Consider the following 144,179-nt stretch of genomic DNA (forward strand, 5'->3'; position numbering starts at 1 on the left):
GGTGGATGAGTATCCCCGTGCCACATGCTCCCCTTGTAGTCAGCTGGAACTTGGCTCATTCCAAATCGACTAGATAGCCGCATTAAGTGCTTTATGCTTTTGGGCGCTATACTGCAGCTTATTTTTGTAAAAATTAATGACATCGGTTCTACTAATTGTTTTATATAATAAATTAAGCTCTATTTTTCTAACTGGATGTGGGATATTTTCTGCGTGGTGTTCTCACTTTTTTACTGTTTAAAGTGTTGTGCATAGGCTTTACACGTTGCCTCAAAGTAAAGCCTGATTGCACTATACCAAGCCACCGGGGGTTGAGCACAAGTTAATTTGGGGTGTGCTTGTGCCTTACCCTGACTAGGATTGTGGTTGTTGCTTTAACAGGACTCACACCCCAGTCAACCAGTAACCCAATTCCTAACATTTCCACCTTGCAACATGCCTATGACTGCCATAACAAAGAGAAACTTGCCAGCTGTGAGTGTTTGTGCATGTGAGTGTGTGATCTGCTGTTTACATGCCCCCATCGCAGTGAAAAAGTTCAAGTTGTTTACTAACATTTAGCTACTACAGAAATATCTGTCTTACTCAACAAGTCACAGGTTTCAATCTCTGTAAGACAGTTCAGGGATTAATGTAAGTGCATCATAGACCTGCTTTCAAATTGGAGGTAACAGTATGACTAAGAGTAGGAAAAGTATGAGGGGTTGCAACATTAAGTTTAGGGGTAGGAGGAAAAGTAGGAGTAGAAGTAATATAGAAAGAATAAGAGTATGAGTATATTTAATATTAGATCTAGGAATAGGAATGGTAGATTGAGTAGGAATAGGGGTAGGTTTGGGAGGGCGAGTAATGATTGGAGTGGGGTTAGTGATAGGTGTAGTAGTAATAGGTCAAGCAGTGGGAGAAGGGGTAAGATCAGAAAAAGGTGTAGGTTGCGGCTAGGCAAAGGGGTGGAACTCCATTGAAGTGCAAAGATGTTTCAGTATCCATACAGTACAATCAATGGCGCTGGCATCTACGGGGTGGTGGGGGCAGATATGCACTCGGGCAAAATATTATTAAAAAAACCAAATCTTACCTAACTCAAAATCCTCGCTTCATCCAGGTTTGGAACTGTCGCTGGAACTCTTTTGCCCAATCATTGCGCTGCTCACATACAGCATGTGTGCAGTGCACTGATTGGAGGGAGCTGCCACACTCGGTGCTTCTCAGCACACTGGAGGCATGCACTTACTCTCAACCCAGCTGTCTACCCAGCTGTCTTAAGACAGCTGGGGATGAGAATTTTAAAGTGTGCAAGAGTGGCTGGCCATCACTAGACGGTCAGCCAAAAGATATTCACACTTTAAACAGTGCATTTAGACAGCCCACCCTCTCCCTGCTGCTGTCAGTCAGCACCAGCACCTCCCCCGTCCGGATGCTCAGCTTGGGACGGGAGATGAAAAATAAAATTATATTGAACTGCCATTTTATTTTTCATCTCTGGGGCTTTGGGGGGATTGTAAGTGGGGCAACGCTCCTCTGCTCCAACCGAGGAGCCGCCCCTGACAATGGATGTATTGTCTAGGCGAACTACTACACTTAATAGACAAAAACATGAGAAAATGCTACTATGGGCACACCCAAGACGTTTATGGAGCTTTCCTCAAACAATGGTTGCAGGGGGCTCAGCCAAAGCAAACACTGTCTGAAGAAGGCTGAACAAACCCCTCTCTGTGGGCCTCATTTATGAGGCTGTGAGTCACTTTTACGCTGCCGGTGCGTCACTTTTTGTGCACCAGTAGCGTAAAAAATGCACCTTGTTGCGCCATATTTACAAAGTGACGCATGTAGGTAGATGCGTCCCTTTGTATACTCCTGTGCCACATTATACCTGCGCCAGGTATAATGTATGCAAGGGGGGTTTATTGATGCAAGAAAGGGTCGTAGAAGTGATGCAGTGAAATCTATGACATTTCCCTGCGCCACTTCTAGGACCCAAATGCGTCAATATCTTACGCCTTCCTCACAGCAGACGTAAGACTGATGCAGGCCCTTTCACAAGGGGCTTGCCCCATGTGAAAGGACACATTGCTGGAATTGCGTCACTTTTGTGACACACTCCAGCAATGCGTCACTTTTGCGCCATACAGATACGTCAGAAATACTGACGTATCTGTAACTCCTTGTGACATGATGCGTCATACAGTAAATGTGACGCATCAATCATGTCGCAAGGAGGGCGCACCGAGAGTGACGCATCGCTGCTTTCACGCTTTCACGCAGCGATGCGTCACTTCTCATAAATGAGGCCCTGTGTCTTTTTTGTTCTTCACATGAGTTCTTAAAAGGTGAAAGAAAATGCTGCCCATTTGTGTAAGTTTCACTGCTATTACAATTTGATAAAATAAAATCATATGCACACATACAGTTTCTTAAAAATGCCACATATATACTGGCCTTTTGTCTAAATTCAACAATTATAGCTACATTGTTTTTAAACATATTTCTTAGGACACACAATGCATTTTCCTCTACTACTGTCACTGACTATTATTAAACAACCATTCCATACCTCAGTTATTTTGGACAAATGCTACTGAAACTATTTTTACTACTTCTACCATCTTTGCACTACTAGTTCATACATAATAAATATATACCATTTTCAAATTGTAATGAAGTCCTGTTTTACAAATTCTGCAGTGCTGCTGTATACAACCACCATTCCTTTCATATGAATTTTCCATTACCTTTCAGAAACGGCACCGTTCTTTTGAAAATGTTATTCTACTGAAGAAGTAATGCAGAGAAATGTATATACTGAATGATATAATTATTCAAAATAAAGAAAGAACACAAATATGCTTCCCATACGTCATCCCTTTCAATAACTTGCTAACAATTTGTAAAAACAAAATAAATTACACGCCAAACACTTGATCTTTTTTATTTTCCTTCAAATTATTCGGATTCTTCTTTTCTGCCTGTGCCTCTCTAGCTGCTGCCTACAAAACAACAGCACCACTGTTCGACCCCGTGTGGTTCATTGTAGTTATGTGACCTAGCAGAATTCCCCAATAGAAAATTGTTTATAACGCAAACCTGCAAACTTAACAAACGTCCTTGCACCTTTTCCCTTTAGGGGCATGTGAAGTGTTTTCCCCTCATATAACTCTATTCGTTCCTGCTGCGTTTCACTTTTAATTTTGTTTTCCTACTTATCACTTAAACAATAACGTGTAGTCCACAAATGATTTTTTCACAAAGGGATAAAAACGAAAACACACACAAGAGAAAAAAATTTCGTCAAAATTAGAATTATTTACAAATTTATTTACACAAAATAATAATAAGTATGGCTGTCAAATAAACATTGAATTACGGCTAAACAGTAGTGACTGTAGTGCAGGATAAGTGACATGTACTGTTACGTGTAGTTAACAGTGCTATACAAGGCAAACATGAGTTACACATATGTAGTGGATTCAAGAACCTAGGGTCTCATTACGATGGCGAAACGATCGCCACCGCCGAGACGTCGGTGGCGATCGTTACGCCATCGTGACAAGAATTACCCACCGCCTTATTAGGATGGCAGTGGGTGTTGTGACAGACGCAAAGTCCGTCTGCCTCTTTTCCGCCAGTGGCAATTGTTACGATTGCCTGCCAGACGAAGCTGGACCACTAATATGTTAGCGGTGCCTAGCAGGGACCCTCCGCCACATTAAGATGTGGGTGATGTATAGGCCTTTCCATGGCTGCACTGCCGCCATGGAAAGGCTGGCGGGGATTGGCTTTGGGGGCCTGTTGCAGGCCCCCTCTGTGGGAGGTAGAGGGGTGCCCTAGGGGGTACCCATGGTGCCCCCTACAGTTCCCTGCACCAAGTGGAAGGCACCATTTGGTGCCTGCCATGGGGTGCAGGAAAATGCTGTGCATGCTCTTTTACCATTGCGGATGGTGCGGATGGTGTTGGAGCCAACAGCAACGTCCTCAATGGTAAAAGGCCAGGATACACACGCCAGTATGGCTGGCGCATCCTAATTGGGCTGGTGGAACCGCGCTTGTCTGGCCCGACGGTCCCATCACCGTTGTTTCTTTCTGTTTATTAGTTTACACATGAATACATGACCTAGATATGATTTTAAGTTGGGGTCATGGAGACCGTATGGACTAGTGTGACAATAACGTCGACGTTTCGATCCTTGAGTAAAGCACAGCTTGTTAAGTGTCAAAGTCAGGTCTTCTTCAGGAATGTGAGGGGTAGATGTTGTGGACAGCAGCAAAATCTGAAGGAATCAGAAAACAATGCCTATGTTCTTATTACTTTAATAAATAGACATCCAGGTACATCGACCCTGCTGGAAAGTCAGGGTGTAATGTGACTCCGACTTGAAGGGATGAGTGGAAATCACTATCCAGTGAATTTCATTTAATGAAGACCAGCACCGGGCGGTTGTGGTGTGTGGTGAGAATAAATCTCTCGAGGCTCCTATGCTCCACCAGCCGGTTGGAGACGTGCCATGTCAGATCTGCTTAGTCAAGGATGCAGCGGTCATAAACTCTGGGGACGCGTCGTATGCTCTGTCTGACTTTGCTTGCTAACAAGACTTGTTAAATGAACTTCACTAGATAGTGATTTCCACTCATCCCTTCAAATGAATAATTTCTCCTCATTTCTCCATGTTAAGACAAGGTTATTATTGGTCTTAATTTTGACGCTGCCCCATATTTACGCCGTCCTTGTAAATAAGGAGCAGCGTCAATATCAATGGGTGAAAAAACTCATTGCGCACCCCCTTTGAATCTAAGTGTAGCGTGAAAGGGGGCCTTATTTACAATGCGGCGTTAAGCCTCGTTAAGTTGGTTAATTTCGCCTTGTAAATCAGGCAAAGGGTTTATCACCACAGGAACGTCGCCAAAAGTGACTTGTAAATATGCCTCTAAGTATTCCGTTTTCTGAGCTACACTGCTTCCAGTCTTGATCGTTGTTTTTATCCCAATAACTTTCATTTACAATACATTTCTCCAAGGATTAGCCTCATGATACTTATCAAGCAATGTTCTGCTAAAGGTCGACATCTGAAAAAGCGGGCCTATTTTTTTGGGGTATCCCGGCCTATATATTGTCCCAATCCCATCCTGCCCACAACTCACTTTGAGAGCACTCACATTTACGTTTTCCCACTTACAGCACAGAATATTGAGCGGAGGGATCTGTGAGGGTAGAGCAGGTAATGAAGGCCATTCCCAAGTAGTCCTCAAAATGCCGAAGGACAGCCCTGCTGAAGAGGTGGGCGTTGCAAGCACAGGGCAGGGTTATTTTGAGTGCTGTGATGTGTGTTTTAGTTTTGTCTGCTGACTTGGTAAAGAGGGTAGTATTGGACCCCCAGCAGCTATTCTTTTTCGCCTCTGTAACCCGTGTAAGGAGGCACAGGAGGATACACACAAATGCACAACTGCATCTCCGCGTGCACCTTGGATATTAAAGTCCTAAATCAAGCCTCACATTATAAGACTCACGAGACTTCTGCAAATGGTATGCGCGTGTGATGTCCTCCAAGAAACGCATTCCTTGGAAATGAAGCATATACGTTAAAAGGGGAGGCGAGAAGGAAAATGGTTTTTACATCCTCATCAAAAAATAGAGAAACTGGGGAAGGAATTATTATTGGATATCAGAGACCAGTTTATCAGAGTCCGGTTTGCCCTTACTGGGGTCTGTCAGAATTCAGAAGTCAAAATCATAAGCCCTAAAATCGGGCACGGGCAAATCCTGCCTAGATCGTGTCTTTAATTCAAGTTGTACAATCTTAAGCCTGTCATTTGCAACGGAAATGTCAACATATAGAAATTGTCCTTGCAAAGAAGAAGAGCCTCGCAAAACTAGACTGAAGCCTTCTGGGAAATTGTAGAATTGGTGAGTATGAAGGGGCAGGTGTAATTGGATGCATGTGTGTGATGATGCAGAAAACACCTATATCCTTAGGCAACATATTGGCCTTCCATGTTCTTTGTTTCTTTGCAAACAGTTCACAATGAATTGACGTTATTGATTTTAGATCCACTTCCATGCATACGTCTTTCTTTATTCTTGTGACCATTCACAGCATGATCAAATCATAGATTACGGCTATATTTGAAATGCACACAGACACATCAGTAGTGCAGCAGCCCAGCACATCCATGCCAAATTACACATAATTTGCTCCATTATGTCATCTCCCACTCGTGTCATATGTCAGTTGTCTGAATGATGCACACAAGGTCAGTAGTTCAATGAACATTGCATGTCACATAGCCACACGGTACATGCGCTGCCAGACTTGCTGGGGCGGTCTACTGACTGCCCTATTATGATATGGGCAGTTGCTCCACCACAGCCCCGCCGCAGCCGCCAGGGGACCGTCGGACCCTGGCGGTGTTGCAGCGTCAGGAGGGAGTAATAGGCTTGCAGGGACTGCTGCGGTCCTGCCAAACATATTACGAGTTTCCTCTCCACCACGGTTTTCAGGCGGTTCCCATGGAAGAGAGGAAGCAAAGGGAGCCCTACAGGGACCCCTTGTGCCTCACGTTCTGTGGATGCACATAGGGGGGCACAACATATGCTCCCCTGCGTGCATGTGCACTAGTTCCTGCACCGCATGGACTTTACTGTTTATGCCATACAGGAACTGTTTTTTGTGTTCCCATTGTGGTTCCCATTTTCAGGGCACGGCCAAGGGAACATCAAAAACAAATCCCGCCAGACAGGAGGAATCTTTTGATCTGGTGGGTGGTCTGACCGCGCCTTTGGCGTTGCGGTGGCGGGCCGGATTTGACGTTGCACCGACAAAAATCGTTATTAGCCCTAAAGTACTCTATAACATAACAAATCATATCTGGCACATTTATTTTGCCAGCTAGGGTGATAATGGTCAGCTCCATGTCTCACTGGGCGTAGTACTATTTTTATTTTATTTTTTATATTCGGTATTTTATATAGCAGTAAGCGCTTCATAAAGAAGCCTTTTATTGCAGCAGGAGCGTCTCAGACTGGGGACGCGCCGTACAAAAACACAGCATTATGAGTGTGTGGGAAAGGCCAAATTGGAAGCTGTTTTCTACTTTTTTGGAATGCACAAAGAATTCCAGCTGTACTATAGGGAAGCTGTGACTGTTACAGACTCCAGATGCAGCTCACACGTGTAAACATTCACACATTCAGAAACGTGCTGTATATTTATAGGTGGTAAAATAAAAAAAAAACATAAGTTCAGTTGTACCTGCTGTATTATATCTGATTCTTTTCCACAGGGAAAACATGCTGTGACCTATTTACAAAAGCAAGTTGGAGTAGGTAATTTAGTTCTCTTTCAGCATTCTTTAAATAATCGTACATGCCTTTAGGAATTGGCCCAATAAAAATCTAAAATGGAAATGAAAGAGGAACATTATTCATATCCGATTCATACAAATAGAAAGGACTGTGCCAGTTGCACGAAGAGGGAGTGGGACGTCCTGGGCTGATATATGAAGACATGTAGGAGTACTCCTGTAGTACTACTTCCGTACTCATAAGTGGATCTATGGACCAGCTCCTTACTTCGTGCAGAAACAGCTTCCTCTGCCGCCCACCTGCTCTTGAGTTGTTAATTTCTCTCCCCATCTGGCTTTTCACAAATTAGGTTGCTCAATATCACTTCTCTTCCCAGTTGGGCTTCACCTAGCGCCAGGACATCTTCGGGTAACAGTTTTGCTCTACAAATGCAATTAACATTATTATGAACATCTTAAACACAGGTTTACATCTGCAACTGTTATCAGGTTGGGTCCCACCCAGAAATGTATTGTGATCACCTTCAAACTTGTCACTGTACAGATGTGTACTTCCTACTGCAGGCGTCCTGACCATAGCATGCCCATAGCCCACATGTGTGAAGAGGTTGAATGACCCAGAAACTATACACTTATACAATAGGTATATAATGTAATTGTATGTGGAAGTTTACATTCTGAGAAAAACACATTTAGGTTTGCACTCTTACATGCTATTTGCACTCTAAAATGTCTCTCAGTCGTCCAGACTGATTTGTGAATGAGCCAAAGTGATTTGCACCAATTCACATGGTTTTTAGTCAGCAGGTCCACTGGCCTCGTCCGACTTAGCAAGAGTCTTAGATGTGGCCAGTCTGGGCTTTAACTCTCATGCAAAATTACAGCAGATTCTTTGGTGGCTGCTATTATAAATCTATGCAATTAGTAGTCAGGACGGATCATTGCCAAAGTTTAAAAAATGGCCATTCTTTGGCAAATAAAATCCAGAAAAGCCTTTAAAAGGGAGGGGAGGATTTTGTGATTGGAACAGAAGATCATGTCAACAGAGGTCTGAAACAGAAGATGAGGTCAGCAGAGGTCAGAAACAGAAGATCAGGCCAGCAGAGATCAGGAACAGAAGATCATGTCACCAGAGGTGAGGAACAGAAGATCAGGTCAGCAGAAGTCAGAAAGAGAAGATCAGGTCAGCAGAGATCAGGAACAGAAGATCAGGTCAGCAGAGGTCAGAAACAGAAGATCAGGTCAGCAGAGTTCAGGAGCAGAAGATCAGGTCAGCAGAGGTCATGAGCAGAAGGTCAGGTCAGCAGAGTTCAGAAACAGAAGGTCAGGAGACACATATCAGGTCAGCAGAGGTCAGGAGAAGAAGATCGGGTCAGCAGAGGTCAGAAACAGAAGATCAGGTCAGTAGAGGTGAGGAACAGAAGATCAGGTCAGCAGAGATCAGGAACAGAAGATCTGGTCAGCAGAGGTCAGAAACAGAAGATCAGGTCAGCAGAGATCAGGAACAGAAGATCGGATCAGCAGAGGTCAGAAACAGAAGATCAGGTCAGCAGAGGTGAGGAACAGAAGATTAGATCAGCAGAGGTGAGGAACAAAAGATCAGGTCAGCAGAGGTGAGGAACAAAAGATCAGGTCAGCAGAAGTCCGGAACAGAAGATCAGGTCAGCAGAGGTCAGGAACAGAAGATCAGGTCAGCAGAGGTGAGGAACAAAAGATCAGGCGAGCAGATGTCAGAAACAGAAGGTCAGGTCAGCAGAGGTCGGGAACAGAAGATCAGGTCAGCAGAGGTCAGACACAGAAGATCAGGTCAGCAGAGATCAGGAACAGAAGGTCAGGTCAGCAGATGTGAGGAAGAGAAGATCAGGCCAGCAGAGGTCAGAAACAGAAGATCAGATCAGCAGAGATCAGGAACAGAAGATCAGGTCAGCAGAGGTCTGAAACAGAAGATCAGGTCAGTGGGGCGTGGCTTGGGTGCCGCGCAAGATGGCCGGCTAGGTGCTGAGCTCCGCCGCACCGTTTCACCTCACAGCTATTTTCCCGATGTGAACGGGACTGTCTCTGCGCCTCTTTGCCGAATTCTTCTATCGGAGCTTCGGGGGAACAAGCGGAGTGGCTTTGCGGCTTTCGGAGTGCCGCTCTTCATCTGTTTCCGCGATGTTCCTGTCGCTCCTCACGGAGCCACCATCTTAAGATGCTCCTCGGGCTGCCGGACCTCTGATTCCACAACCCGCCAGGACGACCTCTACTGCCATGTGTAATTCGGCAGCAACGGCCCTGGGGGTGAGCAATTGAAGTGTTCGGTGATTTTTTCCTACGTTTTTATTGCTCTCTCTGTTCTGAGGAGTGTTTGCTCAGGCTCTACGTCATGGCGCTACCCCTGTGAGACCCACTTTCATCAGACGCTTTGCCGCCTTAGCGCTACTCACTGACAGTGCACCCCTGCTGTTCTTCCTAGCTTTTTACTGACTTTCTGACTTTCTGTTCATTTCATTACGCCTCAGGTGCCTCATGATACGCTTTCCCTAACTGCCATGTTCAGCACCCTCTCTCTTCAACATTGCCAGCGTATGCACCATTCAATTCACTAGCGCTTTCTAGCGCAAATTACAAGCGCTTCCTCAGGGAGATAATTCAATTTATCCACCTCATGATATGCCACCTTTCGGTCCTATATTCTTATTATCTATATACTACTTTTCATGCCAAGTATATATTTTGGACCCGATAAAGGTGTTTTGGTGCACTCTGTCATGTTCAACTAAAGCCTTCAATACTACTACTTCTTTTTTTATTGGCATTTTTCACAGTGCTATCTATTTGGAGCATCTTGTATTATATAAGCGCCTGGCTTACCTTATGCTAAGATGACCTTCTGAGGCACTGCCAACGCACTTTTCTCTACTTCTCAGTGCATTGAGATTAGTTGTTGACTGAAGTAGGAACTTCCTATGGTGACATTACGCAAACCTAAATTTGTCTTTGCTTCCTCTGTGAGTACTCCGGTGACTTCTTCAACTGTTACGTCTACATCGACTCACTCTGCAAAAATGTCGACTTCTTCCTCTCAGCGAACCCCTTCGGGTCACTCATCTTCCAGTAGAACCTCTCCACCTGCTCCATCCGGCAAGCGTCTTAAACAAAATTCTCCTACACCGGAGGATCCCTCTTCCTCATCTCCTATTGATCAAATTTTGGAAGAACTTCGTGCAATGCGTCCTTTTGTCGAAGAGACAAGCAAGGATATGCAGCTTTTGAAGGACAAATGGGAGTCCATGGATGCTCGCCTTTCTTCTGTTGAACTACAGATTCCAGAGGTTCAATCCAACACGCAACGCATTGTAGCATTAGAAAAGACTGTCCTCTCTCTACAGAAACATACAGAGGATTTGGAAAATCGCAATAGAAGAAACAACCTTCGTATTTACAATTTACCAGAAAATCTTGAGGGTGACAATCCAGTGACTTTCTTTACCTCCTTCCTACCGAAACTTTTGGACATGCCCCCCTCTACGTCCATCAGTATTCAAAGAGCTCATAGACTAGGTGCAAGAACATCTTCATCGACTAAACCTCGTGGGGTTATTATCCTATTTTTGAAGTTTACAGATCTTCTCTCGATCCTTTCAGCAGCGAGGAGCAAAAAACAATTGACTTGGCAAGGTCAGCGAGTTTACTTATCTCAAGATGTCTCTAATGCTACTGCCTCCAGACGTAAGGAATTTCTAGCAATGCGTCCTTCTTTGCGATCCCTTGGAGCAAGATATGGCTTATTTCACCCTTGTACCTTCAGAGTCACTTATCGGAATAAGACTTGGTCATTTCAAGATCCTGGTGAACTACGCAACTTCATCTTTTTGCAGAGTGAGGAGGGGATGGAAGCATCTTCCTCTCCTTCGAACAGTGGCTGAAATGTTTCTGTTGTATCCATGTATTGCTCTCTAGTTGTTTTTCTCTGGTTCATGTACTCTTCTCTACTCCTTCTCTTAGTCTTCTCAATCTTCTCATCTTGGTTATCTTCTTTTTCTTGTGTCTCCTTGCGTATGGTCTACATAAATCTTATTTCTGATTTCTGGCTATATACCTTGTGTCACATGTTCCGTATGTTAATAATTATCTCCTTTTTCCCCATGCAGATATGTATCGGATGCTCCCTTCACCATCTTGTTCCATCCTTTGTTCCTTTTTTGTGAGGTCTCGGTGTGGTTCTGCTCCTGTTCCTGGTCTACCCGTCTTGTAAAGCATCACCACCTCCCCACTTCCCCTTTGTGTATCTCCCCTTTCAGGTATGTTCATTACAGTCATCCTTTTGGATTTGTACTGTCTTCTATGCTTTCTCTCTTTTCTTTTTTCTCCTTCCTTTGCTGACCCTCTTTCCTTTCCCCTAACTTTTTCCCTTTCCCCTTCTCTTCTTCCTCCTCCTCCTATTCTTCCTTCTACCCTTTTAACGGTTTACATATTCTTTACCCCCTAAAAATTTGAATTACTGCTTGTACAGTATGTTTTTGCATTTTTCAATTTTGAACAGTTTATTATTCTTTCACCTTCAAAGTTGTTTCATGGAATGTGAAAGGATTTAACCATCCTATTAAGCGGCAGAGAGTACTTTCACACCTCTCCTCTTACAATCCTGATATTGTTCTTATTCAAGAAACCCATCTTTCAGATATTGAATCTTTAAAGCTAAAGAGATTGTGGGTTGGTACTGTTTTGTTCTCTCCTGCTTCTCATAAAAAGAACGGTGTTGCTATTTTGATTCACAAACGTCTTAATTGTAAAGTACTTCTTGAAGAAAAGGATGATGAGGGTCGTTGGATTTTAGCTAAATTGCTCATTAATGCTATCCCAATTACTTTGTTCAACGTTTATGGCCCTACATGCTTTGACTCCTCTTTTTTGCCCTCCATTACAGCAAAATGTATTCAATACAAAGATGAATCTTTCCTATTAGGCGGAGACTGTAATCAGATTATCGATCCCTTTTTAGATCGTAAATCCTCTGTTCGTTTCACCCCTCACAAGCCCCATAAACAGTTTCTTGACACTATCACTCAGGTGCATCTTGTGGACTCCTGGAGACTCACTCACCCAGATATTATGGATTTTTCTTTTTTCTCTCCTCCTCATGCTTCTTTCTCTCGTCTGGATTATATTTTTCTATCCTCATCTTTATCTCAACACCTTCTATCCTCTTCTATTGAACCTATTGTTATATCTGATCATGCTCCTATTATCACTGTATTTGATCTTCTTCCCCCCACTCCTAATTCTTCTCGCTGGCGCTTTAATTCTTCTCTTCTTGCTGATCCTCTTTTTTCCTCCTCTTTTCGCTCTTTTACTTCTGAATTTTTCCAACTTAATTCTAAACCTGACACCCCTCCTCATGTTCTTTGGGATTCCTTCAAGGCCACAGCCCTCGGATTTATTATCGACTTTGTCTCTAAAAAGAAGAAAAAGTTCCTTCAAAAACGTAAAGTTACCCATGCGCACATTAAGTCGTTAGAGCATCAATTCTACACTTCTTCTCCAAATCATACGTCTCCTGAACTTCTTAAGGCTAAAATTGCTTTTAACAAACTTACTACGGATTCAGCTTCCTCTTTTCTTCTCCGGAGCAGTGCACGATACTATGGAGGTCGCAATAAATTGGGTTAGTTACTAGCTAACTATCTAAAATCGCGTAAAGAATGAACTAACATAGACTCTATCTATTCCCCTTCTAATGTCCTTGTACATACAGATGCAGAAATTTTGGAGCAATTTCACTCTTTTTATGAATCTTTATACTCTCCTGAAAATCCCCCTACCCCAGAACTTCTTCAATCTTATTTTGAGAACCTGCCTAAGCCAGATACCTCCCAACTTAATTTTTCAGACTTTGATACTGATCTCACTATTTCTGAATTATCCACTGCTTTGTCCTCTCTCACTAAAGGCAAAACTCCAGGACCTGATGGCATTCCAGTTGAATTTTACTTACATTTCTCCAATCTTCTCTTACCCAAACTTCTCTCTCTTTTTCAGTCTTTCTGTTCGGCTGGTCTGGCCCAAGGCTCATTTCAAGATGCTACCATATGCCTTATCCCTAAAGAAGGTAGAGATCCTAAATTTTGTAAGAATTATCGTCCTATATCTCTAGTTAATGTGGACTATAAGATTTTTGCAAAATTATTAGCTCTTCGCCTTGACCCGCTCATGCCACATCTCATCGGAAAAGAGCAATGTGGTTTTGTTAAGGGCCGCCTTACCTCGGACAATTCCAGACTCTTCCTTAATGTTTTAAGTAAGGCCCCCTCGCTGTCGATCCCCCTTGCAGCCATCTCAGTCGATGATGAGAAAGCCTTTGATCGGGTTGACTGGTCTTTTCTAATTGCTTCCCTGAAATGGCATGGCTTCAGTCCTAAATTTATCTCCTATATTTCCTTAATTTATTCTATGCCCAAGGCTTCCGTTCTCGTCAATGGTCACCTCACTTCCCCATTCACACTTCAACGTGGAGTTTATCAGGGCTGTCCTCTGTCACCTCTTTTGTTCATTTTAGCTCTTGAACCCTTCCTATCTTCTATACGTAACAATCCCTCCATTTCTGGATTCCCGTATGGTGATCATCATCTTAAATTATCTGCCTATGCTGATGATATTCTTTTATTCATTTCAGACCCTGCTACCTCCGTTCCTTCTTTATTAACTGAATTTGAAAAATTTTCCTTGGTTTCAGGCTATAAAATAAATTCTGATAAAACAGAAATTATTCCTCTTACTAAATTTTGCCTTCCTCACTTTTTCACTTCTACCGGCTTTGCTTGGAATTCTAAGAAAATAAAATATCTTGGTGTTCTTTTTTCTAACTCTATCTCCTCCTCTATTCAACTTAACATGAATGCTGTCATCTCTAGAATAGATTCTTTACTCTCCTCTTGGAATCCTTTATTTCTTTCCTGATGGGGTCGTCTTGACTCCATCAAGATGATGATTGCCCCGATTTTAATCTACTTATTGTCCATGCTCCCAATCCGTATCCCAGCGCTCTACTTCCGTCGCATTGACTCTGTATTGTCCAAATTTCTCTGGAAGCAGAAAAAGGCTTGTATATCTCTCTCAACCCTTCGTAAGTCTAAATCTAATGGTGGGACCAATTTTCCAGACTTCCGTCTCTACCATAAGTCCTTCTCTCTTCGCCAAGCTTCTCGCTGGTTATCAAAGGATATCTCCCCTTTTTCTCCCCTTTGGCTCTCTGTTGAACATGAATTATTACTCCCTTATTCTTTCCAGGAGGCAATTCGCTTCACTGCTAAAGCTCCATGCCTTAACCCCCTCCTATTTAAACACACTTCTTCTCTTTTGCGGCCTTTGGTTTCCTCTGTCTCTGTCTCTCGGGAATCCTTCTTATTATTACCTATCTGGTACAATTCACTCATTTTAATACATAATAGACCTATTGCCTGGCCCTCGTGGAGATCGAAAGGTATCATCTGGGTGCGTCATCTTTTTGATGGATCATCTCCCTGCTCATTTCCTCAATTTCAATCTCAATTTCACTGCCCTTCTTCTTTTGCAAAGAAATACTTCATTCTTATGGAAACCATTCTTGATCGTTACTATTCTCTTACTTCTGAAGTTTTACCTGCCTCGTCTCCCTCTCTACTTACCATTCTTTCTACTATTCCTAAAGCTTCCCTTATTTATCGATATTTCTCAGCTCCTGATCCGGATCGTCCCAAATCAAAATTGGAACTTTCTTGGGAGAAGGATTTAGGTTACTCCTGGCCGACTTCTCTTTGGGACAAGCTCTGGGCCAGGTCCTTGAAGATTTCCCGTACTGCCTCTCTTACTCAGTCCCTATTTTTCTTCTATCACAGACTTTATCTTTCTCCTCTTTCTGTCTCTCGCTTTCTATCCTCTTCTGTGGCTAATTGTTGGACCTGTAATGCTCCTAATGCTGATCTTTTTTATCTCTTCTTCCTCTGTCCCTCAGTTTGACTTTTTTGGACTCCGATATGGTCTCGTATCTCCCGTATCTTTAGCCTCTCTATTCCTTTTTCCACCTCTTTCGTTTTTCTGGGTAGCCTTTCAGAAGCTTTGGAACTTCCTCCACATTCACGTGGTCTCTTTGACCTTATGCTGGCCCTTGCACTACAACATATTGTTTCTAATTGGAAATCCCTGAACAAACTGTCCCTAATTTGCTGGTGGAATCTAGTATGCCATTCACATAGACTTGGTGTTGCTTTTGCGTCCTCCTGCAAACCTTCCCGAAATGTTGAACTCTATTGGTTGCCTCTCACCCTATATATGGATCAATCCGCCAAAAAGACATACTCTCCACTTTCCTCTGACAATTTCAAACCCCCTTGATCATCTGTACTCCTGCTTGCAGTTTATGGTGTTTTCAATTTCACTAATGCAGTTTTTAATCTTTCTTCATGTTTTTTCTAAGGTTCTTTTTTTTAGGTATTTGCTGAACATTGTGTATTTACTGTACTTTATTGTAAATATTCATTGTGTTTATTTTTATTCATTATTATATGATATTAGCATGGGTTTTATTTCCCTCCCTTCCCCTCTCCCCCACCCTCCCCTAAAAAAACTTCAAAATGCTTTGCTTTTTCATTGTGCCACCGGCTACTTCTGTTTGGTTTCTCCCGACATTTAACTTTTTTCTTGTTATTTGCTGATGTCACCTTATTGTAATATCTATTTTTACCTTAATAAAGCTTTCAAACATAAAAAAAAGAAGATCAGGTCAGCAGAGGTCAGAAACAGAAGATCAGGCCAGCAGAGATCAGGAACAGAAGATCATGTCAGCAGAGGTCAGGAGCAGAAGAGACAAGCAAGGAAGTCAGACAGCTTTTTCTCAAAACGCTAACTACAACAAAAATAAAGGGGCCCTGATAATGGCTACAGCAGGCCCCTACCAAATCACAAGAAACAGCTCACACTTCAAGGGACTACGGACATCAGATGGAGAAGGAGAGACAGCGCCTAAGAGCAAAGCAAACCATGTCAAAAAGGAAACCATGGACAGCATGGACGGGACATCACAGAGCAGAGAGAGAAGACCTGGTTGAAGAGATAGCGAATGAAGGAAAATAAATGTTTTGTCCAAAGAGAGTGAGCAGAAAGACACTTATTGAGGAACTATAGTGATGGGGCGGAAAGCAAAAAGTGTTTTTTCTGTCCCGTGTTCTGCCAATGATTTCTCTGTCTCTCTCTCTCCCTTTCTCTCTCTCTCTCTCTCTTTCTCTCTATTTTCTTTCCACAAAAAGGTGAGATGTTTTATTGAGGTACAGAGAGCACTAGGACCCTGCACCAGACCAAAGAGAGGGGCCAGCCATCAGACACGACTCCCGGTCAGGGAAGGGGAGACCAGAGGAGCAGGAGAACCTGACTGCAAGGCCGACAAATAAAGTCACTGCAAGCCCTTATCTGTGTCCTGATATTCCTTGGGGGTTGGGGCAGTCTGGCGGCACTACACAATGCAGGGACCCTTGCACCATGGTGCAAAGGTGCCTGCATTGGCGCTAGGGAGCCCAAATAGCGCCAAATGCAGAGACAAAGACAGGAATACACGTATTGTTTTTAAAACAGTGCAGTCCTGTCCTTTTCCTGTCACGCAGCACAGCTGGGTGACTTGCTGCGCTGCATGAATCTGCCATAAATAAGGCCCTCAGAGTCTAACCTTTAGGTGAAACCACTGGATAAAATGCACAAAGAATGCTTAGATGGTAGGGCAACTGTGTGGGCGAATGATGTAAAGCAATGTGTGTGAATAAAGCAAAGCTGTGCTTATTGTCAGATATGATGAGCTTGGGAGCAGACAGATAAGGAACCAGGTTTTTGGGATTTACACAGACTGGTTAAGTGATCATACCTCCTTCCAACTGATTAGGAGATGGGAAGACTCAATGAATTGACTGAACCTTTCAATCCCAGACATTAATCAGAGAGCACAAAGCCTAGTTTGTGGTCTGACTATTTGTTGTAGTCGCAAAATTATCACAGTCCCCTCTACAGTGCGGTTCTGCAGAAGCATTACACAAAAGCCTGGTATGCCGTTCATGTTGGGTGCAAATTATTAAAGAAAATCTACACACACACGCCAATTTGAAGTCTGCAATTGTTTATTAACAAATGTAAAATCAGTCTCTGTATCAAAGAGTCGGTGACAATGGGATCCCGCAGTCCTACTGAGCCCCAAACATAAGATCCACAGATAACTACCTTATCTTCAGCAACAATTTTCCCTGTATGCGACTAAACACGTGTCAGCTGTTTGGCTGTTTGTAGATCTACAAGATAAAAGGAGAAAAGAAGAGAGAGAGAATCTGAATTCTTTTGTATAAATTGTGCTGATATTGTGCACTGTTCAACCATTTTTACACAGCATCGACGTGTGCTGGGGAGTGTTATTGCATTCAGTAGGCTCAGGCCACTGCTGCTTGGAGGATGAAGTCCACTTGTGTCCTAAGTTCCTCAAGACACAAGAGGACCTCATCATCCCACCAGCAGTGCACCAGAAGCCACGTTTGCAGAGTTGTGTAAAAAGGGGCGTGGCCTCAGACCATCTCTCTGCAACGCAGCTCTGTTTCGCTTACTGAAGGTACCTGGTGGGCTAGTTAGTCCCCAGGGACCCTCGGGATTGAAAGGGACTTAGGGGCATATTACCAAGCATAAGCGATAATTATCGCTAAGCTTGGTTAGCAGCAATAATTTTATCGCCGTGCTTCGCCTATTTTTATCGCTTAGGAGCCTTGCTATTATCAAGGTATATCTCCTAAGCGATAAAAATCGGCCGAAATTCATGAATATCGCTGAAAAGTCAGAGATATTCATGCATTACCGAGCCAATGCTCTTAGCCATGTTATCCACCTACCATTGGATAACATGGCTAAGAACTGCTCAGGGCAGGCGTTAGCTTTTGGAGATATTCGCTCTAAGCGCGAATATTTCCAAAAGTTGGTAATAGGAGATAGAGATGTTACCGACTGTTTTCAGTCGCTAACATCTTGGCACGCCCACTTTGCATGTCATTAGCGATAAATATCGCTGACATGCAAAGTGGGCCCCTAAATGCCCGCTATCGCCTACAATCTGTCGCTAACTGGTGTTAGCGACAGATTGGTAATAGGGCGATGAAATTATCGCTGCAGTAGCGGGAAAAAGTCCCGCTAATGCGGCGATAATGGCCCTTGGTAATATGCCTCTTAATGCCCCAATTTACAACACGCCAAGGAGCGTGTTTGCACACTTTTTATATCAGGCCCGCACCCTCCCTACACCACTGTGCAAACGAGGTCCCCTGGCACATTGTAAATTGGGGGATTAAGTCCCCTTCAATCCTAAGGGTCCCGGGGGGCCCTCTAGCCCACCAGGTACCTCCAGTAAGCACCACAGAGCTGTGTTGCAGAGTGGTGTAAAAGGGGGCGTAGCCTCAGACCACATTTCGGCAACACAGCTCTGTGGAGTTTACTGGAGGTACCTGGTGGGCTAGGTGGCCCCAAGAATCCTCAGGATTGAAGGGGACTTAATCCCCCAATTTACAACGTGCCAGGGGGCCCTTTGCACACTTATTATGTAAGGCCCCGCCCCCTCCCTGCACCACTGTGCAAACGCACCCCTGGTGAGTTGTAAGTTGGGGAATTAAGTTCCCGTGAATCCTGAGGGTCCCTGGGGGATTACTGTGTGTCACGGGGTTGTAGGGCCTGCCAGGATGTATGGTTTGAGATATATATGCATACATACATAGTCTATGTTCTGCAGAACTGTTGTTGTAATTGAGAAGATTGTGTTTAGTAATATTTTGCATTGATAACAATGAATTCCTATCAGATGACTGGGATAGTATTTTCCGTTACTTTAAACCAACACAGTTATTGATCTGTGGATGCATATAGATGTGGAAAATATACATCTATGTGAGCATCTCACTATGCATATCTGAAACCTTGTAGGTCCACATTATGAGTGGCCCTTTAATGACAATGGTAATCACGGGCCCCGGGAAATACGATTACTGGCCTGAACTGTATCTCAGGCACACCAGCCCACCACGGATTGGATCCTGTGGGTCCATTTACAAATGGGGAATAACTCAGAGGCGGGGGGGGGGACTTATATGGTACATCTGATTACTGTGGTTATTCCTCATGTACATAGCTCTTGATTCAGATAGGGCTGATAACTTTTGTTCCCTTTCAATACTATTTAACCCTACTAATGACAGGTAACACCAACCTAGAGAGTTCCTCAAGCAAGTTAACCCCCTTCCTGGTTTAGGCTACATAGACGGGTGTCAGGACAAAAAGTCTACTTTATCAGAGTGATAAGTATAGGCACAGGGTAGTAAAACGGTTAGTTTGATGTGAAACGGGCTTTATCTGGGAGTTGTGTTGCTATCACACCCTAAATTCACCACTGGATATAGATGAAAATGTTTTAAGTAGAAGAGTAAAGTCTAGGATGGTATAAAAAGAAAAAAAAACACCTCTTAATTAATTTAAGTCTCCAGGAAAATATATTTATATGTTACGGAACATTTTTAAACATACTGCATTTTTATCATTAGTCATATCATAATTTACTTAAACCAACTAAAATTGCTCCCAAAGTTCTAGATATTGCAGTCAATTCTGAGAAAACAAATTAAACGTCTTCTTTAGTCGAAATGTAAACTGAGGTCTGATAGACTTCAAAATACTGTACTATGGCATTGCGTTAATTTCCAGATTTCGGGCCAGCAGTGTAAAAGAAAATATCTTGGCTTTCGGAGTTTATTAGTCACTAACATGTTTCAAGAGAATATCCTCGTAAAATGTTTGAGCCTGAGAATGCTATTACAACACATAAAAATGTTATTATTGTTAGCAATCTATTTCTGTCTATTTTTATGAGACAGGACATAATTTGTAGATTTTAAAATGAGGAACAATGGGAGGCAAATTACATAATAAAATAGATTGGTTTACCATCTTCAGCTAATATTTTGAAGACCATATTACACATTTAAAACATAAACTGTGTTTAAAATCCACACAGTACAGAAAATTGACACGAAAAGAAAAATGGAAAAATGTGTTGTTGCAGTGGGATCCAGAGGAGGACTCAAAATGCAAATGAGCTTCAGAGGAGGGAATTCTGGTACATGTAAGAAGTACTAAAAATTCATCAGTTGTTGGTGTTAAACTTTATTTTGGAAACGTGGACTGATGTCGATTTAAAAAGAAATAACGGATTATGTTGCTGTTTTTCAGAATTACGATATTCTATAAAACTGTAGCAGAATATTTAAAAAAGTTTCTGGCCTTCAAGATTACAATGGTAAACTTCATATTGACCTGAATGACTGCAGGTAGCTAAAGCAGAGTTCAGAAAGTGGGGTGACATCAGCTGACGAGCGGTATGGACCTCGAAATCTTAACAGCCACATTCAATTCATGTGTCCGTACCAGCAACACATAGAAGCCAAGCTGGTAGTGGAAGTGACATCACTATCACATAACAGGAAGTGACATCACATGGGCTTTGACGCTAGTGACATCACAAGAAGGCATGAGACTTTTGATCCCAATGACATGGCAGGAAGTGACATCACTGACATAAAAATATAAAGTATAGATTTAATAAAATCACAAAACCAGTAGCAAAACAGACAAAAGTCGATTTATCTTTCTACCTAAATTTTAACAAGCATACTACTATATCTGTGCCCAAAGCACACATATGATGCTGAGGGGCCAGCCATAATGTATCCAGTCCCAGCCATTATAAATTTAAAACGCTCATATTAAATTACAGTTAAAATGAGATGCACCCCCAAAGACCAACATGATCCTTCAGATAGGCTGGCATAATTGTCATATGCCAAAGCAATACTAACCTATACTCAGGGCTACTGGAGTTATGCAGTAGGAAAGGGACAAATTATGTGGCAGGGTTGAATAAATTATGCATCAAAAAGGCAAATTATGTGACACAATGAGGCACATTTTGTAAAAGTATTACTTCATTGTTTAATCATTGTTAACTTAGTAACATTTTGTGGGCATTAGTTGCACCTCATTAGTACCAGTTTAACATCCAAATATAGAAATAAGCAACAGAAAGTTGACCAGTCCAGCTTTGCAAATGTCCTTTCATGATGAAGCAACACGTGTTGTTGCATCGGTAGTGATTTTTTAACCGTTTGAGTGAAAACCAATTTGTTTTGTTAACATTTGCATATTTTGCGGCTGATGATGCATTATGTGGCAAATGTGGCAAATCAATAACTATGTGAAAATCTCCATGACCGCTCAATCGCATAGTTCCAGTGGTCCTGCGTGTACATTAATTTCTAGCTGTACCAGGACTCACAAGTCCTGGTACTGCCATAAAACCTCTGATACAGCTATGTAAGCCCATCACAGTCTAAATATGGTTAGAAAAAGGCTCACATGTCCAACGGATCCACTCCCTGAAAAGTCATGCATAACTTTTACCCTTAAATGCTCATCCTGACGGAGGCGCGCGGCGACACAAGATGGCCACCTCTTGAGGACTCCCGCCGCATCGAGCAAAGTCCGCTCGACCTGGGACCTTTTCCGCACCTTCCTGCCTTGCTTGGTGGGTTGTTCTGGATGTCGGAATACATGGAGAGTGTTCTGTGCAAGTATTAGACCTCGTGGAGGTTTTTATGAATCCTTTTTCTCTCCCGTTTTTTTCAGAGCTCTGCGGCCACCATTTTAGGTGAATTCACCTCGCACATCCATAAATATCCGTTGTGATGTTCTGATGCTGCCTCTGCTCTTTTGCCCCCACTAAATGCCTGCTAATAACTCACCTTGACATTATCTGAAAGGCAAATGTTTTTTCTTTCCTCTCTTTCTCTTTATGAGCACAATTAATGACTTTATCACGCTATTTTATGGGATTTGCATATTTTTGTGTGGTGCAATAATTTTTTCACGCTAAAGTCATTTTCTGCACTGCTCTCCATTCTGCTCCTCTAGTTAAATTAGTTTTTTCCTGTTTTTCTCTGGAGTGTTCCTTTTTTTTTTCTCCAGAGGAGTTTCTTTTCAAACTCTGACGCAGTATTGTTTAGCCTGACCTTCATTGGATGCAAGCATGGATAATTCACAGAAATCTCAGGGTCCGTCTGCTGGGGTACGTAAGGATACCAAGGTTACTGCTGGTAAACGCCTCAAACAGGACCCGCCTTCTCCCTCCAAGCCGCCTCTGCCACTTACTTTGGAAGACATTATGGAGGAACTGCGTCTTATTAGATCTTTCATGACTGAAACAGCTGCCTCTTTGCAACGCATTGAGGATACATGGACAGGCCTTGACTCCAGACTTTCCGACATCGAGCAGAAGGTCAGTGATGCCCAAGACGTAGTTAATACCGTTGAATCTCTCAAAAAAGAAGTCAGTCAATTCGAAGAAAACTACGGAGGACTTGGAAAATCGAAACAGGCGCAACAACCTGCGCATTTACGGTATTCCAGAAAATTCTGAAGGTAATGACCTGATACTGTTTTTAAAAACTCAAGTTCTCCAGCTTTTTGATCTCCCTAAATCCATGGACTTCAATATTCAACAAGCGCATAGACTTGGGCCTCAGACTGCTTCTGCCTCCTCTAAACCACGCAGCATTATTGCTTACTTTCTCCTCTATTCAGATCTAATGGCTATTATTACCGCAGCGAAACAGCACAAACAACTCTTTGGTCTGGTCACAGAATCTTTTTTAGTCAAGACGTCTCCAAATCTACCGCCAGTCGTTGGAAGGAATTTCTTGATTTGAGACCTACACTACGTTCCATAAATGCCCGCTACGGACTCATCCACCCTTGCTTCTTCAAAGTCACATACAAATAAAGACTTTGACTCCAGACTTTCAGACATCGAGCAGAAGGTCAGTGATGCCCAAGACGTAGTTAATACCGTTGAATCTCTCAAAAAAGAAGTCAGTCAATTCGAAGAAGACTACGGAGGACTTGGAAAATCAAAACAGGCGCAACAACCTGTGCATTTACGGTATTCCAGAAAATTCTGAAGGTAATGACCTGATACTGTTTTTAAAAACTCAAGTTCTCCAGCTTTTTGATCTCCCTAAATCCATGGACTTCAATATTCAACAAGCGCATAGACTTGGGCCTCAGACTGCTTCTGCCTCCTCTAAACCACGCAGCATTATTGCTTACTTTCTCCTCTATTCAGATCTAATGGCTATTATTACCGCAGCGAAACAGCACAAACAACTCTTTGGTCTGGTCACAGAATCTTTTTTAGTCAAGACGTCTCCAAATCTACCGCCAGTCGTTGGAAGGAATTTCTTGATTTGAGACCTACACTACGTTCCATAAATGCCCGCTACGGACTCATCCACCCTTGCTTCTTCAAAGTCACATACAAATAAAGACTTTGACTCCAGACTTTCAGACATCGAGCAGAAGGTCAGTGATAACCAAGACGTAGTTAATACCGTTGAATCTCTCAAAAAAGAAGTCAGTCAATTCGAAGAAGACTACGGAGGACTTGGAAAATCAAAACAGGCGCAACAACCTGTGCATTTACGGTATTCCAGAAAATTCTGACGGTAATGACCTGATACTGTGTTTAAAAACTCAAGTCCTCCAGCTTTTTGATCTCCCTAAATCCATGGACTTCAATATTCAACAAGCGCATTTACTTGGGCCTCAGACTGCTTCTGCCTCCTCTAAACCATGCAGCATTATTGCTTACTTTATCCTCTATTCAGATCTAATGGCTATTATTAACACAGCGAAACAGCATAAACAACTCTTTTGGTCTGGTCACAGAATCTTTTTTAGTCAAGACGTCTCCAAATCTACCGCCAGTCGTCGGAAGGAATTTCTTGATTTGAGACCCACACTACGTTCCATGAATGCCCGCTACGGACTCATCCACCCTTGCTTCTTCAAAGTCACATACAAATAAAGAACTTGGAGTTTTGAGGATCCTGCTGACCATTGCAAGTTTATTCATTCCCATAAAGGAGAACGGATGGAACTCAGTAAGCCATGATAACTAGTTCATTTCTCCTCAGTTTGTCTTAGTTTTCTGTTCTCTATTATTGTCATTATGTGGACTGTCCGCGGTTTTGTTTCTTTTCTGTATGATTGTTACTCATTTCCTCATCGATTCTCTTTTGCTTTACAGATGTGACTTCCCTTCCCTACCTGACGCCACCCCTTCCTATGTTGCCCCCATATGCGCTCTCCGTGTGCTGTATTATTCCATGGCCTTGATCCTCCCTACTGTATGGTAAGCCCTCTCATTTCCCTTCCATTTTTGGTTTTTGGCTGTGTTATGAATTTTTTTTCCAGCCTCTTCTACTCTGTCTCCCACTACACACCCTCTCCTCACTCTGTCCCACTTTATCACATCTCTTTCTCGATGCTCCTCTTTTGTGTGGCTGTTCTGTCCTTCGTCGCCCCTCTCCTACACTAATGCTTTTTCCTTTGCATTGCTCGTTGACTAGAGTCTACGGGCTCTCGGTTATTTCTTTCCTGTTAACCATTCTGGTGGAGTCCTTTCATCCACTGCCTTTATCTCTTTCTTTTTTCTGCTCCACTCTCTCCCCTTTTCTATTTCCGCGTCTGCTATTTTCCACTTCTTTACTTCCTATTCACTCATCTTTCTGCTCTACTTTCAAGTATCCTTCCATTTCTTTACATTCTACTCATATCCTTACAATTGGTCTTACTTCTGCTTTTATCTTTTTTCTTTTTCTTTTTTTTCTAAGTTTTTCACATTTCCTTCATTGTCAGCCTCTTTACCCTCTCTCTTTTACTCAACCTCATGTTTCTCTCTTTCTCTCACCTACTTTTGTTTATATACTGCCTCTTTCTCTCTGCATAATAATTCCTCTTTTAATTCTCTATTCTTCTTTATTTCTTTCTTATGAAAGGTCTACACATTATAACTTGGAACGTTAAGGGATCGCGCAATCCCATTAAAAGGCATTGTGTGCTTTCTCATCTTGTCAAATTGCAATGTTGCAAGAATCTCTCCTCACAACCCAAGATCTATCTATGTTACGCAAGTACTGGGTTGGTGAGGTCTTTTGTTCATCTGCTGTTAATAACAAGAATGGTGCAATTATTTTATTTCATAAGTCACTTAACGTTGTTTTACTTAATAAGTATGCAGATTCCAATGGTAGATGGTTATACTTAGATGTTACAGTTAACAACCACCCTGTTTCTCTCTGTAATGTTTATGGCCCTACTGGTGTTGATACTTCTTTTTGGAACGACTTTTCCACCCTTCTTTCCTCACACTCTGCCGAACATTTAGTTTTGGGTGTGGACAGTAATCAATTAATGGACCCTTTCTTAGACCGTAAATCCCAGTCTAGATACATCCCAAATAGAATGCAGAAATGTTTTTCCAAGACTATTACCAATAGGGGGCTTATAGATGTATGGGGCACTTCTCAACCTGATACTCTTGAGTTTTCCTTTTTTTCCCCTGTTCACAAATCACATTCCAGAATAGATTCTTTTTTTCTCACACAACCCACACTCCAGCATTTAAATAAGGTAGAAATTGGCTCCATTCTCATATCTGACCATGCCCCTGTGATTCTAGACATGGACTATCCCTCTCCTTCCCTTTCTTCCAAAAGATGGTGTTTTACTAACTCTCTTCTCTTAGATACTCAATTCTCTGAACAATTTCTAGTTTTTGCTCAAGACTTTTTTCGACTTAATCCCTCCTCCGACTCACAATTTCATACTCTTTGGGATGCTTTTAAAGCCTCCGCCAGAGGCTTTATTATCGACTTCGTCTCGCGAAAGAAAAAGAAGGCCCTTTCTCACTCTCTTTTGCTTCTTAAGCAAATTAAAACTCTTGAACATGATTATTTTATTAACTCCTCCCCTGATATTTTACCTCTTCTCATCCGAACTAAGATGCAATATAACAAGCTTTCTTGGGACTCGGCCAGTAACTCCCTCCTTAAATTTAATTCTAAGATGTATGGTGGTCAAAACAAAGCCGGCAGATCTTTAGTGAACTATCTAAAGATTAAGAAACAAAAGTCTAAAGTTGTTTCCATTAAAGACACTTCGGGCACTCCACACTTCTCGGTTTCCTCCATACTTGATTGCTTCTCTAAATTCTATGCCTCCTTATATACACCGGAGTCCTCTCCTTCTTCTGACCTTCTTGACTCCTTTTTTCAAACCATTCCCAAATCACCTGATTTTGCTCCCGACCTTTCCTCCTTAGACTCACCCATCTCTGCTGTGGCGCTTTCCCTATTGCCTAAAGACAAAACAGGTCCTGACAGTTTCACAGTTCGTTTCTTCCTACACTTTAAAGCTCTTTTGATCCCTCACTTACTGTCATTATTAGACTCCTTTTTGTCAGTTGGTTCTTTTCAGGGCTCCTTTACGCAAGCAATGCTCTGCTTTATCCCAAAAAAGGATAAAGACCCCACTCTGTGTAAGAACTACAGACCAATTTCCCTCATTAATACCGACTGCAAAATTGATGCCAAGCTCCTCGCTCTCCGTATTATTAAAGTTATACCAGATTTAATTAACATATACCAATCGGGTTTTTGTGAAAGGCCGTTCCATTACAGATAATTCACACACTTTCCTCAATGTCATTCACCTTGCCTCTAAATCTGATACTCCCCTTGCAGCTGTTACCCTCGACGCTGAAAAAGCCTTCGATAGGGTGAGCTGGGATTTCATTTTTGGCTCCTTAAGATGGCATGGCTTTATCCCCACTTTCATTGAATTAATTAGGATACTCTATTCCGCTCCTACGACTTCTAAATGGGTTAATGGTTGTCAATCCAGTTATTTCCCTCTTCTTCAAGGTACCATACAAGGTTGTCCCCTTTCTCCCCTCCTCTTCATTCTCGCCCTCGAACCTTTCCTAAAAACCATCAGACGCTCCAAATCCTATACAGGTTTTCAATTTCGGAATGTCGATATTAGATTCACTGCCTACGCCGATGATATTCTTCTTTTCATCTCAAATCCATTAGTTTCCCTTCCTGAATTTTTCTCTCTTTTGAACAGTTACTCTACTGTCTCTGGCTACAAATTAAATATTGATAAATCTGAAATTTTACCCCTTAACAAATTCTGTCTCCCCTCTATGTTTACCGACTCGGATTTTGCATGGTCCTCCTCTCATATTAAATGTCTCGGTATTCTCTACTGTAATAACCTTAAGAACATTATTAAAATTAATCTTACCGAAATTTGTAAAAAGACCTCGGCTCTTATTGATAGTTGTTCTCCCCTTTTCCTTTCATGGTGGGGTAGACTTGCCACTATTAAAATGACGCTTCCTCCTATTATTAATTTCTATCTCTCTATGCTTCCCATCTTTCTTCTTTCTATCGCACCATTAACACTATTCTCATCAAATTTCTTTGGAACAATCGCAAATCCAGACTATCGCTAACTAGACTTCAACTTCCTAAGGATTCAGGGGGTGTTAATTTTCCCAATCTTAAAAGATATCATTCTGCCTTCACTTTGAAACAAATTTGGGCTTTCCTTTCTGACTCCTCCCCTTTCTCCTCTACGGCATGGAGTGCCCTAGACCAAGCTCAATATTCTCCCTTTTCCCTTCTCTCTGCCATCCAGATTACTCTACCTCCAAAACGTATCTCCATCCCCACTCTGGTTCATTCTAAAGCCTTAGCTCTTTCTTCATTTAGCACCCAGCCTTCTTTTCATTCCCTCTCCACTAACGTTCCTCTTTGGTACAACAAAAACATTAAGATTAACAATTGCGCTTTGTTTTGGAAGGAATGGATTGATAAAGGCATTTTTACCCCTCTGCAGTTGATGAAAGACGGTGCCTTTTTGCCCTTTTCCGCCCTCCAATCCCTCTATCACATTTCTTCACAACATGCCTCTCAATTCACTACACTCACGGACGTCCTTACTCGTTATTATGCCCCTTTGCAATCCACTCCCACTACCTCTTCAGACCAAGTCCCTCCCTCTCCAACTCCTATTGATTTTTCATCTCCAGTTAAAGCAGCTACCATATACAAACGGATCTCCCATATCCCCCTACCATTAAAAATAAATCTTCCCTCAAACTCCAGTGGGAGCAAGACCTGAATTTTGATCTTCCTATACATACCTGGGAATTGCTTTGGTCCAGAATTCACACAACTTCCCGTTCAGCCAGCACAACGCAAACGTTATTCTATTGTTATAATAGACTAGCAGCCCGCCCTAGCGTTGCCTGGGGTAGAAGGGGGCTGGGGGCTGCATTTCAGGTTTGCGTGCTCTCCCGCCCAAGCCCCCGCCCGCCACGACATTGTCTGTGTCCCGGAAAATGTTGTGGCGGGCGGGGGCTGGGACGGGAGAGCACGCAAACCTGAAATGCTGGCTTCCCCTACCCCCCGCCTGCCCTGAGATTCCTCAGCAGCCCGTGACCTGCCCCCCCGCCCGACCCTAGCTGCCCCGGATTCTTATCTTGCCTTTGCTGCTCACACCGCCGGTCCATATTTCTCCGCTCACACCACCGGTCCATATTTCTCCGCTGACACCGCCGGTCCATATTTCTACGCTCCGCCGCTCTGCCACTCACCACCTGTCCGCCGCCGCTCCTCCCCGCGCCATATCCGCCTCTCTGCTCCGCCGCTGGCCTCACTTCACCGCTCCTCCCCTGCACGCCATGTCCGCCGCTCCTGAGACGCTGCTCCTCCCCTGCTCCTGACGTGACGACGCACAGTCGCGGCCGGCGCTACTTTGGGGGAACTACTTTTTGTAAAAATGTAACTTTTTATATAACGTTTATTTTAACAAAATTTAAAGCCTATGACCATCTACACACCCTGCCGATTTCAACGGTGTATCGGGTGTGTAGATTGGCGCTGTGGTTCCCGAGTTTACCTTGCCTAAAGGTGCAAGTTCTCTCTTTATAATAGTAGTATAGATTATTTTTGACCCCTTATGACCTACACCGCTTTCGCTTACTAGACTCCGCTAAATGTTGGTCACGTCCTCATGTTAGTGCTGACCTCCTGCATATGTATTTTCATTGCCCTCGCACTATCGCCCTGTGGACCACTATTTGGTCTAAACTTAACGATATCCTTCAACTGAATGTTCCCTTCCATATTACCCATGTTTTCCTGGGCAATCTCTCCCCTGTTTTTGCAACTCATAAGGATGTAGGTTCTTTTATTAATCTTTTCTTAGAATTTCCTTTCAAATTATTGCTGTTAACTGGAAGGATACCTCTAATATTTCTTACCAAGCCTGGTGGAATTTACTTTGTCATCATCACAGAATGGACAGAGTCTATGCAACCTCCACCTCCTTGTTAATTAAGAGAGACCTATTGTGGCTACCTTTAACTACTTTCTTGTCTAGAACGTCAACATGTATTTAGCAATTATCATTTTTTATTGTTATACATTAAAAATATATATATATATATTTTTCTTTTGCTTTAGGATGCTTTTTCTCTTTTCCTCTCCTTTTCTTCTTTTCTTTCCCTCTCTTCTCTTTTTTTCTCTCCTTTTTTTCTTCTTCTTTTTTCTTTCTCCTTTCTTCTTCTTAGTTAAAATCTCCAAAATACTTTTTTACTAAGTACATTTTTCTTCTATAGGACATTTTATCACTTTTGCTTAGTTTTTTATTTCATTGTTGTTAATTGCTCCTATTATGCTACTAATTGCACCAATGTTTTACATTGTTTTAAATTTTCAATAAAGCATTATAAACAAAAAAAAATGCTCATCCTCCTTGTGAACTAATAGCCTGGAATACCCATCTTTGGCAAGTTTAGCGTCAAATGCACAGGATTTGTCGTCAATGCCCAGTGCAGCCCCCCCTTGTATGACTTTAGTTTAATTTGCATGCTGGTCTGAGTACTGTAGGCTGCCCTCATATGAAGCAGGCAAAGATCTGTCACTCCCTTATTTTATGGTGGGTGCGACGTTTTGACAAAAAACATTGTCCTCAATCAGTCCCAAATGTTAATGGCCAGTGGGCTGATCACAGCCACTGAAACTCCCCCCCCCCCCCCCCCCCCCATATCCGTGATAGCAGTGAGAACTGAGCACCTTGAAGCAGCTCAGTGCAGCAGCCCTGACTTTCTCCCTCTCACCTCTTCTTAGGGTTCAAATAAACTGTGTGTATGGCTGATGCCTAGAGGCAGTCCTTAAATTGAGCTGGTAGTATCTAGTGCTCAGCACCAGCACTTAATTGTCAACACCTGCGCTTGTGACTGTCTGCTACATGGTGACTCTGTCTCGCTAATTTTGAAATGACCACAATAACAGTTAATTATAAATTCAATATACATTAAAAAGTGACTATTACCTGCCGCCCAATCCATTCTTATAGCTTTGGCGACCTGAAATAGTCCGAATTGTCACACTTATAGGAGTGTGATGGTTAGTACTTGTGTTGTTACTATCACTGGCAGCGCTGGTAGTGGCAATGTGTGGAGCTAGCTGCAGTGGCCTCCTGACAAGTGCCCTTTATTACAAATTAAGCACCGCCTAGAGGCCAGCACCTTTGGGCTGCACCAACCTCCAGGTACCCTGCACAGCTGCAGCCAGTGACGTCAAACTTCATCTCACTGTGCCAAGGGTTAGTTTTAGTTCATAGGCCGACTCTGTAAATAGGAATGATTTCAATGACTAATTAGGTTTCATGCAGTTAATTGTCAAACAATGGGACACGCCAGCAATTACTGACATTCATTATAATACTGTACTCCCATACAGACTGCTGCTCCATACACCAACGCTCTAGTGCTCCATTTCAAGCAACAGGGCACACTGTGTTTTGTGCTTCATCCAATAACTAAAGCTGCAGCCAAAGGAAGGCATCCTGGAGTTTGCAGCCAGATGGCAGGCTGATAAGCTGACATGGATTTACTGCATCATTTCCAACTGCAACCACTTACAATCTCAGGTGAGTCCATCCCAGTTAGGATTATTTTAAAATAATAAATTGAAACTTATCTTTTCCTTGGCACTGCTTTGGGATTACAGAGGCCAGAAGTCGCAGGAGAGGGGCCAGGGAAAGGAAGAGGCAAACAGGAACAGTGCATGCTTTGAAAATGTAGCATTCTTGTCATCCATACGTATTAACCCAAAGGAATTTAACCACTGGTGGGGACAATCCTTTCAATGTGACCATAATTCCTCCCAGTCCTTGTGCACAAGTTATGGTCTGCTGGTCTGGTGTCTGGTAGCAGATGGCTAATGCAACATAACATCAAGACCTATTGCTGGTCATAGATTTTGTTCTAGCTTCAGAAGCTGAAAACAAAGATTCCTCTTTTCTGTCTGATCATGAAATATTATTTGATTAGTATGAGAAGATGGGTAGTTGGTTGAAGGGGTGAAACCCTACTCATGCAACAGCCACAATCCCGACAAGGGTGAACCACAAAAATTCACTTAATTATTATGATAGCTTGGCTCAAAAGCAGTCAGGTTTAACTTAGAACCAATGTTTAAAGTATTTATGCAGCATACAAACAGTAATAACATGAAAAACAATACAAGAAAAATCCCTTTTTTGGTGGTGGGCACAGGCAGCAAAATCTCGCCGTGGTGTAGTTTCCAAAACTTCAAGATTTCTCCTTTTCTTCAAAGAGAACTCCAACTGGTGCCACACCAAGGGTTCAGGACCTGACAGGCACATTCCACCAGAGGCCAGCAGGACTCAGGAAGGTCCAGTTGCAGTTCCAGAAGTAGCAGGTTAGCTGAGAAGTTGCAGAGAGGCCTCTGGAGCTTGTTGTGTTCCTGTACCTAGGAACAGGATGTCAGTCAGCTGACCCTTGGAGTCACTTCAGCCTGGGATCAAAAGTGCCGTCTTGTCTTCCTTCTCAGACAGCAGGGAAATCCTCTGGCAGCAGTCAGTCCTTCTTCTGTAGTATCCACAGGTCCAGGAGTATACTGAAAAGTAGGTCTGAGGGTCCCATTGTTATACCTAGTGTCCCCGTTGTAGTGGGAAAAGCTTCTGGAGATTTCCCCCCACATAAGTATCTGGAACTTCCTGCCCCCCTGCCCTGGTCTTAGTCTGTCCGGTGGCACAACAGGGTAGTGTGAAGTCCATTTAGTGTGAGCTGGGCCAGTGCCTATGAAGTGCAAGTGTGGCAATCCTGCCAACACCCAGACCACCCAGAGAGTATTGTAATATTGTCAAGGAAGAACACACAAAGACCAACTGTCACCGAGTCATGTGACCCAGGAACAGGCTGCAGGCACCTAATGGTTAGGACAAGAAAATGGCAACTTTCTAAAAGTGTAAACCAAATGGAAACTCTAGCAGCCAGCAATAATGATTCAACAAAGCAGACCAATATTAAATTTTCATTAGCCCTTGTGTTTCATTCACATGCCGTTCTTCAATTATTTCAAATTTCGTGATACTTTTTTTGCATGTCATTACCGGGCGACCTTTTGCATTTTAAGTATTCACACAGAACTGTTGTAAACATGTGTTGAAATCAGGCTGTTAGAGTTTCCATTTGGTTTACACAGTATAGACGCCCACTGTAGTTGTCCTGAAGGGCCCACATCCTTTTAATATGTAACTTTCTTATAAGGGGCGACTTAAAATCTGTCTTTACCATTAAAGAGGGGTTTTAATTAAAATACCTCAGATACAGTAAAATTTGTACCTGCTTCTAACCAAAAGTTATCAATTATTAAATGTAATAAGGTAACCTAATGTTATCCCATGGAAGAGGTAGGGCTTGCAACTGTCAAAAACACATTTGAGAATGTTTCACTACCAGGACATGTACAACATAAAAGTGCATGTCCACCTTTTTAAATACAACGTACCCTGCCCCATGGGCTGTTTAGGGCCTACCCTGGGGTGACATATGTATTAAAAAGGAAGGCTTAGGGGCAGAGCTACGTGCCTAGGAAGATTTCAGCACTTCTATAGAGCTCCAATGATGCCCACAGGCCCCAGCCCATCAGCCATCATAATGGACGAGGAAACCTCTGCAGCGGAGCGATACCCACAGCAGGCAGTGGAGCACTGAGATTCCTACTTTCGACACTGAGCCGGGTGTGGCTCATTCTTTGACTAAGCCGTGCGGACCGTAGTTCATTATCCTTCAGCGGTGCAGTGATTCAGCAGGAGCAGTGGCGATTTTCAGATGGGACTGCTTCCCCAAAACTGCTGGTGGGGTCCTAGATGCACAATTTGGCATTTGTTTACCCATAGCAGAGTTCAGCTGGTACTTCAGAACATCGCCATCAAAAGATGGCGGGTGCTGAGCATGGCTGTTCTGCACTAACAATACCCTCCCGGTTCCTGCAACTACCACGGCCGCCAGCTGCACTCATTGCGAACTGTGGCTCCTTCATGCTTGCTGAGTCAGGGGGAGATTATTTATGAGATACCCAAATAGTTCCACAGGGTGAGTACTTATGGGAACAACCCACCCAAAACAATGGGATAAACAGGACCCTCACAACCCTTCTTCATCAAGGCCTACTGCTTTCTCTCCATATCCTATGTGTTGCTGGCCCAACCTACAGGTCTTGGAAGATCTTTTCACCTGGACACTACTCCCACTACAGTTTTATCCTCCATATGTGCCACTGCACATGGCAAGGAAGAATTTTAGATGGATATTATTTACTTGGGTACTCAAAGCATTATACTGTTGCATCAGGATGGAGAATCTTGCTCCATGCCCAGCTTCCTACTCGTGAGATGGGTTGATGGTGTCCTTTTCTCTTGCCACTGAAGCTTTGGCTATGTCTAAATCGTCACACCAACTTCTCTGTGCTGAGGTGGTGTCATGCAAACCATCCAAGATGTTCCAGGATCATGAGACCAGTGTCACAGAGATGGCCATGGACACCATCCTGAAATAGCTGTCAGATTGCAACTCTCTGTCTCAAACATTGAAAAAAACACTTCCAAAACTTCTAAAGAAATCACAAGACTTCACAAGACCTTGCAACTTTCAATTCAATGATGCAACACATGTCAGACCTTCTCCAACAAGTAGAACAGAAACTGATGACCTCTTTGGATTGGAAGCTAGATCACTGGTTCATACAGAAGAAGCTGGTCGAATTGGACGATAGGAACCAGAAGAATAATTTGAGATTCTCTGGTATACCTGAGAAATTAGAAGGGTCTGATATGATTTAATTCCTGATGCGCTTTATTTCAGAAATAACCAACCTGTCATGCACGTCACCACTAGAACTCCAAAGAGTCCATAGATTAAAATCCAGATCAGCTGTGATGCAGAATTGCCCGCGACAGGTCATAGCCTGCTTCCTGTAATACCAACAAGCTTGCCAAGTGGTTATAGAGGCAAAACATAATGGCCGCTTTACAGCTGGCGACACAAAAATGACAGTTATAAAGAACTTCTCACATGAGACTCTTCAATAACAGAAATTATTTCTAACACTTAGACCGAGCTTGAAGCACCTTGTCATCTGCTATGGCCTGCTCGAACCCACGTGCATGAAGATTCCCCACAACAACAACACAACAAAATTCGACAACCCAGGCCAGCTGGAGGTTTGGCTGGACTTCTTGGGGGATAAGGCAATGGAGGTCTAACATGCCCATGATAACCAGGAGACTATGGCTTCTCTGACTGTTGATGGTACAAATGTCAGCAAGCTGAATGAACAAGAGAACCTGGCTAAAGTGATGCATTACTGGTCTGAAGTGGCTAGATCTGTTGGGCAGACGGACGCTATGCATATGCCCAGAGACACCCTTGGGTGAACATGCACTTTACAAATACACATATTTAGTTATGTTAACATACCCCTTCCAGGTAAGATACTTCACATGGAGAAGCTTCACCCTACTACATCCCATGCCTGAGGAGACAGGGGCCTCCTACTAGAACTCTAGCAGGACTTCTGCTTACACAACCTGTGGTGTTTATTTCCGCAATGGGACAGAGAATGTATGTTTATTTCATGCCCCCATGGCACAAGCCGGAGAATTTCATTGTTCCTCCTATCCACCCACATCCTTGAAAGAGCATTGGACACTTGGGGATCTCGGATCATGCCACCATTCACTCGATCTGAGACTTAGACTTCTTCAACCCCCTGCAAGTCAGTGGAAACATAACATGTCCTAATATTGCAATAAGCACACTGTAGTGTCCCCATCAATACTGTGGGTGGCGGGCAAAGCCAGTGTAAAAGGGGAAGTGATGAAGGACTCGGTTATTTGGAAATTCATGGCCCTTGTCCAAAAGGCCACGCAGAAAACCCAACTTCTTTCTTGGACTCGAAAATACGAGTCAACACAATCTTTGACAGACCTCAACCATCTACTGAATGTTAAGGGAGACTTAAATCAGATATACACGTCACTAACCATGAAGGCCCTCTTTTGGCTTAAACAACGCCATTGATGAGTGAAGGAGAAAGCAGCAGGCTCCTCGTCCTGCAGCTATGACAGCAAGAAGTGCAGAGCACCATTCAAGCCCTACGAGATGAGGCAGGTGCTCTCAAAACCCCTTGTTAGAAATGGGGTAGCCAATTCTACGGGGGTAGCATAGTGCAGAGCGGGCAGGCCCAACTCCTGAGGACATGTGTGAAGCATCCACGCGTACACACAGATGATACACAAGGCACCCCAAAAAAAGGGACACAACACCTGTTTTGGTGAAAAAGAATAACTTTTGTCTTGTCTCAAATCTGCAACAGAAATCACAGTGGTCACTATACTGTGCCAACTGGTGCCAGGGCAATATATACACAGGGATTATTTACAGGGCAGGGCCAATCGGGCCGCTGCCAGAACCATGGGGAAAGGATAATGGATGACTGAAAAAGATAAGTCCATCAGTGACAATGCTGGAACAGAAAAACATAAAGCATTCTCATTTGGCATGAAAACCCATTAGGCGCACGCATTAACATCAGGCAGGAACTCTATTAACAATGGGGCATAAAATTAGCCTGGGGCCGGAACCACTCTGCATAGATAACTTTGGCTTACAATGCGGGGCCTAAACATAAGGCATCATCATTTGAATAACCAACACTAACATGGAGGAAACATCATTAGTATATGGTCAACTCAGGCAATATTTCTTCTGCCCCTGTTCCGTAAAGGCAACATTCCCTATGCAAATACTCAAGACATGTAACATTGCCTTTGTGATCATCCAATGTAGGTAATCATTCCTAGGCAGGGATTCCCCGCCGGTAAACTCAAGCAAACATCTATGGAAGGCCAGTCCTTAGATCCACTTGGACAGGTAAATCCGATAACCAAGCTCATGGGGTTATATCTGCAATAGTGTGATATGCCCTACACAAAGTTATTCACTAAGGGCAAAGTGTTTTATTCCGACCTGTCTGCAAGGCAGCTAACACTTTCCAGGTGGAGATTCATTACAGATTTGAAGAGGACCCGACAGCAGGGGCAGTTTGCAGACAGTCCTTATGAGTGTCTGAGGGTCTATGGTCTAGCGGTCAGGCCCCAGGATCCCCTGACTCACCAGACAGTCCTCGTGGGGGGAAGACTGATGCTGCAGCAACGCCGGCACTGTCTGGTGCAGGGCACCCCTACCCCCAGGCAGCCCGCTCCTCCCTTCACACAGGGCCTTGCCTGGGGGGGGGGGCACGGATCACTCTTCTGCCTTGCGGATGCTGGCCGGAGGAATTCCAGAGCTCCTGTCCCTCACTCGCAATGTACAAGGTTCACGGGGGGCCCGCTCTACTCCGGCACTCCTCCCTGGGCCTTCCCATAGCTTCAGGACGGCCCGGGCCTTCCGGGTCTCTCGCCGGCCCGGGAGCCTATCAGGACGCAGTTCCTGGGGGGCGTGGCGTTAGCCGCCAATCAGGGCGCAGCTATGGCGGGGCGTGGCAGCAACAGCCAAACCGTGTGCGGCGGGCTGGGGGCACGGCTGGTGACGTGGCCTGCGCCCAAGCCACGTGACACTGCACTCCCTGGCTTCCCTAGGCCCGGTGCTGCCTACCGGCAATCCCGCAGCGGCCCCCCCCAGGTTCCGGGGGCCGTGTGGTGGAATCAGAAGGCACGCAGGAGGTCGGACGTCCCCGACAGCGCTTCCGGGCAGCACAGATGATGCCAGACAGTGGTGATGACGATGGCAACAGTCGAAGAGCTCTCGAGACTCCACAGCACCTTGGGTGCAACGCGCTTGGAGCGGCAATGGCACGTTATGAGGCCGCAGCGCCTAGAAGCAACAGGACTGCAATGGTGTACACAGATAAGACCTGGGCTGCAGGGGTGTTAGACCTGTCAGCCCTTTGGGTGGTCCCTCCTGTCATTATTTATTTTGTCCCCTTTTTGCCCCTCATAACCTTCATTTTTTTTATGTCCACTGGGAATTTTTCAGGTGTTGACCAGAGAGGTTAGGTGCTCCTTGACCCCATGGTTCCTCTCAGACCCAGAAATCCCTCCTTTTCTGAGGTAAAGCCTAGATGCCTAAAATGGTGGACAGTAACTGCCATAACGGACACCTCAGGAGAAAGACCCATAGGTTAGAATAGGGACATTCCAGAACCTTCTGGACCCTGCTGGACCCTTGGAGGGGAGCCTATAAAAGGCCAACTGTGGGGCGGCCATTTTGTAGAGTTAGTGGAAACTGAAGGGAACTGGAGTCCAGGCTGCAGGTCGAGGAGGTTGTTACACTGAAGAGGCTGACTGTCTCCAGGGGCTGCTGCTTCTCCGGCTGATGCTGCCCTTCGTTCTGTTGACCTGACCCAATTCAGAATAGAGCTACGGACCCTCCCCCTGTTCATTCCACAGGAGGGACTTTGCACTAATCAGGACGTGAAAGGGAAGTCAGGACAGTACCCAAGGCGGTGAGTGCGGTTGCCCCCTCTGGGAGGATAGCTTGGGGAAACTGACCCTTAATGCCCTACGGTGGCCTGGAGAAACGGAGAGTCCGACTGACCCTGGTGCAGCCTTTAAGATCACAGGGCTCTGCTCGGGACTCTGAAGGCCTTCTGTATAAACACACAGGCAGTTCGGGATCTTAACCCCCACTCCCCCCTTTACCCACACAATCAGTCCGTAACATTCACCACAGGGACACCTGAGCAACTTACTAGAGAGCGGAAAGCCCGAAGAGGGTTCTGTGGTGTGGCGGCTGAGGGGCCTGATACCAGTGCGAGTCCGCTGGTGCCGCGAGAGGAAGGTGTTTCATGCTGACAGGAAACTGAGGCAGCGTCAGGGGAGGCGTGGGGCGGGGTTGCCTGGAAACCGAGGCTTCCGCCCTTGTGTGTCGAGCTTCCGCCACCGCACTGCCGGCTCCGAGTACCACAGGGACCAGGGAGAGGTCAGCGTGTGAGGCGACAGTGCCGGAGAGAACTTGTTACTCTTGTGAGGGCCTGCCGCGGGTTAGTGAGTAAAGGAACCCACAGGTGAGGCTCTGGGAACCCGTGCTGGAGCGGGGTTACGGATTCAGCGCTTTAGCGAAAGCTTGTGGTGGAATGAGGGAGCAGTTCCTCCTTCTCTCAAGGTGTGAATCAAGACCGAGATTGTTCCTAGCAGCTAAGGAATAACTGCTTTGGTGAATGACTGTCGCATAGGAATGTGCCAAAGCGCTATACTTGCCGACTCATGCTGAAAGTGAGAGTTGGGTTTGATTTCAGGCACGAGGCTGAAGAGCTGAAAGGATATGCTAACAGGAACTTTTCGCTAGAAGAAGTTAACCCATGAAACTGTATGTACTGGTAATGAGTAGGAGAGTAAGAAGTCTGGCTCGAAAACCTGCATAAGTACTTAACAATTCGTTAACCATTTCAGATGTAATTGATGCTAGTAATCTCTCACCTGGTTATAGAATTCTATCTAGAGCACAATGACCTGTCTTTCAGTACCCAAGGGTTTTGTCGTGAATTGACTACCTTGCTGGGATCCTGTCCAGTTGTTACCTGCTTCACGGAAATCTGTAGAATAACTAATGTGAGCTAAAGGCCTGGGAATTCCCACTGGGTTCCTTACAACTGAGGGACAAATGTGTCATTAATGCCAATGATAACTATGAATGTGCAATCTAACAAATGTAAAGTTGTTTTAAGTATGGAATCTGAGCACTGCTAAGAAATCATAGAGTGTCTTTTATAAAACAGCCCGTATTTTTCTAAACTGGTGTTGTGTCATTTTTTAAATGGATGGACGCTGAGTTACTGTAAGGGTGCGACGCAAGCTCAACACTTTTGCCTTTGGGTTTGACCTTCCTACTCTGTGCTAGGCTACCCTATGTGGTCTGGTGACCCCAGGACCAACATAATTGGTGTTCAGCGGTGGGATTAGAACTGTGCTTGCGTCCACTCTATAGTAACAAAGTGTACTCCATAGACCTACACCTAGAGTTTTCTCCTGGTGGACTTCCTAATTAGTTTTTTTGGTTTTTCCAAATTTGCTCCTGGTGGTGGGTGGAGGTAGCTTCGAATTACCCCTTTAAACCAATTCTTTCTGAGTGGCTGTCCCTATATCTCTCATTACCAAAATGGAATTAGCTCTGGAAGAATTGGAGACCTATACTGCAGCCCAGCTTAGAGACTTTTGCCAGAAAATGGGAGTATTTTTTAAGCGTGGTGCTAAGAAGGGGGAACTCCAGACCAGTTTGAGGGCATGGGTGGCAGCACATGGGGAGGGGAAGGAGGAGGAAGAGGGGACGGCCCGGGACACGGTCATAGGGGTAGATGGATTGTTCCAACCTGAGATGGGAACCTACTACCAGGACCTAGGACCTTTTCAAGGGAGGGCAGCAGTGTCTCCGGAAGAAGCTTTACCGAAGCTGAACTAGTGGACAGGAGGGAAAAAAGACAGCTAAAGTGGGAGTTAGCCAGGTTGGAAAAGGAGATGAAGGAACAGAGGATGGCTCACGAGTTGAAACTTAGGGAGCTGGAACTCAAGGCCCTGCAGATAGGACCCTCCAATTCTCCAAATGGTGGCAGCGAAACAAAGGAACTGACCAGGGAACCCAGACCCTACCTACCTAAGGATGTAGTTGCCAGCTACAGCCCAGAGGATGACATCGCCAAGTGGCTGGCTGCCTATGAGGTCTCCTTAAGAGCCCATGGGATCCTGGAAAAACACGGGGGGCTTGTACAAATACATGCCTCCTACAGGACGGGACACACTATTGGCCCTAGAGCAGGAAGAGCAGACCCACTACCCACCATGAAAGTGGCGCTGATCAAGAAGTTTGGACTGACCCCAGAGAAGTACCGGCAAAAGTTCAGGGGTAGTCACAAATTAGGCACACAGAATTGGGTGGATTTCTTGGACTACGCGAGGAAGGCACTAGAGGGTTGGATACAAGGCAGCGAGGTGAGGGACTATGAGGGGTTGTATGACCTTATTCTCAAGGAGCACCTACTCGAGAAATGCTTTCCCGAGCTGCGTCAACACCTGGTGGACAGCAAGCTGACCAACCACCGGAAGCTTGCTGAGGAGGCGGATATCTGGGCAAGTACCCGGGTATCCTCAAAGGGGACTGGAGGGGATTCCCAAAGGCCACCCCCAGAAGAAGGAGGGGAGATTAAAAGCGGGAGTTCTCAAAAGGCCCCCAAAACAGTTTCCAGGGAAAGGGAACAGGATTCACCCCTAAGGCTAACCCACCCAGAAACCCTCATCCTGGCCAAAGTCAGCAGCCAAGGGTTGTCCACTGCTTTGAGTGTGGTGGTGTTGGACATTATAAGGGAGATGTCAAGTGCCCAAAGAGACCACCCCCTCCCACTGGAGGAAAAGCCCCAGGAGTAGCTAGTGTAGTGCTCGGGAGGAGTTGCCCTTAGATAAGGGGGGTGAGTGGGCTGGTGTCACCTTAGTGTCCCTGGGAGAACGGGAGATGGTTCCTAAGATCCAGGTGCCGTCAAATACTACAAAGTATGGGCAATTGATCACCATCAATGGCCAAAGAGGGGAGGCTCTGTGAGACACAGGAGCCAGTATGAGTATGGGAAGGAGTCAACTGGTGTCTCCAGAGGAGGTGATTCCACATGTACTCTACCCCGCCGCAATGGCTGACGGCAGATTGGGCCACTACCCTGTGGCCGAGGTTCCCTTTGAGTGGGAAGGGGTTGCAGGTTCACTTCGAGTTGCCGTAAGCCCTGCCGTGCCAGTCGATTGTCTGCTGGTAAATGACATGGAGCACAATGCTTGGAAGGAGGTGGAATACCGAACTCATACTGAGATGCTGGGTACACCTGACTGGGCCTGTGCAAGCACAAGGTCTGCGACTACCCGGAGAGGGAGTTCACCTGGGCTGGAGCCTGGAACAATGACCCAGCCCGCTGCCAAAAAGGGAAAGACCCGAAGACAGGAGAAGCCTGCTTCAGCTTCCACGCCCCATGAGACAGATCGGCTACCTGCAGTGGTGGGCCAGGAGTCCGTGGAGGGGGAAGTAGTCTCCCTGGCGGACTTACCTATCCCTGCTGAGTGGCATGTGGAAGGAGGGCCTACCAGGGAGGAGTTGTGTAAGGGCCAGAGGGAGTGCCCTACCCTTGAGGGACCGAGGCGACAGGCCGAAGCCCAGGCAGCAAGGAACGTTGCAGGGCACTACCATATTTACTGGGAGGACGGACTCCTCTACAGTGAACCCAAGGTACCTTTGCCCGGTTCATCACGGGCCTTGGTAGTCCCTCAACGATACCGAGCCTTTCTTCTAGAATTGGCTCATGAACTTCCCTTGGCAGTGCACTTAGGACAGGACAAGACCTTTGCCCAGCTTGTCCCCCACTTTTACTGGCCTCAGATGAAGGTGGCATCCGACACATACTGTCGGACGTGTGTATCCTGCCAAGCCAGTGGGACGACAGGGGTGAAGCTGAAGGCTCCCCTGGAACCACTTCCTGTCATTAGCACCCCCTTTGAAAGGGTGGGCATTGACATTGTGGGGCCATCGGATCCACCAACTACAGCTGGTCACAAGTTTATCCTGGTTCTGGTGGATCACGCCACGCGGTACCCAGAGGCAATTCCTCTGAGGACTGTCACTGCACCTGTGGTGGCTAGGGCCCTGATGGGGATCTTTACCCGAGTGGGTTTCCCCAAGGAGGTTGTGTCCGACAGGGGGACCAACTTCATGTCAGCGTACATGCGGGCTATGTGGAAGGAGTGTGGAGTTACCTACCGGTTTACCACTCCTTATCACCCACAGACCAATGGTCTAGTGGAAAGGTTCAACAAAACCTTGAAAGGCATGATAAGAAGTCTGCCTGAGAGCCTGCGGAGGAAATGGGACGTCCTCCTACCCTGTCTGCTATTTTCCTACAGGGAAGTGCCACAGAAAGGAGTGGGCTTCAGCCCCTTCGAGCTTCTATATGGGCACCCTGTGCATGGACCTCTCAGCCTGGTGAGGGATGGATGGGAAAGGTCTCCCAGAAAGCCTCCCCAGGATGTGATGAGCTACATGCTGGCTTTCCGGAGCCAAATGGCAAAGTTGTGGAAGCAAGCTTTTGACAACTTCTTGGAAGCCAGCCAACCAGTGATGAAGGAGTGGTATGACCACAACGCTCACCCTGTGGAGTTGGAGCCTGGCCAGAAAGTGTGGGTGATGGAACCTGGAGAGCTAAGTGCCCTCCAGGATTGCTGGACTGGCCCCTTTGAGGTGTTGGAGAAGAAGGGTAAGGCCACCTACTTGGTGGATCTTAAGACCCCTCGACAGCCTCTACGAGTGCTGCATGCCAATCGCCTCAAACCCCACCATGAGAGGCCCGAGGTCATCTTGATGATGGTGACCGATGGTGCAGAGGAAGCGGAAAGCGAGCCTCTCCCGGATCTTTTTTCATCCCAGGAAAAGGATGGGTCGGTGGAGGGAGTGATTCTCTCCCCATCTCTAACTCCTGAACAGCGAGAGGACTGCCACCAGGTCTTGGAGCAGTACTCTTCGTTGTTCTCCCTTGTCCCGGGAAGGACCCACCTGTGTACCGATGATGTGGACACATGGGGCCAGCCCACCAGTGAAGTCTAAGACCTACCGGCTGTCAGACAAGGTGAAGGCCAGCATCCACGGTGAAGTTACGAAGATGCTGGAGCTGGGAGTCATTGAACCTTCTAGTAGCCCCTGGTCCAGTCCGGTGGTTCTAGTACCAAAAGCTGCCCCATCGGGCACCACTCCAGAACTAAGGTTCTGTGTGGATTACCGGGGACTGAACTCAGTGACTAAGACTGATGCCCATCCGATCCCTAGGGCGGATGAACTTATTGACCGGCTGGGAGCTGCCCAATATTTAAGTTCCTTTGACCTTACTTCAGGGTACTGGCAGATCTCCATTACAGATGGAGCAAAGGAAAGGTCAGCCTTCTTCACGCCTGAGGGCCACTACCAGTTCTGTGTGATGCCCTTTGGGCTCAAGAATGCCCCTGCCACTTTTCAGCGGCTGGTGAACCAGGTCCTCTCTGGAATGGAGGCTTTCTTTGCTGCTTACCTGGATGACATTGCTGTCTTCAGCAGCAGTTGGGAGGACCATTTGTGTCACTTGCAAGCTGTTCTCCAGGCCCTGAAACAGGCTGGCTTGACAATCAAGGCCAGTAAATGTCAGATCGGGCAGGGGTCGGTTGTGTACCTAGGCCACTTGGTTGGTAGGGGAAAAGTGCAGCCCCTCCAGGCAAAGATTGAGGCAATCAAGGCCTGGGAGCCCCCCAAGACCCAAACTGAGGTCCGAGCTTTCCTAGGCCTCACAGGTTACTACCGTCGCTTTGTGAAGGGGTAGGGCACTATTGTAGCGCCCCTCACAGAGCTCACATCCAAGAAACAACCTCGATGGGTAGTCTGGACGGAGGCTTGTCAGCAAGCCTTTGAGAAGCTGAAACAAGCAATGTGTGCGGCACCGGTCCTGAGGGCCCCACATTTCTCCAAGGAGTTCATTGTCCAGACAGACGCATCAGAGCATGGCATGGGGGCAGTGTTATCGCAACTCAATGAAGAGGGTCTGGATCAGCCTGTTGTCTTCCTGTCTAGGAGACTGCTTCCCCGGGAACATAAGTGGAGTGCAATTGAGCGGGAAGCCTTTGCAGTGGTATGGGCTCTGAAGAAGTTGCGGCCATACCTGTTTGGCTCGCACTTCCTGGTTCAGACTGACCACCGACCCCTTCGTTGGCTGATGCAAATGAAGGGTGAAAATCCCAAGCTGTTGAGATGGTCTATCTCCCTACAGGGAATGGACTTCCTGGTGGAATATCGGCCTGGAGTGGACCGCGCCAATGCAGACGGTCTCTCTAGGTATTTCCGCCTTAGTGATGAGGACTCCCAAGGGGTTGAGTAACTCTCCCCACTTTCAGCTGGGGGGGACGCGTGTTAGACCTGTCAGCCCTTTGGGTGGTCCCTCCTGTCAATATTTATTTTGTCCCCTTTTTGCCCCTCATAACCTTCATTTTTTTATGTCCACTGGGAATTTTTCAGGTGTTGACCAGGGGGGTTACGTGCTCCTTGACACCATGGTTCCTCTCAGACCCAGAAATCCCTCCTTTTCTGAGGTAAAGCCTAGATGCCTAAAATGGTGGACAGTAACTACCATAACGGACACCTCAGGAGAAAGACCCATAGGTTAGAATAGGGACATTCCAGAACCTTCTGGACCCTGCTGGACCCTTGGAGGGGAGCCTATAAAAGGCCGACTGTGGGGGGGCCATTTTGTAGAGTTAGTGGACACTGAAGGGAACTGGAGTCCAGGCTGCAGGTCGAGGAGGTTGGTACACTGAAGAGGCTGACTGTCTCCAGGGGCTGCTGCTTCTCCGGCTGATGCTGCCCTTCGTTCTGTTGACCTGACCCAATTCAGAATAGAGCTACGGACCCTCCCCCTGTTCATTCCACAGGAGGGAGTTTGCACTAATCAGGACGTGAGAGGGAAGTCAGGACATTACCCAAGGCAGTGAGTGCGGTTGCCCCTGCTGGGAGGATAGCCTGGAGAAACTGACCCTTAATGCCCTACGGTGGCCTGGAGAAACGGAGAGTCCGACTGACCCTGGCGCTGCCTTAAAGATCACAGGGCTCCGCTCGGGACTCTGAAGGCCTTCTGTATAAACACACAGGCAGTTCGGGATCTTAACCCCTACTCGCCCCTTTTCCCACACAATCAGTCCGTAACATTTACCACAGGGACGCCCGAGCAACTTACTAGAGAGCGGAAAGCCGGAAGAGGGTTCTGTGGTGTGGCGGCTGAGGGGCCTGATACCGGTGCGAGTCCACTGGTGCTGCGAGAGGAAGGTGTTTCACGCTGACAGGAAACTGAGGCAGCGTCGGGGAGGCGTGGGGCGGGGTTGCCTGGAAACCGAGGCTTCCGCCCTTGTGTGCCGAGCTTCCGCCACCGCACTGCCGGCTCCGAGTACCACAGGGACCAGGAAGAGGTCAGCGTGTGAGGCGACAGTGCCGGAGAGAACGTGTTACTCTTGTGAGGGCCAGCCGCGGGTTAGCGAATAAAGGAACCCACAGGTGAGGCTCTGGGAACCCGTGCTGGAGCGGGGGTACGGATTCAGCGCTTTAGCGAAAGCTTGTGCTGGAATGAGGGAGCGGTTCCTCCTTCTCTCAAGGTGTGAATCAAGACCGAGATTGTTCCTAGCAGCTAAGGAATAACTGCTTTGGTGAATGACTGTCGCATAGGAATGTGCCAAAGCGCTATACTTGCCGACTCATGCTGAAAGTGAGAGTTGGGTCTGATTTCAGGCACGAGGCTGAAGAGTTGAAATGATATGCTAACAGGAACTTTTCGCTAGAAGAAGTTAACCCATGAAACTGTATGTACTGGTAATGAGTAGGAGAGTACGAAGTCTGGCTCTAAAACCTGCATAACTACTGAATAATTTGTTAACCATTTCAGATGTAATTGATGCTAGTAATCTCTCACCTGGTTATAGAATTCTATCTAGAGCACATTGACCTGTCTATTCAAAATTATTTGATAGGGTGACCAGCCCAGTTGACCTTTCAGTACCCAAGGGTTTTGTCGTGAATTGACTACCTTGCTGGGATCCTGTCCAGTTGTTACCTGCTTCACGGAAATCTGTAGAATAACTAATGTGAGCTAAAGGCCTGGGAATTCCCACTGGGTTCCTTACAACTGAGGGACAAATGTGCCATTAATGCCAATGATAACTATGAATGTGCAATCTAACAAATGTAAAGTTGTTTTAAGTATGGAATCTGAGCACTGCTAAGAAATCATAGAGTGTCTTTTATAAAACAGCCCGTATTTTTCTAAACTGGTGTTGTGTCATTTTCTGAATGGATGTACGCTGAGTTACTGTAAGGGTGCGACGCATGCTCAACACTTTTGCCTTTGGGTTTGACCTTCCTACTCTGTGCTAGGCTACCCTATGTGGTCTGGTGACCCCAGGTCCAACAAGGAGTCAGTCAGGCAACCAGCGCTTTAGGAATGCAGCACTTTGGAGTTCCCAGGCACAGTCTTCTAGCTTCAGGTCAGGCAGTCCAGGGGCAAGATAGCTGCGGCAGGACAGCGCGATTCAGCTACAGCGCCTGGGTCCATAGCACGTGGTGGAGCACAAAAGCAGCCTCTTTCAGCTGGGAGGCTGGCAACAGCACTTGGAGAAGTACAGCGCTTTGGCATTATAGCGCTTAGCAGGGCAGACAGTCCCAACAGCAAGCCTCAGGGGCCCCAGGGTAATGCTCCTCACCTCCTGGGGGGTCCAGTCCAGCCCGTATATAGCGCTCTTCTCTTCAGGGGCTTTTAGGTGTAACGCTCAAGTGGCACAAGGTCCCAGCAGCCTCAGGGACCTAGGATAGCGCTCCTACTCCAGGGGCCTGGTAGCAGAGCAGCAGGCACTACCGGGCAAGGTCAGCAGTCAGTGGGTACTCATCAAGACAGGGTGGTAGGCTTTAACCATCCTTCACTGTAGCGTGGCACTCCTCCTGTACAGCAGCCTGTACTCCAGCAGTGGGGCTTCCACTAGCCCTGTGGACAGCAGAGAGGTTTTAGTTGGGTGGCGGGTCCAGCACAGAAGCCCAAGTAGCGGTACCCCCTGGCAGCAGGTCCCCTCACGTTCCTGTCCCTGCTCTGACTGAGCATATGGTGGCACAGCCCCCTTATTTATGCGCCCCTCACCCCACCTTCCAGGCAGTGCCAGAAGCTTCTAGAAGCCTCTGTGGAACTGGCTCTAACTGGCTCAGGGGGAGGAGTAGAGCACCCTGGGTGCCAGGCTTTCCCTCAAAAAGCTGGGGTGGAGGGTACCAAACATCTAGACCGCTAACCTACTTCAGTCAGGTGGCACCACACACAGCCATGGCATCCATTTTAAATGCAGTATGTTACCAGGGTACATTTCTACAAAGGGGGGGCTAACAAGTGCACACACCATTGAAGTACATCACACTTGACATCTCACTCCACACATGGCCTGCACATTTCTTCACCATGGGGGAGACATCCTAAAATAAGGAGGTGAAAAGCGAAAAATTTGGGAAAAAGGGTCAAGTCCAACATCCCTCCTCTAGATATTCAAACCAGGTTTATCAATCATTATAAGAGGCTGTTCCACATGAGTCACCACTGACATGGAAGACTACTTGCCCACACTTTTACTACCACGTTTGATATCATCCCAGGCTGCTGCCCTTGATCAAGACAGCACCTTCGATGAAATAACACAAGCGACTGATGAACTCTCTTACATCAATGCCCCTGGGTTAAATGGCTATCCGACAGACTATTTATTAGAAGACTAATAAATGCTTACTTACACTACTCCCTTTGCAATATGGTCAAATCCATCCTAGAGGGGACAACCCCCTCTAAGAGATGAACGCAGTTAAAACACCCTGATTTTAAAGCATGGGAAAGACCCACATGGATTGCGCTAGTTACAGGCCAATCTCCCTACTGAACAAGAACATTTCATAAGATCAAATGCAGAGACATGAACAAGGTCCTATAAAATCTGACCTATACTTCATGAATAAACATGTCAGTTCCTCAATTGATTCAACAATACACAATTGTCATATTTGAACAATTTGTTATCATGTAAACATAAGATGATTGGGGAAACTCTTTGATCTTATGAAATTCTCTTGTATGCACCCTATCAAATATATTTATAAAGTTTGATAAGATATTCCTGTGTTTCTCTATTATTTGTTCTATTATTTTTTTCAAATTGTCGCTGTTTAGAGAATGCTTTGACTGCATCGTGGTTTCAATTAATTTGAAATGTGGCTTTAGAATTCACTAACTAAAACCCTGTCCTTGTAAACTAACTAGAATATTCCTAAATGAAATCCCTTGCAGGCACCCTTTACCAGTGAATATGATTTTTGCCCAAGCCTCCAAGGGTATATTGGGAAACCCATTGTTACAGTTCAGGATTAGTTACTGCAATTTCCTGGAGCCTGCCTCCAATTTGAAGACCCAAACGAGGAGGAGGACATCTCTTCATGAAGCTGAGTGGGATTCTTTTTTCAACTTGTTTTTTACTTTTATTTTTGTCTTTCCACACCCCCTTCACCCCTCTTCCCTCCCCCCCCCCCCCAATCCTCCTTGCATGCCAGCCGTGTCTGGCCTCTTAGATTGACACATACCAGCCCTTCTCTACTCTGATGATGCAGGTCTAATACAATTAACTACGAATGTGCTTAAAAAACATTGGACCTCTTTCCATCTCTTTGGTCTACTAAAAAATTATTTATGGAAGTGGTGAAGTGGAGGATCATGACGTTTGGCCGGAGGAATACGTCTGTGGTACAGTTTTAGCTTGACAGCATAAAATAGAATTACATATACATTTGCTCAGCCTTAGCTCATATCATCACGCACCACCCCAAGTAACACACACCACACACATAGATACAGATAAGGAATGGGGCATGTGGACATCCCCTTTTTAGCCATTGGCTACTGTAGTTCAGCTGACTTTAGGTTCTGGCTTTAGGAGTTATCCATTAACCTTGGTGTTAACTCATGGCATTTCACAGATGCTTTTATTCTTTTTTTCAATATGTTTTTTTCTTTATTACGGTAGTCACTTCTGCCCTATGTGGCTAAGCGCCATCTTTCACTCTTCTGCCCATCAACTACTCCCTACCCCTTTCCCACCCATTCCATCCTGCTGTGTTTGTTATTCAACGGCCCAGAAGCTGTCAAGGGGAACGTGGTTACTTGCTTCCTTTGTGCGTTGCTATGCGTATTTTTTTTTAAATGTATATTACCATTCTCAAAATGGCCATGCATGATTGATAAAGTTAAAAAAGACAAAATGGCCGTTGCCACATTGCAACACATGAGGATGAAAGAATCAAAGTGGCTAACATGTATTTGAATGATTCCAAAATGACCTTCACCTACTAGTGTGCCTGCAGATGGATTGTGACACACCGGTAGGCATTACATTTTAACAAACAAATATTTCAACATGCCACTGGTGCATGAGTAGCGAATAACCTCTGTTGCAATTCACAAGAAATGTCACCAGAAGGGATCAAACAAGCTATTTGAGAGGTTGCTTCATTCTCAACTTTTCTTAGCATGCTTTATCATCAGTGCCCCCCTCCGCCCCCCCCCCCCCCCACCAGAGTAGGGCAATACCACTCTGGTGGACTCAACTTTAAAGATAGTTCTTAGATATTCTTTGGCATGACAATAGCAGGGGTCCAGGTGAAAAATGAAAATAAAAATAAGAGTACCTAAGGGTATACCCAAAGAGTATCCTTTTATTCACTAGGTATGTTTATACTGGTGTGAGTGGGTGAATGGCGAAGAACAATAATTCACCTATCCACATATAGTTGCCGACATGTTTTATTTCTTCAGGTGACCTTTTTAGTGAATTGCAAAATAGGTAATTAGCTACTCAAGCACCTCTTGTGATATATATGTTGAATTAGGGGTCTGCACTTGAGTGTCTATCCTCTTCCTCTCATTTATGTGATTGCCAGGGCTAATAGGATGACACTAGACTGTTGAAGTTGAAACCTATTGGTGTTGCCAGTGCTTTTTTAAATAGTGGAAGTTTGTGCTCCAAGGTCCAACAAAGCAGAGCGATAAAGATGCTCTTCTTTTGCATTTCAATAGGAAGTTGGCAGTTTGTGCTGTTTTGGCACCATTTAAAGTTTATGATGCCAAAGATGGCTCAGCTGCACTCTACAACACACACTTGTGGGGCAGCTGACATTTTAATGATCTCCTAGTACAAATAGTCATCAATTCATAACAACAAACCTTATGATTTCATATCCAATAAATGCACTGAACCTGGAATTATGAGCTGCATTTATTGATTGCACTGCAGGCCTCCATTCTACTACTATGTGGTTGCACGGTGAGTAGGATGTCCAAAATAGGGAAGAAGTAATAAATATTGACTGCTTTGGGCATTAGTGCTTTCATTATTTTTTCATCTAAAATATGACAGTGCATTATCTCTGTATAAAATCCTGTTCTTTATTTTCTTATTACAGGTGCTTTCACCGCTAATCATTTTTTGATGGAGCCCTTCTTACGCTATGGTACAAGCGGTCCTCCATCGGCAGTCAGCTTCTGCTTTTGCTATCACTTTGAGGGGAAATATGAGGATCATTTCCCATCTCACTCAGACTATGGCCCTCCTTATGAATGGTGGTGTATTAACTGCACGGGCCATTCTAAATAGCACAGTTCCTCTGGACCCAATAATTCTGTGCCCAGAGACAATGGGACCAGTTCCACTGGTTGCAGAATTGCAACCAGTGAAAGTCGTAGTACAGGGACAAGGGCAGGGACTGCAGTGGCGTAACGATAATTGAGCCCCCTCCCCCCTGCCAGGTACGTGGAGGGGCCCCCTCCGGACTCTATTAGGAGCTCTCAGGCCGAAGTGCAGTGCTGAGGGGGCCCCCTTGAGCTTGAGGGCCCCCGGCACTGCGGGGGCCTGTGTTACGCCCCTGAGGGACTGTTGGCAGGAACACAACCCTGCCTGCCCAACTGCAGCAGAACCATAGGGGGGCCATACATTGCTGCCCCAAGCCTAACCGTACTCTTCTCCGAGCCTTCTTGCTAAAAGTTTCCATCTACTCCAAGTATCCTGAAAATGTTATGTGACTCATCCTCAGTGCCACTTTTGGTTGAGGGGATGGGGAAGCTCGAACCTTAATCATTTTCTTTACCCCAATATTTGGATCACACCAAAATTACCACTGGTGTTTCTGCTCCAGCAACCTTGATCCCTACCTGCCTGGGTGGAGCTCACTAAGTTTCACTCTGCGGAATTCTGTGTAGTTATCCGGAAACTCTGCGAAATTACGCGGAGTTCCGCATTTGGCGGACTGTCAGGGCTGCCGCCCGGTCCTACTACTAAATGTAAGCACATTGCAAAGCAATATAAAAATCTACAAAAGCCCACCCCCCTATATACAAGAAATAGGATGTAAGGACATATTAATGAAACCACTTTGCAAATATCGTAAAGAACGTAATTGACAGCCTTAGTAACAGCAGTGTCAGGAGTCAGGACGCACTGTCTGCGGTACTCCCACTTTTTGCAAAACCAGTCCCGATTATCGCAGCAACAGTGAATACAAGTTTACATAACCCCTGCATGATGGACAATCATGCCCACGTGGGCTGTATTATTAGATGGTAAGTTGAACACATACAGTGGGGGTATTTTATCATTTCAAGCACATCAAGCATAGTCAAACTGCGAGAGCATAATTCATAATTTCAAGCATGTCAAGCATAGTCAGACTATGAGAGCATGTTACTGTTTCTGCATCACCTAATGAAGGTTAGGTGAGCTGCTCAATAGGTCTATGATACATCCAAAAATACAATTGCATTCCTGATTGTTTTGGCAACAGTAACTGTGTTTCATCGTCTTTCCTGAATGACGGACAATAAAGCCCCAGTGGGCTTTTGATCATAACTTAAACATTGATAATAAGTGGCATTGCATCCTATCAAACATTTGAAGCACAAGCAATACTGCAACCCGACAAGACACATATATTATGTCTAATGTAGTGGGTAAATTATTACTCTCATGAAGACACACAATTCAGCCCGAGCGTCCAGATATGCAGGTTTGTACTACCTTGTTTACCTCTGAACATCATCAGTAGGGGCTATGCCTGCGCCGTACAAGACACCCGAGCCTCCCAAGATAACACATACCTGAAGAGCAGAAGGTGAGTGTCTGATCCACGCGGCCGTATCACTTCCGGTGGCTGCTCTGTGTTTCGTTCTGTTCTGTGCTCCACTGTACTTTGAGGATAGGGTTTTTGCTGTCTGCTGCTGTGTTTCCAGGTTATTGCACACTGCAGCCGAGCTACAGGTGTTATTGTGCTCTCGGCCCCCACCGACCAGCCTGGCTCCAGACAACTCACCCAGGGGCAGATTTACATTTCCTGGTGCATCCCTGCAAATCAGCAGGGATGCGCCAGGAAAGATCCGTCACACATTTACAATGCAGCGCATCATGGCGCAAGGATAAACAGATGCGTGTCGCATCTGCCGGCGTAAGGTTGGCGCAGTGCTGTAGTTGCGTCCCGGGCGCGACGCAATTCCATAACTGTTCCAACCCTGCCTATGTCCAACATGGTGCGTCAAGCCTTACGCCTGCTTCAAGCAGGCGTAAGGTTTTCACGCAGCAGGGTTGGAAAAGTGACTGAGTGAAATCGTGTAGATTTCACTCAGCCACTTTTGCGAGCCGTTCCTGCACCGGAACGCTCACATAAAACCTGACGCAGGTTTCATGTGGCGCAGGGCTTTACAACATGACGCATCTCCCTAGACGCATCAAGTTGTAAATCCCCCGCAGCATGGCGCTGGCTTTACGTAGCCGTTGCGTCACAGAAGTGACGCAATGGCGGCGCAAAAGTGGCGTACAGGGCTTGTAAATCTGCCCCACAGTGTATTGGCTGCAGTGATAAGTGTGCAAGGACCCGGGCTTTATAATCTGTGCCTTTAAACCCTCACCAACCGGACATGGTGAAGCGAAGGAAGGTTATGATAGCGCCATTCCAGTCGGGAATGACGGCCCCCGACGCACACTGTATAGAAAAAATTCCTTTGAACTTGTAGTTGTCTTTCAAAATAAAGTTTTATTTGTAACGTTGAATGTTGTAATCCTTAATTTTTCTCATATTTCATAAATCAAATTTATAAGTGGCCCAATGCATTTCGGGCAATGCTGCCCTTCTTCAGGGGCATTGATGTTCTACAAAAAAGGTGAAACATAACTGTAATATATTCGTAATACATTGCATATCAATAATCATAACGGTACTAATGATGTGTTATTACACCTATACACAGGCAAGTTTAAATGAATTTACATCAATAATCAATAACTTCATAAAACGTAAAAACACATTCTCATAAGTGTACACAAGTTGCTACCTATCTTCCGGTGGTGTATACTCACACTACTTATCAACAGTACAGAAAAACAATCTCATACGTACAATGTTACGCAAAAACAGTGTCCTAAGAAATGTAAAAACGACAAAACAACCGGTAACTCTAGGAATATTCTATTAGCGAATCTAAGAAAAAATGAACCAAACATACCTTCCTCGTTGAAGGAAGTGTATAGTTGATATGGAGTCGGTGCACGTGAACCCAAGACAGCTAACCTGTAGTAAATGAAACAGTGTTTTAAAAAACGGTCTATCAAAAATGTGTGTGAAGACGGTAGTTAACGTAATGATCGTACCTGGAAATGTAGAAAGCCACCATCAGGTTAGGGCGTGATCTGTATTTTGCTCGGGTCAATGGATTTAGTTCTGAAAAAAGAACCATATGGGTTCAGTTTTGTGCCCCGATATCAAAAAAAGTGTATAGACTCTCGAATCAACAAGATGTGAAGTTGCTGAACACTCACCTAAAGTCTGGCGTTTCCTGAAAACACCATGGTCTTCCTGCCGTGTGTTTAAAAAAGTGTTTGGCAGGGTTTTAAACCGGAGTCGGACGTGTAACCTTTTCGGCCCGGAAGTGATAAGTTAGGATGAGAAACTAAAAACGGACACTGTGTAGTTTCTAAGCGTTAAACCTACGAGCCCTTAGTGCTGAATTGAAAAAATAATAAAGGTGGGGAGTTTATGTGAGTGGTGTACACTGCCGGAAGTAACTGCTCGAGTTACAAAATAATACAATTTTCCTAAGTCAGAAGATTTTTTCGAATGTATCACATATCAAATACTCATAATCAATCAAGAGCACAAACGGTTCCTCTGGTGAATAAGGGTAAATACCTTACCAAGTCCTTAATAAAACAACATGTGTATTCTTTATGTGTACAGTCCATTACAACACATTGGCCGTTTGTTTTGAACAATTTTGTCGCACGCATTGTTCAATAAAGTTCAAACAGTGATGTAGCTATTTACAAGAAGCAATTAAAGTCCACACGTTCATTCAGCCCTTTCGGTTGTGCCGTATTCAGATACGAAATCCAAAATGTTTCTCTTCTTAATAGGTGTTGGGTATTGTCTCTGCCAGGTAGAATCGGGACTTGTTCCAACACAAGAAAGCGAACTTGACTGGGAGAATGATTGTGATTGTTGAAATGTGACGCCAGGGGGGATTTTGTTTGCTTGGTTCGAATGTTACTTTTGTGCTCGATCATACGTGTTTTTATTTTCCTTTCAGTTTTTCCCACGTAAGCCAAGCCACAAGGGCATTTGATAAGGTAGATTAAGTTCCGACTGTCACATGTTGCTGTAACTCTCAATTTTATTGAAAATCCTTGACTCGGATGTTTGATTTCTGTTCCTTTTATGATAGCATTACAGTTCCCACAGTTGTGGCAAGCAAAGGAAGGGTCACCGGCGGGCAGAGGCTGCAGAGCTCTAGGAGCACCCACAGGCAGGCCAAAAAACACCATGGATGGCAGTCAGCAACCCCTTCCTTTATGCTCTCCTCCCCTGCAGCTGCCACTCCTCTAGAGTCATGTACTGTATACCTCATGCTTCCTAATGACCCCAGTATGCCCGATCCTTATCCACACCCCTCCTCTCATCGCATCCCGCCCGTCCCTTCCAATAACTGCACTGTTATCTATCCTGGTTAACTCTCCCCATCATCATCGTCTTTCGCCAACCCACCACACTGATGGTAGCCGATCCAGACAAGAGAATTTGTGAACTGCACAGCCATTCAGCATGTCAGAAATTGAGCGGCACACTACAATTGACTGAGAATGCTCCAATAACCTTAAACCTTTAGCAGTACTTCCTCTATACCCAGATAACTCTGATAGGTCAAATGGAATATGAGTTTACAGCACACCCCTAATTTTAGACAAATCAGAAATTGGATCGTCACAATAAAGGTTATAACACTAGCTTGCCTCTAAGAATAATCAAGAATCTTCCATTGTGTCACATTGTTCTGTGTTCTGCGGAAGTTGTGGGTAGAGAAGACTTGTGGGAGGACATTGATTGGGATAAGAATGAGTAGGAGCAGAATGAACAAAACACTAGAAGCTATATATAGTTCTAAGAATATGGGGGCATATTACCAACGCTAAGCAATATTTGTCGCTAACGATGCTTAGCAACGAATTTTTTAGTGCTAAGCATCGCCAGAAATTATCGCAGATAAACCTTGCTATTATCAAAGTTTATCGCTAAAGCGATAAAAATCGGCCGCAATGCATGAATATCGCTGAAAAATCCGCGATATTCATGCATTACCGTGCTAATGCTCTTAGCCATGTTATCCACCTACCATTGGATAACATGGCTAAGAACAGCTCAGGGCAGGTGTTAGCTTTTGGAGATATTAGCGCTTAGCGCGAATATTTCCAAATCCTTGATAATAGGAGAAATGTCGCTTAAGAACATTTCTCCTATTATTTTTCTCTGGAACGCCCCCTTTGCATCTCATTAGAGATGCAAGGGGAAGCGTAGAGAAAAAGGGTGCTAACATGCGAATTTGCGTGTTAGCACCCTGTTGCTGATAGGGAGATAATTTTATCTCCGCTTTCTTGGCTTTTAAAGCCAAAAAAGCGGAGATAAACCCCTTGATAATATGCCTCAAAGTGTCTTCACAAAATTGTGGCATAACTAAACAACATTAATATTCACACTTTTAAACCTTACTATTAATTCGTTTTAAAGTGCAACATCATTAGTTCATCTGTTACAACTATACACATTATAAAAATTATTATTTTGCACACAATTATTGTTCAATGAGGGATACCAGTGACATCAAAAGACCCAGTAAGCCTGCTCCAAAATGGCCTTTGAGGAAACCAGGCACTTCTCAGGCACCTTCATATTGGACATTATGACCAATGGACCTTTATACATGGCTGCAGTAAAAGCCAGACACATTCAAAATTAAATGAACGACTTAGTAAAAGGTTGAAGGGAATTATTTAAATAGGTGAAAATGAGTTTCTCTCAGTGTCAATTAACTATCATTAACTCTAACCTGCACAGTTGTGATACGTTCTTAGATCTCTTGTCCACCGAAATTTTGTTAATTTGAAAATCCATTACCCCCAATGATCAAGTACAATCAGTACATGCCAAAACATGAAGGACATTTGACCCAATTACTGAAAAAATATTTAACACACATCATCCAAGAACAAAAACATACATTCTACAATGATGATCTATTACCTGCAATTCATTATTTTGTTGTAGTTATATATAGCATGAACCTGACCCAAATGTATTATTACAATACATAAGGTCACATCCTGTTTTTAGAGACTGAGAGATTAAGGGCCTGATTTTGGTCTTGGTGGACGGGTTACTCTATCACAACAGTGATGGATATACTGTCCGCTAAAATATAAATCCCATAGGATATAATGGGATTTGTATTTCACAGATGGGATATCCATCACTGTCGTGACGGAGTAACTTGTCTGCCCAGATTCTAAATCAGACCCTTAGTTATTTGACCAGAAACACAGAATGTTGAGCCGATTCCAGGATTCTGACCTAGTTCCCCAGTTTTAAAGTCTGCAGCTCTGGTCGTAATACCACATCCACCACCCCATCAAAAATAACTTCTCTTTATACTCCAGCTTATCGTGTTGACTCATCAATTCATCCCTTAAAGGAAGGCATCTTCCCCGATTCTTTAAAAATTGGACAAATTATTCCTCATTTAAAAAAACAAAACCTCAAGTTGACCCTGAAAACCTAAGCAACTATTGACCTGTGGCCAATGATCCCTGGTTAGGCAAAACAATAGTGGAATGTGTAGACATCCAACTGAACAAGTGCACTGAAGATACTAATCTCCTACCCCCTACAAATCAGGCTTTTGGAGTGACTGAAGGAATGAAACAGCAACCTCATTGATCCTGGATGATATCTACTACATGTTAGATGATGGATCTGCATGTACTGTTGTTCTTCTGCACTTACTGGACATTTTGACGCAATTAATCACCAGGGGCGTGTGCACATCTTTGGCGTCCTCAGATAGCTAGCTTTCCAGGCCAACCAAAACAAAGTAAGATTTAGTAGCTGACCATGCAGGCTCTCACCTAATGTGTTGAGTCCCTCAAGGATCCATCAATTACCTGTACTGCTCAATCGTTACATTGAGCTGCTGAGAATTCTTATGGAAAATTCAGGGTGGCCATTCATCAGTATGTAGCTGATACCCAGAACTCCCAGATCTACTATAACATATGACTGTATATATATCTATACCAGTTATATGTTATATTTAATTAAAGTAACTATGGCTTGTGCTCTTAAGTATTTGTTATCAATGATGTAATTTCAGGTGTGATTAGGGATGTTACAAATTCAGTCATTGAACATGTCATGAGTGATGTAATATGGGAGGGTACAGCCAGTGCATGGCAAGGGTGTAAGTTATAATTTCTTTAGGGTACAAGTTATAGTTACTTGAGATAACTATAACTGGTTCATTTCAGTGGTTTTGAAAGTTTAAAACAATGCTATGCTTTAACTGACATTTTTACCTAACTATAACTAAATGACGAAGCCAGAATGACACAGACAAGAGAGCCTATAAATCCACCCTCAGACAGTACCATCAGTCATTCAGAGCCACCATACGCTTCGTCGTCAAGGACCGCATTGAAAGTAACAGCAGCATCAAGGAAATGTTTGTCATAGTGAAGGGCTTCACCTGTGCAGCAGTAAGCTCCAGCAGTGTAACCCCCTTGCAGGACCTCTCAGGATATGTCGCTATTCTTCAGCAATAAGATTATCAACAGCTACGAAAACTTTGAACCCCAACTGAACACATGCCTCCTCACAGCCCTCCTGACTATCATTACCAACACCCAGAGAACCACCCTGACCACCTGGCCCACCATCACCATTCAAGACAGCACAACAACCATAGAGTTTATACACTCTGGAACACCCGCAGACCTCTACCCTCACCTCCTGAACCCTATCAGGGCAGCCCCCACCACAACCCTGAATGACTCCATCATTACAGCCACCTATACAAATGCCTGGAAATTTGCCACGGTACTCCCCCATCTCCAGAAACTTTCAGCAGACCCTAGACTCTAGCCAAATACAAGCCTGTCTCCCTGTTACCCTACCCTGTAAAAGTCATAGAAAAGATGCTAAACAAATGTCTAGCCACCCACCTCTTTGATATCCTAGTAACCACTCAATCCAGAATCAGGCCCAACGCCATTAAATAGACCGCCCTTATTGCCAACACGACATCTGCATGTCATTTGGAAGAGGTGACTCCATGGCCCTCAACCTACAGTCTTTGACACCATCCCCCACCCATCCTTTTCCAATGACTGCATGAAGTTGGCTTACAAGGTCCTGCACTTTGCTGGAGTTGCTCCTTCTTGACAGTCTGTACCCAGTTGGTCAGCCAGGCATGCTTTATCTCGGATGCCATCTAATTCATCTATCTGTGGAGTTCCACTCAGCACGACACAAAGAGCCCTCAGGTCCGAGGTCACAAAAGTTTAGTGCAGAAGTGGGAACAGCTATGCTGGAGGGGGGATTTCCCTTTTAAGGAAGGTTTGCTCTCACACACCACAGGTGCCATGCTTCATCATGGGGAATCCTCCTCGCATCACGAAGCCTAGTCGTGATGTGGTCTACAGCCCCTTCGCTGCGAGGGAGGAGCTCAGGGATTTTTTTTCAGGTAAGAGGGGTTTTCATAAAACCCAATGTGAGCGGTGCGTGTGGTAGGAAAAGTGCAGTGCTAGCGGATAAGTGGTTAAAACTAGCTACAAGGTTAGCCAGGCACTGTTTATTATTGCTACCCTGTGCTAGGGTTTAAAAGAAATGGCAGACAGTGCTACTGCCAACATTAGAGGCAGTTGCACCATCCACCATTTGTTTTGCTACCAGGGAATGAGCTCAGATTTGAATTACTGAAACCTTTACTCGAACTAACAAGAATAGTGAACTTATTTCTTTGGGGTGGACTACCACCAACTCCTACTAATTCAGTTTCTCACATGTCCTATCGCACCAATATTGCATTACTGGGGTTCCCAATGTATGCTACTCAATGGGGCGCTCCAGTTTGCTTCTCAATGGGCTGCAGGATAGATTACTTTCAATCCGTTTCCTTAACCTCTTTGATGCTGATGAAGGCTCCCGGCCGTCATGCGTCATGGTGGGCATGTGCTGATGACGGCCGGGAGCCGTCATGACCGCGCCTGCGATTAGAACCTTCAGCACTGCGGCAGAATTCGCGCCGCAGTGATGAGGTTAATGATAAGTCTCTGGTTTCTGTCTCATATTTCTGTAATGCTGCATTACACAAAGATCTTGGCTCCTTATTGGACAGCACCCATGGTCACTGAGAGACGACAATAAGTTTTTCATAAATGCAGGGAACCTTAGAGAATTCTTTACCATTGATTGGATGTTGAGTGCTGGCAGAAAGACAAGGCAGAAGCCATGATTTGGAGGGATCTATAGGGGGTCCTGGGTTGGTGATCACAACGTCTTGGGTCCGCTTGCATTGCCGGAGAGAGGCCAGAGTAGAGGTAAGGAACTTGCCAGTACCCAAGGCCATTCAGCAGAAGGAAACTCCAGATAAGTCAACAGAGAATCCTAAAACTTTCAGGTAAGTGTGGGTCATGCTTCTGGCTTGATCACAGATAATCAGATTTTCTCCAGACAGGTAATCCTTTTACAGCCTTGAGTGTCCAGGACTTTCTAACACTTTATTGCCTCTGTCAAACGAGGCACTGTTTGGAATAATTACTTTAAGAATTGCAGCGATCTCTGAATTTAATGACAGATTGAGATTAATGAAGGAGACAGCATTTTAATGAAAGTACTGCTCAGCGCCGGAAGTGCTTGAGGTGAACTGCTTCCGTGCACTCTGGGAGGGTTAACCCTCAAGTGACTTTTCAAGACCGCCGAGAGATGTGTAAATAGGTATGTTCTTAAAAGGTTTTTACTGCTTCCTGCTATTCCAGCCTGATCACTGTAAAATGGCAGCTGTGCATGCTGCAAGAAACCTGCCCAGCTTTCAAATTGCGCAAGATCAAACAGCGTGCTGCTTGCCAGAAGTTTCCAAAGATCCACATCTTCTATGTAATGTAATGTAATGTAATGTAACGCAAACTTTTATAGCGCAAACTGTCACCCAGAGGGTATCCTGGCGCTTTAACTCTACTACCCTCACACAGAGCACCAATTACGCTGCCCTAGGAAAGAGATAAGACTTCAGCCCTTTTTTGAAGGAAGAAAATTCCTTCAAACTCCTCAAAGAGAGTGGCAAAGAGTTCCAGAGCTTGGCAGCAGGAAAACCAAAGGAACGGCCGCCCATCCGAGACCTCTGGATTCTAGGAACTACCACCAAATGTGCTGAGGAGGACCGTAAAGGTCTGGCTGCTGAGTACCATGAAAAGAGCTCTTGCAACAAGACAGGCCCCTGTCCGTGAAGAGCCCTGAAGACTATACAAGAAGCCTTAAAACAGATGCGTTGATGGACAGGCAACCAGTGAAGGTCCTTGAGCGCCAATGAGGAACAAGCTGAGCGCATCCGAGAAAGGGCCAGCTTGGCTGCCATATTCTGTATACGCTGCAGTTTACTGATCAAGGTGCTAGGGGCGCCCAGAAGCAGAGCGTTACAATAATCATCTATGGATGGCGACAGTCACCCTCCTATAAACTCCACTGTCCCCCGAAGGTTCCTCTTGCTGTTTTCTTGTGCCCTTTTCAGTTTCTAAATCCGGCTTTTGAAAGCGTCAGTACAGCACAAGCACTGCCTTCAATCACTGTTTGCTTCATTTACATTTTTAAAGGGGTGCACTGCAGTGGCCTCTATGAATTACTATCTTTGAGCAGAAGCAATGCTGGGGCCTGCAGATTCATCAGTCATGCCGAGCTTAATGTTTGTTGACAATAGGTCCTGAATGCATATTTTCACGGCAATAACCTGTATGACACATATGTAAATGTTTTTTAACCCAATCCTGTTTGCTCCTACTGAAAATTGGCGTCCTATGCCTTTAGATGTGATAATCTACTGTTTATTTTCTTTTTTAAATGTCTGTATTTATGTTAAATGTGAAGTGCAATTTTGATGTCAAATGTGAATAATTGCGTACACTAGGTTGATACTTAATCTGTGAATATATCCAAGCTTCAGCACTGGTCGCTGATTGTCTATACACTGATTCCTAAATCTGAATTGTGTGACTGCACCTTTTGTTTAATTGTACACTGCCAGTTTTAAATACTCATTGAACGATTGAGTCTATCTTAAATATTAGAATGGTGACAAAATTGAAAAATTGTAAATTGATACTTGTATAGCGCACTATTCACCCGCAAGGGTCTCAAGGCGCTTGTACGAATACCGCTGTGGAACCCATCCTGGCTTTCCCTGTGAGGCGTCCACTCCCAGGGTGGAGGCCAGGCATCCTTAGCGTTGTGGGTGCCGTTGTGGAGATTAAGCAAGCTATTGCCCAGAGTTGCAGAGTGGGACTCCATGATTGGAATAGGCAACGAGGCGAGAATTATCAGGTACATGGAATTTTTGAGCCCAAGACCCGCCGAGGCAGGGAATTGAACCCTGGTCCCAGGCCAGATCTCTGCATCAGGGTCTGCCGCTCCAATCATTGAGCCACACTTCTCCACATCGCACCTTGAGGCGTTCTGTAATTACATTGAAGACGCTACAGAAAGATGGGCGGGCTTTTTGTTTAGTTGTACATTGGCAGTTTTAATATATATTGAACAATTGTATCGATCCACCAAAATTAGAACTGTGACATAGCACTTTGAGGCCTTCTGTAATGCTGTAGAAACTGTGAGCTTATTGAGTCTTTCGACCCTTTTTACTAGCATGTGGTTGACACCGCCCCTTTTCAAGGTCATCGCCCCTTTTTTCTAACTATAAATGCTCCCACAGATTGCGGCGCAGTTGGCTGGTGTTGATGGAGTAAGGACATCGATCAGATCGTCTCCAGGTAATTCTCTTTCACAATCGACCATCACCTAGGAACGCCTTGCACTCCTTAGATAGTATTTTATTTAGAATTCCCTTCCTCCTTTTTTCAGGTTGTATAAATTACGTTGTGTCCCAGATTGCTTGATTCTTTCAGCCAACTCTTGCCACACATACAGGCCTGAATATTACATTCCATGGATGGTCCGGGCACCACCGCCATCGTTTATATCTACTGAATAACACGATTTGTCCTTAGCTGGCCCTTGCCACTTTACGGGTGAGTTGCTACAGCTAGTCCTTGTGTACTTTTAGTGTACAATCCTTATGGACCCTTGACAACAACTGTTGTTATTATTATTGAATTGCAAGCATTGGTGTAACCAGGTATTAGACTTCAATAGAGCATTGCAAGATTGATGAGGTGGGTTTAATACATTACTCACGCCAATTGAAGTGCAGACACCACGCCTGGGTAACCTATTAGGTCCCGGTTCTAAGTTCCTTGTTTTTATTCTGTAGGGTCACTTCACCTGTCACCTTGTCCTGAGGAAGATCCGCATGGCTGAGGTATTAAAGTCCCTTGAATGCCGATTAGCGGATCAAAACGTCGACGCTACCCTCCACCTCACCTGGACCAATTTCCCCTTTCCCATAACCCCTGTTGACAGTTTTAAGGAAACTCTCCTTACAACTTTAGAAAATATAATTTAAATGAATAATTTGAGTGTGGCCAGGTTGCATCTAACTGTTTATTGGTTATCAGTTCTGTACAGTCTTGTAAATATATGCCCTTTACTTTTCTACACACTTTGAGCTCTCTTGACTCCTATATATACACTTGAGCACTTTTTCTTACACGTTCCCTAGAACATTCTTCTACCTTTTTGACCCTCTAGTGATTGTTCCTTTAAATGACCGAGGGCCATATGTATGAAATTTAGGTTTTGCGATTCTCAAATAGCGATTTTTAGAGAATTGCTATTTTAGAATCGCAAAATGCTATGTATGTAGGATTTTCAAATAACTTTACAAATCCTACATATTCCTTAATTGCGAATCGCAAATTGCAATTCGCAATTAAGGAATACCTCCCCATTCATTCTTATGGGCCTATAGGCCCATAGGAATGAATGGGAAGACATTCTCAATTAGAGAATCACAAATTGAGAATGCAATTTTAAGGGTGCCAGGGTGTCAAAAGGACACCCTGTTGCACCCCTGAAATGCGCATGTGTGCACATGTGGCACACATACATGCTCTAAGGGCATGTATGTGCGCCACATGGCACTTTGAAAAATGTAAAAAAAGTGCATTTTTCAAAGAAATCGCAAATTACCACCAACTTGAAGTTGGTGGTAATTTGCGATTCCTTAAGGCCAAATTGCACCATTTCTGAGCTTCTTACATTGCATTTAAGGAATAGCAATTTGCGATTCCTTAAATGGAATCCCAAAATATGGAATCGCACATTTTACGATTCCTTATTTTGCGAGGCAGTTTTGCTTTCTTACATACCATTAAGCCTAATTGTGATCGCAAACGCTGAAATTCTGCGAATTTCGGAGTTTGCCATTGCAATTTGTAATGATACATATGGCCCTAAATAAATATATTGTAATAATACTTAGTGGTTTTTCTGCACATCTGTTTGTCTTAATTTTCACGATTTACAGACGTTTGTGAGCTGATTAATGTAAACTCAAATAAATTGATAATTCTGTTAATCTAACTCTTCCTTGAATAACTGGTCCAGGACCATTGTTTCTTTATAAGAGCTCATAGAATGGTGTTTGCCCACTGGTCAAAATGGAGGGGGAAAAAGTAGGGGAACTGTGGGCGGAGAACCAGAGGGTGGGAATAACCCGAGGATTGGGTCGGTGGGCGGAGTCAGAGGTGTGGCCAGAAAGAGCAAATTATTCAAATTTTTAGTATTTGTTTGGCATTTCACTACGAGGGTGAGCAACTGTTCGTAAATTTCACGGACCTTCCGTAATGTGGACCTCACATCCGTTGTCCGTGATGAACCCTTTTACAGATGCCTTTTGTCCGTAATTTGGGGGTTTAAAAGGAACAGCACTGTTCTCCTGCGAGAAGCCTCAGTTCCCTGATGGGGCAGCCTCGCACTCATCCTCTGAGCACAAGAGCTGCCGCACCCCGCCCATTGTCATTCTGTATGCTGGCTGACTGCCATATACAAAATGACAATGGGCCGGTCTGGGCTTTTAAAGCATGTGGTGGGCCTCCTCCTGCCTCGATCTAGGGCAGGGCATTCTGTCAGATGGAAGAAATGTACAAAAGCGCCCATGCTGCTACATGAGAATCCAGTTCATGAAAAGAAGGCGGCAAAACAAGTTAAAAAGAAGGGGTAAGAGTTATTTCACAGTTTCATTATTTTACAACAGACGCCTTTTCAATATTATGTACAACGAGCCATGGTTGCTGCTTTTTTATTTTATGCAATTAACAACATTGACAAAGCCAATAGTTCTGACTTGTTGTAGGTGTAACATTACTTGTTATATTATATATCTGGATGCAATGACAAAAGCAGCAAAATTCGTGCGGCACGCTAAGCTAACCACAGATTTTTAGCTACCCTGTTTTAAGTCACACCGTTAATTACATCGAACACCCCCTTTGAAGAGACCCCACTTTTTCCATCCTACTTAAAGCCCTGGAAACAACACTATGTCACAGTCACCTCACGTCCTAGCACTGTGCAGCAAGCATGACTCAAGACTTCTACTTTTTCAGATTGCCTACGTGCAGGGGCATAGGAACCCACTGCCGCCCCACCCCTTGCTTTAGGAACTACAGCAGGGGTGAAGTTCTTGATGGGTCTTTTCTGTCTGCAACTCTGCAGAAAAAAGGCTCAGCTCGTAATTAATGGGAAAATGTGAGTGAGTAAGTGAAGGGATGGATGGATGGCTGAATGCATTAGTTAAAGGGTAAATGGATGACTAAAGGGTGAATGGATGGAGAATGAAAGAAAGGATGGATATATGAGTAAGTGAGTGGAAGGATGAATAAGAGAAAAGGTAATTAGATGGATGTATGGGTGGAAGGGTAGATGGATGGGTAAAAGGATGGATGGATGAGTGAAAGGCTAGATGATAAGCAAATAAATAGGTGGACGAATGACTGAAATGAAGGATGGATTGATGAATTGATATGTAAGAGGGTGAATGGATGGATGGATGAGTGAAAAGGTTGATGTAATGCTGGATGAGTAAGTGAAAGGGAGGGTAGATGGATAAAAGGATGGATAGATGAGTGAAGGAGTGAAAGGGTGGGTGGATGAGAGAAAGGATGGATGTATGAGTGATAGGGTCAATTGATGGATTCATGAGGGAATGAGTAGATGGGTGGGTGGATGGAAGGATGGATGGCTAAGTGAAAGGTGCATGGAGAGGGAAAGGGAGGATGGATGGATGACTGAAAAGGTGAATAGGTGGACGGATGAGTAACTGGGTAGATGAATGAGTAAGCGAAAAGGATTGGTGGATGGGTGACAGGGTAAATGGATGGATGGATTAGTAAATGGATGAATAGGTGGAAGAGTGTATGGATGAGTGTATGGATGGGTTGTGTAAAGGATGGATGAATAATGGATGGATGAGTGAGAGGGTGGATGGAGGGATGGATACGTAGAATGATGGAAGGATACATGATGGATAGGTTTGCAAATGGTTGAATATGGATATGGATGGGCACACAGATGGAAGGACAGAATGAATGTTGAAAGACTGAATGATGGATGAAAGAATGATTACACCTTGTAACCTCCATTACCTCAAGTAACATTTCCTATACATTGACTTTCACATTTATATGAGTCATTGTCTCTATATAATATGAGTGATGTAACACACTCTGACACCCTGCCCTACATACTTGGGATGAGCAGTACTGTAAAAGAAATTAAATACACAGAAGTGAGGGTCTATGTGAAGAGGAGGGGCACAATTGGGGGTGGTATCAAGGCCGGACTGGACGGATCATGCATCGGGCTTTTCCCTGGCCGACCTGAAAGGTGGTGTGGGGCAGTTTTGTTGCTGGGGGCTGGCACTGCAAAGTCCCTTGTAAATCCAGCAGTTTTTAGGCAACAATAAAAGCGGCCTCACTTATATTCAGGTGTGTTTCGCCAGTGTCTGGTGACTAATGTACCTCCTGGAGCGAGATGGGAGTTTTGAATCATCTAAGTTAGCACAGAGGATTAATATGCCTGCTGCAAAGAATGTGTACCATCTATATCAAAGATTAGTATTTTATGTGCAGATCTCAGGAGGTTACTACTTTTGTCAATGAGATTCTTTTGTTACTGTGCAGTTCATACGTAACATACGTAATCTAGGACAGTGAGCTATGAACTGCCATCAAAGAGCTGCATGCAAGCTGCATGGTACAGGTTTCAAAGTTATGTTTTCTCCCTAGCCTTTCATTATCCTGATGTTGCTAAAAAAGGTTTATTAGGGTTGGAATTCAGTCTTATTATTAAAGTTAATCCTAACCACAGTGTTGTGTTCTGAATCCTAAGTGTGTGCTTCTTCAGACTAAGCAGTCTTAAAAAATACCAACCAGTATAGGTGACATGTGCATCCTACACCTTGTAGTGAGTGCCCTTTGCCTTATATAACATGTTCTATACACTGATTTACACACATATGATTCAATATCGCTGTATCTGTAAAGTGCTCCGACATCTTATACTGGTACGAGAAGGGCTATAATACAAATAAAATACATGTGAGAGAGGGGCTGTGGAGAGATGAGGGGCACTGTTGGTGATAGTGAGGGAATCACTGAAGAGCCCCATCAAAGATTGTTGCATCCTGGTGTGCAGTAAAGTCATTATTCACTATGCTTTAGAAGGTAATACAATTGATATACAATGACAAATGTATTGTAGAATGCACATTTTCCCAAATTTTTTTGGGGTGTTCGAAAACAAAGGCTGTAAGCTGTCAATTTGTTTGTAACACACCACAACTTTTAAATATCTGTAAATAAACTGTGCAAATGTTTCAAAACTATCAGAAGTTAGGAAACCACAAACTGACCACTTTTTTGTAAATCAGAAATGTGCTAAAAACAGAGGGGCATATTCTCAAGGAGCTATTGCTGAGTTATCGGCACTTTATCGCAGCCAAAGTCACAAGCATTTTATCTCCCCATTCACAAGCTGGTGCTACCAGCCTATATAACCAGTTTACCGGCGATAGCAGCTGCAAAAAAACATCGCCACAGATGACCCTGGCAACGATCGCTAATGAGATGGAGAGTAGGCGTTCCCATGCAAAAAGCCGTGACAACACCACTCCGCAATATTCTCAATGACCAGCCAGATCCGCGGTGAAAACCCAAAACAGGCGATAAGGCGCATTAGCAGCAGGAAACTAACACCTGCTCTGATCTGGTGTAAAGTCGGATGACAGCCTGCACCACAAAAGGGACCCAAGGCCAGAGCCACATACGAAGGGCAACAGATGCCATGAAGCCACTGACCATGCAGCTGGGAGTGCCAACAGGACCACAACACCCACTGCCACCACCCAGGACCCCCCTGGACCAACACAGGCAGCGCAGACAAAGACAGCGACCCTCAGAAAACGCACCAACCTCACAGACCCAACACCAGAGAATGTCATTGCCCACTACAGGCTCAAAGGGACAACCATCCTCCACATCCTGACCACCATTGTCCACAGGCTGATGGTACCAACACAGCGGACAACCAACATCCCACCTCAGACAAAGCTGCTGGTCGTGCTGAACGTGTGGGCCTCTGGTACCCTCCAACCAACAACTGCCCGAATTGGAGGAGTCACACATCCAGCCCAATCCAAGTCCCTCACAACGGTCATGGATGACACCATCAGCTTGATACCACACTATCTATCCTTCCCCCACACTGCGCAGGAAAAGCCGGAGACCAAGCAAGGCATCTACGTCACAGCTGGCTATGCGCAGGTGTAATGGGGCAATTGACTGTGCCCAAGTCCTACTTGTGCCCCCTGGCAACACTGCACACAATAACCGCAACAGAAAGTGCACATATTCCATCAATGTCCAGGCAATAGCGGACCACTGGGGAATCTCCACCAACGTTGACACCAACCACCCACAGGCTTGCATGATTCTACATCCTCCGACAGTCCATCATCATCCAGCACTACCAGGATGACACCCACGGAAATGCACTGCTAGTTGGCAAATACCAAATGAACACACCACACACCTCAAATCCACAATCATGCAACACTGGGAATGCACGTCACAAGCTCACATACAACATGCCAAACAACATGTGCACTCACCAGACATGACAGCACAACTCATTGTGGGAACCTGGGCTAGCCATGCACAGAAGCCATCAATGGCATGGCACCTCAGCCACACAATAGCAGAATGTGGGAAGAGGTGGGGACCAGGCATTTGCGAAGGAGGCAGGTGACCCATGAATAGGAATGCACACAATGTCAAGTGTGGTGTGGCTGTGCTGGCCAGACTGCAGTATGCAGAACACACACATATCCATGTCAACATACGCCACTGGTGTTTGGAGTGTAGTGGACAGTGGACACAACCATGTCACCCCAGCCAGTGGGGAAGATTGCAGAAATGTAGCTTGTTACATCCCCCCCGTAAGCATGAGCGGATGTGGCTGGCCCGGCTTATGCCAGGCCAGTGTAGGGGTGTGAATAAAAGGCACGTAACTCTGGGTGTGGTCCGCTTCCGGAATGCCCAACATGTCTGCCAGGGTGGCGCCTCTCACCCCGCCACGAGGCCGACGCCATCGCCGTGAGCGTTGTTGCCTGCGACCCTGTGTGCCTGCTGCACCCCGGGACGCTGGCCCCCGAACCAATCTTGCCCGCCCCTGCGCACCCAGGCCTCAATGCCCACCTGCCAACACCGACGTGTGTCGAAGAGGGCTCACCATGTGCCGCTGCAAGCTCCAAGCCTGAGGCATGCGACCCTGGCCACCTGCTACAACCATCACGGCCTCCGCGAGCAAGGCCCGCAGTACTCCTTTCTCGTTGAAGTACTCTACCGGCATACACAGAGGACTAGTAGGTCAAACATTTGGAAAAGAGGGCCTTGTGATCAAGAACGGTGATAACATTATCGCCACTTTAGCGGCAGGAAACTGCTGCTGAAGTGGTGATAAGGGGCTTGATAATATGCCCTTGTGAATTCCCATAGAAGCTCAGGTTTGATGTCCTTCACACCAAAACCTGGGCTTCTATGGGAATTCTCAAGGGCATATTATCAAGCCCCTTTTCGTCGCTTTAGCTATAGTATTCTGCCGCTAAAGCGGCGATAATGTTATCGCCGTTCTTGATAATATGGCCCAGGGTCTTGATTACACTATGGCAAAGAACATTATTTATGGCAGATTTTATGTCACTATATATACTAAGTATGGGCGCAAAATCCGTTCCGCTCGCAGATTTTGCGGATTTTCGGCAAATTCGCAATCCGCTAATTCCCGTGAATTTGCCAAAAATTCGCGAATCCGCGAACGGAACGGATCCGGGGGGCAAAAGTTCAAGCTTCAAGCTCGTAACTATTTTAGAATGGCGCCGGCAAGCTGCCAGCGCCATTCTAAAATAGTTACTAAGTTAGCTTCAACAGGAAGCACTAATAGAAGCAGGTGCTCGAGTTTAACTGAATTCGAGCACCTGCTTTATTTTATCTATTAGTGCTTCCTGATGAAGCTAACTTAGTAACTATTTTAGAATGGCGCTGGCAGCTTGCCGGCGCCATTCTAAAATAAAACAGGAGAGGGCCAGAGGGCAGAAGGGCACAACAACGAGTGGGGCAGAGGGCAGAAGGGCACAACAACAAGTGGGGCAGAGGGCAGAAGGGCACAACAACGAGTGGGGCAGAGGGCAGAAGGGCACAAAAACGAGTGGGGCAGAGGGCAGAATGGCACAAAAATGAGTGGGGCAGAGGGCAGAAGGGCACAAAAATGAGTGGGGCAGAGGGCAGAATGGCACAAAAGCGAGTGGGGCAGAGGGCAGAAGGGCACAACAACGAGCGGTCTCGCACAAAAAAACCCCGCAAACACGCAAAGCGCCCCGCAAAACACGCAAATCGCCCCACGAACACGCAAAAAATATCCGCAAATTTGGACAAATTCGCGAATTTTGCGGATCGCGAATTCGCAAATCCGTGAATCGCGAATTCGCAAAATTCGCCCATACTTAATATATACTCCTTTCGATGTGGTGCCACAATGTCTGTGCATGATTCAGAAAAGGGGGTGGTGATGAACAGAGTGTCTGAATTAAGCAGACCACTCTTACCCAGTCCAAAGATCAGGGCTTGATCCATCACCGTTATTTAGCTCACTGCACCATCCCAGCTCAGAACCTGGCTATATGCAAATTAGTCTGTCCCTGGCCCAGTGCATCATGGGAACAGGGCAGACCAAACTACCAAGCCAATTCTTCACCAGAAAGGAGACAAGCTTCCGGGGACCGGTTTCTGGCATTTCAGCCGTCGTCGTCCCGGCTTGCTTGAATCCTGATGGTGCAGTGAGCAAGGGATTCATGTCTGAGTATACCCTGCCACACCTATAGTGGCCAAAAACGATTCAGAAAAGGGGGTGGTGATGAACAGAGTGTCTGAATTAAGCAGACCACTCTTACCCAGTCCAAAGATCAGGGCTTGATCCATCACCGTTATTTAGCTCACTGCACCATCCCAGCTCAAAACCTGGCTATATGCAAATTAGTCTGTCCCTGGCCCAGTGCATCATGGGAACAGGGCAGACCAAACTACCAAGGCAATTCTTCACCAGAAAGGAGACAAGCTTCCGGGGACCGGTTTCTGGCATTTCAGCTGTCGTCGGCCCGGCTTGCTTGAATCCTGATGGTGCAGTGAGCAAGGGACTCATGTCTGAGTATACCCTGCCACACCTATAGTGGCCAAAAACGATTCAGAAAAGGGGGTGGTGATGAACAGAGTGTCTGAATTAAGCAGACCACTCTTACCCAGTTTAAAGATCAGGGCTTGATCCATCACTGTTATTTAGCTCACTGCACCATCCCAGCTCAGAACCTGGCTATATGCAAATTAGTCTGTCCCTGGCCCAGTGCATCATGGGAACAGAGCAGACCAAACTACCAAGCCAATTCTTCCCCAGAAAGGAGACAAGCTTCCGGGGACCACTTTCTGGCATTTCAGCCGTCGTCGGCCCGGCTTTCTTGAATCCTGAAGGTGCAGTGAGCAAGGGACTCATGTCTGAGTATACCCTGCCACACCTATAGTGGCCAAAAACGATTCAGAAAAGGGGGTGGTGATGAACAGAGTGTCTGAATTAAGCAGACCACTCTTACCCAGTCCAAAGATCAGGGCTTGATCCATCACCGTTATAATGTCTGTGCATAGCATTACAACCACACATGTCTGTGGGCCCACGCGGACTACTGCCCTCGGGCCACACAGAGCTTGGGTAGGACACACAATTGGAACTGAGCATCGATTTATCTATGGCAGAGTACATATCATTGCACGCAAGGAGAGGTGTATGAGGATGTAAAGTAATGTAATGTAATGTAAGGTGCACTTGCATAGCGCTACTGTCCTCCCAAGGGTATCCTGGTGCTTGCAGTCAGGGGGAAAAAAGAATAATCATTACGGAGGTGATCGAACACTACATACAACTGCCCTGGTGTCACTAACTCTGTGCACTGTGAGCCAACGACATGTGGCTGTGGACCACTGTTGACCACTGCCTCCGGACTACACTGCAGTAGAGTAGGTCACACGTTTGGAACTGAGTCTTGATTTAGCAATGGTGGAGTCCATATCATTGTACCAGCATCATCGCAGACTGCATCCCCTCTCAGCCCTGGTGCCACTAAGTCTGTTCCCCGGCATTAACGGACACTCTCTGGTTGAACTTTGGTGGTGCTTGAGTTTATGGACTAGGGGGTAGTCTTCATCCTCATGTAGCGGATACCGAATTGGTGGTGGAAACTAGGCTGTAGCATTCCACTCCTCCATTTGCTGCTTCTGGGCAGCTACTGCCCTCTGCATCATGCCCTGGAGGACACCTTCCACTGTCCCCGCAACCCTCCACCACATTCCCCTTGGACATCGTCGAGGACCCGCTCAGTCTACGTGGTCCTACCTCATTGGACCGCATTTCAAATTCCTATGGCGGTGTGCCTATGCCGCCCGCTGTGCATCCGGGGCCGCTACTCTGTGCAGCTCAAGTCAGGGACCCTGTCTGATTGAATATTGGATGGCCTCTGAGACAATGGCCTTGGGGTCATCATTGCCATGTGTCTGTGGCCCTGCGCTGCCTGTGGCCTCAACTGCAGTCCACCAGGGCTCACATATCATCTCGAGACATGACCGGCCTGGATGTCACATCACCACAGGAGGGGAAACAACCTTTACCACGCAACTTTTACACTGCACTACCATTACAACGAAACTTTTACAATGCAACATCCATTACAACGTATGCATTTACAACGCAACCATTACAACGCATGACACTACAACGCACACCACTACAACGCATGCCATTACAACGCAGTCATTACAACGCATACCATTACAATGCATAGCATTACAACACATAGTACCCTTACACTATCCAACACTTACCCTACTGTTGCACCCCCTGGAGTTAGAATAGTAATTTTAACCCCTACACTATCCAACACTGACCCTACTATTGCACCCCCTGGAGTTAGAATAGTAATTTTTACCCCTACACTATCCAACACTTACCCTACTGTTGCACCCCCTGGAGTTAGAATAGTAATTTTAACCCCTACACTATCCAACACTTACCTTACATGCAATGTAATGTTATGCGTTGTAATGGTATGCGTTGTAAATGTAGTATGCGTTGTAGTGGAATGCGTTGTAAAGGTGGTTACAAAGATTTCGTTGTAATGGCATGCGTTGTAATGGTATGCGTTGTAATGGATGTTGCGGTGTAAAAATTGCATTGTAAAGGTAGGCGTTGTAAAAGTATGCGTTGTAATGTCATACATACCCACTGGAGGCACACGCTACCGTCCTCAGGATCACCTCTAACTGCCATCTGCCAGAGTTGAAACAGTCTTGGATGTCAACTCTGCTCAGCACTCCAGGTGCCCCTGACTCAGTACACCGCAACCCATGGACTGTTACTGATTGAGTTTTGTGCTGTGGAGAGGTTGTGCAGCAATGTTTCTTCAGGCAGTGTGGGAGACCTGGGACGATGATGAGGAAGATGATGCAGGTGTAACACACCCCACTGCAGCTGCATCAGGTATATCCGAAGGGACACAATCCTACACAATTTACACACATGAGCGGGCTCAGCTCTAGTGCCCCATCCTCAGTGCACTGCAACTCACGGACACTTCTGTTTGCATATTGGGTGACCTCTGTACTTGCTCCGGCTACCTCCATGTTGCTCAGCAGTTGTCTCTGTAATGCTGGTGTTTTCAGTTTCCGTTTTGTTCAAGTTGTTGCCAGCACTAACCACTCCATTCGGCTGGCTTACACTCACCCCACACACATCCAGCACAGGCATCACTACACATGTGGCCCTGCCAATAAAGGGACCAGGCACACATGCCCCTAGCCAGTTCCACATACTATCTGAGTGTGTTGCTGTGGTAATGTTGTATGCATGAGGGCCCTGGGCCCTATGACATTACATTGGGCTGTGCACAGCAGACACAGGCATGTCACCGCAGGCACCGGCTTGGAGCTTGGACATGTAGCTTTGTGGTCACCCACTCAATGCATAAGAGGAGTGGACTGGGCCGTCGTACGCAGAGCCGACATGGGTGTGTGTATAATTGCGTGCCTCTGGGCCTGGTTCTGTACTGGAAATGTGCATATGCATGTGTCTCTGTAGCAGTGTGGGTCTCCTTTGTGGGGTGTAGGTGGTCCCTAAAGGGTATTAGACACCCACGTATGTGATCTAGTTCATCTTCCATGAGTTCGGACCCCACCCGCACCTGTTCGCCCACCTCCTTTTGGCATTCTGATACCTGGCATTGGAATGGCATGTGTTGCTCGGAGAAGGGTTGTGAGCCAGCCATGCTTGCGGGTGCTTCCTGCTGTGTGGTCTGTGCAGGGGCTGGGTTCTCCTCTATGTAGCTTGGCTGCCCTGGTGGTGGGTTGCCTGGAATGGCATTGAGCTGTTGTAGGGTTTTGGTGTCGAAAGTGTGGTGGTCTGCTCCGGCATCACTGATGAGTTGTCTGGTCTACTCTGCTGAGGGAGTTGTTTGTCCCTCTGCAATGTGAAGGGGAGATGCATGTTGACAGTGTGTTGACAAGTATGTTGGCACATTGTACTTGTATTCATGCAGACTGTATGGCAATGTACATTGTGACTGTTTGGTAGGTGCTGGATTTTGATGGTGGACAGTGGACATTTGGACTACATGACGGATGTGAGGTTGTACCCGTACCTTCCCATCTCACAGTTTCCTGCTCTGTTGGATGTAGTTGGCCTGTTTTGGCACATGTACGGAGCCAGTTGTGTTCTCTGTTCTTCAGTGTCGGGGTTGCACATTGTACCACATTGTCATCAATGTGGATGTGCTGTTCTTGCTATGTGTGTGTGCTGCAGTGTGCCACGGGGACCAGGGACATGATCTAGGGTCATTGTGGGTGTGCAGTGTGCTACACATCATTGTGCATGTGTGCCATTGTGCCCATCTCCCCCCTGCCCCTAGTCCCTGGCCCTTACTCACCCTGTTGATGTTGTTTCAGGTCCTCTCATGCTGTGTACGTACTTCCAGCTCCTTGCACCGTTTCCACACTGATGACTGTGGCCTCGGTTTCCTCCTGTGGCGCAGGACTCCCACCTCCTGTCGCCGTTGCTGCCTTCCTGTTGGCATCTGGTTTGTCCTTGTTTGGTTTTCACATCATGCCAGTGCCTATTGGCCTCCTCCATTGACCTCCTCAACACTCTGACTGCATTTACGGCAGTCCAATTGTGGGTCAGTTGATGGTAGTGTTCTGTCACCTCCGTGACGCTGATTTGGTTTGCCTGCAGACTGCACCCCGTCTTCCTCTCCCTCTTCTCCTTGGCCTTCCCTGACCCCGTTGTTCATTGCTGGTGGTCTGTATGTCTTGTGGGATTCCTATTCACCTCAGCACTTGGTCAGGGTGCATCCATGTTGCTACGCACTTTGAAATGTTTTTGGTGTGTTTTTTTGGTTGCTTTTATAGTTCATTTTCCCACCAGACGCGTGGGATTTGCAGGCCTGCCGCTGCTTTTTGCTGCTTTTTGTATCGCAAATAGCCTCATGGCAACTTTTTTCGCATTTTTGTGGCTTCGCGTTGGCTTTTTCGTCAACATTTGATGCGTTGTCAGGGGCCTATTGCATGGTGCCTCTATGTTGTGAATACTTAGTTAACACGGCATTATTTTCACGCTATAGACTGCAATGTTGAAAGTAGCATTAAGCTAATTTTGCGATAGTTATCACACGTTCTTGAGAATATCCCCCAGAGTTTTAATAGGATTGAAATAATCAAGACACATTACTTGATGATGTTCAAATGATACTTATTTTCTTAAACCACATTTCCACACATAAGCATTTGTGCGCCATAAAGATTTATCAGTAAAACTGCATGATGCCATTTTGCTTTCATTTCAATGGAAAATGTTCTGTATGTAAAAGACAGTGCCTTCTTCTGACTTACAATAATGCCTCAACAGAGTATAGTTTCTACTCTGTAGCACACTTCTGTGCATCAATGAGAATCTGCAGTTTAAATCTCCCATAAATGTAACAGCCCAAGCAGTATACTATTTCCAATATACAGGTAAAATAAGGAGGGCTTATATATGCACCTACGGTTCAGACCAGCACTCTCCCCAGTAGCTCCGCTCCGTCGCTGGATCTCCCTGCTGCAGAGCCCTCCCATCTGCAGGGTTCACGCCAGCAGTTTGCCGCTGACACAGGTGATCCAGTCACCAGCCCGCCCGGTGTCCTCCTCGCCCCCTGCTCACTTGCGTCCTCAGGTTTACCTCTAATACCTGTTCACCTGGTTTTCCTCCTGTTCTAATTTTACTTGGGCATTTCATTTCTCTCAATTAAATTTTTGAGTGTTTTCTGCCTTCCCCGCTGCTGCTGCCCCTGCGCCCCCTCCCCCTGACACAGCCCCGCTCCTGCCTCCCTTCCTCTAGTCCCGCCGCCCTCCCTTGCTTAATGGCGGCCGCTGCGCGGTCGCGCCGCTATCTCGCCAAAGGGGTGCCCAAGGCAAGCCCATCTGCTCCCATCCACGACCCGACCATGGCCAGTGCCAGGACGCCTGGATCTCCAGAACCCTGCTGATATTTCTCCGCCGCCATCCACACAGTCAACCTCGGAAGACTCAATGGCTGTCAAAGAGTCACACCAAACACCACCCAACGACAGTTCTCCGGCAGACACTGCCGACGATCCTTCACCATCGACTGCGCCCCCAAGACTGCTGAAAACTCGCTGGACTCCCACACCACCGGAGCCCTGACATGCATTCTTCTCAACGTATGCTCCCTACACACACACACCATAGAGATGCTCTACACACTCTCGCCTGCCATTGCCTTCCTCACCGAAACCTGGACTAACGCCACCTGCAGCCCCGACATCGCCACTGCCATCCCCGACGGATACAAGATCCAGAGAATGGACCGCCCCCACAGCCCAGGAGGAGGACTCTCCATCGCTCACACGACCTCCCTTCGACTCTCCACCTCCAACACGAGCGACCCCCCACTCCAACACAGAACACCTCCACTTTCAGATCAGACCAAGCCCAGGACCACACTACGGGCACCCTCGCCTACAGACCCCGCGGACAATGCACCCAGTCCACAACCACCATCGCCAACCTCGTCACACCCCACGCCATTGCTTTATTGGACTACATTCTACTCAGAGACCTCAATTTCCACCTCAACAACCGCAGCAACCCCGACTCCATCACCCTCCTCAACAACCTCTCCAACCTCAGACTCAAGCAGCTTGTCACCACCCCCACGCACAGAGCTGGGCACACCCTGGACCCCATCTTCGTAGGAGGGATGAACATCCATTTCAGCCACACTTCGCAGCCCCCCTGGACGGACCACCACTGCGTACTCTTCACCTTCAACACATACCCGCCCCGATGGAACTGGACCAAGATCACTGAGGAGCACCTCAATGCCACCCTCCTCGTAGACCCACCCTGCACCATGACCAACGACAAGCTCGCACCCCTCTGCCACCCCGGCAAACAACGCCCCCTGAAAGCAGCTTGGTTCACCACCGACCTCCAAGCTGCCAGGCGCTCCTGCAGACGCCTCCAGAAAACCTGGTGAACCAAAAAACCACAGAAGACCTGAACAGCTACTGGAACACCCTGAAGGAATACCACCAGCGCCGGTGGTGATCAGCGTGAACACCCTTCAGCCATTTGGACATTGTTTCCTTTACACAGCGCCAGAGACTCTTCTGAGGCCTCCTTGCATCTGATGTGACCTTGCTACATTCAAGAAAATTTGCTTGGCGTCATGGCGACTTCTCTCTAATTTGGCCTTTATCAAAGTATTAGACCATCTTCATGTTGGATGTAACATTATTCCATATCTGCTTGCCCCATCTGTGACGATATCGGGTCATTCCTGGGAGTCCTCTATTGCTGTGCTACTTTAGCTTTCATTCAGTGATTAGGACCCGGTATTAACCTCCAGGTACCTCCCTTCATGAGTCCCACACTGTCTTGCTTCGTCCTGATGAAGGTGTGACCCAGATCTGGGTTAGACACCAAAACGGGCGTTGGCACAGGAGCCCTTGTGTCTCCCCTGCATCTATCTCCCTCCTGGAGAAGAAATTATCATTTTGAACTGTTTGATAAGTTGAGGGTTGCTTATCCCCTTTGCTTAATTGTTCATGTTACATTGATATTGCATATTTTCTAGTACGTTTTGGGGAAGACTGTCACTGCGATCCAATGAACTATTACATGATGGGATGTCCGAGTATACTTGAGTATGTGTTTGTCTGGTTGGTTTGATAGAATGTGTGTGTGTGACTCATGATGTATATTGATTTTTGTGATATTGATCTTTACATCTTTCGTATTGTATTAATTAAATAATATAAATAAACATATATATTTTTCCTATTTACGTGTCTGTATTCCATTTTGGAGGGCAATTGGTTTGTAGGACCTAGTTTTCCTTATCTGTGACTTACCAGTACCAGATCAAGTTAACTTTGGGCAGAGTGGCGTTCTTCTTTATTACTAGTATGTATTGTAGTGCCTCCAGGATTGGTGCACTTCCCCACTCAGGGAAAACAATGTTGTTCAAAGAAAGATGAGAAAACAAAAGTCGTGTTTCATTGGCAAACTCTGTAAAGTAGCGCTAATGTGTTTGAGTGTGAATAAGATCAATCTGGCCACTTTGCGACCACTCTATCTTGCTTTATTTAGTTATTTTTCACATTTTGAACCTTTTATTTCTCTACGTTCCAAGGCTGCACTTTGGAATAGAAAAATGTCTGAAAAAGACGACATTTCCAGCAAAAGTGTTTTTCTTTTTTGGATCCACTTCACGGAGGGACAAATAAATGAATAGAGAGAAAGGAGGGAGTAATAACCGTTTCTTGAAGTCACGATTTTCTGTAACTGAGGAGGAGCAAGACAGAAACTGAGGGGGGAAGAGTAAGAAGGGGGGGCAGCTGCCAGCGGCAGAGCAGAAGTGGAAACTGTCCTCGTCTTCTCTGCCCACTAAGCATGGGCGGAAAATCCGTTCCGCTCGCGGATTTTGGGTAAATTCGCAATCCGCCAGATTCGCAAATTTCCCGCAAAATCCTCAAATTCGCACGATTTTTTTTCTTGGTGATACAATTTTGCGGCGTGCGGCGTTCACTTACCGTCATTCAGCGTTTGCTGAGTTGTTTTTCTCGATATTTTGCGAGTGCAGCGCCATTTTGGATCTTGCTGCGGGATCCCGCGGTAGTTTGGCGACCGCGATTACGTAATCGCGGCTTGCCACCTTGCACAGCACGCATCGCGAGAGTTCGCAATTGCGAACACGTAGATGCGGCGAGCAGCAACAGTCTCGCACTCGCGAAAGTACAAAATTTGAAATTCTGCACAAGAAATCCACCAGCAAGCAGCATAAACATTCTGAAAATTATGATTTTTATCAGAATAACTCCTCAGGTTGACATTTGCCTGCACTTTTTTTTGCAAGGAGTCCATTTTTGGGGGAGAGGACTTGTGGGAGGAAGGAAGTGCCCCACAGTCTCCAACTTCCTGTTCCTGTCCAGCAGGCTCCTCCCAGTGCTTTCTTCATGTGCTGGTCACTTTCATTCGGATTCTTCACCTGGAAGGATTACTTTTTGTGGATGCTGCTGGATATTTGGATTTGAGGCCTTTTTGACTTTCTTTGGATCACTTTTGGATTAGAAATTTCACAAGTACGTTTGTTTGGGGCATTACAGTTGCTGCAACTACAATTTTGGAATTTTCGATTTTTGGGCTGTTGTTGGGGCCTTTGGCCCAGGGGTACTCAGTGGTGGTTGGACTGAGTCTTTCTGTGGGGTCTCTTTAATAAAAACATCATGGAGGGCCTGGATGGCTTGGGATTGTGCTGATTTTTCTGTGATTTTCGGCTTTTTGGGCTGTTGTTGTGGCCTTTTCACCAGGGGTAGTGAGTGGTGCATGGGCCTAGTCTTTCTGTGGGGTGTCTTGAATTTAAACATCATGGAGGGCCTGGATGGCATGGGATTGTGCTGATTTTTCTGTGTTTTTCGATTTTTTGGGCTGTTGTTGTGGCCTTTTCACCAGGGGTAGTGAGTGGTGCATGGGCCTAGTCTTTCTGTGGGGTGTCTTGAATTTAAACATCATGGATGGCATGGGATTGTGCTGATTTTTCTGTGTTTTTTGATTTTTTGGGGTGTATAACTGAACTGATGTTCCTCTGTCTTCCATTGCTTTTAGGTGCACAAGACTCAAGAGAACCACCAGTGCCAGGAAGAAGTCCTGCAGCGGTGTGTGTGTGCAGCATAACGTCACGCGACGTCACATCTGGCCACAGACAACTCTGCAACTCGTGCAACTGCGGCCTGCTGTTCTGACCTGCTCTGAAGAAGATGGCCCCAAAAAAAGTTCCCCGTAGCTCTCTAGCAAGAAAGTTGCCAGTAAGGAGCAGAAGAAGCAAGTTACCAAGGAGACTGGTGTGCCGCCCGCCACATTTTTTGGGAGTAAAAAAAACAGTACGCCTGCAGCAGCAGCGGTATCTGCTGGGGACCAAGCTGGGAGCAGCACCCCCGCTCCATTGGGCTCAGTGCCACCACCACCACCACGCCAACTTAAGTCCAAGCCCTTGAGTGCTGCAGAGGCACTTAGTCTAGTTGTTCAATCACCATCGACCAGTGATGTTGGCTCATCGCATGAAAGTAGCAGCAATGTCCCTCAATCAACACAGGTTGTTGTAACTCATCTGACGAGTGTTGAACAACCACAGCCGCAACAACAACCACATGTGCAAGTACAAGCCCAAGTACAAGTGGAAGGAGAGGCAGCGCAAGGAGATGCGCAAGCAGAGGTGCATGGAGGGTCACAAGTGCCCACAATAGTTGTTCCTCCCGAAGTAGGGGCACATCAGGAAATCGACAATCAAGGCGAGGTATCATTTGAGGAAGCCACTCCTCCTGATGATCATTCATTGTCTTCCACACCCCTAGCAAGGAAGAGATCAAGGGTGGTGTCTACATCTTCTTCAAGCACACCTCCTTCTGATGATACGGATCAAAATTGGGAACCAGCACCACTGCCGTCTGAGAGTGAGGCACACCATGATCTGACAAAGGTAGTTAAGCGTAAAAGGAAGCTCGTCCAAAGTCTCATAGTTATGGAGTGTGATGAGGCTCAACAAGAAGTGGCGGATACTGCTGCTGATGAATACTCTCACGACGACGACCCAGTCATCATAAAGGTCACCAGCGGGCATGCAGCAAACAGACATTTTGACCCTAGTCCGAGAAGCTGCTGAGCGTGATGATGATATTGTCGACGAGGAGGCAATGTAAACACCACAATCATTGGAGTTAACTAGTACACCAACACGTACCGCTTCCATATTTCTTCCTCGCCAGAAGGGACCTCCATCCACCTCGACCTCAATTAGTGGTGGTGAAAGTGCACAACGTACTAAAGTTCGGCAATCCACATCCTCCACTTCATCTGGCATTAGCAGCATGACCACCACCACCAGTATCGCCGCCTCCTCCGGCCCCCACAGACAATTCAAGTCCCCAGTTTGGGACTTCTTTAGTGTTTGCTCAAAAAAGGAAAACTTTGCCATTTGTAGCATTTGTAAGCTTGCAGTTAGTCGTGGTAAGTTTGGTACCAACTATGGTACCGGAGGCCAGAGAGGTCATCTTAGGAGACAGCACGCTGTCCAATGGTTTGCGCACCTAAAGGAGATCAAGGAAGCCCGAATTGCAAGTCAAGAAAACGTTGATGTTTCATCTGATGATGACGAGGAGGAAGAAGACGTGTCAAACACTTCACTTACACCCAGTACCCCTGTCAGCAGCACACCCCATGTGAGCCACACTAAGAGTGTGGGAGAGAGTGAGACACCAATGCGAAAAGTTCATCAGCGAGCGTAACTGGGTCAAAGAAGTCATCATCATCATCATCCCGTAAATGCTTGGTCCAGGGCAACATTAGAACCATGTTTTTTTCAGACGCACCATAACGCAACCACCCACTGACGCGTCTGTATAACACTAAGCTGGCTAAAATGCTAGTTCTGGACCTTCTCCCTTTTTCTTTTGTAGAAGGGGTTGGTTTTATAGAATTAGTGGCAGCGCTCTACCCTAAATGGAAGGTTCCTAGCCGGTTCTATTTTGCCAGAGTTGCGGTTCCAGCACTACATGAAGATGTGCTGGAGGTGATTGGGGCAGCTTTGCAGAAGAGTGCTGTTCACACTATACATCTGACAACAGACATGTGGACCAGTGGCGCAGGCGCTGATTACATGTGCATCACTGCACACTGGGTCTCTTTTTCAGGGGTTAAAGCAAAGCTAAACGCAGGTGTTGACCCGGACCAAGTTTTTAAAGCTGCTCGGAAACATGCAACACTAGCCATGTTTGGCTTGGAGAAACGTCACACAGCAGAAAACATTTTGAATGAGTTTAACACAAAGGTCTTTCACTGGCTGTCCCCCAAAAAACGCCAGATTGGTTATGTTTCCACGGATAATGGCGCCAATGTAGTTAAGGCCATGGGTCTTGGTCAGTATTTCAGAGTGCCGTGTTTGGCGCACTGTATAAACCTGGTTGTTAAAAAATTCTTGAGTGATGAAGACAGTCCAGCCTGCGAGTTAGTGGCCACCTGCCGAAGAATGTGCAACCATTTTAGCCATTCTTTTAAGGCCCGGAAGCATCTGAAGAGCCTGCTACATGAACGTCGAATGTCAGTGAAAGCACTCATCCAGGAGGTGGCAACACGTTGGAACTCAACCTTCTACATGCTTGAGCGTCTGTATGAGCAGTATACGGTACTCGATCACTATTTCTTAACACTGGGTACAGCTCAGAAGGACCTGAGGCTAGATGCGGCGCAATGGAACCTAGTTAAAAGCCTGACAGACATGCTTCGTCCTTTTGAGGTCTTCACGCGTGCAGTCAGCAAGGAGGACTGTAATTTGGGAAAAGCTATCCCATTGTTGCGCATGCTGGAGCATCAACTGAAGGCGGTGTCTTTTATGTTTCAAAAAGATGAAAAAAAGTAAGACGCTTTTCTTTTGGCGGAGAAATTATTAGAGCGCCTACTTGGTGATGAACGTCTTAAAATGATCCACTCAGAACAGCATTACATTTGTGCTACTATTCTGGATCCACGCTACAAAAAGGCGCTGGCAGGCCGAGCATTCTTTCCTTTTGGTGATGAAGATGTTACAAAGTACAAACGTTGGCTAGCCTTGTCAGCCAAGAGGTTTGAAAGAGAACAGCAGCAAATTGAAGGAAAAGGCAGTACATCAGCATCAGCAGGCCATCCCCAGTCAAAAGAATCCACTTCTGCACCTGTGGCTGTGGCACAAGTGACCTCTCAGCCGTAAAGACACCGGAAACCGGATCATCTGCACCAGACATAACAGTAACATTGGATGCAGAAGAGGATTGGCTAACTCGGCTTGGGTTTGGTTCTCAAAAGGTCATAGCAAAAAGTAAGCAAAGTGGAGGACCTTGAGTCGATGGTGCAGGACTATCTGAATGACTCAACAGAGGTCTATGTTAATGCTGACCCATTGGCGTATTGGCATGGGAAAAAAGAATTGTGGGCACAGATCTCCAACCTGGCTATAAACTACTTGTCTTGCCCACTCGCAAGCGTGTCTTCTGAACGTGTTTTTAGTGCTGCTGGTGGCATTGTAACTTCCAAACGGAGCCGCCTCTCGCCCAAAAATGTGGAGAGGTTAACAATGATCAAGATGAATCAGCACCTCATACCACCAGATTACAAAGTACGAGAAAGCACGCTGGATGAAGACGAGGTGGACAGCAACGTAGATGAGGGAATTTCTTCTCTGTTAGGTGACACTGACCTCATCCTGCCTGAATTCGCAGAGTATGATGACGAACCCTTATTCTTATTCCCTGACACCGAGCCCTGAAAATGAGACAATGAATCAATAACTTTCTTTTTTGTCCTTATTCACTTTTATTCCTGTGTGTCTGTCTTTCTTTGTTGTGCACAGTTAATATAATTCAAACTTTAATCACCTAATCACAAAAACAATCCCATCAGCAGAACTGTCTTCACTTGTTTGCTTATTGATTTGAAGGTGCCGCAGTCTGCATTCCTCAGGTTCACAAGAACATGCTCCTCTATCCTCCTCCTCCAGACTCCTATTTCCCTCAAAGCAGAGGGCTGGATTACGCCCAATGAAGAAAGACTCTGGACTTGTGGGGGTGTTCTACTTCTTTGCGGGTGAGTTAACGGCTCTGGGGCCATTGCTGGGAAGCTCTAATAGCGGATAAAAGTGGTTTGGACCAAATCGGAGGCGAAACATTTTTTGCGTTTTTGCTGACTTGCTTGCCTTTGAAGTGCTCTTTGGGGGGGTTCCGGGTGTTTGTCGGTGAGTTTTGGGATCTGGGAGCACTGCTGGGACAGTCTAATTTTGATTGCATTTGCTTTTCAGGAAATCCGTGGTGGAAAACGGGAGTTATGACCTAGCTGCACAGCGCGTTTGGACCGAAGGCCGATAAATATTGTAAGTATGAGATTTTCCTTTTTGGCTGTTTGGGGGTGTTGTGCTTTTTTGCGGGTGGGTTGGCGGGTCTTGGGGCATTGCTGGGAAGGTCTAATACCGGATAGAAGTGGTTTGGACAAAATCCATGCAGATTTTTTTTGTGCTATTTCTGACATTTTGCTCAATGTAGCGTTTTCGGGGGCCTGTTTGGGGGGCTTCCTGGTGTTTGTGGGTGGGTTTCGGGGTCTGGGAGCACTGCTGGCTATAGATACCTTAGATTGCAAGAGGTTTGAAGCAAATCCATGGTGGCAGAGGGGAGTTAAGGCCTAGCTGCAGAGCGCGCGCGGAGTGATTTTGGAAATTGCCAAGAAAAGGACTAAGTCCCCATTTTTGTACTTTTGCTTTTTGGCTGTTTGGGGGTCTTCTACTAGTTTTCGCCTGGGTTGACGGCTCTGGGGCCATTGCTGGGAAGCTCTAATAGCAGATAAAAGTGGTTTAGACCAAATCGGAGGCGAATTTTTTTTGCGTTTTTGCTGACTTGCTTGCCTTTGAGGTGCTCTTTGGGGGGGTTCCGGGTGTTTGTGGGTTAGTTTTGGGGTCTGGGAGCACTGCTGGGACCGTCTAATTTTGATTGCGTTTGCTTTTCAGGAAATCCGTGGTGGAAAACGGGAGTTATGACCTAGCTGCACAGCGCGTTTGGACCGAAGGCCGATAAATATTGTAAGTATGAGATTTTCCTTTTTGGCTGTTTGGGGGTGTTGTGCTTTTTTGCGGGTGGGTTGGTGGGTCTTGGGGCATTGCTGGGAAGGTCTAATACCGGATAGAAGAGGTTTGGACAAAATCCATGCAGATTTTTTGTGTGCTATTTCTGACATTTTGCTCAATGTAGCGTTTTAGGGGGCCTGTTTAGGGGGCTTCCTGGTGTTTGTGGGTGGGTTTCGGGGTCTGGGAGCACTGCTGGCTATGGATACTTTAGATTGCAAGAGGTTTGAAGCAAATCCATGGTGGCAGAGGGGAGTTAAGGCCTAGCTGCAGAGCGCGCGCGAAGTGATTTTGGAAATTGCCAAGAAAATGACTAGTCCCCATTTTTGTACTTTTGCTTGTTGGCTGTTTGGGAGTCTTCTACTAGTTTTCGCCTGGGTTGACGGCTCTGGGCCATTGCTGGGAAGCTCTAATAGCGGATAAAAGTGGTTTGGACCAAATCGGAGGCAAAACATTTTTTGCGTTTTTGCTGACTTGCTTGCCTTTGAGGTGCTCTTTGGGGGGGTTCCGGGTGTTTGTGGGTGAGTTTTGGGGTCTGGGAGCACTGCTGGGACAGTCTAATTTTGATTGCATTAGCTTTTCAGGAAATCCGTGGCGGAAAACGGGAGTTATGACCTAGCTGCACAGCGCGTTTGGACCGAAGGCCGATAAATATTGTAAGTATGAGATTTTCCTTTTTGGCTGTTTGGGGGTGTTGTGCTTTTTTGCGGGTGGGTTGGCGGGTCTTGGGGCATTGCTGGGAAGGTCTAATACCGGATAGAAGAGGTTTGGACAAAATCCATGCAGATTTTTTTTGTTGCTATTTCTGACATTTTGCTCAATGTAGCGTTTTCAGGGGCCTGTTTGGGGGGCTTCCTGGTGTTTGTGGGTGGGTTTCGGGGTCTGGGAGCACTGATGGCTATAGATACCTTAGATTGCAAGAGGTTTGAAGGAAATCCATGGTGGCAGAGGGGAGTTAAGGCCTAGCTGCAGAGCGCGCGCGGAGTGATTTTGGAAATTGCCAAGAAAAGGACTAAGTCCCCATTTTTGTACTTTTGCTTTTTGGCTGTTTGGGGGTCTTCTACTAGTTTTCGCCTGGGTTGACGGCTCTGGGGCCATTGCTGGGAAGCTCTAATAGCGGATAAAAGTGGTTTAGACCAAATCGGAGGCGAATTTTTATTGCGTTTTTGCTGACTTGCTTGCTTTTGAGGTGCTCTTTGGGGGGGTTCCGGGTGTTTGTGGGTTAGTTTTGGGGTCTGGGAGCACTGCTGGGACAGTCTAATTTTGATTGCATTTGCTTTTCAGGAAATCCGTGGTGGAAAACAGGAGTTATGACCTAGCTGCACAGCGCGTTTGGACCGAAGGCCGATAAATATTGTAAGTATGAGATTTTCCTTTTTGGCTGTTTGGGGGTGTTGTGCTTTTTTGCGGGTGGGTTGGTGGGTCTTGGGGCATTGCTGGGAAGGTCTAATACCGGATAGAAGAGGTTTGGACAAAATCCATGCAGATTTTTTGTGTGCTATTTCTGACATTTTGCTCAATGTAGCGTTTTCGGGGGCCTGTTTGGGGGGTTTCCTGGTGTTTGTGGGTGGGTTTCGGGGTCTGGGAGCACTGCTGGCTATGAATACTTTAGATTGCAAGAGGTTTGAAGCAAATCAATGGTGGCAGAGGGGAGTTAAGGCCTAGCTGCAGAGCGCACGCGGAGTGATTTTGGAAATTGCCATGAAAATGACTAGTCCCCATTTTTAGGTCTCGCCTGTCGATGCGCATGCGCATCGAGCAAGCGAGAGTATTGGGACTCATCCACTCTTTATCCCAACTTGCAAGGAATCGTGGCGATTCCTCGCAGTGCCCGTGACTTTTAAGCTCAATGCGCATGCGCATTGAGCTTAAAAGCGCGTGCACATCAGTTCCCTCAGCCGCACTCCGCCCCCTCCCCTTCCCGCCGTGTCGCATTTCTCCTCCCCCCTCCCCTCTGTTTGTTTAATTTAACCCGCTCCGCCCCCTCCCCTTCCCGCCGTGTCGCATTTCTCCTCCCCCCTCCCCTCTCTTCCCTCCGTCTTGTTTGTGTTTACTAACACGTCCTTTATACCATGAATCTAAGCAACGTATGGTGAGCTTTCGGAACGACAAGATGGCCGGCTCTTTTCACCTTTCCGCGTTGTCCTTTCTCCGTGTTTGTTATCCTCTAAAGCACGTGTGACCCGTCGACGCAGCGTTGTGCGTGCTTTTAAATAATGGCGCCTCCGCTTTCGCTTCAGATATGCCGGTGACCATGCCGAGTTTCAAACGTTTAGCTCCGTAAAGGTAATCTTTTTTATAATGAGAGGCACTATTTTTTGCGTGATGGTTGGATGACCTGTGCTCCCGGCCCGGTTCTATTTAGCCAAGTGAGTCGTCTCATGTTCATGAGCCATTTAGTTACATAACTTTGTTAGTACTGTTAGTGCTTCATTTTGCTAATATAGGATGTGCATGCTTGAATGGCACGTTCCGCGGAACGCTTGCAATGGAGTTAACTGAGTCGACGTTGCCGGCTAACCCGCATTTGCCTCTTTGAAACCATTTTATTGACATAGACCCCTCTAAGTGTAGGACTCTTGTTATGCTTTCCAGGTGTTTCCATTTTTATAGTGTGCACTTTTTTCACGTTTTATCCGTCTGTGGTTTTACTTTTAGTCATCCATTGTTGCGTCACGTAGTGCACATCACTCTGTGCGTCCCATCACCTTTTTGCGCTGTTGACACTTAGTGACTTACATCATCAAGTCTTACATAGTGTACGTTACTGTACTGCTATAGAGGCACCACACACAGTGACACTTATGTTTATAGGTCAACTGTGCTTGCCCCCATCAATGGGCCATTTGTCATTTCACCAGGAGTTAGTACTGCATCTACACCATTCCTGCACTTTTTTATGCGATGGGGCTTGGTTCCTTGTTAGTTGTGCCGCATATGTTAATGTCTCAACGGTGCCTGTTCCTTTCAATATGATATGTGTTCCTATATATTTGGAGATGATATGATATGCACATCATGCATGCAACTTTTGAAGCGATTATTCCTTGTTTCTCGTAATTGGGCTTTTGTTGATTTAGGCTTGCGCAATGGAGGGCCACTTACAATAGGTAATCTTGCTGTGTCTCGCAAGAATTCTGCTGTGGTGGTTCTGTACTTTCTTGATCCTTGTTTTCTTTTTTTCTTATCGACATACTGCAATGGTGTCCTGATTGTTTTCTCTTTTAACAGACTTCACAACATGAACCATTTACTATAAAGCCCCTCCCCCTCAAACCCTCACCCTCACTCACCCTCCCTCACCCTCAACCCCTCACCCTCAAACCCTCACTCACCCTCAACCCCTCACCCTCACTCACCCTCAACCCCTCACCCTCACTCACCCTCACCCTCAACCCCTCACCCTCAACCCCTCACCCTCAACCCCTCACCCTCACTCACTCACACAACCCCTCACCCTCAACCCCTCACCCTCAACCCCTCACCCTCACTCTCACTCACCCTCACTCAGCCTCACTCAGCCTCAACTACTCCCCCTCACCCTCACTCACCCAAAACCCCTCACCCTCACTCACCCTCACTCACCCTCAACACCTCACCCTCACTCACCCTCACTCACCCTCACCCTCACTCACCCTCACTCACCCTCACCCTCACCCTCACACAGTGCAATAGTTCTCAGACCATTTCAGTTAGAGCTTTTAGAAATGTTTATGGCTTTTTTTATTTGTAATACTTTAGCATTGGCTACAGGAAACAAAAATGCTAAACATTTACAAAAAATAACCCATAAACAATTCTAAAAGCACTAACTCTAATGGTGCAAGACCTATTGCATTTCCAATGCTTGTTGTACTTTTGCTTTTTGGCTGTTTGGGGGTCTTCTACTAGTTTTCGCCTGGGTTGACGGCTCTGGGGCCATTGCTGGGAAGCTCTAGTAGCGGATAAAAGTGGTTTGGACCAAATCGGAGGCGAATTTTTTTTTGCTTTTTTGCTGACTTGCTTGACTTTGAGGTGCTCTTTGGGGGGGTTCTGGGTATTTGTGGGTGAGTTTTGGGGTCTGGGAGCACTGCTGGGACAGTCTAATTTTGATTGCATTTGCTTTTCAGGAAATCCGTGGTGGAAAACGGGGGTTATGACCTAGCTGCACTGCGTGTTTGGACCGAAGGCCGATAAATATTATAAGTATGAGATTTTCCTCTTTGGCTGTTTGGGGGTGTTGTGCTTTTTTGCGGGTGGGTTGGCGGGTCTTGGGGCATTGCTGGGAAGGTCTAATACTGGATAGAAGTGGTTTGGACAAAATCCATGCAGATTTTTTTTGTTGCTATTTCTGACATTTTGCTCAATGTGGCGTTTTCGGGGGCCTGTTTGGGGGGCTTCCTGGTGTTTGTGGGTGGGTTTCGGGGTCTGGGAGCACTGCTGGCTATTGATACTTTAGATTGCAAGAGGTTTAAAGCAAATCCATGGTGTCAGTGGGGAGTTAAGGCCTAGCTGCAGAGCGCGCGCGGAGTGATTTTGGAAATTGCCAAGAAAATGACTAAGTCCCCATTTTTGTACTTTTGCTTTTTGGCTGTTTGGGGGTCTTCTACTAGTTTTCGCCTGGGTTGACGGCTCTGGGGCCATTGCTGGGAAGCTCTAATAGCAGATAAAAGTGGTTTAGACCAAATCGGAGGCGAATTTTTTTTGCGTTTTTGCTGACTTGCTTGCCTTTGAGGTGCTCTTTGGGGGGGTTCCGGGTGTTTGTGGGTTAGTTTTGGGGTCTGGGAGCACTGCTGGGACCGTCTAATTTTGATTGCGTTTGCTTTTCAGGAAATCCGTGGTGGAAAACGGGAGTTATGACCTAGCTGCACAGCGCGTTTGGACCGAAGGCCGATAAATATTGTAAGTATGAGATTTTCCTTTTTGGCTGTTTGGGGGTGTTGTGCTTTTTTGCGGGTGGGTTGGTGGGTCTTGGGGCATTGCTGGGAAGGTCTAATACCGGATAGAAGAGGTTTGGACAAAATCCATGCAGATTTTTTGTGTGCTATTTCTGACATTTTGCTCAATGTAGCGTTTTAGGGGGCCTGTTTAGGGGGCTTCCTGGTGTTTGTGGGTGGGTTTCGGGGTCTGGGAGCACTGCTGGCTATGGATACTTTAGATTGCAAGAGGTTTGAAGCAAATCCATGGTGGCAGAGGGGAGTTAAGGCCTAGCTGCAGAGCGCGCGCGAAGTGATTTTGGAAATTGCCAAGAAAATGACTAGTCCCCATTTTTGTACTTTTGCTTGTTGGCTGTTTGGGAGTCTTCTACTAGTTTTCGCCTGGGTTGACGGCTCTGGGCCATTGCTGGGAAGCTCTAATAGCGGATAAAAGTGGTTTGGACCAAATCGGAGGCAAAACATTTTTTGCGTTTTTGCTGACTTGCTTGCCTTTGAGGTGCTCTTTGGGGGGGTTCCGGGTGTTTGTGGGTGAGTTTTGGGGTCTGGGAGCACTGCTGGGACAGTCTAATTTTGATTGCATTAGCTTTTCAGGAAATCCGTGGCGGAAAACGGGAGTTATGACCTAGCTGCACAGCGCGTTTGGACCGAAGGCCGATAAATATTGTAAGTATGAGATTTTCCTTTTTGGCTGTTTGGGGGTGTTGTGCTTTTTTGCGGGTGGGTTGGCGGGTCTTGGGGCATTGCTGGGAAGGTCTAATACCGGATAGAAGAGGTTTGGACAAAATCCATGCAGATTTTTTTTGTTGCTATTTCTGACATTTTGCTCAATGTAGCGTTTTCAGGGGCCTGTTTGGGGGGCTTCCTGGTGTTTGTGGGTGGGTTTCGGGGTCTGGGAGCACTGATGGCTATAGATACCTTAGATTGCAAGAGGTTTGAAGGAAATCCATGGTGGCAGAGGGGAGTTAAGGCCTAGCTGCAGAGCGCGCGCGGAGTGATTTTGGAAATTGCCAAGAAAAGGACTAAGTCCCCATTTTTGTACTTTTGCTTTTTGGCTGTTTGGGGGTCTTCTACTAGTTTTCGCCTGGGTTGACGGCTCTGGGGCCATTGCTGGGAAGCTCTAATAGCGGATAAAAGTGGTTTAGACCAAATCGGAGGCGAATTTTTTTTGCGTTTTTGCTGACTTGCTTGCTTTTGAGGTGCTCTTTGGGGGGGTTCCGGGTGTTTGTGGGTTAGTTTTGGGGTCTGGGAGCACTGCTGGGACAGTCTAATTTTGATTGCATTTGCTTTTCAGGAAATCCGTGGTGGAAAACAGGAGTTATGACCTAGCTGCACAGCGCGTTTGGACCGAAGGCCGATAAATATTGTAAGTATGAGATTTTCCTTTTTGGCTGTTTGGGGGTGTTGTGCTTTTTTGCGGGTGGGTTGGTGGGTCTTGGGGCATTGCTGGGAAGGTCTAATACCGGATAGAAGAGGTTTGGACAAAATCCATGCAGATTTTTTGTGTGCTATTTCTGACATTTTGCTCAATGTAGCGTTTTCGGGGGCCTGTTTGGGGGGTTTCCTGGTGTTTGTGGGTGGGTTTCGGGGTCTGGGAGCACTGCTGGCTATGAATACTTTAGATTGCAAGAGGTTTGAAGCAAATCAATGGTGGCAGAGGGGAGTTAAGGCCTAGCTGCAGAGCGCACGCGGAGTGATTTTGGAAATTGCCATGAAAATGACTAGTCCCCATTTTTAGGTCTCGCCTGTCGATGCGCATGCGCATCGAGCAAGCGAGAGTATTGGGACTCATCCACTCTTTATCCCAACTTGCAAGGAATCGTGGCGATTCCTCGCAGTGCCCGTGACTTTTAAGCTCAATGCGCATGCGCATTGAGCTTAAAAGCGCGTGCACATCAGTTCCCTCAGCCGCACTCCGCCCCCTCCCCTTCCCGCCGTGTCGCATTTCTCCTCCCCCCTCCCCTCTGTTTGTTTAATTTAACCCGCTCCGCCCCCTCCCCTTCCCGCCGTGTCGCATTTCTCCTCCCCCCTCCCCTCTCTTCCCTCCGTCTTGTTTGTGTTTACTAACACGTCCTTTATACCATGAATCTAAGCAACGTATGGTGAGCTTTCGGAACGACAAGATGGCCGGCTCTTTTCACCTTTCCGCGTTGTCCTTTCTCCGTGTTTGTTATCCTCTAAAGCACGTGTGACCCGTCGACGCAGCGTTGTGCGTGCTTTTAAATAATGGCGCCTCCGCTTTCGCTTCAGATATGCCGGTGACCATGCCGAGTTTCAAACGTTTAGCTCCGTAAAGGTAATCTTTTTTATAATGAGAGGCACTATTTTTTGCGTGATGGTTGGATGACCTGTGCTCCCGGCCCGGTTCTATTTAGCCAAGTGAGTCGTCTCATGTTCATGAGCCATTTAGTTACATAACTTTGTTAGTACTGTTAGTGCTTCATTTTGCTAATATAGGATGTGCATGCTTGAATGGCACGTTCCGCGGAACGCTTGCAATGGAGTTAACTGAGTCGACGTTGCCGGCTAACCCGCATTTGCCTCTTTGAAACCATTTTATTGACATAGACCCCTCTAAGTGTAGGACTCTTGTTATGCTTTCCAGGTGTTTCCATTTTTATAGTGTGCACTTTTTTCACGTTTTATCCGTCTGTGGTTTTACTTTTAGTCATCCATTGTTGCGTCACGTAGTGCACATCACTCTGTGCGTCCCATCACCTTTTTGCGCTGTTGACACTTAGTGACTTACATCATCAAGTCTTACATAGTGTACGTTACTGTACTGCTATAGAGGCACCACACACAGTGACACTTATGTTTATAGGTCAACTGTGCTTGCCCCCATCAATGGGCCATTTGTCATTTCACCAGGAGTTAGTACTGCATCTACACCATTCCTGCACTTTTTTATGCGATGGGGCTTGGTTCCTTGTTAGTTGTGCCGCATATGTTAATGTCTCAACGGTGCCTGTTCCTTTCAATATGATATGTGTTCCTATATATTTGGAGATGATATGATATGCACATCATGCATGCAACTTTTGAAGCGATTATTCCTTGTTTCTCGTAATTGGGCTTTTGTTGATTTAGGCTTGCGCAATGGAGGGCCACTTACAATAGGTAATCTTGCTGTGTCTCGCAAGAATTCTGCTGTGGTGGTTCTGTACTTTCTTGATCCTTGTTTTCTTTTTTTCTTATCGACATACTGCAATGGTGTCCTGATTGTTTTCTCTTTTAACAGACTTCACAACATGAACCATTTACTATAAAGCCCCTCCCCCTCAAACCCTCACCCTCACTCACCCTCCCTCACCCTCAACCCCTCACCCTCAAACCCTCACTCACCCTCAACCCCTCACCCTCACTCACCCTCAACCCCTCACCCTCACTCACCCTCACCCTCAACCCCTCACCCTCAACCCCTCACCCTCAACCCCTCACCCTCACTCACTCACACAACCCCTCACCCTCAACCCCTCACCCTCAACCCCTCACCCTCACTCTCACTCACCCTCACTCAGCCTCACTCAGCCTCAACTACTCCCCCTCACCCTCACTCACCCAAAACCCCTCACCCTCACTCACCCTCACTCACCCTCAACACCTCACCCTCACTCACCCTCACTCACCCTCACCCTCACTCACCCTCACTCACCCTCACCCTCACCCTCACACAGTGCAATAGTTCTCAGACCATTTCAGTTAGAGCTTTTAGAAATGTTTATGGCTTTTTTTATTTGTAATACTTTAGCATTGGCTACAGGAAACAAAAATGCTAAACATTTACAAAAAATAACCCATAAACAATTCTAAAAGCACTAACTCTAATGGTGCAAGACCTATTGCATTTCCAATGCTTGTTGTACTTTTGCTTTTTGGCTGTTTGGGGGTCTTCTACTAGTTTTCGCCTGGGTTGACGGCTCTGGGGCCATTGCTGGGAAGCTCTAGTAGCGGATAAAAGTGGTTTGGACCAAATCGGAGGCGAATTTTTTTTTGCTTTTTTGCTGACTTGCTTGACTTTGAGGTGCTCTTTGGGGGGGTTCTGGGTATTTGTGGGTGAGTTTTGGGGTCTGGGAGCACTGCTGGGACAGTCTAATTTTGATTGCATTTGCTTTTCAGGAAATCCGTGGTGGAAAACGGGGGTTATGACCTAGCTGCACTGCGTGTTTGGACCGAAGGCCGATAAATATTATAAGTATGAGATTTTCCTCTTTGGCTGTTTGGGGGTGTTGTGCTTTTTTGCGGGTGGGTTGGCGGGTCTTGGGGCATTGCTGGGAAGGTCTAATACTGGATAGAAGTGGTTTGGACAAAATCCATGCAGATTTTTTTTGTTGCTATTTCTGACATTTTGCTCAATGTGGCGTTTTCGGGGGCCTGTTTGGGGGGCTTCCTGGTGTTTGTGGGTGGGTTTCGGGGTCTGGGAGCACTGCTGGCTATTGATACTTTAGATTGCAAGAGGTTTAAAGCAAATCCATGGTGTCAGTGGGGAGTTAAGGCCTAGCTGCAGAGCGCGCGCGGAGTGATTTTGGAAATTGCCAAGAAAATGACTAAGTCCCCATTTTTGTACTTTTGCTTTTTGGCTGTTTGGGGGTCTTCTACTAGTTTTCGCCTGGGTTGACGGCTCTGGGGCCATTGCTGGGAAGCTCTAATACCGGATAAAAGTGGTTTGGACCAAATCGGAGGCAAAGCATTTTTTTCGTTTTTGCTGACTTGCTTGCCTTTGAGGTGATCTTTCCGGGGGTTCCGGGTGTTTGTGGGTGAGTGTTGGGGTCTGGGAGCACTGCTGGGACAGTCTAATTTTGATTGCATTTGCTTTTCAGGAAATCCGTGGTGAAAAACGGGAGTTATGACCTAGCTGCACAGCGCGTTTGGACCGAAGGCCGATAAATATTGTAAGTATGAGATTTTCCTTTTTGGCTGTTTGGGGGTGTTGTGCTTTTTTGCGGGTGGGTTGGCGGGTCTTGGGGCATTGCTGGGAAGGTCTAATACCAGATAGAAGTGGTTTGGACAAAATCCATAAGGAAAAGCCTTTTGGCACTTTTTGTAACTTAGGGTTCGTTAGGGTTAGCCCTAGCAGCAGGATTGCATGTGTTTCGGGGTGTTCTATATTTTTCCAACTGAGTTCTGGGGTCTTAGAGCACTCATGGGAATGTGTAATTTTGGTTGCAAGTGATTTGAAGAAAATCCATGGTGGGAAAGGGGGGATTTGGCATAGTTAAAGAAAGCCTTTGCCACTATTCTTAACTTAGGGCTCGTTAGGCTTAGCAGTATTTGTATTGCATGTGTTTGGGTGGGGGGGTTTGCGAGTCTTGGAGCAATGCTGGGTATGGATACTTTTGCTTGCTTGCAAGTGGTTTGAATACAATCCACGGTGGGTAAGGGGGTATTTGGGCCTACTTTTACTTTCAAAGTACGTTTTGTCACCAGTTTTCTACTAGGCCTCGTTTTTTGAGATCTGATTGGGGGTCTTCTACATTTTTGCGACTGGCTTTAGTAAGGGTCTGGGTGGGAGCACTGCTGGGAAGGTCTAATTTTGTTCTAAAACACAGTTTACAGTACACCTAGCTTGAGGGGAAAGATCCGCTAAATTAATTTGCCCATACTTATTTATCCTTCAAAAGGAGACTCATACAGAGTACGCACTTTCAAAAATATTGTACTGTCTATTAGGAAACTCAAAGTGTGACTTTTTGCACTACACAGCGTACATACCTTATATTTATTTATCAGTGGTGTTCTAATATCACTTCCTGTTTTTCTGTCAATAATTGCAGGCCGGGTTTCAGTCTGTGCAATGGGAAAAAAAGGTTGGAGTCAGGCTTCACATTAGTGAGCCGCAATTCAGCATCCGCCAGGCAGGCAGTGGACAGGGTGTCATCTGGTCACCAACATTGATGGACGAAGCGTCAGCTGGAATGGAGGAGTGCCGCTAATAAGAGGAATTGTTTGATGTGTGCAACTTACTTACCAAACTCATCAGGACAACTACAACAACATACAGATACAGTATCCATTGTTTTCTTCTATGAGTGTGACTGCATTTCTTGGATCTCTCTCTGCTTCTAAATTGATCCCTACAGCCATTCTATAGGTTTTACTTCGGCTATTTTTTAAACCTAATTTAATGTAAGAAGTGTTTCTCTGAGTGCAGAGATAGGCAAGTGAAAACGCTGCAGCCCTGTACTGTCGCATTCTGTCGTTCACGGTTGTCCAAAGTACTACTTACTTTTCATTAACAATGCATGCAGTAGTGCATGCACTTCCTTTATGTCACTTAAAAGATTTATGGTTAGCTTTGTACCCAAAGATTTCTTTATCTTCAATTATTGTTTGTCCATGCTGTGCTTGTTTTTTTCTTCTCTCAACAAAACCTACCCAAAAAGAAACCCCCATTCCCATCCATTTTCCAAACCCTAACCCTCTTCGCCCGGGCTGTGTGGTTTTGAATTGATGTGTAACTAAATGACATCAATAATTCCACACACTTGCTGGGGAGGATAAGGTCATAGCAACAGGCTGGTGAAGGAATCCGAGGATATATTCTAGACGTACTCAGCTTCAGTACTATTTCTTGTAGTAGTAGCCAATGTCAAAGAAATTCAACGCAAGTACTAGTTATACTTTCAATACTTTACATTTTGTTAGGCTACATTGTGGCACTGTTCTAGTGTACTGTCACCTGCTATATTCTCTATCGTACCGTTGTAATGCTACAGTAAGGACAAACCAGGTTTCATTTTCTTTTTTTTTCATAGGCATGCAACTGCCACTGTGTCACACCACTAGTACCACCGCAATGAGGACATTTCATCCGCCCAGGATTGCCAACCTTAATCGCCATTTCCCGTGGAGCCAGCCCTTGGCCTAGCCCTACTTTCAAACACAAATTACAGGTAAGATAAGCGTTTGGTGGGAGGTAGTATAATGGAGTATTAGGAGAGACAAGAGATTGACGGTAGTACTACTAAAGTCCTAGGACTCTTGAATTCACTTACTCTGTGAGAGGCACTTAGTGTTGAAAACATTTAGCCATTTACACTTAACCACATGCGCGCTGCTGTTCTTCTGCTGTCATGCTGACTTTTTAAAAAACCCATTGTTCATGACGAGCTGGGCTCGTCATCAGTGTTTGAGGAGGCTACACCATGACGAGCCCAGCTCGTCATCAGCCTCGAAGGGGTTAAAGGAAGATAATGACACAGACTTAACTTTCCGGAACACAAACTTTATGTTAAACCCCCACCCACCAGACTCAAAAGCAGTAAAAAACAGGTATGCTCACATAAAGTTTCAAAAAATATATTTTTGTAGCCCTAACAAAATAATCTCCCGCAAGACCCTCCCTAACCCCAACTATTGTCCTTCAAAAGTCCCCAAAACAACCCAACTCCCAATTCCCACCCCCCAAAAGTCTCTAAAAAAGGGGCAAGGGACACTACGGCAGGATGCTGTTCACTTTTGCGGCCAGGGCATCATACTCCTTGCGGAGGGTGGCATGGTCGGAGCGGAGGCCCTCTACCAAGGTCTTATACGTTAGGACCTCCTGCTCCAGGTAGGACACTCTGAGGCATAAGCGGTGCAGGCGTGCCTTGTGACTCCTGTGGGGGGCAGCTGCTGTCTTTGCTGCTCGGCGGTGGCGGTTGGCTTTGGTAGCCCGACTCCGTACCGCTGGAGCACTGCGCTGGCTGGCAGCTCGTGGGGGCACGGAGGAGGATGCAGCTGTCCCAGTGGATGTTGTACTGGTAGACTGCGTGTCCTCCTCCTCCAGGGCCACCAGCCGCCGATATTCGGCGACAGTGGCATCCAGCCTCCGTTGCCGGGCCATTCGAGCGAGCTCCTTCCTTGATGGTCTGTTTGATTTGCAAGGAGCAACTATATGAAGAAAGAAAGACATAGTCTGTAACCAATGCTCCTTAAGATTAACACAAAATGATTGAGCAGAAAGTTGTGTCACAGTACAAGTAGCAAAATGAAAGCACAGTACATAACTATTGAGGACAGTATCTATCTAACCTCCCACTTCTTCATCCTTGCTCTAACATTAGTGGGAGTTTAAGGAACAAATTCTACGAGCACTATGGACTTCCATTACAGTCGACTATGACAGTACACCAGTCTTATTCTTCTCTCTTGTTTAGGAAAATTGGTACGTTATCTTATGCAAGTCGGCATAATGCCAGCGCAGTGAACTTGCACCCGAGAAAAACAGACGCACACCATGATGAGTGAGACAGACTTGCGTTACTGTACCGGTCCAGTACATGCAGGTGGTGAAGCTCTTACTTTTCTATTACGGGTGGCACTGAGAATACTCGGTTAAAAGGGCTACTACTTAATTAATTTAGCTTTCACCCTACAGTGCAAATGAGTACTAGAAAAGGAAAATGAAGAAGCTAAGTAAATAATCTGATTATCTATCACTTCACATGGGATGTATTTGATTACATATGGGATGACTTTAGGTGCTTTGCTTATTATTGAGTGAACAGTGATACACCCACACATGAATGACGTACTACTACTAAACTAAAGTTATTAAGAGAGGTAGGGAGTGTCCACCGTAATACCCGGATATATGCTGTACTTGCAGTTGCAATACAAACTACTGCTACTATTCATGGTAGTATTTGGACAAAATTACAACTTCTTTTCCTTGCCTTTCCTACACTGGAACGGACGTGCGGGTGCGTTGTTACATGCTCTTCAAAGTAACACTTAGTTCATCCAGTGACCGTCTACTCTCTCTAGATACACATAATGTATCTAAGAGTCAGATAGTACCATGATCCAGGCATCCATCCATTCAAAGTATATGCACACATACAGTTTCTGTTTCACCCACCCAGGCTGTTCTCCTTCCACCCATCCTTGCTTCATCATTCACCCAGCCATGCACCATACCATATTCTTTCCTTCCCAGCCACCTCGGGGACCAAGCAAACACATATAATTCTTCTTTGCCAGTCATCATAAAATTTCTCGTCCTTCCACACTTACTTACACCCTTCGTTCGATTTTCGTTCATCCCATCCATGAATTATAATACACCCGTGCAGAAAGCACACTCTGCAGTCTTCAATCTTTCTCAATAAGTAAGGAATATATAGCTTACCTCTGCCCGCCACCACCGTGTGAACCCTCACAGGCACATTGGTGTCGTCCGGCACTTGCACCGCATCCTCCCCAGAAGTGTTCCCCTCATCCACCACCACCACCTCCGCGCTTGCCCCGCCACCAGATGTTCCACCTACAAAGTACATTTAAGAATGTTAGAATACATCACTCACTACTATATAATATTTGGTCTAGGAGGAATAAAGAAATGTGAAAAAAACAGAAAACAATGTAATAATTTGTGACTGTCTACTCTAAAGTAAAAATGTCCCTTTTTTCAGGGAAGGCTGTTGTCTTGCTGCACTTTTTGGCACAACTGATGAATGCTTGCTTTTTATTTTTAACACGCACCACTATTTCTCCTAACAGACAGAAGCTTGACTTCTAAGAACACGAGCAAGATCAAGTTCAAACCAGGTGAGAGCTCGGCTCGACCACAAGAAAAGTGTCCAATTAATCGTCAGCACTAAGCACTTTTCCATTTTCAGTTAAACATTTAGTTTTATGACAAACTTGATTTTAATAAATGTGTTTACTTTTAATAAAGCTTTTAAACTTAAATAGACTCTGTGGTTTTTGGTCCTCCAGACTAGAGTGGCTGAGCTAAAGGTTTTGGAATTTTTGCAAGCATGAGTCCGTGCCTCTGACACTTCTTGACTCTGACTCCGTACTCTTGTCCTGCGTTGGATAATCTAATCATCATTGGGGATCAATCATCGGTGACTTTGGGAGCTAAATGACTCTGCCACACTATCTAGTCAGTAAGGAGATTGGGGGTTCAACTACAAAGTCTGTTATCACTGAGGTATGTGGAAAGTCTAACAGCGCCTATTATAATTGATAAGCTAAGCAATGCATTATTTAGTGTCCATAGTTCTGTTTGTGCAGATTTGTCCTGCAACAGTAGTAGAATGGATTGTCCTCCTATCCAAACCAAAAGTAAAGTAGTATCTTATTCTTTCTTGGTGGTCATTCACCTTTTTATTGTTGGCAATTTTCAAAGCATAAACATTTAGAAGACTTGAAAAGACATTATGGACAATCCCAGAGGACTGCACTCAGTGCATAGAGCTATTGCTGACTAGAATGGGAGTCCAATGGAATTGCCAAATGTGCAATCTTAGTTAGCTACACAGACAGACTAATAAGAATAATCTAGTAATACCACAGGGAGTCATAGTCGAGGCAGGATAAGAATTTAGATCCAGTCTACAAGAAGATCAAAGACGATTTAGAAAAAATCGAATGAGGAACGCTAGGAAAAAATAGGTACTCTATATTAAAATTAAAATTTACTGGGCCAGCAAAGGAGCCCTCGCCTGCCCGATCCTGGCCTGCATCCTGTTGAACAGCACCTTCCTCCTCCTGTGTCCTCTTGCCCCTGGGGGGAGCTGATGTACAACATGAAAGAAAGAAACACCAGAAAACATAGATGATATTTGTCAACCAAATCAAACATTTCAAAAGAACAATAACAAAATATTTTGGCGAAATAGCAAATAGACAACTATTCCACGGGATATATTGACCGATCTCATGTGGTCTACTACGTTATTAGTATTGCTTGATTTGCAGACCGTCGACTTGGAAAGTTGTTATGTAACTCACTAAACAAAGTACTAAAAAGGTTTGCCTAGGACTGGCAGGCAGCAGTCCGCAGCACGCGAAGTGACAGACAAAGTCCATCGTGATTGCAGATCAGCGACAACACTAAAGTTTCCTACTACATTAACCAGTCATTAAATTACTCAAACTATCAATCCACCAACACTATTTCTTCTTATTGCCATGTGTACAAAGGAAGAACTGGACTTGAGTCTGTAGCGGTTGATTTAGAAGCCCCTTGCGGCTCTTTTGCTCCATTGTTGCGTGACTTTTGTGACGCAGCGGCAGAACAAAAGAGGCGCCATGGTGCGGCGTATATTAACAACGTGACGCATATGGGAGATGCATCACGTTGTAAAGCCCTGCGCCATCAGGGGGCGTTCCGGCGCAAGGGAGGGCGTTCCTGCGCAGGAACGCATCCTAAAAGTGGCTGAGGGAAATCTACAAGATTTCAATCAGTCACTTTGAGGACAATGATGCGTGACTCAAACTCTGCGCCTGCTTGAAGCAGACGTACGCCTTGACACAGCATTGGGGAGATATTGCACCCCAGAGCATTGATGGAGCTGCGCCATCGTTGCGACACAACTTCAGCAATGCGCTGCCTTTACGGCACAGATGCGTAACGCTTTGGTGACGTTTTGGGCCCATGGTGCGCCGCATTGTAAATACAGCGCACCATGGGTGGTGGTGGCGTAGCGCACAATTACTGGCGCATCCCTGCTACTTTGCAGGGATGCGCCGGTAATTAAAAATCTATCTGACCCTTAGTGTCTAGCATTACGCAGTTCTTTAAACTACACTCATACATAATTTCACAGGCCAATGAAATGAACACAAAATCAAAAACAAATAAGCATAGTACCAACACTACTGAGAAGGAGAGCAGTGCACCTGAAATGCACAGAAGATTTTGAAATATAATTTACCTACAATGTAATCAGCAGCATTATTGCTCTTGGTAAAAAACAAAAATTTGCAATATAATAACACACAGAGCAGGAGTAAACAGAGTAGTAAAGAAATAGCTACTACTACTCACCAAGCCCGGGGATCTCAAGGCCGAGCAGGTCGAGCATATCGCGTTCCCGGTCCAGGACATCCGTCCAGCGGTGGGTGGCCTGGTTGTAGGTGCGCCGGACCCGAGAGTGCTGGTACATGGCTCGGCCACCGCTTCCGGCGCTCCTGGATCCCGTACCCGCTACCGATCTTGCCGCCTGCCATGATGGTCCTGGGGAGGCGGCGCTGAACATAAAAAATTAGTGCGGCCACCTCCTCCGGGCTGAAGATCTCCCGGGGTGCGACCTGCTCCCCCCTCAAACGCCCGCACGGGAGCCGGGCACGGGGTGCGGGACCCTTCCCTTTCTCTGGATGCTTCCCGGCTCCCTTTACCACGGTCTGGGCAGAAAGGAAGCTAAATAATAAAGAAAATAGAATAGGGAAGAGAAGAAAAGAAAAGAGTTTAAGAAAGTAGTTTAAAATTAACCAAAAGTAGCAGAAAACACAAAAATATAGAGCTAGAAAAATAGAGGGATAGATAATAAGTAAAAAAGATAAAATAAAACTTCAAACAAGCAAAGGATGGCAGAGATTCAGAGAGGATACAAAAAGCATGCCCAGAACCATAGCAATGAATGAGAGACAAGATGGCCGCGCCCGTTCACGACCGCGTGGGTAAGGTCGCGCAAGATTTTCCTCGCGATCACACGCGAAATTGTACTAGCGAGCCGCAAACTTTGCGAGATTACACATCGCGCCCGGAAATGGAAATACGTCATGCAAACAAGATGGCCGCGCCCGTGAACGACCGCAAGGGTAACTTCGCGCCGTTGCGCTACAAGCGGCTCGCTAAAACGCACAAAACCTTGCAAACTAACACGCCGCAAAAAAACAAATCGCATATTCGCACGAATTCGCGGCTTCCGAATTCGATCTCGCGCATGTTCGCGCCCCGCGAATCCCACGAAATTGCAGAATAACGAGTTTTGCAAAACTGAAAGCACTCAGCAGGTGCAAAAGTTAAAACTCATCATCAGTAACCATTCCCCGTAGTGCTTCCTGACTGGGGCCCCTCCAGAGTTCAGTTGCTAGTTGCAACAATTGTATGACCCTGCTCTGACCCTCACAGCAGGCTCATAGAATAGCTACAAGTAGGCCACAAAGGTCCTGGAAAAACAATTGCACTGCAACAGAAAGCAAATTACAGATAAGGAAGCAGGTGCCAGACTGGAATTTTAAAACAGTGACACATTAATAAACCAACCCCAAATTACTTCATGTCAGTTGAAGCAGGGCAGGTGTGCTTGCTTTCCCCCCCCATAATCTACAGTGATGATGAACCAGAGGGTGGCATTGATGTACCAGAGGGTGGCATGGGTGAAACAGAGGGTGGCAGTGGAGAAACAGAGGGTGCTGGGAACCTGTGATGATGAACCAGACGTAGAAACAACATAGTCGCGACCGTTGCGAGCCGACAAGTAAGTTCGCAATTGCGAACTGGTACAAAACCCTCGCGAACTGGCAGAAACCCTTGCGAACACAAAAAAAAATCTGCAAATTCGCGAGAATTCGCGGATTTTGCGGATTGAGAGTTCTCAAATACGCAAATTCGCGAACGCCAGATTCGCAAAATTCGCCCATGCTTACTGCCCACCCACCCATCCACGAAGGGCCACGAATGCCGAGCCTTATCTATAGGTCTTGGCTATTTCTGCCATCCTGGAACGCATGTTTAAAACATTTTAAAAAGGAGGGGAACAGTATCTATTATATTAAAGAAGTAAGGGCTCGCCGTACCGTGCCGATCCCGTGCACTTCGACCACTGGGTTTCCCTGTGTGGTCCGTTGGGATTCCCTCGTGGTTCGAGGGCTACAGAGAGGCCTTTGAAGGCTTCCTCTTTAATGATGACTCAGCACGTCCTTGCGTAAGTAGGTGGTAGTGCAGTAGCCCGGCGTACCTTTACTGCTCATATATGCCAGAGAGCAGAGTGTGCTGCTGTATTTACTCCAAGGCACACGATCCATGCAGTGCAGAGGCCAGATTATAAGAGGTTAGTGCTCTCTGACGTGTGTGGTAATGTTTCATTACTTACCAGTAATCTTCATTACCCCGACTAAGGTTCTCTTCGTCCCAGTCCTTACAAAGTGAGGAAATCCTGTTGCACAGACAAGCCAGTTCAAAACACTAGTATTGCTTTTACTTTTGTTATATAAGCCCCTTATTTTATTTATTTATTTTATTTTAAAGGTTTTATATAGCGCTGGCTAGACCCGGAGGTATCAGAACGCTTTACATGAGTATCAGATCATAGTTACAGGTTACATCGTTACAAAGGTTACACAGTTATTAGAGCATGGCAACATGTTTACTTGTAAGGTCGAAATAAACAATAAGCACAAATACATAAGGGGAAAAGCAGGCAAGGGGAGAGATTCAGGCGAGGGGGGTAGGTGCAGGGGAGTTAGACAGATAATGAAGGCGGGCAAGAGGAGAGGAGGGTTTTCACAGTGGTCTCCTGCATAGCATTGCTTGGGTCACATAAGCTAGGATTATGGATCTTTGGTGACAGAGAAATGTGCAAAAAAATAGTGTCTCAAGGTAGGTTTGGGAAGAGTGCGATACTATGCTGGGGTGGGGACAGCTTTGTGCGAGGACAGCCCTATCTAGTTGTCAGTAACAACTCCTCTGACCATTCTAGCTCAGGAAGAGCCATCAGCCTGATAATGGGCTATCAGGATAGCCAGGGTACACCTCCACTCCCTGTGTGTGACTATCTAGACTGAATGCACAACAGCCCAACTGTTACCCTCCCTCACACGTAGATTCCACAGGCAGGCAGAGGCATAGAATGGTAAAGCAAGACAATGCACGCTTTCTAAAAGTAAGAGACACAGATAATGGACGAAATGCAGAGCAAATCAAACATTCTCCACCAGTCAAGAGATCTGGGTTAAATTCATTGTTCTTTTGCTCACCATGCCACCCCAGTTTAGACCCAGCCATATGCAAATCAGTCTTGACCATGTGCCTCAAGAGAACAGTCCAGCACGAACTGCCAAGCCAGGTCCTCCCTGGACTGGAAACAAGCATTCTGGGACCAGTTTCAGAGCATCACCCTTCATCAGCCAGGCTAGCTTGAATCCAGTGGCACAGTGAGCCCAGAACCCACGCCTGGCATACACAGTGCACTTATAGTTAGAAAGCCAGTAAGTCAGTCAGTCAGCCATAAAAGAGAGTATCATAAAAAACATTTCATAGAGTAAGATGCAAACAATTCATGGTAAAATAAAAAGGAAACTATCAATGATAAATCTGTAGCAATAATGGTTACAAGTGACCAGATGCCAAACTTTTGTGCGGAACCAATCACTGCGTGCTATAATTCCCTGAATGAAAAAGCATCACAATCAGATTAATACCAAACATAGGAAACATATGTGTGCAAAATTACATATGGATATTAACTTAAGTTTCTAAAATTAAGCAATGTCATATTATATTTCCACACAGAAATAGCATGATGATGTAATCAGTGTAAAAAGTAATCAGTTTCCAACAATGTTCAGTTGTCGAACGGCCGTGGAGATATACTTATACACCATCAGAAAAATTAATTCATCGTTTAGCAGTTGAAGGTAAGGTAACACAGCCCGATACTTTCAAACATTTAAAAATTGTAAAAACGATTTCAAAAAGGCAAGTCTTGATTCTGTATAAAGTTTACAAAAAAACATAAAATGCAAGGTGCACTGAACTGACTTTGAGTCGCAAGGGCACAGTTCCAAATGTGCTTCACGTGGGTATGACACTAGTAAGTAGGAAGTGCCCATCCTAAATCTTATCAGACAAAACATTTTAGGGTGACTAAATTAAAAAGGAGAGGTACGGCGCAATGCCTGGTGCGCAAATCAGTAGTGAATGGTCAACAACCCTTTTTTTTTACCCCTCTCCAGGTTATCTGTAGCCGAGTACAGGTGGGTTAAGAATTCTTTTTTCAACCTGGCTCTCTGTTTTGGCTATATTACCAGGACTTTCGAGGCAATCTGGCAATCCCAGATTCTCAAGTTGTTCGTTAATGTAAGAAATCCAAAGGATTTTTTAAAAACTATCCAATTTTAAACAATCTAGAACGAGGGCACGATTTAAGGTGGCTTTTTCTTTTGCCCAGATGTTATACCATAGCTAGTTGTATACGAAATGACAATGGGGTCACACCGAATTTTAGGTACTGTCATTAGTCGTTTCATAAACGTGTTCTCTGCCCTCTGTAAGCCCTTGGAATTACTGGGGCCCCAGACTCCTGCACTATACAGAGGAGCAGCACACGTACAGGCTTTATAGATACCAATAATTGCTTTGATGGGCTTGGAGCCTAATTTCTTAGTGAATCTGAAGATGAAGATGGCCTCCACATTGGCCTCCCCATTTGTATTAAAGCCCCTAATCTTGGCCTCAACTAAGTGTCGACAAGAACTATTTTGGTCGAACAAAATCCCTAAATAAGAAAAGGTCGACACATGAGAGAATTTTTCATTTGTTATATAACATGTCTTTAACCCCTCCCCTGCTGATGACGGAACCGCTCTGTCATCAGCTATGATTGGGCAGTGCTGATGACGGAGCGGTTCCGTCATGGCCCGGCCGCCGCGCCTGCGCGGCGCGTTCTATTGAGCGGGGCGGGCCATGACGGAACCGCTCCGTCACGAGCACAGCTCAACCGCGGCTGGTGATGGAGCGGTTCTGTCACCAGCATGCGCCCGCCCCGCCCCGTTAGCGCTGCGGCGGAATAGCCGCCGCAGCGAAAGGGTTAAAATCTTAGGGTATTTACCCACCACCATGATGTGTTAAAGCAAAAGACACACAGATGATGGCCAGAATGCAGAGCAAATCAGACATTCACCCCAGTCAAGAGATTTGGGTTAAATTCATCATTCTTTTGCTCACTATCCCACCCCAGTTTAGACCCAGCCATATGCAAATCAGTCTTGACCCTGTGCCTCATGGGAACAGTCCAGGGTGAACTGCCAAGCCAGGTTCTCCCTGACCGGAAACAGGCGTCCTGGAACCGGTTTTGGAGCATCACCCCTCATCAGCCAGGCAAGTATGAATCCAGTGGCACAGTGAGCCCAGGACCCATGTCTGGGCATACCTGGTGCACTTTGGGCGAGAAAGCAAAAGACATACAGATGATGGACGGAATGCAGAGCAAATCAAACATTCACTGTGCTCTCTGTGCCACTGGAGTCAAGCTAGCCACGGCTGATGAGGCTGAAACCCTGAAACCTGTCTTAGGTTGCTTGTTTCCAGTCTAGGGAGGACCTGGCCTGGCATATAAGGCTGGACTGTTCCCATTGGCAGCAGGGTCAAGACTGATTTGCATATGGCTGGGTTCAAACTGGAATGGCATGGGGAGCAAAACAACTATGGATTTAGACCCAGATCTCTGTACTAGGGTGAATGTTTGACATTGTTCAACATTCTGTCCTTTTTTTTACACTTTCTAGAAGTGGCATTTTTAAAAATGCAATTGAAAAACCAACTTCACTAAAAGATCTGTTTTTAAATTGTGAGTTTAGGGACCCCAAACTCCAACTCTCTGTCTCTTTCCGATTGGAAGTTACACTCATAAGATGTTACAAGGCATCTCCAGAGATAACCTAGGGGAGAGATAGTCCTTGCAATAAAGAAAAATTAAATTAGCAGTATTTGATTATCAGGACATGTAAAACACACCAGTACATGTCCTACCTTGAACTTTAGTACCGATCAGCAGTGGTAAAGTGACCAAAGTTTTCAAATGAAAAGCAGCGTACAGTCAAAAACAGGAGGCCAGAAACAAAAAAGACAAAGGGAAACTATGCCAAAGATGCCAGGTCTAACACTCCTGCCATCTCCTTGCAGTGCATGTGGAGGCACTAGAAGAGCTTACAAGAGGCAGTAGCAGGTATCCTACCTACGCTGGGCAATAATGCCACAAGCTACCAGTCCTATCAACTCTTATCTTTACAAAATCTTGGCTAGGATGGTCATATGGTACCTGGCACCTCTGATGAAGGATAAAGTGCTCCCATACCAGTCTGGAGTCACACAGGACAAGTCCACTCCTACTAGTTTAGTTAGAATCCTTGGTGCACTATATCAGCTAAATGCAGTGCTAGAAGTAGTAGCAGTTTTCTTAGATGTTGAAAAAGTTTTTGATTCTGAGAGTGGCCTTTTCTAATGACTACACTTGGTCCAATGGGATGTACTGAGAATTTGCTGAAATTAATGACCCTGATCTGTGCCTAAACCTTAGCCAGACTCACATCAGGTGATAACCCTTACGCCAATCATCATAACCAGGGAAATCAGGCAGGGAATGCCCCTTATCCCCCATGCTTTTTGTTGTAGTATGGAAGTGCTGGCGTGCTGGGTATGAGGGTAGAAAACCAACAGAGGAGTGACTTTGCAGCTGGCCCGTATCTGGGTCTTCTTGTATGTTGATGATATTCTTCTGTTTGTGAAATAATCTTCTGTGATCTTCTCACCATGAAATAGTCTGGTTCGGGGGATATTCTGGAATCTCCATAAACTGGGGAAATGGTGTTATTTCCCCTAACACATGCTAGTAAAAACTTGACTTGAAGTTTTCTATCCATTAGGGTGAAGAAACAGTAAAGTACCTGACCACGAACATTCAAAGGGAATGTGAAGTCATTGTGAGAGCTGACTGTGGATGGAGTTAGATAAACCAACATGCAGTATAGACAACTGCATCAAAATCCTATTTGTAATAGTGGGTAAAAATGCTTGCATCAAGATGATGGTGCTCATCAGTGACCCCATCATGTTCCATAAGAGCTTGTTCCCTACACTTAGATCGCTGCTCACTAGATGTATTTGGAGGGAAAACCCTCCATCTGTTTGCTGGGATGCCCTTTACCTTATGTCAGGGGTGGCTTCAGTGTCCAGGATTTGGAATCTTCCTACAATCCGGCAAGCAGTGGTTCCATCTGATAACTGGTGTTCTAAAGATAATACATGAAATAGAATCAATAAATCGGGCAAACGGACTTTCACGGGCACCCGTTTACAGGCAGACATAGTACCGAGGAACGTCGGACTCCCCGATTGGCCCTCAACTCTGTGTCTAAACTTAGGATGCTGTCTGGCATTCAAAGTTAGTTTCGGCGTAACAAGCCGGGCAACACTAAAAACAGCGCCGTGGGCATGTGTTTACTTTTGGTGCACTCAGGTTCCGGTTTGGTTCCTATTCCGGTTTCTGAGTCCGACCAATCAACATCCTTGAATACGGAACGATGACGTGTCCCACCGTGGTCCGCAAAGAGTCTTCAGTGAAGTGCACATCAAACAGAGAAGTCAAACTGTTTATTTTCCGGGTAAATCAACCAACCCGAGTACGCTTCACAGCATGGGCGGCGTCAAACTTCTACACCGGCTCTAATAGGGTTGTTCACTGCTTCGGCTTATCCAATTACAACAGCCGTTCTATCTGGCATGACGGTATTTTTGGTTTAGTAAATATAACGCGAGCACAGAGCCACTCTTCGTATTAACAAACTACGGATACAGCTCTCTCCCTGGTCCGCCCTCGAGTTTCATAAACCCCAGTTCCAAACAGCCTCGCCACCTTCCCCTCGGCTCAGATGCCAGACCGAGGTAACGACGGAAAGGTGAGTGCGGGCTGTGTCTCGTTAAACTGAGGGTTTATCGGTGGGCCATAGTGTTTATCTTTGTAGATGTGGTACTGAAAGACCGTTTCTCAGATATATTTTTTCCTTCTTAAGAGGTGTGCCACGTCCAGTCTATACATTCTTAGATCTCAATTTGGATGTTGGACGCATCTCTCTCTTCATGAAATGTAATCAAAATATTTGAGCATGCCAAATATTGGTCACTCTAACTGAGCTCGACTGTCAATGGGGTCTTGGACCTGCATCTCTGCCTGAGTTTTCTTGTCACATAGCCATTGTATGTCACATTAGGAGATGAACAAATCTATGTTATATAATACGATTTATATTCTTATTGTTCCAGCGCGTGGCCTCTTTGTCCTGAGCGAGTACCAGTCGAGGTGAGGCTGTTCCCCCCTACAATTTTGGGTGAGTGGAAAATATAATGGATACATTTAGCATAACACATCAGATGCGTTTTTTCATGTTTGACATCTGCACTGTTTTGTGTGTGTTTTCTTTTGTTTCTTGTTTCATAGGAGAGGTTTGAAAATTAAGATATGAGACTACTTCACAACTGGTAGGTCTACATAATCGAGACTATTTATCACGTTATGTGGTAAGTGTTGCAGTAGTGTACATCATAGGTCCTGATGAAAGCCCGTGGGGGCTGAAACATGTTGACCGACTTGTTCCCGCACTTGGAAACTGGAGCTGCACCAAGCTCAACCCACGGGCAACAAACGGCCCCTAAATACTGACGCTGTGTAACCCCACACGCTACCCTTATTTTGACGAAACGGAAACCGAAAATCATCGGTACCGCTCTCGTGTTTACTGAAACTAACCGATTAGGACCGGGACGGAATTATCACCGGTCACCCGATAACGCGCCTCGATCATTTAGATCAGCCCTGAAGATTCACAGCCACATGCTGTGATGAAACACGTGTAGGCTTGAATGATAGGCACAGTGATTCTGAGAAGAAGAACACTGTTGAGCAATAAAACTTTTGAAAACTCATGTCTGGTTTGATCTATCCCATTGGTTTGGCCATTTGAAGATTGAAATTTGATTGGATACACTAAGTGTGCTCTGGATTCTTGTCCAAATTGCATTAGAGAGAGGACCCTGATCCTCTCCTCTTACAGAGGTTAAGGTTTTCCTCTGCCAAGAAGCACCGAACTTTATACTACGATACCTTAAAACTTACCGTGATAAGTTGAGCGCCAGATTTCTGAACACTTAAAAACTTGTTCACAGACTGTATAAACATGTTGACCGACTACCATCCATGTTGAATAGTAATTTTTTACATACTATTTTCACTCTGCTTTTAAATATGCCGTTTTGATGGTCGTACCCAATAAAGTTTTCAGGGACATCAAAACAGGTATTTTTATATCACCACTATATTCGTTCACACTTTTCACACTTTTGAGATCGGTCTGAGAGGGATGGTGTTGAGCTGGCTCAGATCTTATCTAGCGGGTCGTCGACAGGTGGTCTGGGCCCCCCGTACTCTGCCGAAGTACCGCCTTTGGAGGTCGGAGTTCCTCAAGGGTCGGTGCTTAGCCCGACCCTTTTTAACATCTTTATGACTCCCTTGGCGGTGCTGGCAGAGTCTTTTGGAGCCCAGATCATATCATACGCTGATGACACCCAGCTTCTCTTCACCTGTAGAAAGGGTGTTGAGTTAGACGGAGAGAGCATCCGTGACTGTCTTGGGGCTGTTTTCGACTGGTTTCAGCGAAACAGCCTCAAGTGCAACCCTGATAAATCAGAGGTGCTTTTCTTTGGGTGTCAGGCAGACCCGCCATGGCAGGATTGGTGGCCTGTGAATAGGTTTCCTCCCTGATCTTCCTCCTCAGTGGCTAAGAACCTTGGGGTCAAAATTGATAATAATCTATCATTGAAGTCCCAGATCATAGACCTTACTGGCACCTGTTTCGGTCTCTTGAAAATGTTACGTAAGTTCCTCCCTCTGCTTCCTCTGGTCCATAGGAAGACGACGGTTCAGGTCTTAATTTGTTCCAGGCTCGATTACTCTAATGTTTTATATTTGGGTCTTCCGGACTACCTATTGCAAAAACTTCAAGTGGTCCAAAACTCGGCTGCGAGGGACATTTTTGGCCTTCCCCGCCATGCCAGAGCCTCGGATCTGTTACTCTCCCTTCACTGGCTTCCTGTCAGAAAGCGGATTATTTTTAAGGCACTTACACTGGCCCACAAGGCACTTCATGCTGTTGGAGCTAAGTACATCCAGAAACGTCTTACCTTTTATAAGCCCACAAGATCCCTCAGATCAGAATCCCTTGGTCTGGCAACTGTCCCCATTTTCAGGAAAGCTAGGATAGGGGGACGTTCTTTCAAACATCTCGCTCCCAAGCTGTGGAACACCCTCCCCCTGGCACTCCGTTGTACTCCAAACCTGCTGGCCTTTAGAAAAGGTTTGAAAACTTGGCTCTACAGTCAATGATAGGTCTGCTTCTTTTCCCTTTTCCCTTTCTGTTTCAGCCATGGGTCAGAAAGCGCCGGGACACTCCCTGGAGTAGCCGAGCGCTATATAAGACACCCATAACATTAACATTAACTTTTGAGTACTGCAACTTGCCCCTACAGCCTAAAAACTCTCATCTTTTGGTTGATGGTCTAACCTGTGGATCCGATACTAGCTATCCTCAGGAATTTCCCTAAGGAAGTGCTTAGCGGATACCATCTCTCCACAACAACCCAGATGATGAAGCTCCGCCATTGTGTGGGCTGATGGGTATATTTTTCCTTTATCTTTGAACTTTCATTTTTCTCTCCTCTGTAACCTCCTAGATAACTTCTTGGTATGTGTGATTTTGGATACCACTAATAGGTGCTGTAGGTGAGCCAGCAGCGGAGACAGCTTAAGGGTCGTGGGTGTCGGCTAGTGTTGCTAACTTGCAGTTGTTGTTGTGTCCTTGGTTGAGTGCGTGGAGTGTCGTTGGGTCGTAGCGTTGGCTTCGCGGAGGTCCAGGGTTCCTGGCGCGGGTCGCGGTTGGGTAGCAGACGGGCTTGCCTTTGGCGGCCGCCATAAAGTAGGGGTCCGGGAGGACTGGGAAGCTGGGAGGCAGGAGCGGGGAGGGGGGCTGGATTGGGCCGGTCACGCTGGTCATGCTGGGGGGGGGGGAGTGCCGGGGCAGTAGTGGCTGGGAAAACGGGTGGGAAAGAAGGAATGAAAAAAGGAAATAAGAGGAGATTAAAGAGGAATATGGCAAAAGGCAGAAAATAAAAGAGGAATAAGGCAATAATTATAAAAGTGCAGACAAGAGAAGAGGGTAAAAACAAGTGGAAAAGGAGCAGAGTGAGATAAAAGGAGACAGAGGTCCACTTGACCACCAGGGATGAGGTGCAGGTATAACCTGCGGGTGGAGGAGGGCCTCGAACACCAACACTCGAGAGTGTAGGGGCTCACAGGACGGCCTCACTTAATGGTGGAGCTGCGAGGGAGGGAGGGCAATTCCACTGACAATGAGTCAATGGTCTTGCTCGCCTGTCCCAGCAGCAGCTGCCATTAAGTAGGGGTCGAGGAGGGCTGAGCACCTGGGAGGTGGGGAGGGGAGCTGGATTGGGCCGGTCCCACTGGTCGTGCTTGGGGTGGAAGGGCCGCAGGGTCAGCAGCGGCTGGGAAAACAGGTGGGAAAGAGGGAATAAAAAAGGAAATAAAGGGAATAAGAGGAGATAAAAGGCAAAAAGCAGAAAAGTGCAGAAAAGAGAAAAGGGTAAAAACAAGTGGAAACCGAGCGGAGCAAGTAAAAAGGAGACAGAGGTCCACTGGACCACCAGGGATGAGGCACAGGTATAACCTGCGGGTGGAGGAGGGCCTCGAACACCAACCCTCGAGAGTGCAGAGGCTTGGGAGAAGGCCTCAATTAATGGTGGAGCTGTGAGGAAGGGAGAGCAATTTCACTGATAACGAGTCAGCGGTCTTGCTCGCCTGTCCCCGCAGCGGCTGCCATTAAGTAGGGGTCGGGGAGGGCAGGGCAGCTGGAAGGCTGGAGCGGGGAGGGGATCTGAATTGGGCTGGTCGTGCTGGTCATGCTGGGGGGGGGAGTGGCCGCAAGGGCAGCAGCAGTTGGGAAAACGGGCGGGAAAGAGGGAATAAACAAGCATTGGAAATGCAATAGGTCTCGCATTAGAAAAGTTGGAGTTATTGGTCGTGTAAATGACATATTGTATTTATTTGTTGGTTTTTAAAATTGCTAAATTGATGGCTTTGTCATTTACAATGCCAATAGTTATAACTTTCGCGAATGTGACACCTATAGCATTTGGAACGCAACATGTTTTGTATTTACGTGACTTAGATGGCAGCTCTGGTCGTTAGGCCACATTTCTAGAGAGCAGGAGAGTGCAGCAGGGGAGAGAAGCACAGCAATGCAATAGGTCTCGCATTAGGAAAGTTTGAGCTATTGGTATTGTAAAGGACACATTTTTTATTTATGTGCTCGTTTTGAAAATAGCGAATTAATAGCTTTGTTATTTACAATGCCAATAGTTTTATCTTTCGCAAATGTGACACCTATTGTAACACAATATGTGTTGTGAGGGTGAGTGAGGGTGAGGGTGAGGGGGTGAGGGGTTGAGGGTGAGTGAGGGTGAGGGGTTGAGGGTGAGTGAGGGTGAGGGGTTGAGGGTGAGTGAGGGTGAGTGAGGGTGAGTGAGGGTGAGGGGTTGAGGGGGATGGGTCGAGGGTGAGGGGTTGAGGGTGAGTGAGGGTGAGGGGTTGAGGGTGAGGGTGAGTGAGGGTGAGGGGTTGAGGGTGAGTGAGGGTGAGTGAGGGTGAGGGGTTGAGGGTGAGTGAGGGTGAGGGTGAGTGAGGGTGAGGCTGAGGGGTTGAGGGTGAGTGAGGGTGAGTGAGAGTGAGGGTGAGTGAGGGGTTGAGGGTGAGTGAGGGTGAGGGGTTGAGGGTGAGTAAGGGTGAGGGGTTGAGGGTGAGTGAGGGTGAGGGTGAGTGAGGGTGAGGGTGAGTGAGGGTGAGGGTGAGTGAGGGTGAGGGTGAGTGAGGGTGAGGGTGAGGGTGGGTGAGGGTGAGGGTGAGTGAGGGTGAGGGTGAGTGAGGGTGAGGGTGAGTGAGGGTGAGTGAGGGGTTGAGGGTGAGGGGTTGAGGGTGAGTGAGGGTGAGGGTGAGGGGTTGAGGGTGAGTGAGGGTGAGGGTGAGGGGTTAGTGCAAATTCTTCCTCTTCGACTCCAGAGCACTCTTGTTTCCTGGCTGTAATCGGAGGAAACAAATCTGAAGATGGTGACTACGTTGAAGGGTTTTCAGTGTGTGCATTCGACATCATACAAGAAGGGTTTATAAAGAAATAAGGGAACCCTGTGAGTCAAGAGGGACCTAGGGTATGTAATATATTATAAGAGACAAAGAGTCCCTAGCAAATATGTATAGAGCAATGGTACACAGATTAAGACCTGTGTTGATTTTATACAAATGTAAAAGCAGTATTTATTCACAAGCAATCAAAAAACAAAGCCAAACAGACCAGGTGCAGTGGGTAAAAATATGATAGTCAACAGATTCCAAGCCTTCAGGCATTTACACATATAGTGACTACACCAGCAAGATGCATGTTAAGAACAGTCACAATGCAACAAACACTTTGTGCTCCACATGAATCGAAATGAACAAGTTTGGTATCAAGATGTGTTAGTCGATGACATTTTGATCCCTACTAGCATCGGGGGGGGATCATCAGGACACAAGAGCATATGCCTGAGAGGTTGCCTGTACAAGGCCAAGAAGTGGGATAAAAAAAACGGGGGTAAGGAGGGGGATTAGAGGAGAGGGGAGAAACAAAACAGAAGGATATCTAGATGTAGAGCTGGGCGACAAAGCAAAGAAATAATGTGAGGTATGTATACAATTAAATTATCAATTAGATGTAAAAATACTGGAACATGCAATGGAATTGGCAGTGAAAAACCATAAGTGGTATGAGCGGTGAGATCGGATAGTGTACGCAGTCGAGTGAGGAGTAATGGCCAGGGCACTGAGATCGATGTAGCGCATGCAGTGAAGAAATACACAAAATGAAGTGAGTGGAGAAGTGTGGTCCCAGGTCTGATATCACTAGCGGTGAAGTGGGAAAAGTGTGCAGAATCTGGAAAGGCTCATGTTGCGCTAAAAATCTGGAATTTGCAAAGAGCTTAGGCAAGTGCATTCTGGGACGAAATGTGTCAGGAAGTGGAAGAATAATAATGGGGGACTTACAGAGGGGCAGAGTACCAATGTACTTAGAGCAGATACGACTTCCAGAGCTGAATCCAGTAAGGCTCACGTGGGGAAATAATTCTAAAAATTACACAACCTGGGGCCAAATGTAACAGGAGTACAGACCGTAAAAATGAGTAACTTACATTGAGGCAGAGTATCGGTAATACGCCCCCATATAGCAGAACCACGATGCGGAGCCTGCATTGAAAACTCCAAAAGTGAAAGAACGTAGCTCTGCACGGGTAAAGACTCAGTCCCAGAAGGAAGACAGCGGGTAGAAAGTTCGCTGAGGCCCAACAGCTGAGCGCACACTAGGCGGGAGGCCGCCGAACGCTCTGGCAAGAGAGTTCCCGCTGAGAGGAATCACTGTGTGGAGATGTGAGCTGGGGGATGGGGCGGAGCGGGTAAAAAAAAAAAAAAGACGGAGGGAAGGCAGATAAGGGGAGGGGGGAGGAGAAATGCGACACGGCGGGCAGGGGAGGGGGCGGAGCGGGTAAAAAAATAAACAAACAAGACGGAGGGAAGAGAGAGAAGGGGAGGGGGAGGAGAAATGCGACACGGCGGGCAGGGGAGGGGGCGGAGCGGGTAAAACAAGACGGAGTGAAGAGAGATAAGGGGAGGGAGGGAACTGATGTGCACGCGCTTTTAAGCTCAATGCGCATGCGCATTGAGCTTCAAAGTCACGGGCACTGCAAGGAATCGCCACGATTCCTTGCAAATTGGTTCAAGAGTGGATAAGCCCCCATAGTCTCGCAAGCTCGATGCGCATGCGTATCGACAGGCGAGACCTAAAAAGGAAAGGAAATAAGAGGAGATAAAAGAGGAATAAGGCAAAAGGCAGAAAATAATAGGAAATAAAAGAGGAATAAGGCAAAAAGCAGAAAAGTGCAGAAAAGAGAAGAGGGTAAAAACGAGTTGAAATGGAGCAGAGCAAGAGAAAAGGAGACAGAGTTCCACTGGACCACCAGGGATGAGGCGCAGGTATAACCTGCGGGTGGAGGAGGGCCTCGAACACCAACACTCGAGAGTGCAGGGGCTCGGGGGAAGGCCTCACTTAATGGTGGAGCAAGCATTTTCACTGACAATGAGTCAATATGTTGACATCGAGAGCCCTGTTTTTATTTTTGTGCCATCAATAACATCACAGTTCTTTTAGTGTAACATTCTCAAATTACTGGCAGCCTTTCAAGATTTATTTTTTTCCAGTTTTACAAATGTGCAGGTAAGTATCCAATCTTTCAAAACTAACTACTGCCAGACACTCTTATAATCTTTAATCAGGCAACTATAGAAACATTCACCCATACTTCGCAATGTCCCACAGCAGCGTTCGTCTTATTTCCTCTGTTAAAGCCAGTTAGAACTGTCTGTTTCATAGAGCAAGAGCTGGCAATCAAATCCCTGTTCCCTTGAATTCTCTGCTCAGCCTGTGCCTTGTAACTTGAACTCTACATAAAGCCCTTACATTAGAATTTTTGAAGAGATCAAAGCCGGGCACTGCTGAAGGCACAAGCCAAGCAGGGAATTCAGGAGGCCACGATGTTGATTGCCAGTGCTTGCTGTATGAAACCAACAGTTATAGTTATGTTTTCACTGAAAAACCAAAGGGTACTGGGGCGTTATAGGCAGGTTCACTAGAGGGACCCACCAGGGCAGGGCAGAAAAATATATATTTTTTTAAAACAATTTGGTGGGAGCCATGCTGGAGCCATGGTTCCCGCTGGGAAAAAAATAGAATTGTGGGCTTCCGCTTTTCTCTATTATTTAGCCCCCTTGTGGGCCAGGTCCAGGGGGCATGTGCCCATAAATGAAATATAAGGAGGGGGCGTGCAGGGCCACCTTCCTTATTCCTTGGGGACCACCACCTACGCAAGCTAATTGAAATGAAATGGAGGGGGCCTCGTGACCCCTACTGTGTCCTGGTGACCAATTTCTCCCCTGGGCTAATTTGCCATGGTGGGGCCTCATGGACTCTACCGAGGACCACAACCTCCCCAAGGCCAAATGCTGTTTTAAAATAGGAGGGGGCCACACAGCGCCCCCCCCCCCTGTTTCAGTTCTCGGCCCCAGGGCCCACCACCTCCCCAGGCCCCAGGTCAGGCCCTACTGCATCAAAGGAGGGGGCTGTGCACTCCCCCTCCTGAAGCCATAGATGGCTTTGGGAACTGCCACCCTCCCCCCCCCCCCCCCCCCCCCCCCCCGGGCCAGCTCCTGCTCTGTCTCAGGGTGCCAACCCTCATGACATAGCTGTTTTCTGTGGATTGGCGGAAGCTTTAACTGACAATGTTATGAGTGATGTAAAATGTGAGGACATAAGCAGTGCATTGCGGGGGCGTACGTTATAGTTAGCTCAGGTAACTATAACTACTGAACTTACTGGTTTTGTATGAGTGAAATCTGAGACTAACTAGAACGCCCCTGTATTCTTCATTTTTTCAGTGAATATATATATATATATATATACACAGATATATATATATATATATATTTATATATATATATTTTTAACATTAATGTATATATGGGTGAGTGTGCATTTGTGGATATACATATATTACATATGATACATTTAAACATTAATTTATTGACTTACCTGCAATATAAAAGACCTATGATGTAAAGCCAAGAAAACGTGCAATTTGATAACTCCCGATGTAAGGCTGCTGAAGAAATGGTAGTAAATCACTTGAGCAAATATTTTTTGAGAATTACACCACATATTATCAACTATGGCTGTCCTCAGGCAACTTATTGGTTATGGTGACCACCAGAAAATGCTCCACTACAATATGCAAGTTGCTCATGTACTGCCACTGGACAATGGTGACAAGCATCAAATCACTCATATGTTTGGTGGGTGAATTAGAGCCCGATTTATATGTTGGAGGTGTGTATACTCCATTGCAACAGCAATGGACTATACACACTGCTAAATTCTAACATAGCAATTTAATTGCAGGCGGACCATAGGTTTGGCTACTGTGCAGACTACACCATTAATGCCATTGCCAAACCTCTTCGCCGGCCCGATGGAATAAGGGCTGTGAGAGAACTGGCTACATGTTGGACTACCCAATCAACATGGGTAGATTTGTAGCCATTTGTTTACTGTCCATCACTACCAGGCAAACCCTGGTGTGAGGAGAAGTGAAAGGCTAATAATACTTCCCCAGCTGTGAGAGATGACTCCCTTGGCGAGGGGAGTATTACTTTATTTAGAAAAAGAAAATCTCATTTTGAGAATTTCTTTTTGAAAATAAAAAAAAACTGTTTGGTGCATGGTTGCATCATTCTAAAACAGCCTTGCACCAAACGGCGAGATTCATTGAGAGGAACCGATGTGAGGGCTGATCCTGCAAATGCATTATAAATTACCCTCTGTTTGGCAGTCATTTAAATATTTGATGGGCATCCCTCTGTAATGGGGACAGAATAATTTACTCTGTCCCCATGGTAGAATTACGGTTCATTCATCAATATATAAATCTGGCCCTAAGTGTCTTATTTTGTATCACCTACGTGAGACTGAATTTCAGGTGGACATCTGTAAGATGTAGCTTGTGGTCATAGGAGCCTACTTGAAGAGTCCTCCTTCGTGGTCAATGAGGTCATAAAAAGGCACTTCAATGACTTAATACATTAATACCTTTTGGTGCAGCTCCCTGCCTTCTCTTGGAATCTTAATTTTGATCTCACTAAGCTAACATACAAGCCTTTTAACCAAATACCATCATGCAAATGGAGGCTGCTTTCATGGGAAGCAGCTGTTAGAGTAGTCCTAACATGTGCATAAGTAAGCTTAAACTCCATGATACCTGGGAGCCATTTGCATTTCACAAAGCAGATTCCCCAACACTGAACAATCTCAAAAAACCTAGTCTATCAATCGGTTTCCTAGATCAAATCACACAAGAATGCAAGCCCATAGGCTAATCTTGATCTGCATTTGTATAAATTCAAACTAACAGTATTATCAATCAATCAACATGCTAATATGTGTTCAATATGTAAATGACACTGTAATTATTTATTTATACATCTCTGCATGCTTCATCAAAAATTTTTACTACACATGTATTACAAGAATGATTACTGGAATTGCAGTTTAGTTTTAAAGCAGCAGATTGTTTGTTGATACCCAATAGATTTCAGGTGACCTCTCTCTTCTTCAGCGGTAACTGTGAATCAATATATACAACAATGTGATGTTACAAAAATGTAGAATACAGTTTTTAAGAGCTGAGCAATTATAGACACAACAATTTCTGATGTAGAAAAAAGTATATCTACTTGCAACAGCATAGTAGGTGCTTTTTTGACATTGAGCACCACTTTTTTGATGTTACGGTGGCGCAATATGCAGCAGCATATTTACAAGACCTCTGCTGCTTTTCATGGCCTTGTAAATATTTGTTCCTTGAGAATGGTCCGTGATAGGGGTGTCATGTTATCCTCTTTCTGTGTGTGCTGCATTATACAGCACACACAAAAAAAAAAACACATCTCATGAAACAAACTTTTCTAAAAAATAAATCTCTTGTAGGCGCCATTACCTGACTCACATTTTGAAAGCTACCATTTTCTTGCCTTAGCCATTTAGTGTCTGCAGCCTGTCTCTGGGCCACATGCCTAGCTGTAGCTGGCAGTTGCTCTTTGTGTATTCCTCCCAGACAACCACATACAATACAGAGCTTAGATGTGCCTGGATGGGCCATCATTATTTGAATGGGAGGATGGAGCTGGGCACAGCCCCACTTACACCCGAATAGGCTGCTTCCTGCCCTCAGACAAAGGTTTACATATTCCATGTAGTTACTAAAGGAGCCTTTCCAGGGAAGGCAGGAAAACAGGGCACTTCAAAGGGAATACGCTAAAAGTTCCTCCCACTTCAAAGAATGCACCAGTTATACATTTTGGACCTAGGCACCAACTCTTCAGTACAATTCTGGACCTGTGGAAGACTGCCAGGAAGGACTACTGTGCTGCTGAAAGAACTGCTATTCTGCTGGACTGCTGCCATGAAGGACTGCTGCCCTGATGTGCTGACCTGCTGCCCTCTTGCCTGGGTGAGTACAACTGGACCTGCAACCTGCACCAAGGACCAGCAGAGTAACTCCAAGAGCTAACCTCTTGTAACCAGCACCTGGACTTTGCATCTGTGAGTCCAGCCCTGCCAAGTGATACCACCACAGTCCTGGACCCTTGGAAATGAGCCTGAAGGTGCTCTGCCAGCCAATCTGTGGACCCAGCAGAACCAACGCATCTCCTCTGCTGCATGGTGCAACCATGAGGGGAACCGGCTCATTGCCTCACTTGTGTGGACTTACCCATCACAAGGACTTTCTACCACAGCCTCATCAGAATCACCCCCCAACATCCCCAACAGCGATCTTAGCATTGCAAGCCCCTCATCGACGGCCGCCCTGAGGGTGACGCAGGTCACCGTATTGCAAGCCCCACTACTTCTTCTGAACCATCAGGTGCGTAATAAATCCTCCACCCTGGACTATGGATCGCAAGGACCCCCGTTGACGGCTTACTAAGTATCGATGTGGAATCGAGGCTTCACGACCCATCGCTAGCCCACGCTTTGCATCGCCTTGGCAGTGCAACACATCCAAAGGATGTATGCAATATTGTACTGTAGCTGCGCGTTGTGGAGATGCGCTTGTGAATTCCACCATGACGCTTATTACTTGCTTAGGAAGTTTTGTCCCTTCTTTATTTCTATTCATGTAATCAGAAAACTTTATCAGTACACCATCTTCGAGGTCTACTTCAATTTTCAGTCCCAACCAGAACTTTGTGACAAGCATCGCTACCTTCTTTCAACACAAGGTCCAGGCAGTGCATGATGACCTTAGCACCTTAGTAGCGGACTCAATTACTGACAACAGTGAGAATACCACTCTGACTGCCTCCATCTGCTCCTGCTTCCCTCTATTAGAGGAGGCACAGATTGTGGACCTCCTCATACAGATGAAATCGGGATCCCCGTTAGACCCCTGTCCACCTCATGTACTGCATGTGATTCCAGAGACTGTAACAGCTGTCCTGACACCCCTGTTAAACAAGGTTATCATCCTGGGTGAATTCCCCAGTAGCTGGAAGAAAGCCTGCATCCGGCCCATCCTTAAGAAGGATACTCTGGATCCTACTGAACCCAAGCACTATCGGCCCATATCCTGCCTGCCCTGCCCTTACCAGCCAAGATTCTGGAGAAAGCCATGAATCAAGAGATAATGAGATATGTAGACCATAATAAGCTACTAGATCCTTCACAACACGGATTTCGACCCTTTCACTCAACAGAGTCTGCCTTGATCATGGCAACGGAAAACATACGAAGGTCAATGGATGAGGGTGGTAGAACGGCCTTGATTTTATTAGACCTAACAGCGGTGTTCGACACTGTTAACCATTCCGTCTTGTTAAACAGATTAAGAACTCTGGGTTTTGCCGGCACTGCTCTGACCCTTTTAACATCTTTTCTAGATTCCCGAATTCAACAAGTGCACTGGGAAAGGTCTTCAATCTGACGAATTCTCCCTCCCGGGAGGGGTTCCCCAGGGCTCGGCACTATCGCCTACATTGTTTAATCTATATGTCACTCCTTTAGCCACCCTAATTCAATCTCATGGCCTACATTTAGTGTCGTACGCCGATGACACACAAATTGTATTGTCGGTATCCCAGTCAATTGAAGCTACAGCAGAGCGCTTCAAGAACTGCCTCCTTGGGGTAAAAAGCTGGATAAGTCGTAATTTTCTAAATTTAAATACGGATAAGACCGAAATAATTGAGTTCGGCCAGAAACCTTCCGTTTGGAACGACCTCTGGTGGCCTCCTGAGGCGGGCACCTGCCCTAGTCCAGTAGATAAGGTTAGGAATCTTGGCTTCATGTTAGATAAAGACCTCTCCTGTAAGGCGCAAATTAACCAGGTGACTTCCGCCTGTTTGTACGCCATCAAGGTCCTTAGAAATATCTTACCATACATACCACCAACACTAAAAAAGACGGTGATGGGTGCCCTGGTAATGTCCCGAGTGGACTATTGCAACTCACTCTACCTGGGCACGGGAGAAAAACAACTGACCAAGCTACAGGCAATCCAAAATGCCGCAGCTAGGGTCCTGCTGAACCTACCAAAGCGTCATCCAACCTCTAAAGTGATACGTGAACTTCACTGGCTTCCAATTAGGCGCAGAATACAGTTCAAGGCCCTTTGCTTGGTTCACAAGTCCTTGTATGGCAAGGGACCTGACGACCTTACCAAACTCCTTCCACGATATATACCATCACGTATCTTGAGATCAGCCAACCAGGACTTAGTATGTCAGCCAAGAATAAGGAGAGCCCGATGGGGTGGAAAATCTTTTTCCTATCAAGCTTCCAAATCATGGAACTCGCTGCCCCCGCGCTACGCTCACAAAAATCTAAAATGAGCTTCAGAAAGGCATTGAAAACCTGGCTTTTCTCTCTGCCCTAAATCTGCTCTCACCGCTTTTTCTGTACTATAGCGCCAAGACGCCGCTGCATTCGAGCGCTTTAAAAATATTTCAGTCTGTCAGTCAGTCAGTCAGTCAGTGTCATGAACACCGAAGAAGGCTTGATGCCGAAACGTGTCTGTTCAACAAAAAATAAAAGAAGTTTGCGAAACGTCACCCCGTGAGTGCGGTAATTCTTGAAAAAACTGAGAATTTGATCATTGTATTTAGCGGTTTTCCACTACCGCAACCGGCACCCGCCTGGGAGTGCACCGTAAAGACGTAAAGAGGTGGAGACGGAGCATTATATATATATATGCAAATCAGCTCCTCTCAGCTTCTCAGTGTTCCGCAGCAGGCAAGCATGCACGCTAAACCGGCAACGAAGGAGACGGACCACCAGGTACAGCAAGATGTTATTTTATTGCGTTATCACAGCAAACAGCTACGCGTTTCGGGCCAAGTCGTCCTTGTTCACACTGCAACGTCAATATTTGTATATATAAATGCAAAAAACAACTTCAATTCTCCGCATTTCCATTCAGCAAACAGAGACTCGCACCCAGCAATATGAGGCAGATGTTATTTTATTGTAATCCTCAATCCTGATGCGTTTCGGACACCTTGTGCCCTTGCTCACAGGTCAACTTGAAATTTGTTCGCCATTTTATATTTAGAACTGTGTCTTTGTGTTTCTACCTCGTGGTTAATATACCTAAATGACATGCTGGCACTACTTTTTCTTGCATAGAAAAGTCTGTTTTCCTAGCACTCACGGTCAGCACAAATAACCTTCATAAAATATGACAAAAATTTCATATATCTACTTAAATGCATTACAAACAATTCAATTGTTACAACCCATATAAATTAAACTTCAATAATTGGGAACTTAAAATAAAAATTATTAAATGTTCCAAATATGGCGTGTCACAGTTAAAAACTTGAATCGGGCTTAATACATAATTCATAAATAGTAAAAACGAAACGTTACATATAGAAATATATGAATCCAAATTCAAAGAAACTAAAAATATTGAGCCAATTAACTGTTCAAAGTTTGCAAAAATACCATGTAAACATCTTGTTGTGAAAAATCATGCCAATAGGAATATACCTCCTCCTGTTTCAACAGCTTCCTGCTTAAATGCGCAGAGGAGGGAATATTGTGCTTTATACCAGCGTGCAAATAATGCAAAAAAGTGCCAGGTGCCTATAAAGTGTCATTATAATCCACATTCCACCTATTTAGTATCGTATCGTAAGGGGTGCTTATATAGCGCACTGACACCATGGGTTTCCTGGCGCTGGTTGGAAATAGAGGGTACAGAAAGACTAACCAGAATGAGGGAAAAGCCAAGTTTTTAAAGATTTGCGAAAAAGGATCAAAGAATTAGAAGTTTTAAGAGGAAGAGGGAGAGAGTTCCAGAACTTGGGGGCCAGGTAAGCAAATCTCCGGCCTCCAGATCTGCAGAGCTTGTAAGAGGGGACAGTTAAGAGATGAAGATAGGAGGATCTCAAGTTGCGGGACGGGCAGTAGGGTAGAATGAGAGATTTTACAAAGATGGGACAGGAGCCAGCCAGGGATTTGAAGATGAGGCAGCCGATCTTAAAGGCTGCCCTAGAGGCGACAGGGAGCCAGTGGAGTTTGATGAGGAGGGGCCTGGCAGATTGCCACTTCGGGATCCCTAAGGCCAATCTCGCCGCCTGATTTTGGACCACCTGTAGTCTGCCCATCGATGTTTTGGGCAGACCATGGTAGATCGAGTTGGAGAAATCTAGGCGAGAAAGGACGAGGGCCATGATGACCTGCAGGAGGGCTTCAGGTGTAAGGAGGTATGCCACTTTCCTGATCCTGCACAGTTGGTAAGTGCAGGATGAGACCACGGTCCCCACCTGCGGCCCTAGGGATAGAGCAGAGTCAATAGTGACCCCTAAGCTCTTCACCGAGGCCACGGGAGTGGGAGATGGGCCCAGTTCCGCCGGCCAGAAGTGTGGCCACCAGAAGGTGGGACTCCTACCAGGAAGGAGGAGCTCCGTCTTACCGGGGTTCAGTTTTAACTGATTATGGCCCATCCACTGGAGAATGTGGGACATGGCTGACTGAAAGTTAGGAATAGCAGAAGGAGAATTAAGAGAGAAGATGAGCTGCAGGTCGTCCGCGTAATTAATCACGGTAACGTATTTAAAGTGCTTGTGCTGCTAAATTCTAAACACTCACTATTATAAACAAATCTAAAAACCACAAAGGTTTCTTAGTTTAAACCCTTACCAAATAACTTTAAGAATACATAGTAAAACAAAAAATCCTTGCAGCCTGGACAATAATGCAGTTCATCAAAGTATGTACAAAAAAGTTCATTCATTTATATCTGTCAAATTTACCATACGATACACTATAGAAAATTATAAATGTCCTCCGTGTTGTTGAGGCCATTGGGCATTTTGCTATCTAATTCTAATATCATTTTGGATTCTAATTTTCTCAACATTCTTTCCCTATCTCCTCCTCTTCGGGGTTTGGGTATAGCTGCCACCACAAAGTATTTCGAACAACTGAGATTGTTATTGCGCATTTGTTTAAAATGACAAGCCACCGGATATGTGGAATCATTATTAACGATGGCTCTAAGGTGTTGTAAAATTCTCACATGCACCCGGAGCTTGGTGCTTCCCACGTATCTTAAGCCACAGGTGCTCGTTAGAACATAAACTGCAAACTCAGTTTTACAACTGTATCCGCCTTTGATCAAAACTTTCTCTGGGCTAAAAGGAGTCAGATGTAGTATTCTCTCCAAACCTACATGCTCTGGAAGAGGAACTCCTAGTGAACCCTTGCTTAGGTTGTAGCCACATTTTAGCAGTTCAGGATTTATCTTGACAATTTGTGTTGTGATTGACGGGCCGTTTCTAAACGTAATCGTAGGTTGTGGGGGAAGGCTAGGTGCTAGTACCCCATCAGTCATAATTCTAGGCCAGTTGCGCCTAATAATAGACCAGATATTTCTTTCTTGCCTATTAAATGAGGGTATGAGTCTCGGGACACTGTCCGCTGTTTCAGGATTTTCTGTATTACTTGAGTTAGATAAAAAGGAGTCCCTAGTTCTTGTACTGATTTTATTCACAGCTTCCATTAAAATTGACTCACTGTAGCCTTTCCTTCTAAATCTAATGAGGGCCTGTTATTTGCATGAAGTGAAGTCCTCATCAGTAATAATAATAAGCATTTATTGAGCGCCTGGCTACACAAAACTGTGTGTCCCCGCGCTGACTACAAAATGCAAGATCCTCTTTAAGGGCAATAACTCCCTAAACAGAATGTTTTTTATCAAATGTTTGGGATGTGCGCTGCCAGCATGGAATGTAGTATTTCCAGCCATCACCTTTCTATGTAGCGTAGTTGCTATGCTTTCATTTTTTATATAGACTTTAACGTCTAAGAATTCCACATATTGTTTATTGATCTGTGATGTAAATTGAAGATTAAGAGTATTATTATTAATCCTATTGATAAAATCAATGGCACTCCTTTAATCATCCTTCCACACAATAAAAACATTGTCTATGTATCTCAACCAATGTTGTACATGGTTGTTGTAATCAGCTAGGAATGTCTATTTAAGGACCTGCTCCTCCCACCAACCAACATGCAAACTTGCATAGCTGGGGGAGAAGCAGGCCCCCAGCGCCACACCCCTCTTTTGCAAGTAAACATCATTGCCAAGCATAAAATAGTTTATAAACACACACCAAGATCTAAAAGCATTTTGTTATGATTATAACAGTCCAGGGGTCTTAATCCGACAAAGTGTTTCAAGGCATTCGTGTTCTACACTGGTGTACAGGGATTCGATGTCTAAAGTAATAGACATCAAATCCTCTGCCCACTTTATATTCTGTAATTTCTCAAGAAAGTCGCCTGTATCTTTTATATATGTAGGCAGTTGTTTAACCAAGTCCTGTAAAAAATAGTCCACATATTGTGACACCTGTTCTCCCACACTCCCTATTGCTGCTATAATGGGTCTGCCAGGGATAGGGGATATTTATTTGTGAACTTTAGGAATCAAATACATTCTCAGCAAAGTTGGATGTTCCACATGCAGGAAACGGCATTCTTCAGTAGAAATACCTCCTTCTCTTTTTCATTGCAGTAGTTTCGTTTTTAAATTCTCTCTTGCTGAATTCTACTTTTTCATATTGGTTTTTTCATAACAGGACTGATCTTCCAGATGCCTAGTGCTTCTATTATATAGTCCATTTGAGGTCAAATGACAATGTTGCCTCCCTTGTCAGATTTAGTAATAACTATTTCATGATTATTATTTAACTTTTTCATCAGCTTGTTTTATTGCAATTCATGATTAATTTTGTGACGTTTCTTATATTTGATTTGGTGATGAAGTTTTTTAATATCCTCAGTAACAACTTCATGAAAAAAAATGTCAATGGCATCTTTGGGCATTGCCGGGATAAAGTGAGACTTGGGCTTAAAAGGACTCATGCCTGCTCCCCGTTGTTTAATGCTAGCATTCAACAGCCTTCCCTATGTTGACTGTATGTCCCTAGAGTTTTCATCTTTCTCATTATTGTCTTCACTGAGGTCGTGCATAGTCATTTGTGTGGAAACATCAGATGCATGGAGTTCCATATTAGGTTCATTAGAGTTATCCTTGTTTTATTGCATTTCTTTAAATCCTTCTTTAATCGAGAAAAACCTCTTCAATTTCAATTTTCGGATAAAACAAAAAATCTCGACTATGGTACGTGTGTAATTAAAATCACTAACTGGGCAGTAGGATAGACCTAAAGCTAACAGTTGTGTCTCTGCTTCCGATAGTGTCATGGTGGATAGATTAACAATGGTATTTTCATCCAGAGATAATTTTTGCGCCAGTATGTATTTTTCTTCGCTGTTCTTGCATTTCCGCCTTTTGCGCCTTTCACTTCTTCTGATGTTCTTTCTGATTCTACTTTCTTCTTTGGATGTCTTGGCCTTAGGGTCTGGCAGCGGTCTGACGCTAAAAAATCCACTTCTTCTCCTAAGTCTAACACTCTACCATGAATCTGTTCTCCCAGGCTACTTGTGCTTCCTCCATCCGATGAGACCTCACTTGAAAGTGAGTCTACATCCGTTGTGCTTGGCATTCCATTCTCCTCCATATTAGGGTTATTTCCCAAGCCTTGTGTCACTTTTCTCTCTTTGTCATTGAATTTAACTTTTTTGGCGGTCTAGCATTTCAAGCAAAAGTAAAACTCCGACCCTGCTTGTAGTTGGATTTATCTCTTGAAAATTTGTACGCTTTGCGTATCTTGATTTTATCCTCTTGCTTGTTTAAACAGTCTTTTATTTCTCCTCTTGTTTTGGAAATAAATTCATTGGGTTCTAATTTGTTTAATCACTGATTGATTTGATCAATTTCCAACAGTAACGCTTGTTGATCAATCTCTGCGTACTTGACTACATTTTTGACCAAATTAATTGACACCAACAGGTTACTCTCACCCCACTCCTTTAACATACTAGGGGGCAGATTTATGAGGCCGTTGCGCCTCTTTGCGCCGCAATTGCGTCACTTTATTTGACGCAACTGTGGCGCAAACAATGTGCCCTATTTACAACGTGACGCATCTAGGAGATGCGTCACGTTGTAAAGCACTGCGCCATAAGGAGGCGTTCCTGCGCAGGGGGGGCGTTCCTGCGCAGGAACGCCTCCTGAAAGTGGCTGAGTGAAATCTATGAGATTTCACTCAGTCACTTTCAGGGCAATGCTGCATCAAAACCCTGCGCCTGCTTGAAGCAGGCGTAGGTCTTGACGCAGCATTGTGTAGATGGGGAACCCCCGAGCCTTGCTGGAGCTGCGTCGCGCTTGCGACGCAACTCCAGCAATGCGCCACATTTCCGGCACAGATGCGTCACGCATCTGTGCCGTTTTTGCACCATGGTGCGCCGCATTATAAATGCGGCGCACCATGGGTGCCGTAGCTGTGGCGCACGTTAACTGGCGTATCCCTCGGGATGCGTCAGTTAACATAAATCTGCCCCAAAGATTTGGGCTTTCATAACTCAGTGCCAATAAAATCCTTAATCCGCATGGTACATGTCCTGCCTCCACATATTTAGACAATGATTTGTGTTCCCACCACTTTGTTGTTTCTGATTTCATACATTTTTCCAGCTTTCTTGGAAGGGCTTTAGTGTCACCGAATTACTGGTGGTGGGCCTTTCTCCCATTGTAGATACCTTTGGTAATCTGCAAAAGAGTTCCTCAGCCGCTGCTTCTCGTTCGCGAACTGTTTCAGCTGACATCTTGAGGGTGTAATTTTAAACTATTCTTAACGCTGTATACTGCTCATTAACGCGGCTCCAACCCTGCCTTATTTTACTCCCCACCTGCGCAATATCGCCGGGGAACTCACCACCTCGGAAAGCTGCCTCCGACTGGTCTCAACGACCTCGCCGTTGACTTCTCTTCCTTCTGGGTTGTGTGTAACTTTTCGGCCGTGCTAGGGGGCTACCGCAAATGCTCTTTTCTCAAACTCTGCATAGTATTGGTTGAGAACGGCAGCCTGCTTTCCGGGGAGTGGGTACGTATGAGGAAGCACCCAACTTCTGTAATTTTATGCAAAAACAACTTCAATTCTCTGCATTTCCATCCGGCAAACAGAGACTAGAACGTAGCAATATGAGGCAGATGTTATTTTATTGTAATCCTTAAACCTGATGCGTTTCTGACACCTTGTGCCCTTGCTCACAGGTCAACTTGAAATTCGGTCGCCATTTTATATTTATAACTGTGTCTTTGTGTTTCTACCACGCGGTTAATAGACATAAACAACATACTGGCACTACTTTTTCTTGCATAGAAAAGTCTGTTTTCCTAGCACATACGGTCAGCACACATAACCTTCATAAAATATGACAAAGATTTCATATATATATATATCCAGAAGAAAGTGCAAATCACATTTAGGTCTGCATGTTGAGTACAACTAAAGATGAATCAGGATACACTAAACGTAAACCTGGCTAACACACACATTCTACCTAAAAGTACATCAAAGACTGAACTTGTGGTTTCAACCTTCTACCCTGATACAATATGTTCTTCCACAGACCTATGTCAAGGGTAAGTGCTCCAGTTCCTCCCATTGATTTGAAATGGTCTCTTTACCCCACTTTAGTAAGTATCCTCACTAGTTGTTTCTGCCACCTGTGAGTGTTGCTTAAACTTTAGCAGTAGTTGCTTTTCCTCACCAAGTGTCCTACACAAATGCCCTTGTGGTTTTCAATGCACTTAGGAAGACCAAAATGAGACCAGGCCAGGCTGCAAGAGGTACAGAATGTCAGAGCTTGCACTGCCCTAAAAGTGAAGGCATTTGATCACGTTTCACAACTATTCGTTCACTGTGCTGTTAAATGTAAAACCATGTGTACTGTCGACAAAGCATTTGAGATGCACCACTCACATTCTTGATATAAGAAAGGTGCTAATTATCACCTATCAAGACATTCATATCTGTCCTCACTCTCCACGTTGGGCACTCTGGGCATGTGTATTGGTTCCACAGTGATTGTGACCCCTTCTTACATCTTGCCTCACACTTCTCAATTTCTTTACGGGTGGTGCCCGAGTGCTCCGCTTCTTTTTTTTCTTTATGGAGTGTTCCCCACTGTCCACCCGCCTGGTGTTTCACCAAAGGCATCTGCTGCATTGTTTAATTACACTGCAATATCCATTGGCACCAAGAATGCGGCTGTATTACTGCACCAGTTCCATCCCTTTATCAGTTTGGACATATGGAATGAGGTATAACCTGCTGCAATTAGTGTTACCCCGCGGTACAAAAGGGGGTGGTGATGGACGGAGCATCTGAACCAATCAAACACTCACACCCATTCAAAAGATCTGGGTTTAATCCATCACCGTTCTTTAGCCCACTCTGCCACCCCAGTTCAGACATGGCTATATGCAAATCAGTCTGACCCTGTGCCTCATGGGAACAGTCCAGCCCGAACTGCCAAACCATGTCTTCCCTGGACCGGAAACAAGCTTCCGAGGACCGGTTTCTGGCATTCCAGCCGTCTTCAGCCCGGCTTGCTTGAATCCAGTGGCAAAGTGGGCAAGGGACTCACGTCTGAGCATACCCTGCCACACTTATGGCGGCAAAAAGCGGTACAAAAGGGGGTGGTGATGAACGGAGTATCCGAATCAATCAAACACTCACACCCAGTCAAAAGATCTGGGTTTAATCCATTACCGTTCTTTAGCCCACTCTGCCACCCCAGTTCAGACATGGCTATATGCAAATCCATCTGACCCTGTGCCTCATGGGAACAGTCCAGCCTGAACTGCCAAGCCATGTCTTCTCTGGACCGGAAACAAGCTTCCGAGGACCGGTTTCTGGCATTCCAGCCGTCTTCAGCCCGGCTTGCTTAAATCCAGTGGCAAAGTGAGCAAGGGACTCACGTCTGGGCATACCCTGCCACACTTATGACGGCAAAAAGCAGTACAAAAGGGGGTGGTGATGGACGGAGCATCTGAATCAATCAGACACTCACACCCAGTCAAAAGATCTGGGTTTAATCCATCACCGTTCTCTAGCCCACTCTGCCACCCCAGTTCAGACATGGCTATATGCAAATCAGTCTGACCCTGTGCCTCATGGGAACAGTCCAGCCCGAACTGCCAAGCCATGTCTTCCCTGGACCGGAAACAAGCTTCTGAGGACCGGTTTCTGGCATTCCAGCCATCTTCAGCCCGGCTTGCTTGAATCCAGTGGCAAAGTGAGCAAGGGACTCACGTCTGAGCATACCCTGCCACACTTATGGCGGCAAAAAGCGGTACAAAAGGGGATGGTGATGGGCGGAGCATCTGAATCAATCAAACACTCACACCCAGTCCAACAATCTGGGTTTAATCCATCACTGTTTTTTAGCCCACTCTGCCACCCCAGTTCAGACATAGCTATATGCAATTCAGTCTGACCCTGTGCCTCATGGGAACAGTCCAGCCCGAACTGCCGAGCCATGTCTTCCCTGGACCGGAAACAAGCTTCCGAGGACCGGTTTCTGGCATTCCAGCCGTCTTCAGCCCGGCTTGCTTGAATCCAGTGGCAAAGTGAGCAAGGGACTCACCTCTGAGCATACCCTGCCACACTTGGCAGTTCGGGCTGGACTGTACCCATGAGGCACAGGGTCAGACTGATTTGCATATAGCCATGTCTGAACTGGGGTGCCTGAGTGGGCTAAAGACCGGTGATGGATTAAACCCAGATCTTTTGACTGGGTGTGAGTGTTTGATTGATTCAGATGCTCCATCAATCACCACTCCCTTTTGTACCGCAATTAGTGTTACAGCAACAGTTTCTGCAGGGTTTCTGCAAATTCTGACCTGTTTTTCAAACATAATTCAACCCGCCTTTATCAGTGGGATGTATGCCAGGAAATATCAAACCACTAGTCATCTCATTTGGTCAAAAACTAGGGTTTATCAGTTAACAGGATAACTAGCCAACTTGCAATGGGGATCCTTTCTAGACTATAGATGCTCCTCGGAGTGATAGAGAGTGGGTCTAGTACGCAAGTAGCGAGAGTGGATCTGGTACACAAGTAGTGAGAGTGGGACTGGTACACAAGTAGTAAGAGGGGACCTGGTAAACAAGTAGTGAGAGGGAGTCTTAAAAACAAGCAGTGAGAGTGGGTCTAGTATGCAAGTAGTTAGAGGGGGTCTGTAAACAAGTAGTGAGAGTGGGTTTGGTACGCAAATAGTGAGAGGGAGGTCTGGTACACAAGTAGTGAGAGAGGGGTCTCGTACACAAGTAGTGAGAGGGGGTCTGTAAACAAGTAGTGAGAGTGAGTTTGGTACACAAGTAGTGAGAGGGGGTCTGGTACACAAGTAGTGAGAGGGGGGTCTGGTACACAAGTAGTGAGAGGGGAGTGTAGTGCTATATGCTTTTGTGAGCATTGTGGAATCATGTGATGACCTTTGAATGCCAGTGTTTGTTTTAATTGACTCTGTGTTTAACTTACTTCATTGTAAATGTACTACATCATTTTTGTACTCTTGCTTTTTGACTTGTGATTTCATTTCGTGTCTCCTTGCAGCCTTAAAGTGGATTGTTTACTTTCTTCTCAGCACAGAGCAAAACTGGCTTGCCTGGAACAGAACGAGTGGGATGTGCATTTGAAATCATGAGAGAGAAATGTGCGGAATGTACTTCTCTGCCTTGGAGTAAAAACACAGAGGTTTGGCTGGCTTCAGTCTTGACCTTGGAACAGACCAGTACGGTCAGCTTTCGTTTTACAAAGATAAAAAAGATAAAGTAATACCAAGGTTTATCTGCGATGAAAATCGCCGCAGCTCGGCGATCATTTTTTCACGCTAACCAAGCAATAGCGATAATTATCGCTATTGCTTGGTAATATGCCCCTTGGTTCTCACACTGAAGCTCACTCATGAGATCGATGCAACATCATAGAAATATTTGGTGTCCCATTGAGACTTCTGGATGACTGACTGAAAGGGCTTCCCAGTCGAGCTGAGCAGAATGCTGAACTTGAAAGTTATGTCTGAGTAATGAGTTTCTTTGCTCTCCTGCATTTGATTTGTAAGTATTCCATTCTTATTATCTGCTAATGTCTTGCTCTCTTGCATTTTACTTGTGAATGTCCATTATTATACTTGTGTTTGTTTTATTATTACTTGCTTATACATTTATATTCTTCCGAGCATTCGAGAGGTTGGGTAGGTGCAGCAGTTTGTGCCTTTTGACATAACCATTGTGACGGAATGCACGCTCTTGTTTGACTCATGGGGATATATTTCTATATCCCATAGATTGGACCACCTCCAGGGTCAAACTGGTGGCACTGCTTCACTTGATGAGGCCATCTCTAATACCCATACACTGTATCTTACCTTTTGTTTGTTCCTGAAGAAACAATAGGGATCGCCTCCTCAGACCATTAAGATAGCAAAGCATGTCGACCTAGTACATTCTACATACACACTTGCACAGTATCTTACAGCCACTGAGGGCCATTACTACGCTTTAGCAGACACCAACTGTTTGGTTTTTCAACTGGAACTGAGGGATCTCTTTCATTAAACCTGCTCATTACGGATACCCTCTACCCACTTTTAACTCACCTATTACTTCAAGAGCACTCCCTTGCACTCATCATACATTGTATTAATAAAAAGATCTCTGCCAAAGCGAACCTTCGGGGGACCCGTAGGGCATTGCAGTGCCGGCCCTATGAGGAGCAGCGCCCTATGATGAAGCATGACATCCCTCGGGATGTATGAGGGCACCAAGTAAAAGTCACTTTTGACTTCCTCTCTTATCTCTCTAAAACATCTCCCTCCGTCTTCTCTTAGGAAATGTGGCCCTTTATTTTGATTCATTCATATATATATATATATATATATATATATATATATATATATATATATATATATATATATATATATATATATATATATATATATATATATATATATATATATATATATATATATATATATATATATACACATTTGTATGTTTTACTTGTTTCATTTGACATCTGGGAAAGTCTTGGAGAGTGTTGCATTAATACAACTCCACCCATTATTTTGGAATTGTTTATTGATGCGCCTCATTTTATGAGTGCTGCGCCTCCTTTCCAGGTGCTTTTTCTTGTTTTACCAAGTGCCTCTTCTTGGGAGTGCTGAATTTCTTTTATTTGGGAGTGTAAAGCAAGTCAAGGTGTCTGGCACACAAGTAGTGAGAGGGGGTCTGGTACACAAGCAGTGAGAGTGAGTCTGGTACACGAGAAGTGCGAGTGGGTCTGGTAGACAAGTAGTTAAACTAGAGCGGATGTACATCTGTTTTAAGAGTGGGTCTAGTACATTAGTAGTGTGAGTGGGTATAGAACATCAGTAGTAAGAGTGGGTGTAGTACATCAGTAGTGAGAGGGGGTCTGTGCACAAGTAGTGAGAATGCAATAGTATATCAGTAGTGAGAGATGGTGTGGTATTCAAATAGTGAGAGTGGGTCTGGTACATCAATAATGAGAGTGGGTATGGTACATTCGTAGTAAGAGTGGGTCTCGTACATCAGCAGTGAGAGTAGGAATAGTACATCAGAAGTGAGAGATGGTGTGGTACATCAGTATTACACCCACATTGGGGCACACGCAGTGAGGGTAGGTCTGCTACATGAGTAGTGAGAGAATTAGATACACAAGTAGTGAGAGTGGGTATGGGCACGAGTAGTGAGAGGGGGTCTGGTACACAAGTAGTGAGAGTAGGTATAGTACATTAGTGAGAGTAAGTATGGTACATCAGTAGTGAGAGTAGGTCTGGTACACGAGTAGTGAGAGCGGGTCTGGTACACGAGTAGTGAGTTGGTCTGGTACATCAGTAGTGAGAGGGTGGTCTGGTACACGAGTAGTCAGAGGGGGGTCTGGTAGACAAGTAGTGAGAGTGGGCCTGGTACACAAGTAGTGAGAGTAGGTCTGGTAGACGAGTAGTAAGGGGGTGGTCTGATAGGTGAGTTCTGTGAGTGGGAGGGGGTCTAGTACATCAGTGATGAGAGTGGGTCTGGTACATTAATAGTGAGAGTGGGTCTGGTACACGAGTAGTGAGAGTGGGTCTGGTACAGGAGTAGTGAGAGTGGGTCTGGTACACGAGTAGTAAGAGTGGGTATGGTACATGAGTAGTGAGAGGGGGTCTGGTTGAGAAGTATTGAGAGCGAGTCTGGTGCATCAGTAGTGAGAGTGGGTCAAGTACAAGAGTAGTGAGATGGTTGTCTGGAACATGAGTAGTGAGAGGGGATCTGGTACATCAGTAGTGAGAGTAAGTCTGGTACACGAGTAGTGAGAGGGGTCTGTACACAAGTAGTGAGAGGGGGTCTGGTTGAGGGAGTCTGGTGCATCAGTAGTGAGAGTGGGTCCGTACACGAGTAGTAACAGGGGGTCTGGTTGACAAGTAACGAGAGTGGGTCTGGTACAATAGCAGTGAGAGTAGGTCTGGTACACGAGTAGTAGGAGTGGGTCTGGTACACGAGTAGTGAGAGGGGGTCTGGTTGAGGGAGTCTGGTGCATCAGTAGTGAGAGTGGGTCCGTACACGAGTAGTAAGAGGGGGTCTGGTTACTAAAGTAACGAGAGTGGGTCTGAAACAATAGCAGTGAGAGTAGGTCTGGTACACGAGTAGTAGGAGTGGGTCTGGTACACGAGTAGTGAGAGTGGGTCCATACATGAGTAGTAAGAGCGAGGGGGTCTGGTTGACAAGTAATGAGAGTGGGTCTGGTACACGAGTAGTAAGAGTATGTATGTATGTATCTATGTATGTATGTTCTTATATAGCGCTCAACTTACCCTAGGGCATCTCGGCGCTTGCCTTGGGAACCCGTCCTGGCTTTTCCCTGTGAGATAACCCGTACTGGGCATCCCCAAGGTGAAAGCCAGGCATCCCGCCGCGGGGGGGGCGTTGTGGAGATTAAGCAAGCTAATGCCCAGAGTTGCAGAGTGTGAACCCGTGATTAGAGTGGCCACCGAAGCAAGAATTATCGAGTCTGTGGACAATTGGGCTCAAGACCCTGCCGCGTCGGGAATTGAAACCTGGTCCCGGGTCTGACCTCTGCTTCAGGGTATGCCTCCTCTAACCAGTGAGCCACACTTCTCCAGTGGGTGTGGGTCTGGTGCATGAGTAGTGAGAGGGGGTCTGGTTGACAAGTAGTAAGAGGGAGTCTGGTGCATCAGCAGTGAGAGTGGGTCAGGTACAAGAGTAGTGAGATGGGTGTCTGGTACACGAGTAGTGAGAGGGGGTCTGGTACACGAGTAGTGAGAGGGGGTCTGTTGGACAAGTAGTGAGAATGGGTCTGTACATGAGTAGTAAGAGGGGGTCTGGTTGACAAGTAGTGAGAGTGGGTCTGGTACACGAGTAGTGAGAGTAGGTATGGTACACGAGTAGTGAGAGTAAGTCTGGTACATGAGTAGTGAGAGGGGGACTAATAGATAAGTAGTGAGAGTGGGTCTGTGCACGAGTACTGAGAGGAGGTCTGGTTGACAGGTAGTGAGAGGGAGTTTGGTGCATCAGTATTGATGGTGGGTCTGTACACGAGTAGTGAGAGCGGGTTTGGTTGACAAGTAATGAGAGTGGGTCTGGTACATTAGTAGTGAGAGTAGGTCTGGTAAATGAGTAGTGAGAGCGGGTCTGGTACACCAGTAGGTAGAGTGGGTCTGGTACACGAGTAGTGAGAGGGGGTCTGGTTGACAAGTAGTGAGAGGGAGTCTGGTGCATCAGTAGTGAGAGTGGGTCAGGTACAAGAGTAGTGAGAGGGGCTCAGGTACACGTGTAGTGAGAGGGGGTCTGGTGTACGAGTAGTGAGGGGGGTTCGGTACACGACTAGTGAGTGGGTCTGTACACGAAGACTGAGAGTGTGTGTAGTACATCAGTAGCAAGAGTGGGTCTGGTGCACAATTATCGAAGATGGTCTGGTGCATAAGCAGCGAGAATGGGTCTGGTACACGAGTAGTGAGAGTGGGTCTGTACACGAGTAGTGAGAGGGGGTTCTGGTGGACGAGTAGTGAGAGTGGGTCTGGTACATTAGTAGTGAGAGTAGGTCTGGTAGATGAGTAGTGAGAATGGGTCTGGTACACGAGTAGTAAGAGTGGGTCTGGTACACGAGTAGTGAGAGGGGGGTTTGTTTGACAAGTAATGAGAGTGGGTCTGGTACATTAGTAGTGAGAGTAGGTCTGGTAAATGAGTAGTGAGAGCGGGTCTGGTACACCAGTAGGTAGAGTGGGTCTGGTACACGAGTAGTGAGAGGGGGGTCTGGTTGACAAGTAGTGAGAGGGAGTCTGGTGTATTAGTAGTGAGAGTGGGTCAGGTACAAGAGTAGTGAGAGGGGCTCTGGTACACGTGTAGTGAGAGGGGGTCTGGTGTACGAGTAGTGAGGGGGGTTTGGTACACGACTAGTGAGTGGGTCTGTACAGGAAGACTGAGAGTGTGTGTAGTACATCAGTAGCAAGAGTGGGTCTGGTGCACAATTATCAAGAGATGGTCTGGTGCATAAGCAGCGAGAATGGGTCTGGTACACGAGTAGTGAGAGTGAGTGAGGTCTGGTACACGAGTAGTAAGAGGGGGTTCTGGTGGACGAGTAGTGAGAGTGGGTCTGGTACATTAGTAGTGAGAGTAAGTGTGGTAGATGAGTAGTGAGAGCGGGTCTGGTACACGAGTAGTAAGAGTGGATCTGGTACACGAGTAGTGAGAGGGGGTCTGGTTGACAAGTAGTGAGAGGGAGTCTGGTACATCAGTAGTGAGAGTGGGTCAGGTACACGAGTAGTGAGAGTGGGGTCTGGTACACGAGTAGTGAGAGTGGGGTCTGGTACACGAGTAGTGATAGGGGGATCTGGTACACGAGTAGTGAAAGGGGGTTGTGGTGGACGGGTAGTGAGAGTGGGTGTAGTACATCAGTAGTGAGAGTGTGTTTGGTGCACAAGTAGTACGAGTGGGTCTGGTACACGATAAGTGAGAGGGGGTCTGATAGACAAGTAGTGAGAAGGGGTCTGGTACACAAATAGTGAGAGGGATTCTGGTACACGAGAAGTGAGAGAGGGTCTGGTTTACAAGTAGTGAGACTGTGAGAGGGGGTCACTCATCAATGATAAACCATTTAACAGCTAAGTTGGGATACATTGCACAGCAGTGAGCCGGCTGCTCGAAGGTTGATGTTTAAGGGCACCCCCACACCTGGAGAAAAAGGAAAACCCCAGAGTAGCGCCTTGACATAGACAGCGTTGATTCGACGCCTACGTCATCGTTTTCTTAACTAACCCAGTGATTGGCTTATTTTCCAGGTGGCCATGGGAAAAAAATAATTGTATTTACTGGTTAGCAGTGTTAGAAAGGTTTATGGCAGCAGAGGTTAGTAAGGAGGTAAGTTGCTTGGGTGCCTGCATTACTGACCAACAAAATCCCCGAATAAATGCCCCGTAGAGCAGGTGTGGTGTGAAAACACAAGGCAAGAGAGCAGTTCAGTTTTTTTTTTTATTGTGGTTGCACTTCTGCTCGTAGTGCTGCTAAGCTGTGCTTTCGCGTCTTAATAACAGCTCTCTGGGACGGCAGGAGGACGCTGTGCTTCGACCCCATGGAATATTATGTGTTCCTAAACGTACCCGAGTGATTGATGACGTGGTTTCTGCTAGTGACTTAGATATTAAAGTCTTACATCAAGCATTAAGATTACAAGACTCATGGGGTCGATACACGGGTTAATGCGGAGATGGTGTTTTGTTTTCTAAGAACATACTTGGAAATGAAAGAGATATGTTAAACTGAGATGTAAGTCGAAAGTGTGCGTTTCGCGCGCCATTCAGCATTCATCTCGTATTCTGCTGGCTACTACGGTATCTGGAGGTGGCCAAAAATCATCATTGTGTGACCCGGTCCTGCCCGTCTACCAGCTTCTACCGTGACCACAGACCTGACTACTCCACAGACTGTGGTTGTGAAATGTAGGGTGGAGATTTGGAGAAGTGCGCCTAATGTACCCTTGGAGCACCAGCTGATAACAGCCTGTTTTTTTGTTGTTAAATGCTTAAGACGTTCCACCTCCAACCTACTTCGAAAGCTCCAAACATCCTCCAAAGCGCTAGAGTAAAAAAGTGCATAGAAAAAGTGTTAACACATTTAACTGCAGCGTGTGGCGAAAAAATCCAGGCAGATAATGTTTTAAAATGCCTCACTCACAAACACTGCCGAGTACAAGACATCTCTAAAGCATCCAAAATATCCCGCACCTGAGTGTGTGTTTAAGTGTTTTATAAAGAATACAAATCATACAAAAATTCGAAAAGCAGGTTATGTTTGTTGTGTTTTGTTATGCTGGAGGGATCTTGTCACTGAGAAGGTGTGAGTATAGCCAAATTTCGGGCCTCATTTAAGAGGTGTTGCCATAGGGCAGCGCTACAGGCCTTCCTTCTGCGCTGCCCTACCGCCAAAGAAAATGGCAGGAATGCGCCGTATTGTTCAGATAAGGCTCAAAATGGGCTGCCGTGCGCCAACACTGACATCTTTGCAACATGGTGCAAGGGAGCCTGCATTGCAGGGATGATTATATTTTGTGCAGGAAGGGAAGCCTTCCTGCACAAACACAATCACAAGAGGCTTTTTCCTCTTTCTGTGTGCCGCAGAATGCAGCACACATATGTTGGGCTTGACCCTTTTTGCAGGGTCATCCCTGAACCTTTTGCCTACCTCCTTGCATTTTTTCTGACATGGTGTTGGTGGTTCTAGGACTCTGGGAACTTTAGCACTGCTGTCCAGTGTAAAGTGCGTGTGCTCTCTGTGGTAAACATGGTAAGATTGGTCTAAACCTGTTTGGCGTATTTAATTTACATGTCAGTCCCTTGTAAAGTGGTATCTCAGATACCCAGGGCCAGTAAATGAAATGCTGCTGGTGGGCTTGCAGCGCTGATTTCGCCACCCACCAAAGTAGCCTTTCAAACCTGTCTCAGGCTTCTGCCATTGCAGGGCCTGTGCACGCAGTGTTACTGCAGCTGTGACATGACACCTAAAGTGTGTGCCGTGTCTGTGACCCCCCCTTTTACTGCATGTCAGTCACCCCTAAGGGTAGACCCTAGCTAGCCCTATGGGCAGGGTGCATTGTAGGTGAAAGGTAGGACATGTACCTTAAGTGTGTGACATGTCCTGGTAGTGACAAACAGCGATTTTGGTTTCTCGCTGCTGTGAGGCTGCCCTCTCATAGGGATGCTTTGGGGATTCCCTGATAAGTGCTTCAGTGGTAATTCCTGATATGAGAGGACCAGCGAGGTCAAGGTTGGTATGTTTGGAATAGTAATAATAAATGCTGTGAAATGGTGTGCGCAGATTTATTATCACTATTTTAGAAATGCCACTTTTAGAAGTTTGCATTTCTGTTTGCTATGTGTCTGCTTGCCTGATGTGTATTGCATGTCTGGCTCAGAAGTGACAGGGGCAGGTGAGGTGTGTGGCTCCAGGGAGGGAAGGGTGAGTCAGCGCTAGGCTGAATACGAGATCTTCATTTGGAGAGTGGGAGTTGTAGTCCCCTGACCCTGAATAGGTCTGTGCCTGCCTAGGTGAATGCTGGCTCTGCCCCCGTGGTGTTTGTGATGATGAGCCCCCACCTGATAAAAGGGAAGAGAAGCCCTGTAAACAAAGCGCTCCAATATCCCCCAGAACCATTTGGGACTGGTTCCCCCAGCCCTGTGCCAGGGCAGAACAAAGGAAAATGTGGTATAAATATTGGGGCTGTGACCCCATGTATGTGTGCATCCTTGTGCTTTTGGGGACTTGATGCTGCTGGGCTCCAGGAGGTATTGTCATGAGGGACTGTCTCCCTGCTGGAGGGCCCTGTGAGCGGGCCTGCCTGAGCCCAGCCTGGTGCCCCTGAAACGTTGCCTGAACGCCTTGTGAGCGATATATATCTCTCCCAGGACAGGGAGAGTGCTGGGACTTTGCAGCGCTGAGCTGCAACATATTTTGAGGGAATCCCGACGTGGGGATTCTCCCGCATTGATGGCTTGGAGGCAGGAGCCCACCCGCATTGGTGTCACTGAAGGCGGGAGCAAACACTGCTGTTCTTGTGTTGCTGAAAGCGGGAGCCTACCCTGCTGCTTATGTGCTCCTGTTTGCGGGAGCCCACCCCGCAATTGTCAGCCTCAAGAAGCGGGAGCCCACCCCTCACCACTGAAACCGCAGCCGAGAGCGAGGGGCGCAAAAACCGGAAGTCAGGCAGACCACCTGACCAAGGGCGGAGCTAGCCCCCAGGAAGCCTTGTGGTGGATTGCCGAGTGCCGGAAGTCAGGCATTGCAGAAGCCTGCTTGTAGGCGGGGCTCCCGTGTGCCGGTGGGAGCTCCGCGAGTCTTGTCCTGCCAGGAGAGATGCCCGCGTTGGTAGAGTTCCAAGGTGAAGAACGGAGAAGGAGCCGGTCGAGGCACATTGTCAGTGCCGCCTCGCAGCAAAAGAGCAGCAAGGAAGAGCCCCCGGTGAGTCGGGCTCATAGTGAGCAGTGTTGGCGTTGCCTGGGGTACTGTTGTGTGGGTGATGATTTCTTCACAGCTGACCCGCTGTTGGCGGGCAGCTGCACCGTGGGGGCAATTTTTGGCCTTTAGAGTTCCAGTCGGGGTTCAGGAGGCACTGCAGGGCCAAGGGTGATTACACAGCTGCCCCGCCACACAGCGGGCAGCTGCAACGTTGGTGGCATGGTTTCTGGTCTCTAGGGAGACCGGGGTGTATTACACCCTTGCCCCATTTTCTGGCGCTGGCCTGGTAGGCATGCACCCGGCTGCAAGTGGCAGCTTAGCGACCTGACATTTGGGACAGAGGGCATTTGAGCCCCTGAGAAGGCCAGTTGGCCTGGGGGTCATTTGGGGTACCTGTGTGTAACAGTTGGGCTCAAAGCCCTTAAGGAAGGCATAATGCAGGTATGCCAAAGGTGCTGTATGCACCTGGGAGTGTTATTACGGTGCACTTCAGAACTGTGATTTATGCATATTATGTTTTATGCCTAATGCTAATGTGATATAATCCTGAGGTCATTGTTGTACCAGTAGTTACTGGTGGTGTTATTTACTACTTTTGCTTTGAGATGGTTAAGACAGTGGCCCAATTGGCCCTGTCATGTATATAATCCCTGTAAATATTGCCTAGTGCCAGTTGGCACAGTGTATATTGTGTGATTATGATTCTAATGTGTTTTGGATAATACAAAGGCTATGTTTTAAATAACCTTGTGTGGATTTTCTTTTGTAGTGTGCCTAGTGTGTTGCTGCTGTGTGTGTGTGTTGCACAAACGCTTTACACATTGCCTCTGGGATAAGCCTAACTGCTCGTACCAAGCTACCAAGGGGGTGATCAGGGGTCATCTTCAGCGTGTAACTCCCTTGCCCTGACTAGAGTGGTGGTTTCTGCCTGGCTTAGTAGCACGCCCTAGCCAACCAGAAATCCTATTTCTGACAACATAGAAAAAGGAAAAACAAGGAGAAATAAAGATATTTCTCCTTGTTGTGCCTCCATTACACCTCCCCTGGGGAGGTGTACGTTTTTGGCACTGCCTCAGAGTTACGATTGCTCGTAATCCTCGTGCAGTGTCAAAAAGCCACGAATGTTGCTGGGAACGCCCCCAGCAACACCCATTGCGGCCCCTTTAACACAGAAAACTGCTTTAAAGGGAAGGATAGGTATGAGGCAGCATTAATACATAAAAAATTGGCTTAGTGCTGCCTCACAAATATGGGGCAGGCTCCTGCATCACGGACGTCACAAAAAGTGACGTTCCAGTGGCGCAAGGGGCCTAATAAATCAGGCCATTAGTGCCTAGATGGGACAAATCTAAAAGCCAGGCCTTCAGCTTCTTGTGGAATTCAAGAAGTAAGGAGGAGGCACTTATGTGTAATAGCAGGCCGTTCCATGCTTTAGGAATGATTTAGGAGAAGGCGTGACCTCCATATCTGGCTTTCCAAATCTGTCGGATGTGTGCACGTAGGAGCCCAAACGAGCAGGGGTGTCTGGAAGGGTTGGAAAAGCAGATGTGATTGAGG

The sequence above is a fragment of the Lissotriton vulgaris genome, chromosome 4_1 (assembly GCF_964263255.1).
Source record: "Lissotriton vulgaris chromosome 4_1, aLisVul1.2, whole genome shotgun sequence".
In the NCBI taxonomy this organism is placed as follows: Eukaryota; Metazoa; Chordata; class Amphibia; order Caudata; family Salamandridae; genus Lissotriton; species Lissotriton vulgaris.